A 125,224-nucleotide genomic window follows, 5' to 3' on the forward strand; every position below is an offset into this window, starting at 1 on the left:
GCAATATTCTTTCTCTTCTTCCTCTGGTTCTCAAACCTTTAACATTCCATGAAAGAGTATGAGATACAGTTCCACTTGGCCCCTGGCCCCCACCCCTACTATCTATCTCTAAAGTAAGATATCAAAACTGACCGGGGTGAACAAGGCTCTTTTTCCATTTCTCCCAAATGCTCCCTACCCAGTGACCCCCCATCACCCTCCTCCCCCACCCCTCCCATGGAGAACCTCCCAATTTAAGGGCCGATGTTGGCCCCATTTTTAGAAAGTTCCTGTATTCCTGGGTATACTCAAAATAAAAAAAATAAAATCTACACTGGTGTTCGGCCTGCCCACTCTTGATAACTGCCAACAATTTGTCCGCTCCATTTACATCCCTTATATTATGCATTTTGTTTTTATACATAACTCGAAGAAACGCAGGGAATTTCAGCTGTGCCGAAGCCCCAAAGCTCTTAAATTCCTCCAAGCGCTTTCCCAGCTCCCACTGCCTATCCATAGTGGACCTAGACAAATCTGTCCTAATCTCGAATGTGACATCATCTGCTCTTAAGATTTTTTGTTTTAGCGCTTTAGACAGAATCTTTTCTTTCAGCTCATAAGTTAGAAAATGAATCAAAATCCTTTGAGGTTTACTACTATTAGGTTGCCTCGTAAAAGGGTCTCGATGAATCCTTTGGATGTCCTTTTCAATCTCTTCTTTACTCTCCTCAAGCCCAACTGCAGATTTAATGAGGGAGACCACGTAGGAATTCAAATTTCCCCGTTCCGCCCCTTCCAGTATCTTCAAAAGTCTTAAGTTATTTTTTCGTGAATCATTTTCCAATTGCTCTAATTTATTTTGTAACTCCTGCTCTTTCCCTTTTAATACCTGAATCTCTTCTTTATGTAATCTCAATTCCTCCTTCATTCCTCCCACAGTCTCTTCTAGGGCTTGAGTTCTTGCCATCAAAATATCAAACTTCCTATCTAATACCTTTCAGGCTTCCCTTATCTCCCCTTGGTTTATCTCAGAATTTGCAAAGCCCTTTTTTATATCTTCAGAGATTGAAAGAATCATTGTCTCAATAGAGGAGCCTGGGATAAGACAAGGAGCAGTAGGAGCTATAGATTCTGACAGGGCTTAAAACCTAAGCACCTGGAGGACCACAGGTACTAGAACCGCTGCTTGCAGGGAAGCAGACTCTTCACTATTATTCTGCACAAGGGAAGGAACCCCAAACCTTGTTTGCTCCTCCTCAAAACATCCATTAGCTTGGGGAGATGAGGGTGCGCTGTTTTCAACTGTTCCAATAGCGTCTCCATACTGTTCCTTTGTCTGTAGGCCAGGGACCTCCATCACCTGTTTATTCTGGGTCTTCACCTGCCCTGGAGCAAGTATGGTGGCCTCGGGTCTAACCCTAAAGTAAGACCTCAAGGAGGGCGTAAGCTTACTTTTAATTTTGTGCCTATTCTCGCCCCCCCCCCCCCTTCGCAGTATTCCTACTTCCTTCAGGCTCTTTACTCTTGCCTATTTTCCCTGCTACGGAGTCCCCGTTCTGCCCTTTATCTGGCACCTCCTGCCCAAATCCCACTGCTTCCAAAAGCCTGGGGGGGTACCAGACCCCCCCCCAATCTGTCTTACCGCTCCTCCGCCGGCTGTCCCCACCTCCACTTCTGACCCCGCTCACCTTGCACTCCTCCTTACCGCTGCTCCAAACGCCTCTCTCCTCTCGCCGGCACCCTTGCTTGTGCTGCCACCATTCCCTGAAGGGGAATGCGCTCTGTTCCTCTGCGCGTTCGACGAAGCTCCAGCGCGGCACGGTTCCAGTGCCCAACACCAACCGCTTTCCACACCTCTACCGTGCACCGCGGCGCGATTCCAACCCTTGTCATTGGCCCGCACATCCGGGGGAGCGTGGCCTCGCCCCCAAGCTGCACCGTCACCTTCACTATATTCGCTTCCCAGGAAACAGGTAGATGTCCTAGCATGCTGCTTCCTTAGCGCAACCCGCCATGTTCTCCTTCCCTGAATCTCCCTGAAATCCGTGCATTTTAGAGTGTTGTATTTAACTATATTGAAGGCATGGGAACTGAAGGAGAAACTCAGGAAATATTTAAATCCTTTCACCCTGTACTAGGCAACCCTGACCTGCCCCAGTTATGTTGCAGATTCATCCGCTCAGTTGGACCTGGCCCTTTTTGCAGGGTTATCCCCCGGACTTTTTGCCTACTTCCTCCTCCTATTTTTTCCTGACTTGTTGTGGTTGGGTGTAGGACTCTGGGCACTTTACCACTGCTAACCAGTGTTTAAGTGCATATGCTCTGTATCTAAAATGTATTGGTGATTAGTTTATCCATGATTGGCATAGTTGATTTACTAGTAAGTCCCTAGTGTAGTGCAACAGGCCTGTAAGTCAAATGCTGCTAGGCTGCAGCACTGATTGTGCCACCCACATGAGAAGCCCTGTAAACATGTCTCAGGCCTGCCATTGCAGTGCCTGTGTATGCAATTTTACACTGCCATGTCGGCCGGACAAGTACATGCACTTGCCAGGCCCAAACCTTTAATTTTACTACATGTGAGTCACCCCTAAATTACACCCAAGGCATCCCTATGGACAGGGTGCAGTATATTTAAAAGTTAGGATGTGTACAGGTGTGCTTCAGATGTCCTGATAGTGAAATACTGCTAAACTCGTTTTTCACTTTTGCAAAGCATATCTGTCCAATAGGGTAATTTGGGGATTGTCTTAAAATATCTTTTAAGTGTAATTTTCCATTGGTAGCAGATAGAGATATGGAGTTTCGGGAACTGAACTCACAATGTAAAAAGACATCTGTTGGTCAAGTAGGTTTATGAATTGTAAGTTTGAAAAAGCCTCTTTTAGAAAGTGGGAATTTTCTTGCTTAACGATTCTGTGCCTCTGCCTGTCTGCTGAATACACATCTGGGTCAGGATGACAGTTGGGCTGTTTGTGCAATCACTCTAGACAGTCACACAAAGGAAGCTGAGGTGTGCCCTACATGTCCTGATAGTGAAATGTGTGTGTACAAATACTTTACACATTGCCTCTGAGGTAAGCTTGACTGCTTGAGCCAAGCTGCCAAGGGGGTGAGCAGGGGATATCTTATCTGTTTTACTGCCATCCCTGACTAAAGTGAGGGTCACTACTTGGACAGTGTGCAAACCACTACCAACTAGAAACCCCATTTCTAACATGCTCCAAAAAACCTATGGGACAATGCTGGCACAGCAGAAACAAAGCTATAGGTTACTAGGGACCAGGGTCAGCATACTTCCACACACAGCCAACACAGCAAGCCACCTTTCTGTGCTGCACAGTGTGAAAGGAAAAGGGTAGGAATGTGCCGCATTTACATTATATGCGCATTTCCTTTCCTTGTTCTGGTCCACTTATGGCTGCCTAGTGCCAACACAGGTACCCTTTCGTCATGGTACAAGGGAGCCTGCATTACAGGCAGGATTGTTTTTGTGCAGAAAGGGACACCTTCTTGCACAAAACAATCCATAGAGGCATTTTCCTTTTTCTATGTGTGCTGCAGAATGCAGCACAGAGTGAAAGAGGAAAAAACAAAGAGAAACAAATATATTTCTCCTTGTTAGACCTCCCCTAGGAATGTGTAGTCTTTTGATGCATTCCAAGGTCTACTACTACTAATGGTAAATCTAGGAATGCACCAAAATCCCAAGCTCCACCCATGTAATGCCTCCCTGAGGCAGAGTCAATTCAAAGCAGAATTTTGTGCTGCCTCGTGCTACTCCAGATTTATCAAGCCCTGTAGGGCCACATAAGGTGGCCTTGCATGGCTTGATAAAACTCAAGTAGGTTTTACATCTCTCATGTGGCCCCTTGCATGGCACAACGGCAACAGCAAACCTTGATAAATATGCCCCTAAGTACTTACAGGTTTAGATGACAGACTGGTTACACCACTTTTACAGACTTAGGGGGTCATTCTGACTTTGGCGGGCGGCGGACGCTGCCCGCCAAAGTAACCCCGTCGAAAGACCGCGGGGTCATTTCAACTTTCCCGCTGGGCCGGCGGGCGACCGCCAAAAGGGCGCACGCCGGCCCAGCGGGAAAGACCCTGCAACAATGAAGCCGGCTCCGAATGGAGCCGGCGGAGTTGCAGGGGTGCGACGGGTGCAGTTGCACCCGTCGCGATTTTCACTGTCTGCAAAGCAGACAGTGAAAATCTTTATGGGGCCCTGTTAGGGGGCCCCACGACACCCGTTCCCGCCACCGCCAGAAACAGGCTGACGGGAAGGGGGTCGGAATCCCCATGGCGGCGCTGCAAGCAGCGCCGCCATGGAGGATTCTCCGGGCCAGGGGAAATCCGGCGTGAAACCGCCGGATCCCGTTTTCTGACAACGGCTTTACCGCCGCGGTCAGAATGGCCCAGGAAGCACCGCCAGCCTGTTGGCGGTGCTTCCGTGTCCCTCCACCCTGGCGGTCCATGACCGCCAGGGTTGGAATGAGGGCCTTAGGGCCAGATTTACCAAAAAGTAGTGCAGCGCAGAGCTGCGCCAAAATTGGCAGGGCTGCGTCACTTTAGAAATGCAGTGATGCACCGTATTTACTAAAATATGGCGCACCCCTGCATTTCCCCGTGGGCTGCATCCCTGCACCATTCTACAAGGATGTCTGCGTTGTGGGGTTTGATTGTTTATGTGTCGGAAGTTGTCTCTTCCCACACATAAACAATCACTAATGGCGATTACAGAAGTGCCAAAGCGTTGTTTTGAAATGATTATTTATGTGCCGAAAGGAACACCTTCCCGCACACAAACAATCATTTCTGTCATTTTGCTCTTTCTATGCGTGCCACAGAATGCAGAACCCATAGAAAAAGCAAAAAACAAGGAAGAATAAAAGTATACCTCCTCATTGTGCCTTGCTAACCGCCACGCCTGGGATGGTGTTAGATTTTGGCGCTGCCTCAGGTTTACAAAAACTCGTAAATCTGGGGCAGCGTCAGTTGACAAGTGGAAAACCAGAAATACTTTTTAAAAAAAAGATTATAAATACAGAGAGGAACAAACACATTAACTGCTGCACAGTTAACCCACACCTAAGAAGACTGTCACTCTGCCCAAGAGCAATCCTTCCAGCACCTTGGAGCCTAATTTCTGCAAAACTAAAATAGCTGATTCCAGAAATAAACACATTTTTATAAATGGAAACACATGTACTATAGCACCTTAAATGACAACTAACAATAATTAATATTTGAAAAGACAACTAAGTGTACTTTTTATTATATTTCATGCACAAATTGCAAGTCAAGTACATTGAAAACCAATAAAAAAAATAAAAAAGTGAAATGCTGCACATATCAAAACCGATAAACCCAAACACAGTTTTAGTGCTATTAAATTAATAACAATTTCTTATACCTATTCCATCTGCAGATACCTCAACGTGTCATGTAGCTACATACAGGACTTCATAGAAAGGAACACCACTAATAACATAAGATTATACTTATACTAAAGAAAGTTCTGTCAACAAACAAATGAGCTGGAAATGCACAACACACTCTTCAAATGGCTGTTATGATTGTAAAACTACCATAAATGATACATGACAGATCACAGTCATCCACATAACATAGCCGAGATGCAAAATTGTAATACAATTCAGGACTTAAAAGAAGCAAACACTAGTCATCTACATCATCAGGAATAATACTTAAAGCCTAGGAGCATGATGTACAAAATTTTGATTTTGTGAATCAGAAATAGCAATATTTAACAAATCACAATTTAATTAATCACAATTTTCAAATTAGTATGAACAAAGAATTGAAATTAGCGAAGAGTAATTTTTTAATAATCACTAATGCTTAATACTGAATCCCAGCTTGCAATTCATTGCAAGTTGCAAAGATGACATCACAGATTCAGTATTTCAAAACTATTTCTAACAGACTGTGAGAGGACCACACCTTATGTTTATCTATCCAAGACATGCCCTATATATCCACCATAAGATTATCTATCAAAACCAACTTAACAAATGCACAAAATCTTAGCTGCAAAATGACCCGCTCTTTCAAAATAATGAAGGACTATACTGCATAGAAACCGTAGCTTAAATATCACTCAAAGCTGCTATACCAAAAACTCAGTAGAACACTAAACTCAAAAATCTAATTAAGCAGTACAAAAAATAAACTGTAAGTACTCACTCAATAATGAATAATGAGAAAATGTTTTTTTTTATTTTGAAAATAAAACTTACAAAAGTAAATAATATTCAGCATATAAAATAAATTAACATTATTTGTGTTTTTCCTAAAAATTACATTGTAATTTAAACATCTCAAAACAATTACAATACCTCCAAATATTTTCCATCAAACATACATACATCAAGTAAATACATTATGTTATTCAAAGATTTAATAAAATACACATTGGCACAAATCATTAAATAACAAAAAAATGGGTAACACCCCCAAAAATATCAACTTATATTATACTTAAAACCCATCCTCAAATAAAAAATAATCAATTAAAGAAATCTATAAAATATCCTAGGAATCACTCCTAAGCATGAAAAACATTTTTTTTAAAGCAAAGCTCAAGAAAAACTGAAAAAATTCAAAGAAAATGTTAACAAATGTTTGGATATAAAATATGACAACCATTTTCTTTAAAAAGATAAAATGAAAATTAACCTCCAATCTCAACATTTTCTCCGGATATGTAGGCCACAATTGATGAGCCATTACGGCTATTTTAGCATATTGAAGGATCTGTCCATGGCCTAAGTTAAACATGTTTATGGCATCGTGGAGGGAAACAAAGCGTCCTTCAGGATATAGATCTGATGACATGATACATCCCCCTTCCTGCCACTTGGTAAAGGACATTATCACTCTGGCCATCTGGTCAAATGGGTAGCTCAGCCACAGAACGAGGTCAGGGACATACGGTGCTCTCTTCACAACCTGTCTCTCTGCACTCTCCCAAATCCCACCTATCAGGCAAATTAACTATGGGAGGTCCCCAGGTGGACCCTCTCCCCTCATCAAGAGGACCCCAAGCTGGTAGTCACCATGTGTGCCTGCCAATATGGATCGTTCCCAATTAGGTTCCAAATCCAGACAATGAATTGCATACTGCAACTGAGCCGCAAAGTAATACAACTCATGGTCTGGGACTTCCATACCCCCCTTTATCCCATTCCCACCGAAGGGTGGACAAACCAACTCTGCAATGCTTGCCGTGCCATAGGAGTTCCAGTAATTACTTGCTGAGCTCCCCGAGCACTGCCCGGGGTATTTCATAAAAAACATTTTGCATAACCCCTGTTGTGGTTATAGCAGTGGTTCTGTTCATGCTTAATATAGATAAACAAATATTTCACCTGATTAATTGTCTAGGGTAATCGTGAATTTGGGAGTTGGGCAAGCGACCGACCTTTTAGTTGACCCAATGCAAACAGGACCGATTTGTTTGGTTTTAGCCTTAGTCCTGACAGTTCCCAGAATTCTGTCATTACATTGAATAAAATCTGGACCGAGATGTCCGTCTGGCACAGATATATCATGGCATCATCAGCATACAATGAAACAATATGCTCTGTGTTCCCTACTGTTACCCCACCTCCTAAGTGTGTGCCAAAGTCTGCATGCTAAGGGCTCCATTGCCAACGCAAAAATCAGGGGAGATTGGGGGCATCCCTGTCGGGTGCCACTCTGCAAGAGGATCTCTGCTGACACATATCATCTGGTGCGTGCCCTCACCCAAGGATTTGTGTAAATTACTTGGATCCATCTAATAAAGTGCAGGCCAAGGCACATTTTGGCCATCACCTGCCAGACATACTCCCACATCACAGAATCAAAGCCTGTTCAATATCTAAAAAGGCAAGCATGTAGGGATCATTATGTAGACCTGGTGAATGCAATTATTGTGCATGATGCCGTAAATTACGTAAGGTAAATTACTAAGGTACAAAGCCAGATTGATCGTCATTGATCAGCCAAGGTAAACATGGCAGTAGAAGCTGTGCCAGGAGATAACTCAGGATTTTAAGGTTGGCATTCAACATGAAGATGGGTTGGTATCAAGCTTTGGGATCACCGTTTTCAACGATTCCCTCATCGATTGTGGAAGCTCTCCCTTATCGAGGGCCTCGGAAAACACTGCTAGTAATCTATTTAGCAGGGTCTGGGGGAAGCATTTATAAAATTCCACCAGTAGTCCGTTGCTTCCTGGTGATTTTGCAGGCTTCAAGGCCTTTACTGCCCCAAGCAGTTCCTGCCTGGAGACCCGGGCCTCTAGTTATTCCCTCTCCGTGGGTTCCAGACACGGCACTGGGAGTATCCCTAAATAATCAGACAGTTCCTGTTTCTGCACCACATGTTGGGGTGCCTCATACACCTTTTGGAAATGCGCTGCAAATGTGGCGCTGATGGCCTGTTGCTTATGTTGTTCACTACCTTTCACGTCCCTAGTGGCCAGTATAGTATATGGTGCCATGTCTGTCTTAATCAAGCGCACTAGCATTCTCCCAGCCTTATCTCCCACAAGAGACCATCTTCTTGTTGCTGTATTTTTAGTGTACTTCTCCTATTGATACCCGAGCTCACACATCTTGTGTTTCTGACTATCCCAGTCTTACAATGTGGAGGGGTTAGTGGGTAGTATGCTCCCCAGGCTCTCAAGTTCCTTTTCTTGTCTGGTAATGTCAGTCTCTAATGTATGTTTCACTCCCACAGTAGTGGTCAGACACACCCCTCGAATCATCACCTTCATGGCATCCCATTCCACTGCTCTTCTACTAGTTGATTCCCAATTTTCCTCAAAATATTGGGTCAGTGTGCTCGATATCATATCCCTGAAAATAGGATTGTCAAAGTTTTGGCATTAATCCTCCACAACGGGATCCTCGGTGGCTGCCTATTTAACTAATAGGTACGCGCAAGTGGTGAATGGTCTGATATATACTTGGACAGATATAGTAGATCTGAAACTCGATGTGCAGCAGTTGCTTGTACAAAAAAGTAATTGAGGGGGCTGCGTGTGGTTGGGGTGTAACAGGAGTATGTGCGTGCATTGGGGTGCCATTGGCGCCACATGTCAATTATCTGAAGACTCTTCTGTGGCTGTAGTAGGGCTGCCATTGGGCGCAGCTTGACTCCCATGTGAGGGGGAGATCTATCAAAGTCACCATCTAGTGCGCAACTGAGGTCACATACCAGTATGACTTCTGGGTCCAGTGATATTTTCATAGCTTTCACTACCAAACCCAAGAACTCTCCATCATCAGTGTTCGGTGCATACACATTGACCAAATAAAAATCATGTGCATTTAGTGCCCCTTCGGGGATGCCGTAGCTCCCCTCCTTGTCTTGGAGAACCTGGGAGGGCTTAAATGGGATCCCCGGAGCTACCCAGATTTAAGGTCCCTCTAGCAAAACCCAAGTAGGGTGTGGCGAATATCTGGTTCCGTCACAGATTTTTCAAAAGGGTGATATAGTTCCCCCATGTGTGGGTCTCCTGTAGGAAGCCTACTGCCACTCCATACCCCTTAAGATACTGCAGCATCCTATTGCACTTTGCTGGACTACATAACCCTGTAAATTCTATGTTATTAAATTATAACTAGATTCCACTCTGTCCATACACACATTAGATAGCAGTCCTTTCCACTGTTTACAGAACTCGGACCCTCGTCTCTGGTACATCTTTGCTCATCCATGGAAGCCCTCCTCCCCCCACATCCCCATCATACTGTAGAACTGGCAAGAAACACGTCAGCAAAATGAAACATCAAACAGTTTCTAACTTACCCCCCTCCCAAGGGCAGTAGCCACTAAACCCTAACGGCTCAACTTGCAGTGAAGAGGGTCATAAACCCCACCCCAATTGCCATCCCTGTCAAACCTTGTAGATCCTAGGATAAATCAGTGTGTGTATCCACTGACTGAGACCCACAAACCTCTACGATGGGTAGCCCCAACCTAGAGTTCAGCAAGTCACGTCAGTCTAGGCCCCAGGACTCCCCAGCGTGGAAGTCATAAAGCCACATCCTCTGTTCATTAAACTGAAAAGTAACCCCAAACAGCAAGATCAAATGGTAAGAAGAGTAGTCTAGTATCATCATCCTTCAAAGTCTTGTTCCATTAGTATCTAGTACCCATTTTCCCAGATTTGGCAAGCTGTTCTTTCCAACCTTTCATCCCGTAGGCGCATCATCACTCTGAGTCTCTTGAACCGTGTCCAATAGTGAGAAGGGGTTTTCGTCTCAATTGGCTCAGGTTTGACCCACAGTGTATCATCTGTATTGATCAGGATTTGTTTCCCTACTCAATCTGTCGATGCACCGCCCTTCTGCGAGGAGACCTCATCCTGACGCTGGGAATGCTTTGCTCCCTTGCTCGTGGGTTCTCACCACTCAAGGTTCTGGTCCTTTTTTGCAGGAAGTCGACTAAGTCCAACCATTCAAGAGCCTCCTGGAGAGTCTCATAAAAAAACACTTTGCCCTCATGTTGGAATCAGAGCCTCGCAGGGAGCATCAAACTGTATTTCTTATTGCGCTCTTGCAGCCGATTCCTATTTGCCAGAAAATTATTTTGGAGTTCTTGTACTTTCTGGGTGTAGTCCAGATAAATTTGGATTGGGGTATCCCCATAACAGGGGGCCATGGACTCAGACGTGCTGCAGTTTTATGTCCATATCCCGGTAGTTGAACATTTGGGCTATAATTGCTCAGGGCAGTTTTCCAGAACACGGTTCAGACCCCAGAGCCTTATGAACATGTTCAATTATGAAAAATTTGAACAGCTGTATCGGCCTGAGGGCAGTCGTGATCCAGTCCTCCAGAAACAAGTCAGCCAAAGACCACTCCACATGTTCAGGAAAGGTGAGGAAGCGCAAATTATTCCACTGAGACTTTCCCTCAGCGTCCTCCTGATGCAGGTCAATTTGAGCGGTATTGCATTTGAATCCTGCTACTGTTGTCTGTAAGTCCTATACTGTAGCATGCAGAATGGCTATGTCTTCCTCTGTATACATGACCCTCTCTGACACTTTGTGGAGGTCCAGGCACAGATGATTGTCAATGGTGTCCATTTTCGTTTCCAGCGCCACCCTGGATCCCTGTACGGCCTCCAGCATTTAAGCTGTTCCCTATGCTGGCTCCCTGTGCTCTGCTTGGGGTGTCGGAGAGCCCCTGTCCTGGCACGGTATAATTCACTGTTTTCTTGGATTGCACCCCCTCTGGGGTTGATCTTTCACCAAATGAGTAAGACTTGACAAATGTTACTTTATTTAAAAAAAAAAATATATATATATATATATATATATATATATATATATATATATATATATATATATATATATATATATATATAAGCAAAATAAATGTTCAGTGAAGATATAATTATGTCTAATGGTCTACACTTAAGAATATTTTCTTAAATCCTAGAACATTTCCCTCCACTGCTGAACCCTTAAAGCCATGTTGGAGTGAGTTGACGCTAGCCTAAAGTTACCAGGTAACTCAGTCATCAGCAGTGCCATTTGCCAGTCCAACCAGTGCATCCTGTAGATTGTAACCCTGGTTGAACTCATCAAAAACAATTAAACTAAAGTTGAAGATGACAAAGTTTTGAAGAAGGCAAACCTGGCCTGCAATATTGTTACCTGGAGTACATAGAGTCACCTGGCAACCTTAAGTGGAGCCCTAGTTTGAAGTGGGGCACATGCCACCACAAGTAAATATGCTGTGACGTGCCACTTCATACAGCCACCCCAAAAGTGATGATTATATAAATTGGCACATAACACAAAAATATGCTCTCCTATGAGAGGGCACAAGTCAAACTCCATTTTACCTTACCAGGATAGCAACTGTCCACTAGGCAGTCAAGAAATGTCATAAGAAAAGTGTGGGTCAAAGTGTGAAAAAGCAATACATTTTAAACATAGTGCTATGCTCACTTGATCCTCACTCAGTAACTGCACTTGATTTGATACAAAGAAAATTAAGACAGATGTCCATACCCTAGACTATCCCCAGATATCAAGGATGTCTGATCACTGTACTCCTACCGTTGGATGTCTACGGTATTCAGATCTTCACTGCGGTCTAAAACCAGCTCAATCAGAAATGTTCAACTCAAACATGCATAGTACCTAGGCAGTGAACTTACCCAGCGAGCATAACCCTCTCCCTCTCCCAAAAACACACATAGGTTCAAACAGTGAAAATAAAACAATTTATTTCAAATATATTGGCTAACTGGTTTCAGGTCTGGATCATAGAAGCTATCCAAACCTAAACTAGCACCCTAGCTTAAAACCCACTGAGATGTATCCAAATCGCCAGTCTACCCCTGGCGGTGTCCAATCGCCTATCATATCTTGGGCTGCAGAGGTGCGCAAACAAGGCTCAAACTTGGCTCTGGTCGAATGTCCAGCTCGCCCTTAGCTCTGAGGACCGGCTCTTCAAAAAAGAGCCAGCTTGACATCCAGAACATTGCCCTTCCGCTTGCAGTTTCTTAAATAAAAAATGCTAAGTGTGGGGCAGATGAGCTCAAACATAAAATCAAAAGAGCTTGAACTGTTTTGGTCAGTTACAAGATATGTACCTGATACTTGTCTGCAGCCGAGCTCTGCACTTCCACGTGTCTCTTTGAAAACTTGAAATAACTGGACAGCCAACTTTGTCAGAGCCCCCCTCTTTACTTTCTAATGTGTGTAATTGCATTTATAGAGTAGTTAATCCGCTCTTGAAATTGTTCTCTTTAAATCAGAGAGAGGAATCCAGGAGTGTTAATATACAAATTGTGTCAAAAAATATCTTATTCCCATTGAAGATGTTGACGGAATGCTCGAAGCAACTAACTCTTACCCAAAAAAATGGACACATTCAGATATTTGCCATTTAAGTGACAATAGCAGGAAAACAGCAGTATGTTTACAATATGGGGAGGGTGAGAGGGGATTGCAGTCATCAATACACTTCTGGAACACAGTTCCATTATCGATTATGGGGAGAATAGCCTTTGTGACAATGGCCCATCTCCCAAGATGATTGTACACCATTACAAAACTCACTATGCTCACTGCCCTTTGCCATGTTCACAACACTAACCATCATGCTATCCTTGGTGTGGGCGGGCAAGTGCAGTAGAGTAGCCCTGTCTACATTAAAATGCAAACAAGTTAAGGAGGGATTGGGACTCCTAGACATGCATCTTTACTATTGTGCAATACGGTTGTATGACCACGCATGCGGCAACCACGCATGCCTGAACAACGTGGTCGGAACAACAACCGCGTTGTTTCCACACATGCCTTTACCACACATGCTGATCAGTATAGGGAAAGGTGCGGAAGACGTTGTGACGCGAAGGGTTAATTAGCTTGAGCAGTGTAGATGAGCGTGATGCCTGCTGAAACCCCCGAACAACGTGGAAAAGTTCATGATATTATTTTCAAGCTTGTTTGTGCGGGAGACTCCGTCTCAACCTTGAGAACGAAAGTACAGGGAGAAGATGGAATGAAAACAAAGGCTGGGGAAGGGCAGAGCAGCCAAGAGACAAATACTGATAACATAGTTAGAAAATGCAAGAAAGAGATAGAATCCAAGCTTCGAGTTATTTAAGCACTGAAGTGCGGGTGAGGGATTTGAAGCTTGCAGATGGGGTTGTGAAAGCTGCCATGGCCCAGCGCTGCCTCCCTGTTTTGCTGTTCAGAGACCCTGACGCTTGAGGGGGAGAGAGGTCCAAGCAGGCGGTAGAGGGCTTCCCAGCATTTCGTGGACTAAGTTAAGTTCCACACAGGGATGAAAGGCCTTTGTTTCTCTGCTATATTATTATGATTGATTATTATGCTTTCACTGTGTGTATAATCTGTAGTATTCAGCTTGTTTATATTTTGCTTTCTGAACATCGTAGTGTGACCTTTCTTCAATAATTGAAACATGCATTTTGGTATGAAGTTAATCAAAGCTAATCTGAAGTATTCAGCTCGTTTATAGTTTGCTTTCTGAACATCGTAGAGTGAACCTGCTGCAGTAATTGAAACATGCATTTTGGTGTGCAGTAAATCAAAGCTTATCTGACGTATTCAACTCATTTATATTTTGCTTCCCGAACATCGTAGTGTGATGCATTTTGGTTTACAGTTAATCAAAGCTTATATCTGTCAATGAACTCCTTGCTTATATATATATATATATATATATGTGCATAGATGCTCTTTGTAGTGTACTCATATATAAATAGATGCTTTTCATTGCTATTCTTATTCTACTATTGTTGACGTGCTAAATGCATACATTTACCTGAAATTCTAGTAAAGCTAAATTGTATTCATAATTGGCGTGTGGTCCTTCATTGAGCGTCCTTATTGACTTATAACGAACAGGTGTCAACCAGTCACCTGGATAAGACAGATGCCTTTACAACAATTTTTCGTTGTAAAGGCATGTGTGGAAACGGCATGCGTGGTTGTCGCATCCCACCCTCCACCCTAAAAACTGAAGTACCCCCACTCCCCCACCCTAACAAACGACCCTGATAACCCCCACCCACCCTGTGCCCTGAAACCGACCCCAAAAATAAAACAATCCAACCCCTAAAGACAAAACTACACTGACCCCCCCACCCGCCCCTAAAAACAGAAGTACCCCGACCCCCCACCTTTAAAAACTACCCCGACACCCCCCACCCACCCTGAGCCCTAAAACCGATCCTCACCCCAAAAATAAAACAACCCAACCCCTAAAAACACAAATACCCCAACCCCCGCCCCGCAAAACAAAAGTTCTCCGACCCCCCCACCTTTAAAAACTACCCCGATACCCCTCACCTACCCTGAGCACTAAAACCGACCCCAACCCCCAAAAATAAAACTACCAACCCCTAAAGACAAAATTACCCTGACCCCCCCACCCCGCCCCTAAAAACCCGACCCCCCACCTGCCCTGAATACAAAATTACCCCAACCCCCACCCAGCCCTTAAAAATCCGACCCCCACACCTGCCCTGAATACAAAATTACCTGACCCCATCCCTAAAAACCTTCCCCCACCCGCCCTAAAAACATAATTACTCCAACCCCCAAATACAAAATTACCCTGACCCCCACCCCGTCCCTAAAAACCCGACCCCTCCATCCGACCTAAATACAAAATTGCCCCGAGCCCCTGCCCCTAAAAACCCAACCCCTCCACCCACCCTAAATACAAAATTACCCCAACCCCCGCCCCTAAAAGCCCACCCTAAATACAAAATTACCCTTCCCCCACCCCTAATAACCCTTCCCCCACCAGTTCTAAATACAAAATTACCCCACCCCCTACCCCCGCCCCTAAAAAAACCGACCCCCCCACCTGCCCTGAATACAAAATTAGCCCAGCCCCCCACCGCCAAAAAATCACCCGCCCTCCCCACCCCTAAAAACCCACCCCCTACCCTCCCTAAAAACATAATTCCCCCAAACCCCAATACAAAATTACTCTGACCCCCCACCCGCCCCTAAAAACCCGACCCACCCTAAATACAAAATTACCTCGACCCCCGCCCCTAAAAACCCGACCTCCCCACCCCCTAAAAACAAAATTACCCCAACCCCCACCCATAAAAAAAAATAACCCCGACCCCTGCCCTAAAAACCATAGTACCAAAACCCCTGCCCCTTAAAAAAAAAAACTAACCACCCAAACCCCTTCACCCCCTGCCTCCACTAAAAACTACCCCAACCTTGCCACAGACGCATTTACCTGCCCGCGTCCTCTCCCGATGGATCTTCCTTTTTCTCTGCCCTAACCACGCATGTGCGTAGTTCAGCACATGCGTGGTAAAGGCAGAGAAAAAGGTCTGCATTGTTCAGGAAAGCGTCGTTCCACTTGCGTGAACAATGCAGGCTTGGTTCTGGATGCGTTGTTCTGAATGTTTCCCGCACAGTACACATTCAGCATGCAGTCCAATCAGCCACATCAGATGATAACTGGGAGAAGAGACTCCTTAAAGAAGCACACAGAGACACCACATTTTTTAGATTTGCCCATGAGAGTGGAACACATTTCTGGGAATTATCCATATATTTAACGTCAAACTGGCAGGATATGGGTGCAAATAGTAAAGGAAGTCCTGAAGAGACCCCCTTTTCCTTGCAACCTTGACATACGGGTCCTTCAACCATTTCAGCATATAGGGGCAGATTTATGAAAAGTGGCACTGCACCTAGTAAAGCGCCACTTTTCCTGCGCCCCCCCTAAAGTCACCATGGTAGCGCCGTATTTAAAATATGGTGCACTATGGTGGTAGTTAGAGTGACTAGCGTCATAATTTTTTACGCTAGTCCGGAGCTTTGCAGGATTAGCATCAAAATTTATGACACTAATCCTGCAAATCATCCAGAGGCCCATTGTAATCAATGGGTGCCTCTTTTTAATACCTGCACTTAGCAGACGTTAACAAATGCCAATAAAAATGGTGCAAAGGAATCTCATAGATTCCTCTGCGTCATTTTTACAGCCCCCCTAGCGCCGGAACTCCCCACTTGCATTCATTGTGCCTGGCGCAAGCATAATGTGGCGCAAGGGATTACAAAGTGTTGCAATGCTTGCATTGCGCCAATTTGTAAATATAGTGTGGCGTTTTTCTACTTCCAATACCACATTAGCGTAAAAAAAAATAACGCTAATGTGGCATTAGAACAGCGCAAGGCCAGCATAAATCTGGCTCATAATCTCAGACATGTTGATACTCCATTGGTGCAAATAGGGCTGTCAAACGTTAGGGGATTTATAATCTGGAGAGGTGTTTCTTTACTTTCAGGGGGCACAGGATGCTTTTATGGTGGGACCTGGCTAGCTTCTTCACTTTGCTTAATTGTCCACAACTGCTAGGGAAATTTGAAATGGTGTTTCTAAAGCACCTCCTTGTTGCAATTACATTTGATGCCATATTGGCATACGACTCGGAACACAATCTTGGGACCCTGATGTACAAAGATCTAATGCCAGGTAGAAACAAACCTGAATTTAGAGGTCGAGGTGGATGGGAAAGTGATATCGAAGAGCAGATTACAGATTCGAACTGGAAGGCGGCATGTCATTAATGCATGGAGTGTCTTGTAATGCACAATTTAAATTGCTACACTTTAATTATCTTCCCCATACATACATAACCACAATAAAGCTAGGTAGAATATACCCAGTTTGATCAAGTACATGTCCTAGCTGTAGGAAAGACTTTGCCTCCTCCATTCTCCTCACATAGACCTGGGATAAAGTTACAGGTTTTTGGAGGGAGGTGTCTGAGAGACTACACAGTGCTACTGGGGTCAACATCACAATCTTTCCAGGAAGTTGCATGGTGGGTATCATTACTAAACATTAAAAAATGCAATATAAATTCCTGCAACTGGCATTAGAATTGGAACAATGGCCTGTATCCATTGGATGGATGGCATCACATGGCCCGAGTATAGACACATGCAAGGGATATTATGAAAAATGGACACTGGCTGAAGGGATGCATCTTAAAATGTCTAGAAGAGATGAGAAAGTTTGCAGACTTAGAGATATGGGGAAGCACGATGAACGCATTACTAATCAACATGACTTCTGAGAAAGTAATCTCATCGCAGACCTCACAGTCCAATATGGAATATTAATACACAGACATGAACGGTGACGGCGAAGAGTGACGCTCTCTTGTCAATTGTAATAGAATACTTAAGAATAGCCTAGCTGAAAATTGGACATTGCAGTCAAATATTGAGGTCTTGAATCTAATGGAAGGTTTATACTGGGGCATTTATTAAGAATCTTGCCACTGTGATACAATCTTTTGGAACTTGATACAACTGTGAAATGCTTCTTGTTTAGTTTGTCAATGTTCTATAAAGATGCTTTCATTGTACTTGGAAAAAATCAAAATAAAGAAAACATGCAAATTGTGTCCCAGTTTCTATTTATGTTGTACTCTTGTTTTATAGAAAGACAAACAGATTTGATTTAACAAGTGACCAGTGTATTTATTTAACACAGTATGCTATTGAGCTCCTCGTGGAACAGAATGAAAAGCACTGCCCTTTGGTATTAAATCAGGTAGAAATGAAAACAGCAATGTTGTGGCAAAATTGCTCCGTTTTCAACTAGAAAACATGAGTTAAAATTCCAGCTTCCCTGTTTGGCCAAATTATGTGATCCTAAATGAATCACTTCACTTTGATTAATGTTCCTTGATAGTTCTGCGCCAAACAAAATCCTCTCCTGTATATAGTTTATTAAACTATAATGTTGCTCCATCTATAACAACTGCATTGCCCACATGCAAGTAGCACATGGCAACTGACTTATTGCTTGGTTTACTCGGTGGCATTCATATTTACTTTTAATGTATATCAGACAAATAAATGATGGAATATAATGTACTAAATTAAAAAACACTTCTAATTGTTAAAAATCAAGTCGTTTTTCCCAGGTCCAGGAGAGAACACAAGATATCACGGCTGTCTGGTCATCTTACTCCAAGGGTAATACACTGCACTGCCGGTTTCTCTACCAATCTTGGGGGAAGGACACACGTTTTGGACATAGGCTAGGAAAGTGGGTGCCAGCATGGAAAGAGAGGAAAACTCCCAATATAGAGTGGAGAGCATCAGCATGGGGCTGATGATATTACATGGAAATGGCTGGACGTGTGGGTTCAAGCATGTAGTAGGAAACTGGGAATTGTGAGAACTTCAACAGACGTTTCAATTTTCCCTCTCCCCTGCTTCCTTCAAATGGTAATTTTCTCTCCTTCCAACCCCCTGCATGCCTCATCTCCCTGATTATAATGTGCTCTTCAGTATCATGCCTAACTGTCTTAATCTCTATTATTTCAGTAAATTGCCTACATCTCACTACATAGATCACAAATTCTCCTTCTTGGAAACAATATCCCGACAACCTAACAATACCTAATCTCCTCCAGCCTACATATTCTGCCCACTAACCGTTTGCATGAACTCACATGGCCCCACTAATGATCACAAATAAACCCCATTCATCTAACACAAAGAAACTGGAATAAATGCATGGGATGATTTAACTAAGAGCACAAAGCTACTCCAAATAACCTATAATCACTTGATTAGCCACTAACCTTGGGTTCCTGAATAGCGTGCTACTTGTGGTAGAGTGCTTCAAAGCATTGTTCTACTCCACCCCATTGGAATGGTTCTTCAGTTCCAGAATCTATATCAGTACTCATTTTCCCCAAAAAACACTAAGTTACCCTAAAGCTAGCATCAGTGAGGTTTTTAACAATTTAGTGAGAATCTTGCAGTAGACAGAGCTCCTTTTAACCTAGGGATGGATAAGATATGCATCTGTGGTGGATGCAGAGGACCCTTAATTACAGAGAAACTGATTTGCCTTGGATAAATTACTCTGTTCCTTGCACAGATGAAGGGAGAGGAACATTGTAGCAAAAAACATCCAGTTTTGAGGTCTCTTAATATCAGTCAATGTTTGCAAGTAGGTATAAGAAAAGTTGCACAATTAATCTTTATTTTTTTAAGAACTATTGAACAATTGTCGGCCAACAAGTGTTTCGCAACACGTCACTTCACCAGGGCCAATGTCTAATAATAAAACAATATTTGCAGCATACTCAATCTATAATATATTTAAATCTTGTTCAACCCTATACCATGAAAACATCAGCCTTTGTTTGAGCTTTTTCTCTATATGACAGACGGTAGCAGGGATTTTAGTTCTTTGTTAATAGTTTAAAGGTATGATCATCGATTGAGTATGCTGCAAATATTGTTTTATTAGACGGTTGTTCAATAATTTTGAAAAATAAAGATTAATTGTCAGCTTTTCTTATACCTACTTGTGAACATTGGCTGATTTATTAAGATATCTCAAAACCTAATATTTTTTTGTATATACATGCAGGATTTGAGGGTTTTACCCTGCAAAACCTTGGAGGTTGGCATGGTAAACCTTGGATGAGCTTCTGTTTACCTCTCATTTTCTTGATTGCAGGCAAACCTGACCTTGCCTAAAATTAGAACAACAGTAACATCTGTCCTACACTATAGATTACCGATAATATTGACATTTGTCTCTTCAATCACTTTCCCATCTTGTTGTTCTTGAGGAATCTCATCAGCACAAGAACATTTAGATCTGCAGTCATCATCAAAATACTTTATTCGATTGTATCTCACAATCATAAAAGCAAATAAAATATACAGGATAACACCAATCGACATCCACACAGTATAAATAAAATAAAATAGGTCAAAACATGCAACAACTAATACCATGTAATAAAATTCACTACAAAAACTAAATCCAGTTATTCTTCTAAAAGACAGTATAAGATCAATAAGAACAAGTATTTGGAGAACGAGAAACTGTTATCCTAGCTAAAAACATTTTAAAATGCAAGGCCTCCTCAATTTTGCCTAGAGATGTAATCTGGCCTTCTTTACTGCACACAAATATACAGCTAGACCATTACAAATTTTAATTGATGGGAGAGACAACAAATAAATAAGGGCAGGACGGCACTGTTTAAAATGCAGAGATTTTAAGAGTGGAATCACAAACACTTTCCTTAAATCAGAATAAAATGTGCAGAAAAAAACTATATGCATTGTGCTTTGGACTGACACTGAGTCACAAGGACATTTTTCCAAAACTGAACTCCAGTCATTGGAAGGCGGAAAACTGACAAGTCGATGAAATGTCTCTAGTCTTAGACGTGTGAGGACATATTGATGCCTCGGGTTCAATACATATTTTAAATATGGTTCCATGTCATCTGATTGCTGCAACAGAAGATTCCTCCTTACACTAGATTTCTTTGACTCAATAGCCCACCTCAAGTCGGCCAGGTGGGTGAGGCAAATGTTTTTCAGGTCTTTCCTAGAAAGTGTTTCCATTTTTTCTGGTGTAAAGTAAAACTCAGGATGGCCCAGGTCTGTAAAAACGTTATTTTTGTAATCCAGCCATGGAATTTGCAACAAATGACTTAATGACTGAACATCTTCTATAATGGCCATATTCAGACTAGCACAATCAGAAGTCCATACTTTATGCCAAAGTAAAATTGATTGCATACTTATAAGATCAGTAATGTATGTTACACCCATTTCTGTATGGCATGTCAAGGTTGAGGTAGATTTTGGCACACTTAGGATGGACTTTAAAAAATAATTTTCATCTAGCTGTAGGGCATTACATTTCCTATATCCCCATAAGCCTGCCCCATACAGTGCAACAGAGACACATTTTGCGTTATAAATTATCATCATGCCTTTAGGTGTGGCCCTACCAATCTTTTTAGAGAAGTTTTTTACAGCCATAATAGTTTTTGTAAAGAGTAATTTCCTAGACCTAATGGCTTGCAACCAGGTACCTTTGCTATCAAACATAATTAAGAGGTATGAAAACGTTTCTATAACATCTAATTTGACACCCTTTAGAATGACATGTTTTTTTTTTTTACATTTTGTACCACAGGTCATCATAAAGGTTTTAGAATGATTGATATTAGGGCCTAAGTCTTCCATATAGTTGTCAAAGGTTGCCAGTAGCCGCTGCAAAGCTACTGGGGTACGAGCCATCAAAACAGCATCATCCACATACATGAGTGCTGGAATCTTTCGGGAGCCAACTTGTGGAAGATCTCTACAAGCAGTAGATAGAACAGCCTTCAGTTTATTAATGTATAGGGAAAACAATAGGGGAGCTAAAACGCAACCTTGATGTAGCCCCTGCTTTACAGGAAAGAAGGAGGTGCATTCCCCCTGAGACCCGTAACACACCCTAGCTTTAGCTCCAGAATATAGTTCCCTAATAAAGTGGACTATTGTATTGTCTACCCCCATATGCAGCAAAATTCTCCAAAGTTTGCTATGAATTACACAGTCAAACGCCAAGGTCAAGTCTACAAATACAAGGCGTAGAGCTCCTGTCTTAGCCTATGTCTATTTACCAATCAGGATATCTAAGTTCAGGGCCTGTTCCACAGTTCCTATCCCAGCCCTGAAGCTATATTGTAAGTCCGTTAGTGTATAATTAGCTTCCGTCCATTCCCGCAACCTATTTAGGACAATACGTCCTGCAATCTTTGCAAGGGTGTCGAGCAGTGAAATTGGCCTATAACCTGCTGGATTTTGACGGTCGCCTTTTTTTAATGTTAGGACAATAATGGACTCTGCCCAGGGCGGGATAAAGGCTGTGGCACAACAGGCTTGTAAGACCTGTGTCAATAAAGGGCCCCAAAATGATACATTAGACTTATAAATATCACTTGGTACTCCATCTGGGCCTGGTGCTTTCCCATTCTTGCTTGCGTTGATGGCATCAATGACCTCATTTAAACTGAATGGTGGAGTAATAGGCTGAAAGTCCACGCTATGGGCATTTATATCTGGGGCTAAATTTTTTGAAGAGTATATTTTGGAAAAATAAGAAACCCACTCCTCTTCCGTGATGGCTATTTCAATACTTGGTGACATTACATCACACAGGAGAGGGGAGTTCACTATCTCCCAAAATTTGGCATTATTGTTCTGGAGGCTTGCATTATAGAGGGTATGCCACGCCTCATCTTTTAATTTTTTTTCCCTGTTTTTTATAGCCTTTTTATACTCATGTCTAAGAGTAGTGGTCTCGTGCTTGTCAGGGTTTTGTCTATGTAGATGCTGTTTAAGTCTCTTGTGGGCCTGTGTACATTCAGTATCAAACCAACCTTTATTTCCCAGAGGTCTCAATTTGCCTGTGCTCACTGTGAGAGACTGTTTGATTCCCGTGATGATTACTGTAAATGCTTTAATACACTCCTGTGGGCTAATGTTGTCTGAGAGGCAGGTTTCAATCTCATTAGAAAAATCGCTCAACAGTTGTTCCATAAAACCTAATGGTTCAATCTGTGACCAACAAATAGAATAACCATTCCTTGAGCCCAATTCAATATTCGCTACCTTATCTACTACTCCCTTGTGTTTATTTGTGGCTTGAGGCAATGCAAGGCATAAACTTTGTGGGTAGTGATCGCTGAACGCAATGTCATGGATTTTGTACTCAGATGTGCAAAAAACGAGATTGTTAGTTATAAGTATAAAATCAAATATGGTGTTGTACATCTACCGTTGAAGGTAGGTTTAAGTTGTGGATTGCTATCATTTAAACCATTACAGAAAAAAAGATCAAATTTGAATACTACATCATTCAACAAATTGCCGTAATAATTGTGAGTAAAATGAAATAGATCGTCGTTTTCACCTACACCAAGGGAACAAACCTTCTCATCTGTTTGGGAGCAAAGGTGGATGTTAAAGTCGTCCCCCCACACAATAAAAGTCCCTTTATCTGAGGAATAACATACGCAATCCAGATCGTCCTGCAGTTGCCTGAGAATATGTGAGATTTTTTGTAAGGGCATGTTATTATAGAAATTGATAATCACTAGATGCGCTCCATTTTTTAGTTCAAATAGTATCAATTGGTAAAACGTGTTAGAAGTTAGGCTAATCACCTTTATTGACTCATAATTATTGGAAATAAATGTACACAATCCACCTTTCGCCCTGCCCCGTAGGCAAGGGATTGCGGGGGTATGAAATGTCCTGAAACCATTTATATGAATGGGATCTACGGTCCACGTCTCCTGTAAACACACACAAGAAAAGGATCTAATGAAATCTAACCAGTCCTCGTTCTCGATTTTGTTACTCAGACCTGCCACGTTCCAGAATAGGAGTTTGTCTCCCGATGTAATTGGGCCCAAACACCGGAGGATCGCGATGCCCTTCTTTCCTTGTAGGAGTGGAGATATTAATCTTCATTTCTATGTGGACAGTGGATATTGGTATGGGAGTGGCCGGATGGGTGGGAGCTCCGCATGCTGATGTTTCGTCAATGAAATCCTGTCGGGCTCTTTTTTCCATTACCGTCAATTCGTCCCCTTTGCTCCCCACCAGGCCATCATCACCCTTCAATAGATCAGGAGCGGTACTCATCAATGTAGATCTCATCCTGCCCGCAGCCTGATCTATTGTCAGTCAATCAACTTCCTCCAAAGAGAGAGGATGAAATCTATTCTTAGTAGGGACCATATAATTTCTTTCGAGTCTGCTTTGATGGTTTGAAGGATCTATACTTAGTTGGTGATGCCTCCCATTAAAATTATAAAAAAAGCCTAGGGGGAGCAGTGAAATTACATGGTCAGAGGTCTGTCGCGGGCTTAAGTTTCTCAAAATGTCCTTGACCCGTTTTAGGGTTTTAGTGTTTCCTCGCTCCTGCCCACCCATTTAACCCTCCTGACCATTTTAATATCTTCAAAAAGTATATCTATCATACCAGGTTTCATCCGGGTCCCTATCCAGTTCAAGGATTTGTTTCTCAGGGCCGTCCATGTTTCCCTGGTATCCATGGGTAAGGTGGGAACATTTGCAAGAACTACTACATAAGGAGTTACAGCAGGAGGGAGGTCTAGTGTATCTCTTGTTGTTGGTAATATATCCAAGGAAGAATTTGGTCTATTCTGTGGTTCCGAGCCATTTATATTCAAATTTGATTGGTGGGAGCTTCTGGTGCTAGTTGGAAAAGTACAGGGTATTACATGACGTTGATTAACCCGGGAAGTGATTGGTGGATGTTGTCGCTCTTTAGGGGGATGTAAGTTCCGATTTGGTTCAATATCGCCACAATGTTGAGGGATTATAGGCATTGGGCCTAAAGTCCGAGCCTTCACTAAATTGAGTATTGACTCCACGTTTTCCTCCACTTGGATTAGACGCTTTGTCAATGACTCAAAGGACGTCTTAACTAGATGTTCCAGGGCGATAATGGTGTCTAAGGTATTAGTTTTTGCTTTAACTATAGTTTGAGTAGAGTTCTTACAGGATTTTATGTTGTCGAAATTAATTTAAGTTTGTTCGGTGGGTTGAATTCCGGTGTTGCCATGTCTAATAATGACAGATGGCTCTTGGCTGGATGCTCTACCCTTCCTGGCTACCTTAGGTTTCCTCGTATGTTTGGGTGGAGGTGGATAATCATCGGCCTCTGAGATAGACTCATTTAGATAGTGGATGCATCCATTTGGGCCTTTTGTTTGATCCCCACTTTCCAACAACTTTATCTGTGTAGAAGCTAATACTAGCGGTGGGGGGTTATTATGATTAGATGAAAATCCCAACTGGCCCTTCTGAGTTGATATCCTTTCCTCGACATTAGTAATCTGTTTGTCAATAGCACCCATAGCTCCTGAAATAAATTTTAGTATTGAGGAATGATCTTTATGGGAAGATATATCCTTTGCACTAAGTTGCTTCCTCTTACCCATTTTTAACTAATTACTATACACTCAGAGGTTCAACTGATACTACTCTAGGATGCTTCTAGCCAATGTCTAGAAATAATAGAACAAAAGCAAAAAGGACGATCTCCAGTGGCCTTGTGTCAGCACGAAGGTAAAAATAACCTTGCCAAGATTCAAATGATAAAACTGTAATGATGTGCAGCAGTTCACTCAACGGCAAGAAGCAAGGAGCAAGAGTACCTGCCTAGTTTCTTGCTGAACACACGTTCTCAGGACCCGATGTAGCAGAGGAAATTTCAGGGGGGGGCGCAGCCCAGCCTCTTCCTGGCGATGACGGGCATAGGACGAGGCAGGCGCGCGATGCCAAAGTTAAAGGGGCTCAGCTCTGCCCCCAGCCACCACAATCCAGCGTGTCATTTTCAGATACAAAAATATCTATATGTAGTAACATATAACCCCTTTCAGCAGGCTAAGGGGCAGGCAGGGGCTAATGGGCCCAATTGTGGCAGTTAAGGCCTTTTACTCCTGATGTTCTGGGGCCTGACCTACTAGGGATCCTGAGCAACTGAGCAAAGTGCCTCTTCTGCACTTTACTGTCAGTGGTAGCTGTGAACAAATCAGTCAAATGCACCTTCATGGGTGGGGAAAAGTAGATACGACTTAAGTGAACACGACTTAAAAGTGCACACGGTATGAAGAATAAATCAATATCCAGACCAATACTTACTTTTTAAAGAAAAATAACTATTTCATTTCAAACTCTACACATTCAAAGGATAATGACATTCATGGGCAATGACACAATCCCCTTTAGGTTGGGACTCGAGTGGTTGTCACGCAAATCCCTGTCCCACAGTCTTCCTTTTAATGTGGTTGGGATTATTCCCCCTTCACTAGTGGACACATCCATGGACTGCTCACTAATAGGCTGTATTCAAGAATTCCCCGTTGACTCTTTAGGAATTAGTCAAAAGTGTCTATAGTGCCACAGTACCATTAGCAGCGAGTCCCCAGGGGCCCCACAGGCCCAAGCCTAGTCTTACTTGCTCCAGTGGTATGGAAGCATTCAGCGGTGCAGCAAGTGCCTTTCTTGGGGTGCTTACAAGTCCTAATCCTATTCTGAAAAGTCACGATGCCCGCGGTACAGGCAGCATCAGACAGGAACAGGCTTGCTCCCTCGAGCTGCACTGCCAGCCTGTCCCATCAGTTGAAGCTGCCTTCGACTGGAGCCCCTGTGAGGGTGCGATGTCTCAAGTCAGTAAGATGGAGGGCTTGCAATCTTCCATCTGAATAACCATCTGAATAACGACCTAAAATTATGTAAATATGTGCACCAGCAGGCCTTTCAGGCATATGGAGTGGCCATGGTACTCCCAACTGAGGTGCACACTCCTCCAGTACACTCGCCATCACCACAGCGGCCCCTCCTGGCATACAGGGTCACCGATTAAGGTAGAAACAAGTCTTAATGCTATGGCAACAAATAGATTAGCTGTGGTCCCTTCTGGCATATTGGGTCATCTCAGCGGGTGATGTGGGCCTGGTGCTTCCTGAACGTCATTCGCTACACCGCTCAGGTCACGGCGATCTTCTGCTGGCATACAGGGATCACTAGATTGCTTTTACACACGGATAAAAACCCAATCAGTGCACAGCTATTCCCTCACCCCTCACTCATGGTAGGACTGTCCACCGTACCTCGCTCCCTCCAAAGCTCTCCTCTCCCTCGCAGGGCACAAGGTCCTGGCAAGCAGGCAGGCACTGGTGCTCCAGGACAGGTGATCTTGGTTTCCCTGAGTGATGTCCACTCACACACCAGGGAGGCTGCCAGGCAATTGCATCTAGTCCTGGTCACAGACAGGAGCCTTGCAGAGCTTCCACTTCTCACACAACCCGTCCTGGCTGCTAGACAGATGACCAATTTTAGGATCTTAACCTCCCTTTCTCATAGTCCTTTCACAGACACCAAATGTATTTTAAGTTCTGAGTCTTTTAAGGTTTATGTTGGATTTCTGCTACTTTTGAAGTCTATATTGTTCCTTTTCTTCTTTCTTCATGAAAGACTGTCTGTTACAGTAGGCAAGACTCCGGAGATGAAAGACCCACAACACAGTTCATGAAAGTGACTAGAGTTCATACCTGGATGTTAGCTACAGTGATATGTGCATCAAAGGGTTATTTCTGGGCGCCCAACCCTACACTTTATTATTCCCTTATAAGCCCTATCTCCTTTCATTATATATTGTCCAGGCTCCTAACTTGTGATCTATCACTGAATCACAGAGTCAAAGACCAACATTTTGAAGTGTAAAGGGGAGTCATTTCTTCCCTTCCTCCACTGTGTGTCCCACCGCCACACAGGAATGTAGCAATACACAAATCTGTCTGTGGAGAAGCCTCTACTCATGTCTTCACCAGGAAGACCTGGGCTTCCCAAAATGGAACCCAGGGTCCTCCATGTAATGAACAATCACAGGCACACTTGCACTTTCACATCACACTTTTTCTCCAGTACTGTTACCTCAAAGCATTGTGCCACTACAGACACACTTGCATTCAGCAAACATGTTCAGTACTGTAGCTTTTCTGTATTGTAACAGGTTGAGCTATATTTCAAACACACACACTGCCAGGACACACACACTCCATGTGCGATCTCACAAAACTTGACCCTTCATGTATTGTACTTCACGCAAGCACACAAACACTTAACACGTTTCCACTGCACATGCACTGTACAGCACTACATCTGTCATGTAATGTATTTCCCGCAGACATGCACTAACCACACATATACTGCACAGTACTGCCATATCCCTGTACTGTAGCCTTTTTAGGAACACATACATCCAGCACAGTCACCACTCCTGCACTGACCAACACTCTAGACCTACTTGATATAGGGCAAGGGTGAGTTAAGCACACAACAGAACTTTTAAAAGAGAGTGAGGATGTAGGGCTCATTCCAGTGAGACAGGGTAAAAGGGATCTGTTAACTTCTACTGATCACAACATGGAATGCTGTAACCACTGCACTTGTGCTACTTAACACTTGATGAAGGCAGAAGCCTTCCAACAGTATGAGGGTAGAGCTTTGGGCACCTCTCTTGGTCTAACACGACCACAATCCATGAGACATGCCTATGTCACGGTGCACACCTTGACCCATGTTTGCCTATGACAAAAAACACACAGCACTAGGGATCCAGACAACAGTGCACTTGGGCACTCAGGGTAGGGGTACACATCTTTTACTATGCAGGGAACTTTTCCTTTCAACAGTGGCTAAAACTGAACACTAAATGCAAATCTTTTCAAAGTTCTGATGAGTGTAGAGACATTGTTTCTTTCTTATGTGTAATTTCCAAAATTATGCTATTACACTCTAATCCAATCCGCCCTACACCAATCCATCCCACCTCAACAATCCACCCCACTCAATCTATTCCACTCCACTCAATCCAATCTAATCCAGACCAATCCAGTTCACCCAAGACCAATCCATCCATGCACTCCAATCCTCCCAACACACCCAAATCTGCCCCACTCCAATCCAAAACAATCGGCCTCACTCTAACCCAAATCAATCTGTGCAACTCCAATCAAAATAAACTGCCCCACTTTAACCTACCCCACTACAATCCAAAACAATCCTCCCTACTCCAATCCAAATCAATCGGGCCCACCCCAAACCAAAACACTCTGCCCCACTCCAGTAAAAACAATCAGCGGCACTCCAATCCAAAACAATCTGCCCCACGCAATCTAAACCAATCTGCCCCACTCTAATCTTAAACAATCTGGTCCAATCCAATCAAAAACAATCTACCTCACTCCAGTTTGCCCGACTCCAATCTGCTCCACTCCAATCTAAAACAATCTACCCCACTCCAATACAAAACAGTCTGCTCCACTACAATCTGACCCACTCCAGTCTGTTCCACTCCAATCCAAAACAACCCTCCCTAATCCAGTCTGCACCACTGCTGGCCAAAACAATCTGCTCCACTTCAATAAAAACAATCTGCACCTCTCAGAGCCAAAACAACCTGCCTTACTGCAATCCCAAACAATCTGCTCTAGCCAATCTGCCACACTTCAATAAAAACAATCTGCACGACTCCAATCCAAAACAATCTGCCCTACTCCAGTCCAAAACAATCTGACCCATTCCAGTCTAAAACAATCTGCCTCGTTCCAATCTGTCCTACGCAATTCAAACCAATCTGCCCCACTCCAATCCAAAACAATCTAGCCCACTCCAATCCAACACAATCTACCTCACTCCAGTATGCCGGACTCCATTCTGCTCCACTCCAATCATAAACAATCTGCCCATTCCAATCATAAATAATCTGCTCACTTAACAAGGAGGACTGGGAGATTAGACTGGTCCAGTGTACTTACTCCCTATACGTGAACCTATAATAAATGTGTACACTGTTCCAAAGAACTTTATTATAGGTTCACATAAATAATCTGCCCCATTCCAATCATAAACAATCTGCCCCACTCCAATCTAAAACAGTCTGCTCCACTCCAATCTGTCCCACTCTAATCCAAAACAACCCTCCCCTCTCCAATCTGCACCACTACTAGCCAAAACAATCTGTGCCACTTCAATAAAACAAATCTGCACCACTCCAATCCAAAACAATCTGCCCTACTCCAATCCAAAACCATCTGCCCCCGCCAATCCAAAACAATCAGACCCACTCTAATCTAAAACTATCTAACCCACTGTGATCTAAAACATTCTACCTCGCGCCAACCTGTCCCACTCCAATCCAAAACAATCTACCCCACACCCCAATTTGCCACACTCTTAATCTAAAACAATCCACCCCACTCCAGTCCACCCCACTCAATCCACCCCTCTACCCCAATCCAATCCACCTGCTCTACTCTATTCCAATTATCCAGCCCACTACCTTAATCCACTCCAACCCTACTCTGCCCTATTCCACTCCACTGAACACCATTCCGCTCTCTGCACCAAATCACTGACAACTCCCGTCTGCAACAAATTCCACCTACTCCACTCTATCATACTACGCCTCCACTCCACGCCACTAACCTTTAGCGAGACAGCAGCTACACTGGCGTGCAACGCGGCTCAAACACTTTACCAAGCCAACAACTTTGTATAGGCGAGCCCTACTAGCTTTGACAATGCTTGTTAATTTTTTTTCGATGGATGGTCACTTCTCCTGTTATGATTTATTTCAAAACTTCTGTAGCATCGCGTCCTATGTCATTAAGGAAATTCCCATTGAGTATAGTCAAAACTTATGCTTTGTTTTATCCATAACTGCATATATCATAATACAAACTACGAGCAATGAAATATCTTTAATTTTGCAGCTCCGTGTATATTTAGTTAAAAAATGAGGCTCTCAGCAGTTCCGTTTTCCTCTCAAGAAATTAACACCTAAACGCCAGCCATACCCATGCACCGGAAGAAATCGCCCGTGACGCAGAAACCCGTGGACCAGCCGCAGTTGAGCCGGTACTAGGAGTTGTGTGCCGATCAGTACAGTCGTGCGTTGCGAAGATGGCGTGCGGATAGATTTACGCCTGGAGATCGGGTAGCAGTAGAGAGGTAAGGGCAGCGCAGCAGCGGCCTGACAGTGCCCTATCAGTAGGTTAGAAAAATAGAAATGGTGATAACTTAGGGTCAGGTCTAGGGCATAGTCACGAAGGTGATTTGGGATGGGGGTGAGCCTAGTATAGTGGTCGAGGTTAGGCAATCGAATTGTCAAATGCATGACTGCTGCAACAGCCTTGGAGGTGGCAGGACTTGCCACGATGATGAAGTCAGTGATAACTTGTCTGGCTCAGGACATGGGGCACAGCGAGGTCGTTCAGGAGACGTCACTTGATAGGAGATTGGCGTGTCAGCTGCGGACAAGTAGTGACCTACCGCCGGTCAGATGGAACGTGTCTGCCTCTCAGTGTAGGAAGCTATCTCACTCTACGTCAGTGGTTCTCAATTTTTTTAATTCCACGCCCCACTCTTTTATAACGACGCACTTGCGACCCACCTACCTTTAATGGACATGAAACTGGTCGATTGTTGAATGCAACTAAAGCGTCTTGTGGAAGCGCATTGGCACAGTTTGCATTGAAAGGACCACTAACATTGCACAGACATACAGTATTGTTGATAAAACTATATACCACACAAATGGTAATGCGTGGCATTTGGGGTTCTGTCTAAATGTACTCATTTGAGCATCACCAATTAAAGTGTCTTTATTTGTTTTGGATCCCATTAAAATCTCTGTTTCCAACATACTTCAGAATTACATAAAATGCCCGTAATTTTTAATTACCTAACTGCTGAATGTAAACAGTTTATTTACAGGTATTCACATTTTGTTTTGTATTGCACAAACAACATCCTACAGCCTTTCAAAATTTCCAGCCTACCAAAGCTGATAGCAGTGATTTATAGGTTAAAGGCCACACTGGCAACAGCGCATGTAATGTTATTAAGTGCCTGCCGTGCTGGCCAAACAACGCAGAGGGTTAGGTTCAATGAGCAAGCAAGAGGTCATAGTATTTCCAAGCTCTTTGTTCTGCAGCCAGGGCCTGAGTGCCATGTTGAAGCATAGTCCAAACTGTGGTGCCTGCTAGTGATCTAATCATTTTTAAGTTAAGTCTGAGTGTCCTGGCTTCCTGTGGCACAAGCACTTGTGTACTGTCAAGAGAAGAGAAACTTTAAGGCTATATCAGAGAATGGGGACAAATGTTTTGTTCGTCAATAAGGTGTAGTGTGAGAAAGAGAATGCCACCATTTTTGTTATACTGCTTTGCACTTACTATTGTATGTTGCCATTTCAGTTTCCGCTAATTGTGCATGCACTTGGTCTACAGAGAACCCTATTTATATATTTATCATACCAAAAAATAATTGGTTAGAGGGAGTTAGTGCACTTCACAGTATTTACAGGCATTTGATACGATTTAAGCAACTGTCTTTGGATGTTGCAATATTTTTGACACTGACAAATAATAAGAAGAACTTGTATTCAATAGAATCAAATTAGTCCGTACTGAGGCTTATTTTGTGGTTAGAGTGCAAACCTAGAGCTTAATTGATGTATATATTCAATTCCTTGCACCAATCCTCTAACAGATTAAATGAGTTTCAATTTTTAGGTTGACACAGCTGTCTGGTTTGCTAAAGACATCTTAGGGACATTCAGTCTGACTTAGGAATGTATTCTGCCCGTTGCTTGCCATTGGCTTTGTGGTTTGTCACTCTCATTTTCTTCCTTTCCATTTGCTGGCTTTATTTGTTTTAGGCTGTACTTGGTTTTTACATTCCCTTGTCCAACTTGTGTTTACAGTATCCTTCTGAGTGCTCCATTTCTGTAAACAGGCCTGTAAATCTTGTTCTTATCTCATCACATTTGCTGTGCATTCAAGGACCAAGGTCAAATGTCAGGCGCTGTCTTCTGAGGGTGCTTGTTTACTTTTCTTTCTCTGATTTCAAAGTGAGAGGATTTATGTGACAATCTTGCCTGATACTGTGGGTAGCAAAGAGTTTTTTCCTGGCACACACAAACATTTAACTGAACTGTGTTAGTATTTCAGAATATATCAATTAGGAACACAAATGAAGCACATTTTTTGTTATTTCTGAAGTGTGTTGGAAACAAATACTTTAATATGATCAAATCGTTACTATAAGTAATGCAATTTCCACACATTTTCGTCTTTGCTCTGTATAGTTTTATTAGTAAAACTGTATGTCTGCGCAAATGTAATGGTCATTTAAATTGAAAATCTGTTGTCTGTAATGGCAGTGTGCAACCACACCATGAATATTCCACTTTACTCTACTCCACACTGCTGCACTCTGCTTTACACTTTGTACCACTCCACTTGACACCACTCCATTCCACTGCACTCAGCACCGCTCCACTCTACGCCACTGCACCCTACACCTCTGCTCTATAACACTCTACTCAATGCCAAAACACTTTGTCACTCTACACCACTACACTCTACACTACTCCAGTCTATGCCACACCAATCTACTCTGCACAGCTCCACTCTAAGCCACTCTACTCTGTGCCACTCTGCAACACTGCACTCCACACCACTGCACGCCAATGCACTTTACTCTATAACACTCAACTCTATGTCCCTACACTCTACGCCAGTCCACTGTATGCCACTCTAATCTACTCTGCACCACTGCACTATATGCTGCTTCCCTCTAGAACAGTTAACTCTACACCATGACGCTCTAAGCCATTCTACGCAACTGCACTCTACCCTGCACCACTCTATGCCACTTCACTCTACTCTGAAATAATCTACTGTACGCCACTGCACTGTATGCCACTCTACTCCACCCTGGGCCGCTCCACTCTATGCCACTCTACTCTGCACCAATGCACTCTTCAAAGTTTTACTCTCACTGCACTCTACTCTGCATTACTGTACTGTATGCCATTGCTCTCTACTCCACTCTACACCACTGAACTCTGACACTCTACTCTGCAACACTGCACTCTCTGCCACTTAACTCTCTGCCACTTAACTCTCTGCCACTTAACTCTCTGCCACTTAACTCTCTGCCACTTAACTCTCTGCCACTTAACTCTCCGCCTCTGACCTGCACCACTCACCCTGCTTCAATCTATGCCACTACACTGTATGCTACTTGACTATACTCTGCACTCTATGCCACTTCCCTCTGAGTCACTCAACTCTACGCCTCTCCACTCTACGCCAGTGCTTCTCAACCTGTGGTCCATGGACACGATGGGGTCTGCAAAGCCTCCTCGGGGGCCCGCTACTGCTTAGAAAATTGAATACTATTTACAGATTGATAATGTGTATATAAAGTGCCAAAATGTACAGTTGAAAATCTTAAAACATACTTTAAATGTGAAGGAATTTGACATTGGAAGCTAAAAATGTAATTAGTATGCTCAGGCAGATCGGTGGAAGCAGTGCAGGTGCATCAATTAGAATATAGTATGGACAATGTGTGGCTTCATTTGAATTTCAAAAAGCTCCCATCTTCCTATTAAAATTATTTTTTAAATTTATATTTGTTTGCAAATTGAATAAAATGTTTTATCCTTTGTGTATGTGTTTGATGAATACTTGTTTCTTTTTTTTTTTTAGTGTATTGTTTTGCGTTTCAAATCACCAATGATGTTTTGGCCGTGGTCCCCGGCTTCCAGTAATGACTCAATGGGGGGTTCCCAGATTCCAATAATGATTCAGTGGGGGTCCCCATATGCCAGTGATGATAAAGTGGGTGTTCACAGAAGTGAATAGGTTGAGAACTACTGCCCGACGCCACTCTACTCTACCCCACTACTTTGTGCCACTCCTCTTTACTATGCACCACTCTAATTCACGCCACTACATTGTACACAGCTGAATTCAATGCCACTACACTCTGTCACGGTAGCCTGCAACACTCTACGTCAATGCACTCTATGCCAGCCCAGTCTTACTCTATGTTATACCAGTGAATGCCACTATAAGTGCCTCCACAATGCGCCACTCCAGTACACAACACTCTGCTTCTCCACTCTACAACACTCTCTTCTCCATTCCACTCTGACACTCCACTCTCCTCGACTAACTTTTAACCATGCTAAACAGCAGCCACGCAGGTGTACAACATGGCTAAAACACATTGGCAAAGCCAATAGATCTTGCATAGATGAATCCTATTGGCTTTGCCAATGCTTTTTCTAGAATCCATACTTGCATAACCCTGAAAACCTGTAATGCGATGGCCTTTTGAATGTGAACATGGTCAGTTAAAAAAATTAAGTAACGTTTTCAGGTTAAGAGAGCAGAGTAATTGCGTAAGATGATTGCTCAAGGTATTCCTAGAGTACAGGCCTCGAAAAAGCATAAAAATGTTACTAGACCTGCAGGTCGAGTAACTTGAATAATCCACTTGGCCATAACTGTAATGTACTTGACCCGTAAACGGGTCTCAAATTGAGTGATCGGAAGCAAATATTTTAGTTTACAGAGTCACCTTTTTCTTCACTGTCACGAGTGTACCTTCAAATATGTCAGCTTAGCATTTCTGCTGTATGATAAAACTTCTTTGTTTGATTAAAAGACTAAACATTTGCTTCATGTATAAAAAGAATGTAGCCCACATGTAGGAGACACATGATCCATCACTTTCCTCTTAGTATTGCTACGAGGGCAGGAGTGTTTCTATATTTATGTTTAAACACTCACTTTTAATAAATATATATCTAATGCATGATGTGGTTGCACACTATCATTTACAGACAGAAAATTTCCAAGAAATGTAAAAAAACCTTCTCACTAACTTTCAGTTTTACTGAAAAAACTATATAATGTATTACCAATCTTTGAAAATCGGGTTTCAGAAAACATATTTATTCTTTGCACATAACCAAGTGAAGTGTTCTGATTTGTTTTCATCCTATTAAAGTATTTTTTTTCATCACACAGAAGGGCAAACAATGGGTTTTCAGAACTACTGAAATATATTTTTAAATGTTTGTACAGTTGACTTAGCTATTTAACTGTTGTGTGTTAGGAAGAACCTGACAAAATTCTGGAACTCTGCAGTCAGAAGGAAAATTAATTGTAAGACAAACTGACTTTTCACCTCCGTCTCTGAACACAGAGAAAATTTGACAAGAACAAGATATAAAGGCGTCTTTATTGCTCCTTCACTTTCTGACTGAACAGAACTTGTATTCTTTGTCAACTTGTGTTCTTGGTCAACTTGCCAGAAGGGGCGAGTAGGTCCTAAAAGTAGCTCGACCTGATAAAATATGATTTGCCATAGCATACTCACAGTGGTGGGAAGAGAAAGCTAAACTAATATAAATGATATAGAGTTGCATAGTCTTGGTATGCTTATGAAATTGAGGTTAGGTTCCTGTATCTTTGGACATGCAATAACTTTCCATAGTTTTTGTAACCATAGAGGGGACCTCAGAGATGGGAAATATTTAAGAAAGATATTTAGGTATACTTGTAAGTTAAACAGACATTGTTATAGATGTATTGTGCGTCAATTGAAAGCCATTTAGGGAGGAGAGGATAAGTAAGTGTTAAATGGTCACATTTACTGAAATTTCATGTTGATGTTGATACTGCTTTCCAATAATGGGTGTGCCTCACAAGTGTCTCTCAAGATTTATTATAAGATTTGAGAAACAAATACCGACTGGTTTCAGTGAATGATAAATATATACTGTTCCTTTTTTATGTTGAAGCCTGCCGGGCAGTGCAGCTGTCTGGTTGCAAAGACATATTTGAGGACATACTGAAAGTTTCCATACGAATCTTATTTCTCCCATTGCTTACCATTGACTTTGTGTTTTGTAACTGGCATTTGCTTGCTTTCTATTTGCTGGCTTGATTTGTTTTAGGCAGTCACACATGTCTTCATCCCTCCTATAGAGCATAGCCTGTTTACCAGCTCTCTGACTGACTTCTTGTATTCTTCCACAATTGCTCGCTTTCTCTAATTCTTTTTTCCTTTTTCTTGAGGCAGTCCAGAAGAGTACATATGTTTTCAGTTGTCTCTCTCGTGTGCCAGTTAACAGCAGTAGATGTGCTGTATTTCTTTGAAAAGGTTGCCAGCCTCATGTCTTTCTGCTTGGCTGATTCTGCTTATCGCTGCCATCCATGACATAGGTGCTGGAAGTAGGGCTGTGGAGGATGTTGAAGCAAAATAGCATGTTGCAGTTCAAAAGTGAATGAACAATAAACAGCCCTTTAATTTTTTTATCTTGTCACATTTTCTGCACATTCAAAGACAGAGGTCAGGTGTTAGGCTCTGCCTTCCCAGGGAGCTTGGTGTTTACTTTTCTTTCTCTAACTGTAAAGTGAGATGATTTATGTGACAATATTTCTGAAAGAAAAGGCTATTTTTTCCTAGCACACAACAAAACTTAAATGTCAGTATATGAACTGTACACATATTTCAGAATATATAAAAATTAGGAAAACACAAATGAAACACTTTTTTTTTGTAATTCTGAAGCGTGTTGGCAACATAATTTGATGCGATCAAAAGAAATCAGTACACTAAGTGATGATATTTCCACACATTATCATTTGTGAGCTCTATAGGTTTATTCATTAAAATTGTTGCTCTGTGATGGAAATGGCTCTTTCTGCAGGGTTATCCCAAACATTTTGCCTTTCTCCTCCTATTTTTCTGGCCCTCTTTTTGTTGGCTTTAGGACTCTGTGCACTTTACCACTGCTAATCAGTGCTAGAGTGCATGTGATCTCTCCCCTAAAACTTGGTATAATTGGTTTGCACCCATTTAGCCTATTTAATTTGCCTGTAAGCCCTGTAAAGTGGTATACCATATAGCCAGGGCCTGTAAATTAAGTGCTACTAGTGGGCCTGCAGCGCAGATTGCGCCACCCACAGAAGTAGTGTTTCAAACATGTCTCAGGCCTGCCACTGCAGAGTCTGCATGCACAGTTTACTGCTACATTGTCTTGGCAAGTCAAACTACTTGCCAAGGCCTAAACTCCTTTTTTGCTACACGTAAGTCACCTCTGAAGTAGGCCCTAGCTAGCCCTATGGGCAGGGTGCCAACTAATAAGCCAATTACATACACATTTTGTAAAGGAGCACTTGCACTTTAGCACTGGTTAGCAGTGGCAGAGTAACAAAAACAGTAAAATCAGAGTCCAGCACACATAACCTGGGGAACAGAGGCAAAAATTTAAGGGAGACCATGCCAAGGATGAAAAGTCTAACACGTGTTTCCCCCCCCCCCGCACCCCACCCAGCTGAAAGTGGGGAGCAACTACCCGCCCTCATGGGAGTTCTCATCACTAAGGCGGAAGAACCTGGACAGACCATCAGCATTGGCGTGTTCTGTACCAGGATAGTGTTCCACCGTAAAGTCCATCCCCTGTAGGGAAATGGGCCACCTCAACAGTTTTGGATTCTCACCCCTCATCTGCATTAACCATCTGAGGGGCCTGCGGTCGGTCTGAACTCGGAAGTGAGTCCCGAACAAGTAGGGTCTTAGCTTCTTCAGGGCCCAGACCACAGCAAACGCTCCACGTTCTATAGCACTGTACCTACGTTCCCTGGGTAGTAACCTCCTGCTAATGAAGGCTACGGGTTGATCTAGGCCCTCTTCATTAAGCTGTGAGAGTACTTCTCCAATATCATGCTCTGAGGCGTCTGTTTGCACAACAAACTCCTTGGAGTAGTCCGGTGCCTTCAGCACAGGTGATGTGCACATGGCGGCCTTCAGGGCATCAAAACCGTTCTGGAAAGCCTCTGTCCAGATCACTTTCCTGGGTTGCTTCTTAGAAGTCAACTCAGTTAAGGGGGTAACAATGGCACATACCCCTTAACAAACCTCCTGTAGTATCCTGTGAGACCTAAAAAGGCTCTCACTTCAGTCTAATCGTTTCGATCTTAGGCTGTAGGGGTGCCACCTGGTGTCCTAAGTACACCAGAGAACCCTGCCCTATTTGGCACTTGCTCGCCTTAATAGTGAAGCCTGCCTTCTGCAGGGCCTCTAACACTCTCCAGAGGTGTTGCAGCTGTTCCTCCCATGTGGAACTAAACACCGCAATGTCCTCCAGGTAGGCGGCACTGAACTCATCCAGTCCTGCCAACATCTGGTTGACCAACCTCTGAAAGGTGGCAGGGGCATTCTTCATCCCAAATGGCATCACTTTAAATTGAAAGTGGCCATCTGGTGTAGAGAATGCTGCCCTCTCCTTGGCCTACCTCAGTTAAGGCAATCTGCTAGTACCCAGATGTTAAATCAAACGTACTGAGGTACTTGGCAGCGCCTAACCGGTCAATGAGCTCATCAGCTCGGGGGATGGGGTGTGCGTCAGTCTTGCTGACCGCATTGAGTCCCTGGTAGTCCACACAGAAACTGAGTTCTGGAGTGGCACCAGGTGCAGCAGCCTTTGGGACCAATACCACTGGGCTGGCCCAAGGACTGCTGGAGTGCTCAATAACCCCTAGGGTAAGCATTTTGGATGCCTCATCCTTAATGCATGCCCTGACCCTGTCAGTCACCCTGTAAACATTCTGTTTAATGGGTGTACTGTCCCCAGTGTCCACATCATGTGTGCATAAGTGTGTAACTCCTGGGATCAGGGAAAACAGTGAGGAAAACTGTCCCAACACGTGGTCACAGTCACCTTGCTGCTTCTCCATCAGGGAGGGGGAGAGGATCACTCCCTCCACTGATACATCTTTTTCTGCTGCCGACAGGAGGTCAGGAAGAGGCTCACTCTCCTCTTCTACCCCATCATCTGTCGCAAGGAGCATAGACAGTTCAGTCCGCTCAAAGTGAGGTTTGAGGAGGTTGACATGCAGGACCTTTAAAGAGTTCTTTGGAGACCGCAAGTCCACCAGGTAGGTGACTTCACTCCTGCATTCCACCACCTCAAATGGCCCAGTCCACTAATCCTGGAGCGCCCTAGGCTCCACTGGTGCCATCACCCACACTTTTTGTCCAGGTTGAAACTCGACCAGAGTGGCATTCTGGTCATACCAGTGTTTCATATCCTCCTGGCTTGCTTCTAGGTTCCCCTGAGCGAGACTCCTGAAGCAGGCAGTCTGCTTTCTCAAAGCCAGCATGTAACTGAATACATCCTGGGGGGGGGGGTTACTAGGAGCTTTCTCCAAAGCTTCCTTACCCAGACTCAGAGGTCACCTCACAGGGTGGCCATAAATCAGCTCAAAGGGACTAAACCCAAGTCCCTTTTGAGGCGCCTCCCTGTAGGCGAACAGAAGGCATGGCAAGAGGACGTCCCACTTTCGCCTCAAGGGCTCTGACAGGCCCATGATCATGCCTTTCAAGGTGCGGTTGAATGGTTGAATCTCTCAACCAGACCATAAGGGGTGGTGAACTTGTAGGATACCCCACACTCCTTCCACATACGTGGATATGAAGTTGGTACCCCTATCAGATACCACTTCCTTGAAGAACCCCATGCGGGTAAAATACCCCATCAAAGCACGACCCACCACAGGGGAAGTGATTGATCTCAAAGGAATGGCTTCTGGGGACCGGGTGTCATGGTCCACCAAGACCAGGATAAACCTGTTGCCCATGGCAGTCTTGGGATCCAGATGCCCCAAAATGTAAATCCCTACCCTCTCAAAGGGAGTACTGACAACAGGCAAAGGCTGGAGAGGAGCTTCACATTTCCTCCGACTCTTGCCACTTGTCTGACAAGACCTGCAATGTGCTTCTAAGTGCCTGCGAATTAGGGGCCAGTAAAAGTGGGTGACAAGCCTCTCAAAGGTCTTGTCCTGCCCCAAATGTCCAGCTAAAGGCACATCATGAGCCAACCCCAGTAGGAAGGCCCTGAAGCACTGGGCTACTACCAGCACACGGGCTGACCCAGGATCAGGAACCCTAGGCTCACTATACAGGAGGTCATCCTCCCAATAGATCAGGTGTGATCCTGGCTCCTTGCCAGCCACCTGGTCTGCAGCCTGCTGCCGCAAACCCTCCAGAGTAGGGCATGTCTTCTGTGCTGCACAGAATGCTTCCCTGGTGGGCCCTCCTTCCTGCTGCCACTGCAACAGCTCAGGGACCTACCCCAGTTCAGCCACCTGTTCCCCTGTAGGTTCCGGGTGTCACCCTCAGGCTCTGCCTCCTCCCAGACCGTGGGAACTTCTGGGGCCGGTTTCCCGCATCCCCTTCCATTCCTCTTCTTGGCAGTCCCCTAGGCCACTGTTTCAGGCTCCAGGGGCTCTTGATTACCCTGACAGGCTGCCATTGAGTGGGTGGATACGCATACCCACCCAGGCAGACCCAACATCTCCAAGTGAGACCTGTGTTCCACCTCCTTCCAAGGGGAATCCTCCAGCTCATTGCCTAGCAAACAATTAACAGAACAGGCATGGTTGGACTCACAGTTACCTTCAAGGAACCTGAGAACCCCCCCCCTCCACCCCCCCCCCTACCCACCCCCCCCCCCCCCATCAAAGGGAACCTGCACTACTCTGCACAGGTGCTCTGAATTGTCCACTGCAACTACTTGGTGAAGTACCGGGGATCCATCTGCTCTTCAGACACCAGCTTACTCCTCACTGTAGTCACGCTGGCTCCTGTGTCTCTCAGAGCCTTCACCCTCTGTCCATTAATGGTCACCCGCTGCCTGTACTTCTTAGTGTTTTCAGACACTGTCCCCTAGTGAGACAAGGGTCATCTCAGCTGGTTCCCACCCACCTGAAACCAACTCCTCCTCAAGGGCTACACTGGCCAAACCCTGGGACGGCGCACCAGTGGGTGCTGGTGTATTTTTGGGGCATTTGGGTTCCCCCCTCACATGACCCACCAGGTCACATCCATAGCACTTATGTGGGGGACCACCTGCCACTGGCTTCCCTTTGGAGAACCATGGCTTCTTCTCACTGGGGGGTTGGGAATCCTTACAGTGGGAATCAGTTTGGGCCCCCTTAGAGAACTCCCCCTGTTTGCCCTTACCCCGCCCTTTCTTCTGAGAGGGACCCTGCCCACTCTTGGCGTGGTCTTCCCCATACCTCTTCTGGACCCTGGTGCTCTCCCAGCGGTCTGCTTCCTGCGCAAGCTTCCTGGGGTCAGTCAGCTTGCTATCAATCAGGTGCTGGCGCAGCTCTGGAAAACATAAACTGTACAAGTGCTCCCAAGAAATCAGATTGTAAAGCCCCTCATACATAGTTACCTTACTGCCCTTCACCCAACCATCCAGTGACCTGCAATAAGAATCAACACATTCCAACCCTGTTTGGGATTCCTTCTTCTTGTAGGATCTAAACTTATCCTTGTACTGCTCATAAGACCATACCTTGTAAGCAAGGCATCCTTCATGCTAGAGTATGTGAGGTTCTGAGCATCCCCTAAGGCTGTCAGTGTATCCCTCCCCTCTACCTCAAAGTGCTTCCACAGACCCGCCCCCCCAATGAGCTTCATGGACCAGATTCATATGGCGAGCAGACTCATACCCCTTAAACCACAAGTATATGTCGTCCTCCCTTTATAATCCTTCACAAGATCTTTAGGAATATGCACCCTCCTTTCGGGCTGCACTGTGAGGTGGCTGCCACCATCTCTACTAGACCGGCTCCTCTGATCCAGCTCTCTCAAGCTACGCTCATGAGCCAACAAAATATTTTTCTCTTCTAGTGCCATCCTCATTTTCTCCAACTCCCTCGGGTGCTCCCTCTCTGCGTGGCTGTCCTGCAATTCTTCAGGGGTCAGACCCTTAGATGGGACACTGCTACCTGCCCTGGAGACCCTACCCCTGGACATAAAAGGCCTACCCACAATACCATTGTGTATGGACTGCACTTCCTCCTCCTCTGTGTGCCCTCTAGTGCTCTTGGCTGTCAACTAGGCCCTCAGGGCCTTTTGCAGCTCCTCCTTCTTGGATGAGCTCTTAATGGGACAGTTAAAGATTTTACAGAACTCTTTTAACTGTGCCTTGATATAGCTATCCAATTTCTCCAGGTCAAAAGTAGCTCCTTGGACAAAAAGAAAAAAGGGAGCACACTGCCTCACACTCAAGCAAAAAGTTAGCCCCAATGCATCATGGTAAATGCAGTCACTTCGTTTTGTGCTGAAAAAGTAATCAAAAGTCTTTCACCTAAGTAGGTGCAGCAAGTGCTGTGTATCTCTGGACACGTGTTTCTAGGTTTAGCCCGTCATCAGCAGAGAGCAGCCAAGTCTGTGGGGTTGCTTGAAATGCCGCCAAAAGTCTTCTCGGGTTTATGTACCACTCACTGGCGCACAGGTGCCTCTCCAGAGCTCGTCAGCTCGTTAGCTCAAGGGAGCAGTCATTGGACAAAAAGAAAAAAGGGAGCACACTGCCTCACACTCAAGCAAAAAGTTAGCCCCAATGCATCATGGTAAATGCAGTCACTTCGTTTTGTGCTGAAAAAGTAATCAAAAGTCTTTCACCTAAGTAGGTGCAGCAAGTGCTGTGTATCTCTGGACACGTGTTTCTAGGTTTAGCCCGTCATCAGCAGAGAGCAGCCAAGTCTGTGGGGTTGCTTGAAATGCCGCCAAAAGTCTTCTCGGGTTTATGTACCACTCACTGGCGCACAGGTGCCTCTCCAGAGCTCGTCAGCTCGTTAGCTCAAGGGAGCAGTCATTGGACAAAAAGAAAAAAGGGAGCACACTGCCTCACACTCAAGCAAAAAGTTAGCCCCAATGCATCATGGTAAATGCAGTCACTTCGTTTTGTGCTGAAAAAGTAATCAAAAGTCTTTCACCTAAGTAGGTGCAGCAAGTGCTGTGTATCTCTGGACACGTGTTTCTAGGTTTAGCCCGTCATCAGCAGAGAGCAGCCAAGTCTGGGGTTGCTTGAAATGCCGCCAAAAGTCTTCTCGGGTTTATGTACCACTCACTGGCGCACAGGTGCCTCTCCAGAGCTCGTCAGCTCGTTAGCTCAAGGGAGCAGTCATTGGACAAAAAGAAAAAAGGGAGCACACTGCCTCACACTCAAGCAAAAAGTTAGCCCCAATGCATCATGGTAAATGCAGTCACTTCGTTTTGTGCTGAAAAAGTAATCAAAAGTCTTTCACCTAAGTAGGTGCAGCAAGTGCTGTGTATCTCTGGACACGTGTTTCTAGGTTTAGCCCGTCATCAGCAGAGAGCAGCCAAGTCTGTGGGGTTGCTTGAAATGCCGCCAAAAGTCTTCTCGGGTTTATGTACCACTCACTGGCGCACAGGTGCCTCTCCAGAGCTCGTCAGCTCGTTAGCTCAAGGGAGCAGTCATTGGACAAAAAGAAAAAAGGGAGCACACTGCCTCACACTCAAGCAAAAAGTTAGCCCCAATGCATCATGGTAAATGCAGTCACTTCGTTTTGTGCTGAAAAAGTAATCAAAAGTCTTTCACCTAAGTAGGTGCAGCAAGTGCTGTGTATCTCTGGACACGTGTTTCTAGGTTTAGCCCGTCATCAACAGAGAGCAGCCAAGTCTGTGGGGTTGCTTGAAATGCCGCCAAAAGTCTTCTCGGGTTTATGTACCACTCACTGGCGCACAGGTGCCTCTCCAGAGCTCGTCAGCTCGTTAGCTCAAGGGAGCAGTCATTGGACAAAAAGAAAAAAGGGAGCACACTGCCTCACACTCAAGCAAAAAGTTAGCCCCAATGCATCATGGTAAATGCAGTCACTTCGTTTTGTGCTGAAAAAGTAATCAAAAGTCTTTCACCTAAGTAGGTGCAGCAAGTGCTGTGTATCTCTGGACACGTGTTTCTAGGTTTAGCCCGTCATCAGCAGAGAGCAGCCAAGTCTGTGCGGTTGCTTGAAATGCCGCCAAAAGTCTTCTCGGGTTTATGTACCACTCACTGGCGCACAGGTGCCTCTCCAGAGCTCGTCAGCTCGTTAGCTCAAGGGAGCAGTCATTGGACAAAAAGAAAAAAGGGAGCACACTGCCTCACACTCAAGCAAAAAGTTAGCCCCAATGCATCATGGTAAATGCAGTCACTTCGTTTTGTGCTGAAAAAGTAATCAAAAGTCTTTCACCTAAGTAGGTGCAGCAAGTGCTGTGTATCTCGGGACACGTGTTTCTAGGTTTAGCCCGTCATCAGCAGAGAGCAGCCAAGTCTGTGGGGTTGCTTGAAATGCCGCCAAAAGTCTTCTCGGGTTTATGTACCACTCACTGGCGCACAGGTGCCTCTCCAGAGCTCGTCAGCTCGTTAGCTCAAGGGAGCAGTCATTGGACAAAAAGAAAAAAGGGAGCACACTGCCTCACACTCAAGCAAAAAGTTAGCCCCAATGCATCATGGTAAATGCAGTCACTTCGTTTTGTGCTGAAAAAGTAATCAAAAGTCTTTCACCTAAGTAGGTGCAGCAAGTGCTGTGTATCTCTGGACACGTGTTTCTAGGTTTAGCCCGTCATCAGCAGAGAGCAGCCAAGCTCTGAATTGTCCACTGCAACTACTTGGTGAAGTACCGGGGATCCATCTGCTCTTCAGACACCAGCTTACTCCTCACTGTAGTCACGCTGGCTCCTGTGTCTCTCAGAGCCTTCACCCTCTGTCCATTAATGGTCACCCGCTGCCTGTACTTCTTAGTGTTTTCAGACACTGTCCCCTAGTGAGACAAGGGTCATCTCAGCTGGTTCCCACCCACCTGAAACCAACTCCTCCTCAAGGGCTACACTGGCCAAACCCTGGGACGGCGCACCAGTGGGTGCTGGTGTATTTTTGGGGCATTTGGGTTCCCCCCTCACATGACCCACCAGGTCACATCCATAGCACTTATGTGGGGGACCACCTGCCACTGGCTTCCCTTTGGAGAACCATGGCTTCTTCTCACTGGGGGGTTGGGAATCCTTACAGTGGGAATCAGTTTGGGCCCCCTTAGAGAACTCCCCCTGTTTGCCCTTACCCCGCCCTTTCTTCTGAGAGGGACCCTGCCCACTCTTGGCGTGGTCTTCCCCATACCTCTTCTGGACCCTGGTGCTCTCCCAGCGGTCTGCTTCCTGCGCAAGCTTCCTGGGGTCAGTCAGCTTGCTATCAATCAGGTGCTGGCGCAGCTCTGGAAAACATAAACTGTACAAGTGCTCCCAAGAAATCAGATTGTAAAGCCCCTCATACATAGTTACCTTACTGCCCTTCACCCAACCATCCAGTGACCTGCAATAAGAATCAACACATTCCAACCCTGTTTGGGATTCCTTCTTCTTGTAGGATCTAAACTTATCCTTGTACTGCTCATAAGACCATACCTTGTAAGCAAGGCATCCTTCATGCTAGAGTATGTGAGGTTCTGAGCATCCCCTAAGGCTGTCAGTGTATCCCTCCCCTCTACCTCAAAGTGCTTCCACAGACCCGCCCCCCCAATGAGCTTCATGGACCAGATTCATATGGCGAGCAGACTCATACCCCTTAAACCACAAGTATATGTCGTCCTCCCTTTATAATCCTTCACAAGATCTTTAGGAATATGCACCCTCCTTTCGGGCTGCACTGTGAGGTGGCTGCCACCATCTCTACTAGACCGGCTCCTCTGATCCAGCTCTCTCAAGCTACGCTCATGAGCCAACAAAATATTTTTCTCTTCTAGTGCCATCCTCATTTTCTCCAACTCCCTCGGGTGCTCCCTCTCTGCGTGGCTGTCCTGCAATTCTTCAGGGGTCAGACCCTTAGATGGGACACTGCTACCTGCCCTGGAGACCCTACCCCTGGACATAAAAGGCCTACCCACAATACCATTGTGTATGGACTGCACTTCCTCCTCCTCTGTGTGCCCTCTAGTGCTCTTGGCTGTCAACTAGGCCCTCAGCGCCTTTTGCAGCTCCTCCTTCTTGGATGAGCTCTTAATGGGACAGTTAAAGATTTTACAGAACTCTTTTAACTGTGCCTTGATATAGCTATCCAATTTCTCCAGGTCAAAAGTAGCTCCTTGGACAAAAAGAAAAAAGGGAGCACACTGCCTCACACTCAAGCAAAAAGTTAGCCCCAATGCATCATGGTAAATGCAGTCACTTCGTTTTGTGCTGAAAAAGTAATCAAAAGTCTTTCACCTAAGTAGGTGCAGCAAGTGCTGTGTATCTCTGGACACGTGTTTCTAGGTTTAGCCCGTCATCAGCAGAGAGCAGCCAAGTCTGTGGGGTTGCTTGAAATGCCGCCAAAAGTCTTCTCGGGTTTATGTACCACTCACTGGCGCACAGGTGCCTCTCCAGAGCTCGTCAGCTCGTTAGCTCAAGGGAGCAGTCATTGGACAAAAAGAAAAAAGGGAGCACACTGCCTCACACTCAAGCAAAAAGTTAGCCCCAATGCATCATGGTAAATGCAGTCACTTCGTTTTGTGCTGAAAAAGTAATCAAAAGTCTTTCACCTAAGTAGGTGCAGCAAGTGCTGTGTATCTCTGGACACGTGTTTCTAGGTTTAGCCCGTCATCAGCAGAGAGCAGCCAAGTCTGTGGGGTTGCTTGAAATGCCGCCAAAAGTCTTCTCGGGTTTATGTACCACTCACTGGCGCACAGGTGCCTCTCCAGAGCTCGTCAGCTCGTTAGCTCAAGGGAGCAGTCATTGGACAAAAAGAAAAAAGGGAGCACACTGCCTCACACTCAAGCAAAAAGTTAGCCCCAATGCATCATGGTAAATGCAGTCACTTCGTTTTGTGCTGAAAAAGTAATCAAAAGTCTTTCACCTAAGTAGGTGCAGCAAGTGCTGTGTATCTCTGGACACGTGTTTCTAGGTTTAGCCCGTCATCAGCAGAGAGCAGCCAAGTCTGGGGTTGCTTGAAATGCCGCCAAAAGTCTTCTCGGGTTTATGTACCACTCACTGGCGCACAGGTGCCTCTCCAGAGCTCGTCAGCTCGTTAGCTCAAGGGAGCAGTCATTGGACAAAAAGAAAAAAGGGAGCACACTGCCTCACACTCAAGCAAAAAGTTAGCCCCAATGCATCATGGTAAATGCAGTCACTTCGTTTTGTGCTGAAAAAGTAATCAAAAGTCTTTCACCTAAGTAGGTGCAGCAAGTGCTGTGTATCTCTGGACACGTGTTTCTAGGTTTAGCCCGTCATCAGCAGAGAGCAGCCAAGTCTGTGGGGTTGCTTGAAATGCCGCCAAAAGTCTTCTCGGGTTTATGTACCACTCACTGGCGCACAGGTGCCTCTCCAGAGCTCGTCAGCTCGTTAGCTCAAGGGAGCAGTCATTGGACAAAAAGAAAAAAGGGAGCACACTGCCTCACACTCAAGCAAAAAGTTAGCCCCAATGCATCATGGTAAATGCAGTCACTTCGTTTTGTGCTGAAAAAGTAATCAAAAGTCTTTCACCTAAGTAGGTGCAGCAAGTGCTGTGTATCTCTGGACACGTGTTTCTAGGTTTAGCCCGTCATCAACAGAGAGCAGCCAAGTCTGTGGGGTTGCTTGAAATGCCGCCAAAAGTCTTCTCGGGTTTATGTACCACTCACTGGCGCACAGGTGCCTCTCCAGAGCTCGTCAGCTCGTTAGCTCAAGGGAGCAGTCATTGGACAAAAAGAAAAAAGGGAGCACACTGCCTCACACTCAAGCAAAAAGTTAGCCCCAATGCATCATGGTAAATGCAGTCACTTCGTTTTGTGCTGAAAAAGTAATCAAAAGTCTTTCACCTAAGTAGGTGCAGCAAGTGCTGTGTATCTCTGGACACGTGTTTCTAGGTTTAGCCCGTCATCAGCAGAGAGCAGCCAAGTCTGTGCGGTTGCTTGAAATGCCGCCAAAAGTCTTCTCGGGTTTATGTACCACTCACTGGCGCACAGGTGCCTCTCCAGAGCTCGTCAGCTCGTTAGCTCAAGGGAGCAGTCATTGGACAAAAAGAAAAAAGGGAGCACACTGCCTCACACTCAAGCAAAAAGTTAGCCCCAATGCATCATGGTAAATGCAGTCACTTCGTTTTGTGCTGAAAAAGTAATCAAAAGTCTTTCACCTAAGTAGGTGCAGCAAGTGCTGTGTATCTCGGGACACGTGTTTCTAGGTTTAGCCCGTCATCAGCAGAGAGCAGCCAAGTCTGTGGGGTTGCTTGAAATGCCGCCAAAAGTCTTCTCGGGTTTATGTACCACTCACTGGCGCACAGGTGCCTCTCCAGAGCTCGTCAGCTCGTTAGCTCAAGGGAGCAGTCATTGGACAAAAAGAAAAAAGGGAGCACACTGCCTCACACTCAAGCAAAAAGTTAGCCCCAATGCATCATGGTAAATGCAGTCACTTCGTTTTGTGCTGAAAAAGTAATCAAAAGTCTTTCACCTAAGTAGGTGCAGCAAGTGCTGTGTATCTCTGGACACGTGTTTCTAGGTTTAGCCCGTCATCAGCAGAGAGCAGCCAAGTCTGTGGGGTTGCTTGAAATGCCGCCAAAAGTCTTCTCGGGTTTATGTACCACTCACTGGCGCACAGGTGCCTCTCCAGAGCTCGTCAGCTCGTTAGCTCAAGGGAGCAGTCATTGGACAAAAAGAAAAAAGGGAGCACACTGCCTCACACTCAAGCAAAAAGTTAGCCCCAATGCATCATGGTAAATGCAGTCACTTCGTTTTGTGCTGAAAAAGTAATCAAAAGTCTTTCACCTAAGTAGGTGCAGCAAGTGCTGTGTATCTCTGGACACGTGTTTCTAGGTTTAGCCCGTCATCAGCAGAGAGCAGCCAAGTCTGTGGGGTTGCTTGAAATGCCGCCAAAAGTCTTCTCGGGTTTATGTACCACTCACTGGCGCACAGGTGCCTCTCCAGAGCTCGTCAGCTCGTTAGCTCAAGGGAGCAGTCATTGGACAAAAAGAAAAAAGGGAGCACACTGCCTCACACTCAAGCAAAAAGTTAGCCCCAATGCATCATGGTAAATGCAGTCACTTCGTTTTGTGCTGAAAAAGTAATCAAAAGTCTTTCACCTAAGTAGGTGCAGCAAGTGCTGTGTATCTCTGGACACGTGTTTCTAGGTTTAGCCCGTCATCAGCAGAGAGCAGCCAAGTCTGTGGGGTTGCTTGAAATGCCGCCAAAAGTCTTCTCGGGTTTATGTACCACTCACTGGCGCACAGGTGCCTCTCCAGAGCTCGTCAGCTCGTTAGCTCAAGGGAGCAGTCATTGGACAAAAAGAAAAAAGGGAGCACACTGCCTCACACTCAAGCAAAAAGTTAGCCCCAATGCATCATGGTAAATGCAGTCACTTCGTTTTGTGCTGAAAAAGTAATCAAAAGTCTTTCACCTAAGTAGGTGCAGCAAGTGCACGAGCGAGCGAGTGTAACGAGCTGACGAGCTCTGGTGAGGCACCTGTGCGCCAGTGAGTGGTACATAAACCTGAGAAGACTTTTGGCGGCATTTCAAGCAACCCCACATACTTGGCTGCTCTCTGCTGATGACGGGCTAAACCTAGAAACACGTGTCCAGAGATACACAGCACTTGCTGCACCTACTTAGGTGAAAGACTTTTGATTACTTTTTCAACACAAAACGAAGTGACTGCATTTACCATGATGCATTGGGGCTAACTTTTTGCTGGAGTGTGAGGCAGTGTGCTCCCTTTTTTCTTTTTGTCCAATGACTGCTCCCTTGAGCTAACGAGCTGACGAGCTCTGGTGAGGCACCTGTGCGCCAGTGAGTGGTACATAAACCTGAGAAGACTTTTGGCGGCATTTCAAGCAACCCCACATACTTGGCTGCTCTCTGCTGATGACGGGCTAAACCTAGAAACACGTGTCCAGAGATACACAGCACTTGCTGCACCTACTTAGGTGAAAGACTTTTGATTACTTTTTCAACACAAAACGAAGTGACTGCATTTACCATGATGCATTGGGGCTAACTTTTTGCTGGAGTGTGAGGCAGTGTGCTCCCTTTTTGCTTTTTGTCCAATGACTGCTCCCTTGAGCTAACGAGCTGACGAGCTCTGGTGAGGCACCTGTGCGCCAGTGAGTGGTACATAAACCTGAGAAGACTTTTGGCGGCATTTCAAGCAACCCCACATACTTGGCTGCTCTCTGCTGATGACGGGCTAAACCTAGAAACACGTGTCCAGAGATACACAGCACTTGCTGCACCTACTTAGGTGAAAGACTTTTGATTACTTTTTCAACACAAAACGAAGTGACTGCATTTACCATGATGCATTGGGGCTAACTTTTTGCTGGAGTGTGAGGCAGTGTGCTCCCTTTTTTCTTTTTGTCCAATGACTGCTCCCTTGAGCTAACGAGCTGACGAGCTCTGGTGAGGCACCTGTGCGCCAGTGAGTGGTACATAAACCTGAGAAGACTTTTGGCGGCATTTCAAGCAACCCCACATACTTGGCTGCTCTCTGCTGATGACGGGCTAAACCTAGAAACACGTGTCCAGAGATACACAGCACTTGCTGCACCTACTTAGGTGAAAGACTTTTGATTACTTTTTCAACACAAAACGAAGTGACTGCATTTACCATGATGCATTGGGGCTAACTTTTTGCTGGAGTGTGAGGCAGTGTGCTCCCTTTTTTCTTTTTGTCCAATGACTGCTCCCTTGAGCTAACGAGCTGACGAGCTCTGGTGAGGCACCTGTGCGCCAGTGAGTGGTACATAAACCTGAGAAGACTTTTGGCGGCATTTCAAGCAACCCCACATACTTGGCTGCTCTCTGCTGATGACGGGCTAAACCTAGAAACACGTGTCCAGAGATACACAGCACTTGCTGCACCTACTTAGGTGAAAGACTTTTGATTACTTTTTCAACACAAAACGAAGTGACTGCATTTACCATGATGCATTGGGGCTAACTTTTTGCTGGAGTGTGAGGCAGTGTGCTCCCTTTTTTCTTTTTGTCAAAAGTAGCTCCAACTGCTGCATCTCCAGATTGGGACATGATGAAAAGTCAACAAAAGTGCAAAGCTCCAGAAAAGTTCCCAAATGAAGTTCAGAAGTCAATCAAAGATTACCACAAAAATGGGTGTAGGGAAAAATCCAAGCAAAAGAGAAAAATCAAAGATCACCAAACAAGTAGTATGTGGTCAGGTAGTTGTCTGCACTCAAAATAGTAGTGTACACTTAATCACTGTATGTCAAGTACAAACACAAGTCCAAATCTCAACCGCTGATCACCAATGTTAGAAATGGGGTCCTTGGTTGACAGTCAGGTTACCCCCTGTTCAAGCAAGGACCCTCACTCGAGTCAGGGTAAAAGAGAATCACCCTCAGCTAACCCCTGCAAACCCCCTTGGTAGCTTGGCAGAGCAGTAGGCTTAACTTCAGAGTGCTAGGTGTAAAGTATTTGTACCAACACACACAGTAACCTAACGAAAACACTACAAAATGACACAACACAGGTTTAGAAAAATAGGAAATATTTATCTAAACAAAACAAGACCACAATGACAAAAATCCACAATACACAAGTCAAGTTATCAATAAAAATGCAAAAAGAGTCTTTAAGTAATTTTAAACACACACTAAGGCTGTCAGCGTGAAAAAGTACCTTGAGCGTGTCAAAAATAACCCCGCACGGCCGAGTGTGCGTAAAAAAGGGCTTGCGAGGCATTGATTCCACTCACGAGCGAGACTGTGGGTCGTTTCTCCTTTCGCTGGGTCGGGGAGTGTCGTTGCTTCTCTCCACAGGAGAGCGATGCGTTGATCCGGTCAGCACTCTCGGGTCAGGGCAGGCCTTGTGTTGTTTTTCCACACACAGCGGTACTTGAGTCGGAAATCCAGCCGCACGATGATCCAAAAACCCCGCAGAGCGGTATGTGATCTCCAGCCTCCGTCAGCGATGCTGCACATCGTTTCTCCTGCTCCGTGTGTCGATTCTCCGGTCGGGTTTCCTGCTAGTGTCGTTTCTCAGCTGCGGAGCTGGCGGCGCGTCGTTTCTTCAGCCATAGATCTGAGTCGCGTCTATCTTTTCCCCGCACGGTGCTCTGTGCGTGGATTTCCTTGTCTTTAGACTGCCAGCTTCTCCTTTCAGGGTCCCAGGAACTGGATGGGCACCACAGGGCAGAGTTGGAGTCTCTCCAGAGACTCCAGATGCTGGCAGAGAGAAGTCTTTGCTGTTCCTGAGACTTCAAACAACAGGAGGCAAGCTCTAAATCAAGCGCTTGGAGATTTCTTCTCGAGATAGAAGGCACACAAAGTCCAGTCTTTGCCGTCTTACTCTGGCAGAAGAAGCAACTGCAAGATAGCTTCACAAAGCACAGTCACAGGCAGGGCAGCTCTTCTTCCTCAGTTCCTCAGCTCTTCTCGAGGCAGAGGTTCCTCTTGTTTCCAGAAGGGTTTCTAAAGTCTGTGGTTTTGGGTGCACTTCTTATACCCAATTTCTCATTTGAAGTAGGCCTACTTCAAAGTAAAGTCTCTTTTGAATGTGAAATCCTGCCTTGCCCAGGCCAGGCCCCAGACACTCATCAGGGGGTCAGAGACTGCATTGTGTGAGGACAGGCACAGCCCTTTCAGGTGTAAGTGACCACTCCTCCCCTCCCTCCTAGCACAGATGGCTCATCAGGAAATGCAGACTACACCCCAGCTTCCTTTGTGTCACTGTCTAGTGTGAGGTGCAACCAGCCCAACTGTCAAACTGACCCAGACAGGGAATCCACAAACTGGAGTCACAGAAATGGTATAAGCAAGAAAGCGCTCACTTTCTAAAAGTGGCATTCTCAAACACACAATTTTAAAATCAACTTTACTAAAAGATGTATTTTTAAATTGTGAGCTCAGATACCCCAAACTCCACATGTCCATCCACTCCCAAAGGGAATCTACACTTTAGTCAGATTTAAAGGTAGCCCCCATGTTAACCTATGAGAGGGTCAGGCCTTGCAACAGTGAAAAACGAATTTAGCAATATTTCACTGTCAGGACATATAAAACACATTACTATATGTCCTACCTTAACCATACACTACACCCTGCCCATAGGGCTACCTAGGGCCTACCTTAGGGGTGTCTGACATGTAAGAAAAAGGAAGGTTTAGGCCTGGCAAGTGGGTACACTTGCCAAGTCGAATTTACAGGTAAAACTGCACACACAGACACTGCAGTGGCAGGTCTGAGACATGATTACAGAGCTACTTATGTGGGTGGCACAACCAGTGTTGCAGGCCCACTAGTAGCATTTGATTTACAGGCCCTGGGCACCTCTAGTGCACTGTACTAGGGACTTACTAATAAATCAAATATGCCAATCATGGCTAAGCCAATTACATACACATTTTGTAAAGGAGCTTGCGCAGACTCAAAGGCATTCCAAACCTGGAACTATTGCTTACTGCTTCTTCTAGCCCCAGTATGTAGATCTTCAAAAATGTGGCAAAATAAGGAAATTCCTAGTATTCAACTGCACTATAGTATTAATCCTGCCACATTCAGAGAGGATATTATCAGAGCTCTTATATAATGAGAATGTTGTCATATTTTTTCCCCGCTCTACATAGTACCAAAGGGACAGGTCGATTTTGTGTAAAGGACAGGTAGATTTATGAAGCAGCGTGTTCCATGGACAAGTAGATATTTTATTACATTCCACACCTCTGAGTCCACGCCACGATACTTTACTTCACAACACTTTACTCTTCTGTACGCAACTCCACTCTGACAATCTACTCAACAAACACACAACTCCACTCTGATATTATAGTCCTCTTTATTCTACTCTACTCTGGGACACACTACTCCAGTCTATGACCCTCTGCTCCATGCTATGCTACTACACTCTGTCACTTTATGCCACTCTGTGCTAATCCAGTCTATGCTACTACACTCTAGGCCACTCCGTGCCACTGCACTCCACACTACCTCCACTCCACTCTATCACTCCACTTTACGCCACTCCATGTTATTTTACTCCACACCCTCCTACACCACTATTCCATTCTACACCATGCCACTGTACGCCACTTTGCCCCATTTCACTCTGACACTGCACTCTGACACTGGATTCAACTCTGTGACACTCTACTCCACTCTTTATCACTCTAAGCCACTCCACTACACAACACTCTCCTGTACGCCATTAACTTTGAGCCATGCTGTACAGCAGCCACTCTGGTGTACAACATGGCTGAAACACATTTGCAAAGCCTATAGCTCTCTCATAGGCGAGACCTGTTGGCTTTGTCAATGTTTGTTTTGTGTTTAGCTTTCCCCTCTTTGAGAACTCACTACATTTACCTGACCAAAGCAGGGCCAAACTCCTTCTCTTTGGTTAAAAAGGAAGTGTATACCATCGAGTAAAATTCCCTGCCAAAATACAGTATTGTTTTGTCTTCTTTCCCCAAATGAGCTTAAAATGTCCACATTTAGCTGGTTTTTGGATGCTGCACCAAGTCTTCTCAATCAGTGAGAAGTTTAGGAGTAAAATTGATTCCTCTTGCTAAATGGACTCCAAGTTGCCCCTGTTTATACCTGTTTAATCCTTTCATGAGGAAAATAATACCAATCCTTCCGTATCTTTCTGAAGATGGCCATAAGCTACATTTATAGTACACAATATCTTGCTACCCAGCACCACTCCACGTCACCCAGTTCCACTCCACTCTGCCACTCCACACGCCACACAATGCCACTCTACACCACTTAGTGCCACTCTACACCAATTCACTCAAACAAAGCCAGTAACTCTCACATTGACAAGACCAATTGGCTTTACCAATGCTTGTTAACTATTTAGATTGTTCGACTATACATGCATGCTTCTCATTCAAGGTGCTCTGCGTTGTACATTGTTTCACCTATGGAGTAAAAGTTTACTTTGTGTCCTGCTGCTTACTTACTTAATTTAGCACCTAGAGACCTGAATGGGGGAAGAGCACTTTGTAAATCATCAATACCATTACATAAAGTTACACTGACACTAAATTTTTCTTTTTTTCAGCTGTGCATGCTCAGCTCCAGTAGCTACTCTTCAGGTATTAGATAGCCTCCCTAGTCACAGAGATGTCAGAAAAGAGTAATAGGTATTCTGGAATGTATATTTCAGAGTCTTATTCTAGGTATCTATGCCCAAAAGTTGATTTTTAAAGAAGCGCAGCGCATTAAAAGAATGAAAAATACCGTGCTGACAGTGTAACACCCCTTCTTTTTGAAAAAGCAGGGCCTCCTGAACCATATATGTCTTCTGACATCCTCATTGATGTATTTCTGGCATTTTCTGTACAATATGCATTGTTGTAAATATATCTACAGCATGCATACACGTCCTATGCTGTTACTGTATATTTCCATGCCAGCAAAATTCTTTAGGTATTTAGTTGCTTTGTTATTATCCACTTACGTGGGTATTGTACAGTTCAGTTACTTGGCACCCCAACATCATGTACTTAACAACTATCCTCCTTTCAATCTGGAACAATCCATATTCATGTACGTGGGCGCCTTTACCCCATGCTTTTACTTTGGTATCATGCAGAATAAAAATAACTGAGGTGTAGCTTCACCTGAGGTCCCCGTTAGTCACTTTTGCTATGGTAAATATATTCACTCAAAATGTTTGTGTGACTTCTGTAGTTCTACCTCATGTGAGAAAAGGGTATCAGTATCTTCAACATTTGGCCATGACATTTTTATTTTAACAAATAGGGAGAGAAAGCATATCCTTATCTTTGAAATACACTTTTCTTTTATTTTCATTTCATTCCAAGAAAGTAATCTCTTAGGAATCGTCTTAAACCTCACAGGTTCCCTAAATAGGTTGACGATTTACGGTTGTGAAAGCTGCAGGGTGGGAGTGGCGAGGTCATTCTTATCGAAAGTGCTCTCTAAAAGGTTCCAACTACATTCCTTTTTTATGGCTGCTTGCATTGCCTGTAGCATGTTGGGAGGATGTGTCCTGTGAAAGAAGTTGAGCTGGATCAATCTAAGGTTTTCACTTCTCAGCGCCCCTTTTACATGCTCTCATGTCCCCTACACCCCGCCATATCTGGTTGATTATATTTCCATTTGTGTACCAGATTATATGTTAAAGCTAAGCGGTAAATATTGAGGTAAAGAGTACTGAAATTCACGACTACCATCCTCAGGATCCTGGTTGCCTCCAACATTGTTGGGAACAGGATCTGTGAGGAACTGAGTTATGTGCTTTGAGTTGGCTAGACTTGTCTAACATAAAGGTGAAACTGACTTTCTGGCACCCTAAATTATTCTGTGATTGTCACAAATTAATTCACTTAATTGTGTGAAAAAGTACTTCATGCATATCCTTCAAGGCCTTAATTTATGTCACACTTTCTTTAACTGCTCCTCCGCCCAAAAGTAGGTTGCAAGTTTTTATTGGGATCCTATCTGCAACTTCTGGTTTTCTCCTATTTTTGCTCTTCCTACGTAAAACCATTGGGGCTTGTCTGGTCAGCTTGCTACCTTTAAGCAGAAGACATTTTGAGGTGCATTTTTAGGTCTCGGCTAGACAGTGCTGAGAGTATTTTTAGATGTAAAATAGTCCCTTGTAGAAGATGGAATATTGTATCCAATAGCCAATAGGTCTTGGTAGTCTGAAAGCTATAGCAGTTGGAATTGTTAATGCATTTGTCTACAGCTCTGGGGCTATTTTGTTTTATTGATGTACGCAAATGCATTAACATTGCCAACGTCTATAGCTCTCGGATTGCTGAGACCTATTGGCTTTGCAAATGCTTGTTAGTATCATCTGTTTCTTGTTATTTTGCTGATATGTTTGTGGGATCTAAGTGGTTTAAAATTGTATTAGGTGAGAACATTGCCTCTTATCACACTCACTAAAGATTATACAGCTGTCAGAAAGGGTAAGGGTGTGATAAAGAAACCACCTTCCTAAAGTATTGGGCAGCGTGTTTCCATCCTTTCTTCTCTTGCCTGTCGGTCACCGGTCGATCCTCAGGACCTAAACTGACACCTGGTTCTTACCAGCTGCTTATTTCCAACTCTGTGGGATATGGTGATATAGAAAATAAGACAAGAAAACCCTGTACATTATGGATATATTTATATATTGTTCCTTGGATATTTTCCTATCGAAAGGAAGAGACCATAACACTGCTTTTCCACCACTGGCCAACACCCTTCTATTTTCAGACCCAGATGCCCCTCCACTTTAGAGAGGTGTTCTGATGTCAGCACCCCAACTGCAATATATGCAGGCACTTAAATTGAAAAATGGTTTTGTGGACGCAGACTGCACCCTGACAGACAATCATTTGATAGGTGTCCATACCAGCAAAAAGTTAAGTGAAGTCTGACAAGATCATTTCTCTTTTTCAGGATTTGCTGCAAGTGACGAACCATAGCAGCTGTGATGTCGCAAAAGTTGTTTACTACATCCTTCGGCCAGGTAGTGATTGGGCCACCTGGTTCTGGGAAAACCACCTACTGCCTGGCGATGCAGGAGTTCCTGACAAAGGTGGGGCGCAAGGTTGCTGTGGTAAACCTGGATCCAGCCAATGACGGGACTCCATATAAGTGCGACATTGATATCTCTGAGCTGGTGACCCTTGCTGATGTGATGGACAGTTTGAAGCTTGGGCCAAATGGTGGGCTGATCTATTGCATGGAATACTTAGAGGCCAACTTGGACTGGCTGCAGGAAAAGCTGATGGCACTAAAGGGGCATTACTTCCTGTTTGACTGCCCAGGGCAGGTGGAACTTTACACCCACCAGAGCTCAGTGAGAAACATCTTTGCACAACTGGCCAAGTGGAGCTACCGGGTGCGTTGTTCAGGCCGTGTTGATTTGCTGGTTCATTGGCATTTTCTGCTAGTGACAAAGGGAGGAGCATACAGTTGTAAATAGGAGATCTATAAAAGGGACAACATGTTAACCACACACCATTTGTCAAGGGCCCCATCCCTTCCCCTACATGCACTGATCATGAGTGCAAACAGCATCTTATGAAGAAACTGCTATAATGCCCTCTAATGAGTAAAACAAAACAAAGTTCAGAACGTCTTTGTAGGTCCCATCTTGATGCAACAGAGAACAGATCAGCCCTATCACAGATTGTCTTTGGTTAGTTGTGCATACATTGGTTGATCTAAAGTTGCTGTGTTCCATAAGTCAGTTTGTTTTCTTGGTTTCAAATACTTCTAATACTGCACACCTATCTCAAGAACAACTGGAGTTATGCCATGGGTGACAGTATTTTTTATGATAAGCATGTACAGATTATTTCGAGCTATGTGCTATTACCTCAGTTTCTAAATACTATGAGTGACACAGGCCGTTCATTACAGACCGTGGGTAATTAGGAGAAGTGTGCAAAACAGCAAAAAATGTGCTTTTTTAACCAGCAATTAAGCAATCGATTCTTGACTTCTCCTCCTAATTATATTTAAATGTTCTTAGACTTAAAGCCTACCCTTATGTTCTCACATTTCATTCTATACACTGAGTTCTGAGACACAGCGTATACCCGTCTCTCTAAACCCAGGAAACAAATAAAACTTTATAATTTGAAAGCTGTGCAAAATACAATTATGTGTAAAAGTGATTCTGGAGTCGACTTGCAAAAAGGACAAGTTGGCATTTCTCTTGGTGCAATAGTCTTTTCTCCCTTATTTTTATTCCAGCACATAGGTCCCGGAAATGGACCAATCTGAGTTTTAACATTCACCATCTAATCCTTATTGTTTTAATATGTTTGACAGTTATCTTGGTTAAACCTTTGATCAACCTTTTTCTGCATGTTCTAAGAATCCTCCTATTTTCCAGAAATAAAGTTTTACCCATAATTTTTTCCTTCCACCATATGTCTGGATTGGAGATAAACTTTTAGAGGATAATTCCAGGACCCCACCTCCTGAATTTATGATGCTAAGCAAGTACTTAGTTGATCATTAGACATATCTGAACATAATATTTGAGTCCCAACTCGAGTCTCAGTGCACTATTAATAGAACTCTTTGATAGGTCAAACCATTTACTCCAAATATTGATCTCCACTGTCTGAAGACATTTTGAGGCTTTCACATCCAATACTTAACAACTATAGAAGAGTATGTTCACTATTTTCAAGTTGTATGTCTTTGTTAAAAAACATTCAATGATTTATGCCCCTATAAGGAGTCTGCTCTTTTCTGTGCCCTTGCAGTCACCATAGCCCTCTGTTCCAGGCAGTCTATATGATTTTATAAAATTGAGATTCTTTGTAAACACCATTCTTAGCTATTAATTAATATTCACTCACTATTTCCAATTGTTTCCCTTTTAACCATCCTGACCACTTTCTTTTGAATTTTGTTTTTGGAAAAAAACCATCATTTTTGTTTTTGAGACATTTATTTTAAGACTATTTAAAACAATATTTCTCAAATTAATTTATGTGCCTCTGTAACCCTACTGGCATCTAAACAATGAGAACAGTATTGCCTGTATTTCTTGCCCAATTCTGGGGGAAAAAATGAGCTAGAGATAAGACACATGGAGCATCTGCCATACATATTAAAAACAAGAGTGGCGTCAGAATACATCCCTGACAGAGCTGCTAATTTTATCAGACAATGCCCTCTTGGGGCCCAACTCAACTTGTTTCCATGAGTCCTCATATAATTAAATGAGCAGTTTCAGTAAGCGGAAGGAATCCCCCAATTTGCCATTTTCATCCAGAGGCAAAAAATATTAACTGTGTCTAATGCAGCTATCAGATCTGGAAACGAAACATAAAGAGAAAGATTCCTTTTAAAGGCATACTCTTAACCAATTGTTGTAAAACAAGACAGCCATCAATAGTTGAGTATCCTTTTATGCCAAGCTGCATTTCCAGGAGGAGGTTATCAGTCTCAACCGTCTCTTCTAGAGTTCTTGGTAGGTGTTTTGCTTAGATCTTACTAGATATGTCCAATAGTGTAATCCTACGATAGTTCCTTTGCAGTTCTCTTGAGCCCTTCTTAAAAATTCGGACTCTAATGCCTCCTTTCTAAATTGCCAGACTTTTCCTGCCATTAATCACCTCCATAAATACTGGAGTAAGAGCCTGTCCCCCCAAGTTGGGATTGAGTTGAAGTATGTCGGCCGAAAGTCCGTCTGGGCCATCGACTTGTGTTCTTTTTTAATTACATATATATTCTTCAACTTACTTGACTTTTGGGATAGGCATAACAAATTCTGTGCCACTTGAGTACATAAACTTGTCGAGCCTTCAATAACCAGATTACCGTTAAATTTCTTCAGTTTCAGTTTATACAGCTCTGAAAGGTACTCCACCCGAACCGTTTCTTCAACTGGGTATGTTGCATTTTTTATTTATTTATTTTGCAGTGTCGTAGTTTGGACTCTTGCTCTGAGCAAGACTGCTGGTTTAAGGATGACAGTACTTTTGTTTGTAGGCGACTGCGTCTTTCCTACAACAAGTCGCAACTGTTGTCCCAACCTTACCGGCTCACTAGCAGCACCTCACCAGAAACACAATAGAAAAAGGTGATTTATGGCAGCCGTTTACGCATGGACTCGAAAATAAGATATCTCAGGGAATGTCGTGTTAAATGGAGATTACCCTTTTCTCACAGATATATTATGTCTCATACAAACAAAGGCAATCACACAGATGCAGTGAAGTTATAATAGTTTTTATTTAACATAACTGCAATTTGCGATAAGTTGCATGGACTGCAATGATTAGGATAATGAATATAGCAAGTAACAGTATTGTGAAGAAGAGAGTCATTGTTATGAAGACCCCCACCATTTTGCAATACATGAAAGAGATATATAAGATGGAATATGCCCTAATACCCTAACGTGAATAGGCCTAACCTCCTACCTAAAGGAGAGCTGGGTTTGCTAAACCTAATCTGCCAAAGCCGTGTCCATGAGAAGAGCCCCCAACCCTTGTTACCTTGGAATGAGGTCTCTATCTCAGACTCCACAGGGACACGAAGACTGGGTCAGCGTCAAGATGACTGCAGCATCGGTATCAGCGATGGTGGCGATGCCCTCTGGTCGGAATCCCTCTGATTATCTGTCTAAAGTGTGATGTATTTATTCAGATCTACAAGGTCCCCTGACGTAGGTGTATTCCTAAACAATAGATAACAGGCATGCTTGGGACGGAAATTAATATCAACAATCCCTCGAAAGTATAGAGAGGGAATATCCCTAAGTGTGAACACCTACTGTTTGTTTGTCTTTGGTGCTTGATCTTGACGCCTTGGCGCAGTGACACCGATAATGTAACTCATAACAAGTGGCCTAACTATAAACAAGGCAGCCATCTTAGAAGAAATAAATAATTAAATGGGCTAAGACAGAGCAAGCTAAGTAGGTTAAAAGTCACTAGGTGACGGGGGCACGAGTCTACAAGCCAGAGGCTAAGCTAACTCCTGTTATCCCATTAAAAACGAACTAGGATTCACTACAATAGTACACGATAATTTGCCTACTAAATGTCTAAATTTCTTAGATCTCCCTCTCTTACGGCTAAAATCATATTCAAACAGTTCTATTCTATTTCTTCCCAGTTCGATCTTCTAATTCCTTTCCTAGATTATTTTCTACATAATGTAAACTAAGGCTCTTTGTGCATAACCTCCTTTAAATGTATCCCTTATGTCCTTATTTACTTTCGTTCTAGCTATATCTTTCAGAGTTCACCAGTTCTTCTTCTTTAGGGCACATTTATTTGGGGCCTATTTGCTGCATATCTTACCTTGCTAAATAATTTTCCATAGTCCTTGTGCCTGGTATTGTGTTGATGAACTCGAATATCAGATTATTAATCAAGTTTACCATATGGCCCTTCAAATACGATGATCAGATTATCCTTGTCAGATTTTTGGATCTAATATGTTCACAGCTGTACCAGAATTCTCTATCACTACCGGATGGTTTGATGTTAATAGCAGTTGTGTAAGATCGCTCCCCGACAAGCCTCCTACTATTGCACAATCTAATAGAGAGTTTATCCTCGGTTGTCAAATGTGTGTCTAGCTGACTGATCACTCTTTATTCTACCATGGATTATTGACAGGCTAAAACTTATTAGGACTGCCGTCAGATTTTTTCCGAATGCATTTCCTTTACAACTTCTTAACACTTGCTCTAGAATGCCCAAGGCTTCTTCCAGATCCTGCTAAATATCATTGAAGATCCACAGGATAGAACTTTAGCATTTTAATCCCCCAGGAGGAGGGTTGGGCTGCAGTTATTTCAAAGTTACTTCTTCCAATAGTTGTATAAGTTTTATTAATAATTTTTAATGAACTTCATGCGTTGGGAAGTACATGTTAAAAATAAAATGGTGGTAATTATCTTGTAATGCAGTTATTACTTGGTCCTGTAAACCAGAATGCTCAACAGTTTAAAAAAAAAAAAAAAAAAAGCTGTATTCCTTCATTATTCTACTGCTTTTGAGATTTATATTTACTCCCATAAGAACACGTAAACTACTTGACGATTTCCCAAATTTGTTCTCAGCTGCCTTCGAATTATACGCTTAATAGTCCTGAATCACTTTATCATTGGTTTTCCTGTAAAGCCACAAAATGAATTCCATTCACTCTTAATGTCTCAAGTAGGGATTTGATTTCCAATTTCTTTTATATCTAGCAACATTGTGTGATAGAAGGTAAAAAGTGCATTATCATCTGGGTTGATATGGTTTTATCACTTGGGTCAGTGGCAGCTGCAATCCAATTCCAATCATACTTAGTTACCTGAGGGGCTACTAGTTTTTTTTGTGATTTCTGAATGAATCCTCTGCTCCGAGTCAGTTTCGTTGTAACAATTAGTTTCTGTATTGCTTTGTTCTGGTGTGTAGATTTTGCATGTCCATTATTCACCAAGGTACCTGGTCATTCTATGACTACTGCGTTTATTTCCTTAGAATTATAACTAGGTTTTTTCTCCTCAACTCTTCTATTTTAAAGCCTCTGTGCCTTATTACATCCAACAACCTTAATACTTTGTCTGCCAGGATTGTTAAGTAGAATTTGACAACAGCATTTGGCCAATCTGATATTTGCTCACCACCTCAGAGAAGGGTAACAAAAGCAATATCATCTGTTGATGTTTTAGAAAATCTGGGAACAGCGCTAAAAATAAAAAGACTTTTAGAACAATTTAAAAAGCATTGTCCTCTGAGTCAGCAAATATGTCAACCAGTAGTAACCTCAGAGGGTCTTGTGCCAATATGATACCGTCTCTGTGGATTTCATCTTGTCCTAACGAGCATTCCTGTTAAGACTCATAAATTATATGCAGATTGTTACTACTCGGATTATATTTTAGATTAGAACCATTATTTAATTCAGGGTCAGGTTAAGTAAATCCAAGAATGTTCCTTCCATTTACTTTCAGAGTATTCACAGGATTTATTTTAATTCATTTACTTAGGATAGGTTCCAGCAATGATTTTTTTTATTTAAATAAGGGGGCAGCTTCTTTTAAATTAAATGATGCCTTTACGTTCTGGTGTGTTGATAATTCAGCCCCAACTAATGTTACATTTCAATTTTTTCCTAATTTTGTTTTAGGATTTTCTGTCTCAGCTCGGAGCCCTTCATAGGTTGGTTCGTCCTCACTCACCCCTCTCTGTGAAGCTTTCAGGGTTTTTTTCATTCTCAAGCTTTTAGATGGTCCCTCAATTAGTTCCACTGACTACGGCATAGTCCCTTATTTACAATCATTTTGGTAGTGTCTGTTGGAGTTTTACCTTTGATACCTCTACCACCTTTTGAATTCAAAACTAATAAGCACTGTAGTATTGATAAGTTAATATCTGCATTATCATCAGTATCATTCAGTAATCTAGTTAATAGCTTAAAAATTGACACCAAAGCATTGTGAATAGATGACATCAATAATACTCCGTCACTTCGATCTGTGTCAAGAGTTGTGCCAGGTTGCCCCAACTGGCCCCCCCAACTCTCATCCTTCCCTCACAGAGGCAAAGGTCATATTAGATTGAGCTTCCGTTTCTGTATATTCATTCTGTCATATAAGGCAAAGAGAATGTTCTTTCCTTCGGTTGGAACTTTTTATCCAATGAAGCCTCTGGTTTCAAGCCGACAGTGGAAACTTCCCTTCAAATTGGGTTGAAAGTTACTTGTACATTAACCAATTCAAGTTCACCAGATATAATTGAGCTGAGCACCATGTCAAAACCTTGGTCAACATCTTCCCTTTTATTGATAATTTCAAAGATGGCGTTATCTCCATTGATATCACGATCAAAATGTATTCTGCAGTGTCCTGATCTGACCTTTCAACATGAATTTGAGACTTCTATTACAGGCTGTGAATGATTCTCTTTATGCAAACTCTTTTACCTTCTTAGAGCTATGCCATCCAAATCCAAGGCTTCTGTCGACCGAGATGGGGGAGAGGGGGCAGAACTTAAACAAACAATTGATGATGAAATTTCTTGTATTGTTAGTTTTGCTATTTGAATTGCAGTGTATCTCGGCTAGAATGGTGACCATGTCTTTCTTTAAATTTTCCTGGCCAAGCAATCCTTGAGTTTCATGTGCTTTTACTCTTGTCATTTGATGTTCCTCATGTCTGTTAGGAGTTCGAGTTTGTGGCTGTCTATGACGTATCTATAGAGACAAATGTGTTAGATTTCCTGCACTTGAAGGTCCTCCCCTGGTGTGGCAGTATCAAGAGGGCAAAAGACATCCAGTTTGCAGATTTACCCAAACCTGTCCTTTGTTTGGTCCATCCCCTCTGTTCGCTTAATGATGGGTGTTAGACAGTCTCTTATAAACTCTTTTCTACCAGCAGGTTTAGTTCCTGAGCAGTAGATGCTCTCCAAATGTGTCTTTTCCATTTGTAATGGTAGTCTGTCTCTAGGGTCAGCAGCATTATGATGCACATCCTCCAGTTCACCCACAGGCAGTTGCGGATGCAGTGCCTTTTTTTAATTCTCATCTCGGAGACCTCTAGGCCCTCTGAGATGGGGAGATCGGATATATATGTTGTCGCCTTTTGGCCGAAGGGGTCATATCTTTGATGGATGTAAACTGGTAATCATTCCTTCCTTTTTTAATTTACGTAGTCTCATGTAGTAAGGGCTTAATTTACTGTTCGTTATTGCATTCTAGTTAGCCTTAGTTTCAAATTTGTTTTTTCTAATTTCCTTGCTCTTGGGCATTCTTTTGTCACCCTTATACCTTACGGTGATCACAAAGGTTCACAAGAGAGCTCTTTATGAGCAATAATTATATCCCAAATGGCGGAGTGCTGTCAGGATACTGTAATAAAGACTCAGATTAATAATTTGTCTGAGGATGCTAGAAGATATCTGAGATTGCCAAATAAAATTAAATTAGGCTCAAAAATATCAGCCAGAGAGGCCCATTACACTAAAACAAAACTGTAGAGGGAAAGGATTGTCCGACGCCTGCAGATGCAAGCCACACCAAAGTCGTGAGCTGACTGGCGCAAGTTAGCAACGGCCTACCCCTCCTCCTCTCAGAATTCTCAAAAACAACCTCAGTTCCCCATTGCTTCTCCCAACCCTTGCCTGTGACTCACTGGTTACCTATGCAGCCGAAACAGTCCCACAGATGGATTATCTGGCATAGGGTGCATAGAGAGAATGGATACCAAGGAGTACTGAAGGAGCCTGGCCCAAGCCGAGCGACCCATATCAGCACTAGAACCCTGGCAGCTTGTGCTGCTCCCCTACAACTCCTACATCTGGGCTCTCAGTTCTCAAATCTGCTTTCCCGGTTCCCTGGCTCTCAGTCGAGCTCGAGGCCCTACACCGGAGCTCCGGTAGGTGAATGTCAAAGTCCAGCTACCTGACTCCTGACGTTGTCTGCTCTACTTTGGCTCTCAGTGTGTAATGTCAGTCCTTCATAGAAAAATCACCCAGACAGTCTGAAGTTTACTTGGCTACCATGGACCTCCAATCGGTCTGAGAGATTTAAGAGGCTTGGTCCAAAATCCTATGCTGTTTGCCTCAGACAGGTCCCGAACCCAGGGCCCTATTGTTTTGTTGTTGTTAGAAATGGCATTAATAGTTACTTTTTGACAGTATTAGATAGCTTTAAAGTGTGTGGTTACTGGAATATAGCATTCTAGTAACCACCCCAGGACGCACCCACTTAGTGCTAGGTTTGGTTTTGTCTTGCTAGTGCTCCAAATGGTTCTTTTCTATTTGTTATTGTCACCCACCCCTTCTCTTTCCTGTAATTTATTCTTTTACATTCTCCTCAGCTCCTCTTCTGCTTAATTGTCCCAATCCCTTTCGTTTTAACCTTTTCTGCTGACTTTTCTCTTATCATTTGCTGTGGTTTTCCGAAAGGTGTGACTGCTTTCCTTGATCGGTCACAGGAGCTTACCCTGTCTTTCCTTCTCAAACCTAATCATAGATTATTCTAACATCCGTTCCCAGAGTTTCTGAAGCTGTCCATGCCCTTTTGATGATATAACCCATTGCCCTTATACTCCTATTCCAGAAAACCATGGATTTATATTTTCATGTGGATTATTCAAACATGTCCTGTAGCGTGCCTCCATATTTATTTCTACCATTTGTATGGTCCCATATCTGTAATGTTGTGGCTTTCTCGCCGGTATAATGGTAGATGGCATATCTGTTTGATCAGTCATTGAATCCTCCAGAGTGTGCAGAAACAGTCAGTCTGTATAAACGGATCAGTGCCTCCAATCATGCCTTTGGTTACAGAACGTGCCCTGTCTCAAGAGTATCCAAACCAAATGAATGCTGACAAATAACAGTGTTTATATTTTGGTAAACCGTAAACGTACCTAGTCAGTCTGGATTAACGATTTTCAATACCTCTCGACCTTTTGTCATGGTTTGTTTATATAAACAATTGTATGTAACATTTTTGGATGCTGTGCAAAAAGCGTCAATGTCGTACACAGAGCAAAGTAGCAGCTTGAAGGGACCTGGAATAGTGATACAGTCTTTGATCCAATTCGAGCCTCCTTTGTAACATGAATATCTTTTAAATGTATCCATGTACTGCTAGAGTGCACCAGTTGTCATCTCAAATGTGTGCAGGTAAATGGAATTTAAATCACACAGGTCTTTTATATTCCAGTCTGCAATCCAAACACGACCCTCTTCCTTGGCAAAAACAGCATCAAGTGAGAGACATAACGTCCCATTGAAAAACACATCCACAGTGGAGCAGGATACTCACTTTTCAGTGCATGGCTTTCCATAGGACGGTGCACACATTACATAACATCTGTGTCATTCAGAGTACATGAACATTCCAGCACACTACCATAACACAAACAGAGAGTGGGGGAGAATTTGGCTCAGAGGAAGAGCCTGTGCCCCTTACTGTCTCACCATTATTATAGAACATATACACAAGGAGTATGGGGTGTGGTTAGGGGACCAGTGGCAAAGAAGTTGCCCTTAGTCCTAGAATCCCAGATTTTGAGACTTGGTAGTGTGTCAGGAGTAACTTTGAAGGGGAAAGGAAAGTTTCCTTTACGGACTAGGTGGTCTCACACACATTAGTGTCTTGCTTCATCATATGACCACCTAGCCCCATCCAGGTAAGACAGTGCCACATGGACAGACTCAACCTCCAAGTTAAAAGAACTTGGGGAGAGTGCTGAAATTAGAATTATCTGGATAAACAAGCGATCCAGTTGTGCTAGGGAAAATATAAAAATACCTAATCAGTCACCTGTGTAATGGTACACCTTTAATCGTGGTGACTGCTGGTATGGTTAAAAGAAGTGATGGGACACCTACTGAGAATAATGATTCGAAGGGTCACCTAATCGTTGATACATGGCCAACATGTTTCTGCCCACTTCGGAGAGCCAAAGGGGGTCTGGGGGCATTTGTCAGGGTCTAGGATCCCTAAATATCTATACTAAATATTCAAGTAAGAGTGGATTGCCTCCTACAGCGGTGCTCTAGTAAGGAAAGGAAAGGAGGCCTACCTGTGGGCAGCTAGCCACAGCAGTCCTATTCCTGGTAGGCTATTTGCCCCTGGTCCATGGGAGGGGGGAGTCCCCTTATAGTCCCACATACTCGGGGAGGTGCCCGCCTTGAACACCTAATCCGTTCCCCTCCCCGACCGCTTGAGACATACCTGCTGTCTCTGTGTGATCATCTCAGCTTAAACTAACTTTTACTGCACCAGTCACTCCATATTGCAGAATGTTTTATACCATGGCCAGTGAAGGTATTTTTGCACTGAATGGTGGAACTGCTGCTTATATTAGAAAAGGTCTACATTTAATAGGTTGTTTGCAGAGATGGTCCTTATGCTGATGTTAAATCTGTTGTCAGTACTTTTTCGGTATGGCATTGTTACATCCCTTCGTTATTATGTCATGCCACTCGCTCTCTGATTCCTAATTGTGGGTTTCTCCTCCTTGGTTTTTCTCTCCTTGCTTCCTGGTTGTAGAGTTTTTTTAATCTTGGATCTCCTTTCATGGCTGCAATCGTTGATTGTTTTATTATTAGTATTTTCGTTTTACTCTTATAGTTGTCATCAGTGCATTTGGTGGATTCCCATTATTGCACAGACCCGGCCAAGTTCATCTCGGTTCTCTGCACCTCGCTGTCAACTATGCTGCATGTGGAACTGCCTCATGTCAACGTCCTGTCAAAGATGGACCTGATAGAACAGTTTGGGAAGTTGGGTAAGATGCTCTAGAAATTAACCATTTGTGGGATTGGGAGGTAACTGGAGGTTAATAAGAAGTAATAGACAAAAGGAGATATCTAAGTAACTGGGAAGATTGGGAGGGAGAAGTGATAAGAGAAAAGAAGGGTAGGAGCAGAAGGACACCCCAACAACTGGGAGAAATGGGGATGCACATTATACCAGAGTTGAGTAGAGCAGTTTGAAAGACCAAAGATCAGCGTGCAAATGAGGTGTCAGGGGTGATTTCTAGGGTGAGGACCATGCCTCCTTGCATATCTGGATGGAACAATTTAAATAAGGTAATACCTTGAACCTTAAGGAATGCAATGTTGGTGTACATTCCTTGATAATCATCTCCTGTGCATGGATATAGATTTTATTTAAAATTAGGACAACTTATTGTATGCAATAGAGAGCACCTGTGTCCTGTGGGAATCCCTATCCAGGTATATACCTGTTGCATTCTTTATGTGTTTGGAACAGTTGCCATGGCCTTCGTTCTTGGTTTTATCTACTTGTTTGCAGAAGTACACTTATTGCATTACATGAAGAGGCTAAGACCCACATGTTGCCCCATCTACAGTATGATTCATGTTCATACTGAGCAGCTGTTGACCAGAAATTAAGGAAATTATTACATCACTTGCTATCCATTTTATTTTTTTTGCAGCATTTAACCTTGATTTCTACACGGAAGTGTTGGACCTCTCATACCTAGTGGATCACCTGGCCACAGATCCTTTCTTCCAGCACTATCGGCGTCTAAACCAAAAGCTGGTTGAAGTGATAGAGGATTACAGCCTGGTTTCATTCGTGCCACTTAATGTACAGGTAAGGTTTGCAAGTTTGCATGCTTTTGTAAGAGAGAATGTTGGAAAAGAAGAGAAGTACAGGGGCCACATCCCTCACTGTCTGTAATATAGGTAGAGGATTACAGGTAATTTTAGAAAAACAGAGGAAGAACAGAAATGCTAGAAACGGGTAAACCAGCCACCCATTTTATCACTGAAATGTAATTTTCTCTGTACTCTCCCACGTTCTTTAGGCACATTAAATATTTAAAAATAGCTAGGTGATGGATTAAATGCTTCAGTTAAACTCAGCCACTTGCAATCGCTCGGGCTGCATACCAACCCATTGTTTTTCACCTACCATACCATCTCAGTTTGGACCCAGCCATATGCAAATCAATCTTCACCCTGCTTCCCATGGGGACAGTCTAGCCTGAACTGCCAGGCCAGGTCCTCCCTGAGCTGAAACAGAAGCAACCCAGGAGCGGTTTTGCCCTTTTAAGGGCTCTTTAGCCAGGTATAGTTTGGTTCCAGTGCACAGCGGGCACAGTGGCCCCATAACAACCTTAACAAAGGGTGAAACAGGTCCTGGGTTGCTTCTGTACAGGTTCAGTGAGGACATAGCTTGGCAGTTCAGGATGGACTGCTCCCACTGGAGCAGGGACAAGACTAATGTGCATTCAGCTGGATCCAAACTGAGGTGGAATGGTGCGCAAAATTAAAACAGCTTGGTATGCGACCCGAGTAATTACTAGTGGCTAAGATTAATTCACGCATTCCATCCATCACTTTTTGTATACTTGACTAGATATTTAGACAGGTGATATTTCAAACGACAGTCCTGTGACAGGTGATTGGGTTGTTTTTGCCACTTTAGAACAATTAATGTTTCTGTAGTGACAAGACACACTACCTTTTCCGATTCAACAGCATGACATGTTCCATAGACTTGTGTATTTATTTTAATAAAATGCTGTTAAACTGCTTATTAAGTGGTAAAACCTTTAATATCTGGTCTATGATAGGGTTTAAGCTATGGCTTAGTCTGTGTGGTAATCATAGAGACATCTTAATTTCAGAGTATCTTAAAAAGTAATTTAAAACATGTGATGCCTTAATTTCTTCTGATGTCTAAGCCTTATGGGGTGCCCGGAGGTCTAATGGCACTGGAAGCTGGGGGCACCAATAAATGCATGTATTTGTACAGTACTGATGATGAACATCGAACAGAATGACTCAGGAGTTCTGACTTGGGCAGAACTTCAGTCATCTAAACCCTTGCAAGGGTGCTTTTGTGAAGTTATTGGAACCATGTAATCTGCTACACGGTTTTGCAAGTTACAATATTCTTTTTGTGTGCTGAAGCATCCCTACAACCATAATGTTTGATGGCATGTGTGGTTATAGATACACATGCTCTTCATACTTCTGCCACCAAATGTGTGCAAGTTGTTTTTCTTCGAAGAAGTCTTACAAATCACGAGGTACAGTGACTCCTCCTCTGTGTGATAATGCACATGAGCATCGACTCCATTGTTAGATTGTTTTCTTTTCTGCCATCTGGTTCGGACGTGTTCTTCGGTGCTCCTGTTCGAGACTTTTTCTGGCTCCCTTCGGTCCGATGTCAACCTCTACACCCATCGGTATTCTTTCGCTCAAGTTCCATCGTAATCTTTTGGAGACAGAAGCAGTCTCTTGCCTATCGAATCGAAGTTCTTCAGTTACAGTCTTTGGGCTTTTCCTTTTCAGGCCTAGTTTCTTGTCTCATCGGCTTCAATTAAAAATGCACGGCTAATGGACTGAACTCTATTTCGAATCTGTCCCAACTGCCACGCAAAGTATTTGCATACAGACCTCCATCAGGTTTGCAACCTGTATCTATCTCCTACACATAATGAGGAAAACTGCAAGGCCTGTCAATTTTTTCAGTTGAGGAAGACTTTGCGGGATTGTTGGGTGCATCAGAACGAAATGCAGCTCCAGGACCTGGAAGAGACACCCAATATCTTCGGCCACCCCTATGCCGAACAGCAGAAAGAACTGCACAAGGCATCAGCAGCAGAGGAAGAGGCCTTTTCCAAACTGGACCCTTAATCGAAGTCCGAAATAGAGTTCGGCCTACAGATGCAGGACCTTCCTTCAGGACAACACGCAGTAAGTACCCATGCCCCTGTCATGCCCACCAAGAGATATTTGGTTCCAACCAAAATTATGTTTCCCGGGTCACCGCTGCCATCAGGGCATGGTAAGGACCATGTATCTGCAGAGGATACCCCGCCCTCAGGCTCGGCACCGAAAGCAAAGCCAAACTCACCTGTTGCCGGTCCAAGCTGGCCAATCTCAGTGCCGAGCCAATCATCTGCCTCCTTGGTTCCGAGCACCTGTACCCAACAAAGAGTCTAAACTCATTGATGTTTCAGGGAAAAGAATGGCAGCACAGGCAGCCAATTTTTAGAGAATTGCCAACATCCAGGGGTTGCTGGCACGATACGATGGGGCCCACTGGGATGAAATTGAGGAAGTCCTCCAACATCTTCCTGAGGAATATAAAAAAAGAGGTCACCATATTGTCCAGGATGGCAAACTCATCTCAAACAATTCTATCAGATGTGCCCTTGGCTCTGCAGACACATGTGCTAGGGGCATCAACATAAGCATATTGTTGGAAGGACATGCTTGGTTAGGTATATCTGGCTTTAAGCCAGAGGTACAGCAAATGCTTCTTAAAGTGCCTTTGACTAACAGCATTTATTTGTGTCTCCTAGAGGATCAAACATTAGAGAAAATGAAAAAGGACACAGAGGTTGCCAAATCAATGGGGGCACTTCAAGCCACCACTCCTCATGGTGCTTTTGGGCATCCCACATACAAACAGGGCACCAAGACAACTTGATGATTGAGATGCCTCAACCTCTCCCTATACAGCAACATCAAGCCTCCCCGTCAAAGGCATATTACATTGACAAATACAGAGGTAATAATTCCAAGCGGCGTGGAAGCAGTGCCTCCCCTTGTGCCACACCCTCTACATCCAAACAGTGACTCGTTTGTATTCCACCCTGACCCACTCAACACCTGTTGGAGACGAGTATCGCTACTTTTCCCTGCCTGGAAAACTATAACAACAGACCAGTGGGTGATGGATATCATCCAACATGGTTATTGCCTGGAGCTCATCAAAACATCTCCAAACATTCCACTTGTCAAACTCTCCATAGAACAAAATTTGCTCAAACAGGAAGTACAGGCTCTCTTGCAGATAGAAGCCATAGAGCCTAAACCACTTCCACAGCAGGGTTCAGGAGTATACTACATATACTTTCTCATTCTCAAAAAGGACGGCTAACTCAGGCCTATATGAGAACTCAGCCGTTAAATCAGTACATCCTATCAGAACATTTCCATAAGGTAACTCTTCAGGATGTGATCCTCTGCTACAACAGGGCAACCTTGTCTGCACTAGACTAAAGGATGCTTATTGTTGCATCCCAATCCATCCAGCTCACCGTAAATACTTCAGACTTGTAATAGCGGGAAAACATTACCAATTCAAAGTGCTCCCATTTGGAGTCACTACCGCATCCCAGGTGTTCACCAAATGCCTAGTGGTAGTCACAGCACATCTGCGCAGAGAAAGTATTCATGTCTTCTCATATCTGGGTGACTGGCTCATCAGAGCCAGCATGCTTCAGTTTTGTCTACAGCATATTCAATACACTCTACAACTTCCCATCAACTGGGGTTTACCACCAGCATACAAAAGTCACACCTTCAGCCACCACAGGTTCAGCCGTATCTAGGGGCTATTCTGAACACACAACTGAGATTAGTCTACACAAATGCATCCAGGATTCAGAACATCTTAGTGGTTTCACCTCAATGAACACTTAATAATCAAAACAGTTCAACAACTCTTAAGCATGAGGGCATCTTGCATTGTGATAGTACCACATGCAAGACTACATATGCGTACGCTGCAGGAATGTCTGGCGAGTCAATGGTATCAATCACAAGTCAGTTACAAGATCAAATGTTGGCAGACAGCCACACTCATCACGTCTGCAGTGGTGGAACACACAAAACCTATGAAAGGGGAGGGCGTTCCTCTACCCTCTTCCCCAGATCATTCTCACAGCGGATGCGTCCCTCACAGAATTGGGTGCTCACCTACAGAATCTCACAGTCCAGGGTCTCTGGAACACCAAACACCAAGATCTCCAGATAAACTACCTCGAGCTTCGAGCTGTTCACCTGGCATTGAAAACATTCCTAGTTCACCTGATAGGCAAGGTTGTCTTGATTCAGACAGACAACACAACAGCCATGTTTTATTTACAAAAATGGGTGGGGGGACACCCCCTACACTTATCAGGCCTATCTCAGACGATTTGGCGTGGGGCAGCATGTCAAAACATTTATCTGCTAGCAGGAGAATGACTTTGCCGACCTCCTCAGCAGGATACAGCAACATGTCCATGGGTGGGAACTCCATCCCTAGTCTTCCTCCTATACTTCCACAGATGCGGGTTTTCCCGGATAGACCTATTTGCAACCGCAGACAACACAAAATACCAAGACTTTGCCTCCAGGCTTCCACACCCACTATCCAAGGGCAATGCTCTATTGAAGAATTGATCAGGGATATTTGCCTACGCTTTTCCTTCTCTCCCTCTTCTTTCATTTGTGGTTCGGATGCTCCGGCAAATGTCTGTCATCCTCATTCTCATAGCTCCCACTTGGGCTTGTCAACCATGGTTCACCACACAACTTGAGTTTTCCATAGTGCCTCAAGAGAAGCTTACCCTCAACCCAGATCTTCTCACTCAGAACCACGGAGAGCCGGCAGTGCACAGGATAATTATCTCACTATACTTTTTACTCCTAAAGAGGTGGAAAGGATATTACGAGCGGGGTGGAGTGATGGAGCCCTGGGTCCAAATGGCATTTCATAGGCTTTTTTTTTAAATGGACCCTCAGTACTGGGCATGCGTGCTGTCGCCTTTGTACAGAGAAGTCGCCAGATCCATTCCAAAGAGTTGGGGAGGGACAATAATGCACCCAATATTTAAAGGTGCGGACCGACCAGCTCCAGCAAACTATAGGCTTATAGCATTAATAGACGCTGAAGCAAGTACTATGCTTTCCTGATCCTACAAGAATTATAGTGCCAACCAAACAGGATTCAGAGGGGGCTTTGGCACATCCACTAACATTCTAGCACTTACTGTATTAGCTGGCAAATGCAAGCAACTAAGGAAGAAATTGTATCTCTGCTTTATCAACTTTAAAGTTGCATTCGACCAAGTTGATCAAGGGATACCATGGCGCAAGTTTAAGGAGATTAGCATCCCTGCCACCCTTCTGCGAGCCATCGAAGACCTCTATATAAATACATGGATTCAGGTCAAACTGGACAACGGCTTCAGGTTATCAAGGAAAATCTCGGCCGAAAAGGGGTTGAAACAAGGGTGTGTGCTGGCTCTTCTCACCTTTTTAATCTGTTCATGGTGGATCTATCAACCAGGTTAGGCGGTGTAGATTTGCATTCACTGCGCTAGGAGCCTTCTGCTTTATCTCACCTTGCATAGACAGACGACGTTGTACTGCTGAGTCTTACTAAAATAGGCATGCAAAGGTCAGTCACCAAACTAAATGAATATTTTAAAGCAAACAAACTAGAAATAAATACCTCCAAAACAAAAACAATGACTATCTCAAATGGAGCTGTACAGCCAACCAAGATCCACCTGGACGCAAAGTTCCTATAAGAAGTCAACAGCTATAAATACTTGGGACTGTATCTGGATACTAAGCTAAATTTCATGGAGCACAAACGTTATACAACTAAAAAAGCAAAGGCGCTAATCCACGCATTTTGTACCCTGCGCAAAAAGTTGGATGGTCCTTCCTTAAAGCCCCTCCTGTCTATTGTAGCAGCCAAGTGTCTTCCGACAGTAGCACATGCAAGTGCTACCCTGCACAGGAAGGACACATCGCTCCTGAACAATCTGCAGATCAAAATCTATAAGACAGTATTCTGCCTTTCAAAAAATGCCTCTCCTGCACAAGTCCTCCTGGAATTCGGCCTTACAGCCCAGTCGCTGGGAAGAAAATATGCTGCAGTAAAATCTTGGTACAAAATAAGAGCGTTATAGGGCTGTTTGTTAAATAATGCTCTATGGTTTGCCCTGGCTAATGATCTTTCTTCCAATCATTATACATTTCTCTTCTTCTCATTAAAACAGACAAACATGTTAGACCTCTGGGAAAAAATGTACCCTTTTCAACCTTTAAGAAAGTAGTTAATAGAGCAGCAAAACTCCAATCAGTCATGGATGACAAGCATCTTCAGCAAACGACTGCACGCCTGGATGGTTATCAACAATTAAGACAGGATGAAACCAGCTCTATACCTAACCCAGAAATTTTTTAACCTTATTACACGAAAACTGATGTCGCTACGCTTTTTCCAGCCATAGCAGACTTGCCATTTTATAAATCTAGGGGACCAATAAGATCTAGATTATAAGGATTCAAAAAAGAGGACTTCATACATCTAATTTGCATCTGTTCTATGTTAAAGCGTGCTCTGGTCGCCTTACTTAAAATGGTTTTGTGGACAGAGGGGTCTGCACGTGAAGGACAGCAATTATCTGCAGCCTTAATCCAGAAGACACACAATTATGCTGTAAATTAATTACATTTCTGCAGACACACGCAAAGGCCGTGAATATGAATGTAAAGCAGGAATAATCAATACTCTAAGGAGCACTAAATCAGCTTGTCTAGTGGGCTTAGGAAGCTCTATCCTAATCAAGTAGAGTGGTGAAATTCCTGTTAAAAGCAATTGGAATAACACAACTGTAAAGTTCTTCGGTATTGTGATGTCCACCATATGTTTTAATTAAAGAACAAGTATGCTAATTATGAATGATGGTTTCTACCACAGATTGGTTTGATCTATTTTAACGGCTGATTTTAGACCGTTTATGATTGATGATAAGTGTCATGGGTTTTTATCATTGATTGCGCAACCAACTAAACAAGTAAGCTAATACATGAACAATTGTTTAGTGTAGACCAATTTGATAGAACCTAACGGCCGATTTTGGACTTTTTTAAATTGATGAAAAGTGCCACGGTTTTATCTTTGATTTCCCAAATTGTTCTGGTTTTAATTAACTAAACAATAAAGATTTCATTCATTCCATGGGGAAATCAGGCATCCAAATGCAAAGGAACTCAACCTTGCGATTTGGCTCCTGAGGTCATAGAATTTGATTACCTTAATCTCCCGCCTGAATGTGACTATTCTCAAAGAAGCTTGTAAACCTGCAACTAGAGCAAGTTACACTGCTAAGAAGAAAATATTTGTTCTCTACTGCAGCAGTAAACACTGATCCATTTGATGCAACTTTTCAAAGCATTGTCCACTACCTTCTCCATTTGTAGACCTCTGATCTGGCTTAAACTTCAGTACACCTGCATTCAGCTTCAGTGCCTGCATACTTACCAAACAGACATTTATCCTTGTTCAGGGTACAAGTTGAGGAATTCATAGAAGTCCGTAAAAGAATAATTCTACCTAGGGCTCCCCCGCACCACCATAGAACCTCCATATTGTACTCACCAGGCCTATGGACCCTTCATTTGAACCTCTGCATAAATGCCCCCGCCAAATTTCTATCTAGTAAGGTCGCTTTTTTTGGTGGCCATCCCCTCGCTTAGACATGTTAGTGATCTCCAGGCATTAACCTTGGAAGAACCTTTCTTCCAGAAACCCACGGATATGGTAAAAAGATGTAAAAAGATATTTAATGTACCATATTGACAGAACTAAAGAGTTTTGTAAAACTAAGCAACTTGTTGCCTTTTCGCCCACTCACAAAGGAAAGTCCATTTCTAAATCAGGCATTTCTAGATGGATAATTAAATACTTTTAGACATGTTATGCAAAAACTAGAAGAACTTTGCCCACACCTCTTCAGGCATATTCTACCTGTAAGATAGGTGTTTTCTGTGGCTCTTCTGGGCAATATACCAATAGCTGAAATATGTAAATTAGCTACATGGTCTACTCCATACTCTTTCACTATACATTAAGGGCCCTGCTTTATAGTTCAGGTAGAGTGTGTGTATCTACAGCCACACATCCCATCAGACAGATTATGTTACTTACCCTGTAAGCATCTGTTCGTGGCATGTAGTGCTGTAGATTCGCTTGTGCCTGTCGTCCTCCCCGAAATGCTCTGGCTGTTGCAGTATCTTTTTATACTTTGTTATGCATGGGCATCGCTTTACACACACTTACATACTCTACTCACCTGATTGCAGGAAAACAATCTAACAATGGCAGCGATTCCCATGTGCTGTATCACCAAGAGGAGAGTCGCTTTACCTCGTGAATCGAGAAACTTCTTTGAAGAAAAACAACTTGCACACATCCGGACCCAACACTAGATAGCAGGAGTATGCAGAACATGTGAATCTACACCACTCCATGACACAAACAGATGCTTACAGGGTAAGTAACATAATCCTTTGTGTGGCAGCGGATGTAAGTAAAACACTCTTTACAATGCATTCTCATAGGAAAGAGAATTAAATCGAGGATTCCTGGCACATGGTGCAGTTTAAGACTTTCAAGGAAAAACAACTCTACTTTCCTATCAATCCCATTTTATTTTCTTAGGTGAAATAAGTTGTGCTAGCTTTTCTTTACTATGGGAAGTCTGTGTAATGATTTACTTCATTCTGCACAAATTATTATATATATATATATATATGTATATGTGTAAATATATATATGTATATGTGTATATATATATGTGTGTATATATATATATATATATGTTCGATGGCATGTGTAGCTGCAGATACACATGCTGTGCACATTCCGCCATCTGGTGTTGGGCTCGGAGTGTTACAAGTTGTTTTTCTTCGAAGAAGTCTTTTCGAGTCACGAGACCGAGGGACTCCTCCCATTTCGACTCCATTGCGCATGGGCGTCGACTCCATCTTAGATTGTTTATTTTCCGCCATCGGGTTCGGACATGTTCCTTTTTGCTCCGTGTTTCGGGTCGGAAAGTTAGTTAGAATCTCGGAAAAAACGTCGGTATTGTTTGCGTTCGGTATCGGGTTAGTTACAGCAGATCGACACCGAATTTAGAAGAGTTCCGGTGGCCCTTCGGGGTTTTTTCGATCCCCCGTCGGGGCCTGGTCGGCCCGGCCACGTGTGAATTCAAGCCTGATGGAACAGACCCCATTCCGCTTCTGTCCAAAATGCCATAACAAGTATCCGTATACGGATCAGCATCTGGTCTGTAACTTGTGCTTGTCCCCAGAGCACAAGGAAGATACTTGTGAGGCCTGTCGAGCGTTTCGGTCCAGAAAGACGTTAAGAGACCGAAGAGCCAGAAGACTGCAGATGGCGTTGACGCCGACAGAACAAGAGCGTTTCGAGGAAGAAGAGGAAGCTTTCTCTATCCAAGAGTCGGACTCGGAAGAGCTCGAGGCCGAAGAAACGACGAAAACCGTGAGTAAGACGTCGAAACATAAGACTCACGAGAAGTCAACAAAAGCCCAGGGGACGCCACCGCCAACAGGCCATGGCTTAACCCAAACAAGCGGTGACCGAGCCAAGGCACCGAAAAAGGGCACGCTGGTGTCAAAGTCATCCGACTCCAGTCGAGATACCGCCACACAGCAATCTCGGACCCGAGACATCGGCTCTGAGAAGTTTCGGCACCGTCACAGCGGCACCGAACAAATTCAGCATCGAGACACCACCACGCCGAAAATTACAAAGGTTTCTTTGGAGCCTAAAAAGACCTCTGAAAAAGTTTCGGTTCCGAAACATCCAGCCTCGGAGCCGAAAACAGGTTCCTATACAGAGGAACAAGGATTTGCCTCCCAAATGAAAAAACATAGATTTGGAGAGGAACTTCAAGCTGTAGAGCCAGACTATACTCAAAGGAGGCTCCACATTCATCAAGACACAGGGAAGATAACCACTCTTCCTCCAATTAAGATAAAAAGAAAACTTGCCTTTCATGAAAAGGACAAGGAGCCACAGGCAAAGGTGGCAAAGAAAACAACTCCACCACCTTCTCCACCACCATCAGTGCACACATCACCAGTAGCAACTCCTCCACTGATGCACTCCCCGACTCATACTGCCATGAGTCAAGATGATCCCGATGCATGGGACCTTTACGATGCTCCAGTATCGGACAACAGCCCAGACTCGTACCCTACCAGGCCGTCCCCTCCTGAGGACAGTACATCTTACACACAGGTGATCGCAAGGGCAGCTGCTTTCCATAACGTCACCTTGCATTCAGAACCAATTGAGGATGACTTCTTGTTTAACACGCTAACCTCCACTCATAGCCAGTACCAAAGACTACCTATGCTCCCAGGAATGCTAAAACATTCAAAACAAATCTTTCAAGATCCTGTTAAAGGCCGAGCCATAACTCCATGAGTGGAGAAAAAATATTACAACGCAGTTAAATCCAGACTCAGTAGTTGTCGGGGCAGCTCGTAAGAGAGCAAACTCTCATACCTCGGGAGACGCACCACCTCCAGACAAAGAGAGTCGCAAATTTGATGCTGCGGGCAAAAGGGTTGCAGCACAAGCAGCAAACCAATGGCGCATTGCCAATTCACAAGCGCTTTTGGCAAGATATGACAGAGCGCACTGGGATGAGATGCAACATTTGATAGAACACTTACCCAAGGAGCACAACAAGTGGTGGAAGAAGGACAAAGTATCTCTAATAATCAGATACGGTCTTCAATGGATGCAGCAGATACGGCTGCAAGGACAGTAAATACTGCAATAACAATAAGAAGGCACGCATGGCTCCGCACGTCAAGTTTCAAGCCAGAAATTCAACAAGCCGTGCTAAATATGCCATTTAATGAACAGCAGTTGTTTGGGCTGGAAGTCGACACTGCTATTGAGAAACTCAAGAAGGACACTGATACGGCAAATGCCATGGGCGCACTCTACTCCCCGCAGAGCAGAGGCACCTTTCGCAAAACACCTTTTAGGGGAGGGTTTCGAGGACAACCTACAGAAACCACAACATCACAAACAAGGCCCACTTACCAAAGCCAATATCAGCGGGGAAGTTTTCGGGGGCAGTATAGAGGGGGACAATTCCAAAGAGGGAGAGGAAAATTCCAAAGCCCCAAAAGTCCTCAAAATAAGCAGTGACTCACAAGTCACCCATCCCCATCACATAACACCTGTGGGGGGAAGATTAAGCCAATTTTACAAACATTGGGAGGAGATAACAACAGATACTTGGGTACTAGCAATTATCCAGTATGGTTATTGCATAGAATTTAGAGAATTCCCTCCCAACAGTCCCACCGAAAACACACAGTATGTCGAAACAACATATAAATTTTCTAGGATTAGAAGTTCAAGCATTGCTCCAAAAAGAGGCAATAGAATTAGTACCAAAACAAGAACTAAACACAGGAGTTTACTCACTGTACTTTCTAATACCCAAAAAAGACAAAACTCTAAGACCTATACTAGATCTCAGAATATTAAATACATACATCAAATCAGACCACTTTCACATGGTTACATTACAAGAAGTAATCCCACTGCTCAAACAACAAGACTACATGACAACACTGGATCTAAAGGATGCATATTTCCATATACCAATACATCCTTCACACAGAAAGTACCTAAGGTTTGTATTCCAAGGGATACATTACCAATTCAAAGTGTTGCCATTCGGAATAACAACTGCGCCAAGAGTTTTTACAAAATGTCTAGCAGTAGTAGCTGCACATATCAGAAGGCAGCAAATACATGTGTTCCCGTACCTAGACGATTGGTTAATCAAAACCAACACGCAAAAACAGTGTTCACGACACACAAATTACGTCATAGAAACCCTACACAAACTAGGTTTCTCAATCAATTACTCAAAGTCACACCTTCTGCCGTGTCAAACACAGCAATACCTAGGAGCAACAATCAACACAGTAAAAGGGATTGCCACTCCAAGTCCACAAAGAGTCCAAACATTCCAAAATGTAATACAAGCCATGTATCCAAACCAGAAGATACAGGTCAAATTAGTAATGAAACTCCTAGGCATGATGTCCTCATGCATAGCCATTGTCCCAAACGCAAGGTTGCACATGCGGCCCTTACAACAGTGCCTAGCATCACAGTGGTCACAAGCACAGGGTCAACTTCTAGATCTGGTGTTGATAGACCGCCAAACATACATCTCGCTTCAATGGTGGAACAGTATAAATTTAAACCAAGGGCGGCCTTTTCAAGACCCAGTGCCACAATGCGTAATAACGACAGATGCATCCATGACAGGGTGGGGAGCACACCTCAATCAGCACAGCATCCAAGGACAATGGGACATTCAGCAAAAACAGTTTCATATAAACCACTTAGAACTGTTAGCGGGGTTTCTAGCTCTGAAAGAATTTCAAACCCATAATAACCCACAAATACACTCTTGTCAAAACAGACAACATGACAACAATGTATTACCTAAACAAACAGGGAGGAACACACTCGACACAGTTGTGTCTCCTAACACAAAAAATATGGCATTGGGCGATTCACAACCACATTCGCCTAATAGCACAATTTATTCCAGGGATTCAGAATCAGTTCGCAGACAATCTCTCTCGGGATCACCAACAGATCCACGAATGGGAAATTCACCCCCAAATACTGAACACTTACTTCAAAATGTGGGGAACGCCACAAATAGATCTATTTGCAACAAAAGAAAACTCAAAATGCCAAAACTTCGCATCCAGGTACCCACAACATCAGTCTCAGGGCAATGCACTATGGATGAACTGGTCAGGGATATTTGCGTACGCTTTTCCCTCTCTCCCACTTCTTCCATATCTAGTAAACAAGTTGAGTCAAAACAAACTCAAACTCATACTAATAGCACCAACATGGGCAAGGCAACCTTGGTACACAACACTACTAGACCTTTCAGTAGTACCTCATATCAAACTGCCAAACAGACCAGATCTGTTAACACAACACAAACAACAGATCAGACATCCAAATCCAGCATCGCTGAATCTAGCAATTTGGCTCCTGAAATCCTAGAATTCGGGCACTTAGACCTCACACATGAATGTATGGAGGTCATAAAACAGGCTAGAAAACCTACCACTAGACACTGTTATGCAAATAAGTGGAAAAGATTTGTTTATTACTGCCATAATAATCAAATTCAACCTTTACACGCATCTGCAAAAGAGATAGTAGGATACTTACTACATTTGCAGAAATCTAAACTAGCTTTCTCTTCCATTAAAATACATTTTACGGCAATTTCAGCTTACCTGCAAATTACGCACTCAACTTCATTATTTAGGATACCAGTCATAAAAGCGTTTATGGAAGGCCTAAAGAGAATTATACCACCAAGAACACCACCAGTTCCTTCATGGAACCTCAACATTGTCTTAACACGACTCATGGGTCCACCTTTTGAGCCCATGCACTCTTGTGAAATACAATACTTAACGTGGAAAGTTGCATTTTTAATTGCCATCACATCTCTAAGAAGAGTGAGTGAGATTCAAGCATTTACCATTCAAGAACCATTTATTCAAATACACAAAAATAAAGTTGTTCTACGGACCAATCCTAAATTTTTACCAAAAGTAATCTCACCGTTCCACTTGAATCAAACGGTAGAATTACCAGTGTTCTTCCCACAGCCAGATTCTGTAGCTGAAAGAGCACTACATACATTAGACATCAAAAGAGCACTAATGTACTACATTGACAGAACAAAACTAATTCGAAAGACAAAACAACTATTTATCGCCTTTCAAAAACCTCATACAGGAAATCCTATTTCAAAACAAGGCATTGCTAGATGGATAGTTAAGTGCATTCAAACCTGCTATCTTAAAGCTAAAAGAGAACTGCCTATTACACCAAAGGCACACTCAACCAGAAAGAAAGGTGCTACCATGGCCTTTCTGGGAAATATTCCAATGAACGAAATATGTAAGGCAGCAACATGGTCTACGCCTCATACATTTACCAAGCACTACTGTGTAGATGTGTTAACTGCACAACAGGCAACAGTAGGTCAAGCTGTACTAACAACATTATTTCTAACTACTTCAACTCCTACAGGCTGAACCATCGCTTTTGGGGAGATAACTGCTTATTAGTCTATGCACAGCATGTGTATCTGCAGCTACACATGCCATCGAACGGAAAATGTCACTTACCCAGTGTACATCTGTTCGTGGCATTAGTCGCTGCAGATTCACATGCGCCCACCCACCTCCCCGGGAGCCTGTAGCCGTTTAGAAGTAGATCTTAAACATTTGTACATTTGTAAATATATTACTTGAAACTTCATTATGTACATACGCATTCACTCCATTGCATGGGCACTATTACTAGCATACACAACTCCTACCTCACCCTCTGCGGGGAAAACAATCTAAGATGGAGACGACGCCCATGCGCAATGGAGTCGAAATGGGAGGAGTCCCTCGGTCTCGTGACTCGAAAAGACTTCTTTGAAGAAAAACAACTTGTAACACTCCGAGCCCAACACCAGATGGCGGGATGTGCACAGCATGTGAATCTGCAGCGACTAATGCCACGAACAGATGTACACTGGGTAAGTGACATTTTCCATATATATATATATATATATGTATGTATGTTTAATGGGTTTGTGTAGCTGTAGATACACATGCTATATATAAGCTCGCCATCTATTGTTGAGTTCGGGAGTAGTACAACTTTGTTCGAAGAAAGTTTTCCAGTCACGGGATCGAGCGACAACTCCTCTCTGTAACACTGCGCATGGGCATAGAGTCCTTTGTTAGATTTTTTTTCCCGCTGTCTGGTTCGGACGTGTGTTCCTCTCGCTCAGAGTTCTTGGCTCCAAACACTCTAAAATTGGATTCTTTCTATCATCGTCAGTATTGTTTCTGAACGCGTATTCCTTAATATTTAACTCTTGATTCCTTTTTCTACATTCTGAATCAAATATTTTTGGACCTTTTGGGGCAGAGAGGCCCAGTCGGGCCCTCCTTGGGCCTACCTCTTCCACATGGTATCAAACTATTGAACAATGCAGCCCTGATGGAACGTACTCCATTTCGGTTTTGCCCTCTATGGCATTCAAAGTTTACACACACCGATCAACACCAGTTGTGTAATGTGTGTCTTTCACCAGACCACAACAATCAGACCTGCAAAGCGTGCCATTCCTTTCGGACGAAGAAGACGCTTAGAGAAGGAAGGGCTCGTCGGATGGAAATGGCATCTCAACAGACAGAAGATACATTGGACATCTTCAGAGACGAGCACGAAGATGTGGAACAAGAGGGGGACTTCTCCATTCAAGATTCAGACTTTAATGTGCGGTCAGACATCGAGAGTCAGTCTTTAGAACCAGCACAAACTATAAGTAAAAAGCCCCCTTTCCCATTGGATAAAACAAAAGAGGTCACTGGTCCGCCACTGCATTCCAGCCATGGTCGGAGCTGAGAAACCTATTTGGATACCCCACGTACCAGCACGGCATAAACCTCCAGTACCTCCATTTCTGCACTGATGAAGCAAAAACTGTGGGGGTGATTCTGATGTTGGCGGGCGGCAGGAGCCGCCCGCCAAGCGGGAACCGCCAGAAGACCGTACCGCGGTCGAAAGACCGCGGCGGTCATTCTGGGTTTCCCACTGGGCTGGCGGGCGACCGCCAAAAGGCCGCCCGCCAGCCCAGTGGGAAACAGCCTTCCCACAAGGACGCCGGCTCAGGATTGAGCCGGCGGAGTGGGAAGGTGCAAAGGGTGCAGTGGCACCCGTCGCGTATTTCAGTGTCTGCAAAGCAGACACTGAAATACAAGGTGGGGCCCTCTTACTGGGGCCCCTGCAGTGCCCATGCCATTGGCATGGGCACTGCAGGGGCCCCCAGGGGCCCCGCGGCACCCCCTACCGCCATCCTGTTCCTGGCGGGAGACCCGCCAGGAACAGGATGGCGGTAGGGGGTGTCAGAATCCCCATGGCGGCGGAGCGCGCTCCGCCGCCATGGAGGATTCTCAAGGGCAGCGGAAAGTCTGCGGTACACCGCCGACTTTCCGTTTCTGGCCGCGGCTGAACCGCCGCAGTCAGAATGCCCAGCGGTGCACCGCCAGCCTGTTGGCGGTGCTACCGCGGTCATTCGCCCTGGCGGTTTTTACCGCCAGTGTTAGAATGACCACCTGTATGTTGTTTTGGTACCGACTGTTTCAACACCCAAAAATAAACCCCAAACAGCTACAATTTCAGCACCAAAGATTTTCCATCCAAAAAAAGCTTTGGAACAGAAAAAAACAACAAAAGATTGTCAGTGACTCTGGACAGTCTGTAACAGGTGGAACCAATTTAGGAAGTGATGGACGCTAGACAGCGCCGACTTCAAATTCAGTAAGGCGCAGGGCGGATTATAGCATCACCTCTGCCACCTCTAAAGAGGAAATAACTTTTGAAGAAAGTCTTGATTCCTCTGTACCTAGGAAGAAGACTGCTAAAAAAAGACTTCTTATCATACTTCTACAGCTCCACCTTTACCTACTTCTCCACAACATACTCCACCAACATCTCCCACTCATTTAGGGTTCACAACACCTAGTTCACCACCTGGTGGGTCACAAGATATAGGGGATACATTAGAAGAGCAAGACCCATGGGATGAGTATGATTCGGATCCCATTACACCAAATGATGCTGATCTTTACCCAGCTAGACCCTCACATCCTGAGGATTCTCTATCATATAAACAAGTGATAGCAAGAGCAGCAGCATATCGCAATGTAAATATGTACACTGACCACATAGAGGAAAATGTATTATTTGACACCCTTGGTGCAAAACATAAAGAAAGCAAATTTCTTCCAGTGTTTCCAGGAATGATCAGACATGCAAAGGAAATATTTAAAGAGACTGTTAGAGCAAGGATTATCACTCCTAGAGTTGATTTAAAAAAAAAAAAAAAAAGTATAAAGGTGCACCCACTGATCCTCTATATATAACAACACAAATTCCTCCAGACTCTATTGTGGCATCTGCTGCAAGGAAGAGAGCTAATAGCAAGTCAACAGGAGACACACCTCCTCCTGACAAAGAAAGTAAAAATTTAGATGCCTCTGAGAAAAGAGTAGCAGCTCAAGCAACCAATCATTGGCAAATTGCAAATGCTCAAGCCCTACTTTCTAGATATGACAGAGCTCACTGGGATGCTATGGAGGAACTTTTACAATACCTACCAGAAGAACATCGTAAAAGAAGGGTACAGATTGTAAATGAGGGTCAAACAATATCCAACAACTCTGATACAGCAGCACGTAGTATTAATACAAGTATCATCCTAAGGCGTCATGCATAGTTTAGATGTTAAGGCTTTAAACAAGAATTACAACAGGCAGTTCTAAATATGCCCTTCAGTAAGGAGCAGTTATTTGGATACCACACTTGAAAAATTAAATAAGGACAATCAAACTGCCAGAGCCAAGGGAGCTTTGCATGCCAGCACACACAGAAGTAATTTTCATTGTGCAGAGTTTAGTAGAGGATTCAGGTCATCGTTCCAAGAACAAACCACAAATTAAACTAAATCCACCTTTCAATGCACCAGAGGTTATTAAAGAGAGTCATAGAAGAAACAATAATAAAGGAAGAGGTAAAATATCTTCATCTAGAGGTTCCATATCAGTCTCTAAACAATGACTCAACAAATACAACACTAAAGAACATCACTCCTGTAGGGGGAAGATTACAACTCTTTTACCCTCAATGGACTTAAATTACGACAGATCAGTGGGTACTTCAAATTATCCAAAATGGTTACTGTCTGGAGCTCATTTCCACTCTACCAAATATACCTCCTTGTTCACACAAACTCTCACAAATTCATCTAACCCTTCTCAAAGAGGAAGTAAATTCCCTTCTTCTAAAAGGAGCTATAGAACCAGTACCATTACAATACCAAGGAACAGGAGTTTACTCCCTTTATTTTCTAATTTTCTAAAAAGTTAGGGGTCTCCGACCAATATTAAATCTCAGACCCTTAACTCACTACATTCTATCAGAACATTTTCACATGGTCATTCTTCAGGATGCTAATCCTCTACTACAAATTGGAGACTTCATGACAGCCCTAGACTTAAAGGATGCTTACTTTCACATTCCCTTTCATCCTGCACACCGAAAATACCTAAGATTTGTTGTAGCAGGAGAACATTACCAATTCAAAGTGTTACCCTTTGGAGTCACAACTGCTCCCAGAGTATTCACAAAATGTCTTGCAGTGGTGGCAGCACATCTCAGAAGAAAACAAATTCATGTTTTCCCCTATCTGGACAATTGGCTCATCAAAGCCAATTCATTCCCTTAGTGTCAAAAAGATACTCAAACTGCAATACGCCTCCTACATTCTCTGGGATTCACCGCAAACTACATCAAATGCCACCTTCAACCTCTGCAAACACAACCATACCGAAGAGCTATCCTAAATGCACAATTAGGAATAGCATTTCCCAACCAAAACACAATCCAAGCTTTTCAAACATTAATTGCAACATTAAAACAGAACCAAACATACACAGTAAAACTGTGATGAAACTGTTAGGAATGATGGCAGCTTGTATTGCAATAGTGCTTCATGCCAGACTTCATATGCGTCCTCTTCAACTATGTCTCTCTCGTCAGTGTTCTCAGGCACAGGGTCACATGGAAGATCTAGTGTTGCTGGACCGCCAAACTTCTCTCTCTCTCTACATTGGTTGAATAGCACAAACCTTTAAAAAGGCCAGCCTATTGTAGACCTTGTGCCTCCGATTACTCTCACAACAGATGCCTCAAACAAACGGGTGGGGAGCTCATCTCCTCAACCTAACAGTTCAGGAGTTATGGGACGACACTCACCGGCCTCTTCATATCAATTACCTAGAACTGCAAGCAATATTTTTGGCAATGAAAGCATTCCTACCACCATTGCAACACAAAACAGTGTTGATACGTACAGACAATATGACTGCCATGTATTATCTCCAGAAACGGGAGCGGGGGGGGCAATTTCATCAACTGTCCCAGCTACCACAATCACTGTGGAAATGGGCAATTCGTCACTACATTCACACAGTGGAACACCATCAGGCACCATCAACAAACACATGAGTGGGAACTCCACCCACAAGTCCTTCAACAATATTTCACAAAATGGGGAACACCTCAAATAGATCTGTTCGCAACAAAACAAAAAAAGCCAAAACTTCGCCTCCAGGTACTCACATCCTCAGTCCAAGGACAAAGCTCTATGAATAAGTTTGTCAGGGATATTTGCTTATGCTTTTCACCCTCTCCCTCTCTTACCATTCTTACCATTCCTAGTACGGAAGATAAGGGGGCACTCGGGTATGTCAACCATGGTACACAACACTTCTGGATCTCTCAGTTGTTCCTCATCGAAAACCTATGAACAGACCAGACGTTCTGAGAAAAACAGGGACATCCAAATCCCAAATCACTCAACCTAGCGATATGGCTCCTGAAGTCATAGAATTTGGATATTTACATTTACCACAAGAATGTATGGATATACTAAAACAAGCACACCGACCTACCACTAGACAGTGCTATGCAGCAAAATGTAAACGTTTTGTTTGTTGTTCTCAAACAAAAAACATTGACCCACTTCAGCCAACAGTACAGGACATTGTACAATATTTATTACATGTACAAAAGGCAATTTAGCCTACACATCTGCAAAACAGACAACATATTTCCTTGATTAGAATTTCAGTTATTAAAAGATTTATGGAAGTACTAAAAATAATAATTGCACCAATAACTCCGCCAGCTCCAGCTTGGAACTTAAACATTGTACTCACAAGACTCATGGTTCCACAATTTGAGTCACTACACTCCTGCCCATTACAATCCCCTTTGTGGAAAGTAGCATTCTTAATGGCTATCACATCTCTCAGGCGTGTTAGTGAACTCCAGGCACTAACTTTAGAAGAACTCTTCTTTCAGGTTCATAAAGAAAAGATTGTATTAAGAACAAATCCAAAAGTTATTTCGCAATTTCATATTAATCAAACAATAGAATTGCCAGTTTTCTTCCCAAAATCAGAATCAGTGGCAGAAAGAGCTCTACATGCTCTAGATCTCAAGAGAGCTCTTATGTGTTACATAGACAGGACCAAACATTTTGGGAAAACAAAATAACTTTTTGTTGCTCTCATTACCACACAAAGGAGACCCAATATCTAAAACAACTGTAGCAAGATGGATAGTCAAATGCTTTCAAACTTGCTATACTAAAGCTAGGAGACAATTACCTGTACCACCTAGAGCACATTCCACTAGGAAAAAAGATGCACATATGGCCTTTCTAGGTAACACACCTATGGCAGACATTTGTAAAGCAGCAACATGGTCTACACCACATATCTTTACTAAACATTGAGTAGACGTCTTTGCCAGACAACAGGCAAATGTTGGACAAGATGTACTAAAAACACTTTTTCAAACTATTGTAACCCCTAAGCACTAGCCACCGCTTTATGGAAGGACTGCTTTACAGTCTATGCCCAGCATGTGTATCTACAACTACACATGCCATCGAACGGAAAATGTTACTTACCAGTAGACATCTGTTTGTGGCATGTAGTGCTGTAGATTCACTTGCGCCCTCCCTCCTCCCCGGATTACATTTTTATATATATGTGTGTGTAAATGCATTGCATGGGCATCTTTTAGATCCTCCTATACTCTTTTCTCTACTTCACTCTCCCGCCTGCAGACAAACAGTCCAACAAAGGACTCAATGCCCATGCTCAGTATTACTGAGAGGAGGAGTCATTCGATCCTGTGACTCTAACTTTCCCAACACTAGATAGCGAGCATATGCACAGCATGTGAATCTACAGCGCTACATGCCACGAACAGATGTCTACTGGTAAGTAATATTTTCCATATATATATATATGTCATCAGCTGCAACTAGATACATTTACTTTGCTGTCAAACAATGACCTAACTCGAGACCAGGCTACATATGACATTCCTTCCTTTAACATTTTAAAGACCAATATTAATAAATGCTGCATCTACACTTAACCTTGAGATTTCTGAATGGTAACAGCAGGGAAACTGGAAACTGTTTTTGTCAAACATAAATCTTTCACAAGCAAAAAATGTATAATAGACCTTCCAATCTGTTTAGCGCTATCAGTCTGATCAAATTTATTAACTAGGTACTCCATCTCATTCCCATTAGTAAAACTAATGAAATCAATAACTTTACTCATAGCACCATTAACTGATCCTTCTTCAACATTTAAATGTGGACGTAAAATTATTCTACAGTTCTAGCAAACACTTAAACATTTCTCAAATCTTGCAATTCGCGAAACAGATTTTTCCAGTGAATCCAGTTTTGGTTATAACATTTTGTTTAGCAATACTGTGACACCCTGGTTTTCCTTTTTGTCTATTGCCTTTAGTTCCAAAATGTCTTCTTTCTCCAGTTCCAGCAGTTCTTTGTTGGAAGAGGCACACTCCTTCAGTGTAGGCATTAGGCACACAGTAGGTTTTCCCTCTTGTATGAAGGTGAACATTAACTCTGCTGCTGTTCTGTTAGCTGGAAAGAGTTTTTTTTTTTTTAGAAGACATCTTTCTAGCATACACTTTCCCTGTCTTGAAAGAACACCTACTCCAATATCCTTCAGAATATTGCCTTATTCAGAGTCAGATGCTTGTTGCATATTTCTAAGTAATTCTTTGTATTGGAAGTTTAACCAAATATTGACATTTCCAATGCTTGTCCCTTCATGGCAAGCTTCACGGGATAACTTGTGTTATTCCAGTTTGTTGTCATGTACCACAGGCAGCATCAAAAGTTGATGTAAAGTATATCCTTTAATATTGTGTGCAGCTAATCCAATGGGTGCTGTAACCACACATGAAGAAAATACAGTCTGTAGACCTCTGTAGGAAAGCAGTGAGAACTTGCATTAAGAAGCTTTTTTCCTGTGACAACTTGACCACTATTGTAGAACAGTTCTAGGCTTAAATGTTGAGCATGCACAGTCTTTGTTGTTATGGAGCAATTCATGCTCAACTCCGGCTTTTACCTGCAAATAAATTTCCTTTTGCTCATCACTTAGTTGTCCAATTAAGTCTGCCAAATCTTGCTTGTTCCATTGCAGTCTCCATCTAATTTGTTGCAATCGCAGCTTCATTTTCAAATATTGTCTGTCCAAGTGAATCTTGTTTGGGTACCTGAACTTACTTTGGCTGCTTTGTGAACTCTCCTTAGCTACCTCAGCAGCAATTATTTCTTTCTGTTCAATTTCACCATTTAACATTTTCGCAAAGTTAGGAAATACTGAACACTCAATGCTGTCGTTTGCAGCATTGAAAGAGTCTTCATAGCAGTCAAACTCTCCTAGTAATTCTTATTCAGAACGCCAAGGTTTAAACAGCTGCTAAAGTGCCAAATAGAAAAACTCTTTTTCAGCAGCCTGGCAACTCTGTTTTCCATGGTTAATTAGACTGCCTTTGGTCTATCGTACCAAACAACCATTGCAACCAACTACTGCAAATTCACCTACATCTCCATTTTCTTTGACATTATTTCTATATCTGTAGTTTTGAAGAATTTCATAAAGACAAGAAATGTAAAGATATACACTCCTCTTTGGATAGTGAGTGTCCTACATGTTTGTGTTTATATTCTCTGTTCTTTCTGGGTCAAATGCTAGGCCTAGACTCACCCAAACAATTCCTCTGGACTTGAAGTATAAACTAGCTGAACTCAACCAATCACAGCACTCATAGGGTCCAATTTCCTTCTAAGAAAGCATCTTCAAACCGAAGCTGTACAATTTCTCTGTTAAAAGACCTCTTTCAGCAGAGATCTCCCCCCCCCCCCCCACATCTATCATCTTCTCAGATTTACTGATGTGTGATAGGATTGTAGTCATTAGAATATTTCAAAGAGGTTCTCCTCGGGTTGTAGGTGTTTTGGGTGATTTACGAGTAAGTGTATGTCTCACTGCAGACAAAAAACTCTTGACCCTTCCTCTTGAAATAACAGGTCTTGGAAATCCAAAATAAAATTTTCCTTTTGCTCTTTATTTCTGCCGACAGTATTTCTGGCATCTATGTGATGGAAAACGCAGAACATGCTGTTTTAGGCCTTTTTCCTCACTGCCTTTTGCGATGCTGCATGTAACATACTATTCTATGAACAAAGGTACAGACACATTTGTGTCTGTTCCAAATTTAGTCCATCTTTTATCCAAAACAGCATATGAATATGAGGAGCACCTCTTGCTTGGTACTCTTTACACCAAACAAAATTAGTAACTTCTCCTAGAGGTGGATTTTTTGTGTTGCAAATGAAGGAGGGCATGGCTTGAAATCTGTGATTAAAGTACCTACCTACAAACATTTGCAAGATCCAACAAGCAAAGTTCTCCTGGTGTCTTCAGATTGACATCTTTAATGTTACTGTTTGCTTTTCTAAAAAAGTCATGCAAGTCATCCCATGCACACTCTGCAGAACTCAGGGTCACATATTAAGTTGGTACACCCAAATGTCGCAACATATACTTCAATTCACCATGACAATACCAATACTCATTGGTCCCACTTTGGCATGCCATCAGATTTATCAAATTGTTCTCCAACTTCTCATCTTTTCTATGAATTTTGTTAACAAAGTCTTTTGAGGACACCTTTTGTATGAATTGATCGTGTGTGTTGGGACACAAAAGAATGTACGACTGAGCACTCTTCTCTCTGATTTGCTAATTTTTTTCCACAGTCGGGGGGTCTCCAGGAATTCACCAGATAAATCAGTAGTCTCTCCTGCATGGGACTATGGTCCACCTTGTGTCAGTTTATCCCATCTCTGTCAACCATGCCTTCCCCTCTAGGGACATGGCCCCTGCTTGACCCATTCTCTGTGTTGAACTTTCTAGCGTGTTATCCATACCTAAATTGAGGTCTCCTCCTTTCATGACTTCTCTATCGATGATTGCATAATATTTTGGGTTTCATTCCTCAAGAATCTCTCTTGGCCTTTGTTGGGGAAATAGACAGAGACAACCATGAACACATATTCTCCAAGTGCTATTCTAAGTGCTAGAGTTTTCCCACCTTCAGCAGGCACCTCTCCTTTGACCTTGTCTTTGAATGTAGTCACTAGTAAAATAGTTACACCACCTTTTTTCTTATCCTCAGATGATAAAAACTGTTCTGAGAACCACTTTGCCCATAGGTGAGGCCTAATCTTCTCAAGCAGACATTTTTCCTGCAAAAGACATTTGTTGTTACTAGTATTGCACAGCAGTGAGAGGACTGTGAGACTCGTGACCAATGTCTTCAGGTCTTACCCATTTACACTGTTATTTTTATCACGCCTGTGGGCCTACTTGGGTGCAAACGTTTCATGGGGATTGTGTCCTAGGGTGATCACAACTTATCCTTTATATTATATTGGGTAGGTAGCATTTCTTGTGACATGTTGAGTTTGAATGTGCCTGTTGGGCATCCCCACACACCTTCCTTAATCCTTCACAGAGACAATAGAACAAGATAACTTCCAGAGGGAGAGAAGATTCTGTAAGTAGCGGCGTAGTGGAGCCTTTTCTGTAATGTACTGCTCCAGAGGTGATTAAACTCTGAGAATCAATAGTTTCACTCCATCACCAGTACCCACACAATAGACTTTCTGTTCCAGACCCCTCTCTTCTTGCAGCAGTCCATTAGTTCAACTCCCCCACCTCCTATTTACCCTCATGTAGTCACTTATAGTTTGCTGGGGTTTCTCCTTCTTTATACTGTTAGGTCCTCCTTCCTCTCAAGTTCCATCACTTCTGCTGTGGGCTTTAGGCTTCCCTGTTTACTGAGAAACTTTCTTGGAGGTCCATGGCCACCTTGTTTCTAGAAATCTGAGTATTTATTATTGATATGGTAAGAAAGTGCGTGGTTTAAATAGATCATCACTAGCATTTGAATCCTGTTGAAAGCAATTAGTTCCCCGAGGTTGGGCACGTTGTGCTTGCAGTAAGTGGTGTGGGCTATTCAAATAGTCTTCCTAAAAGTTTATCAGTGGCCTCTTTATACTGCTTTTATTTAATTTCTCTAGTTTACCTTTTGTTGCTGGAAAACCTCAGCACAAGCTCAAATGTTGAGGACAGCATTACATAGGTGTCTGAGGAGTGAACATGCGCATTAGTCACAAAAATATAATCTAGGGACCCAAAAAATGAAAACTGTATTTCAGGAAGGATGCACAAACGAGGGTGCTTGGTTATTTTTATTTTTTCTTATGGACATCCATTTGCAGGATTCTTAGAGCCATTTTATAATACACAATCCTGGTAGCTGCCAGCATAAAGATGCAAAAATAATGTAGGATGAGCACTGCACATGTACTCTACAAAGCTCACTGGGCCATGGGTTTGGCGTGGTTGGCCAGCCTTCCAGATGGAATAGTTCCCATGATGCACAGTCTGGTTTCTGTATGCTCTGCGCCAGCTGCATTTTTCGGGAAATTAAGATGGGCCAACACAGAAAAAGTTGTCATGTTTGCAAAACATCTTAATAGTTGCTCAGAATTATAAAGTTAAAGATCAGTGAACACTTTGGGTGAGGAGCATTGGCTTTCAGAGGGAATCAGTAGTTGCTTTATTGGTCGCTATGATGTTTAAGAGGTGCTGTTACATGGACAGTCTAGTGACTGGTTCTTCTTGCCTGAAATCAGAGTTTCTCTAGGAGAAGCAATTTTTTTTGTTTATGAATTCCTGTGTTGCCCATATCAAATTACAACTTAAGTACTACTAAATGTGGCCTAGCGCCGACAGTCGTGTGTGCCAGTTTAGTTTCTACTAGGTTTCCTGAGAAACACCTTGTGCACCTAGTCTCAAGGTTGATGGCAGGGTATAAACCTTTTTTATGAACTAGTTTTGACTTGTGGAATCTGAGGGATCTCGCAGTAATCTTCCATGTCAGCTGTGGAATTTAATGATGTCAACTGTGAAATGTAGGAGACTAAGGGTGAGGTGACAGCAGCAGTTAGAAATGTGAGACTGTGTTGGGGTCTTGCCTGTAACGAAGGAGCCATTCAAACTAAGGAAAAGGTTTTCTGGCAGTCTCTTCGCTGATGACAAGTTATTCCTTCACTACAACCTCTTCTCATAAGTGATTGGAGTACCACCCAGGTACTTACTTCTGTATAGCATTTAAATATTCACAGTTGTCAGACATATTGCTGTTGAAGTAATGAGTCTGAGTCTGGAAACATAAAGGGAATAACAATATTTTAGATGTTCCTCTTAGGTATTTAAAAGGTTGTGCTTTGTTGTCGAAGAAGGTTCTTTACCCTTAAGGTTTTTTAAATTTCGTATTACTGTCTTGTCAACTGGTTTCTTGCACTTCACACTAAAATACAAACTGATTACACACTTTAGTGTTTTCTTATGCTATGTGGACTTGTTTAGCACTTACTACAATTTGTATGTTCCTGTATTGCTTTTAGAATGTTGCAAAATACTTATTGTGGGCTTATCAAGAACATACAGGGACTTTGAGTTCTCTCATTGCTTACCATTGGTCGGCTTTCCTGTCAGTCTTAGTTGCCTGCTTCTTATTCATGTCTCGCTTGTCAGTCTTGTGTTTGTCTCTCCCATGGAGCATAGCCTCTTTACGGTCTCTTTAGATTGCCTGGCTTCTATTCTTCCGCTACTTGCTTTTCAAGCGCTACTTTTTTCCTCTTTGATCTCGTGTACTTTACTTCCCCTGCACTCTGTGCTCACTGTCAACTGTATGCTTCTCCCTACCCCTTCCATTTTGTGCTCACTGTCGCGTCCACCCTGTGTGCTTCTGCCTCGCCCGTTCCACATTGCAATCTTGCCTGGTTCTTTATTCTCCACCCCACCCTTTGTGTTTCTTCCCCCACTGTGTCAAATGGTGCAGAGAAGTCCATGAGGATGAAGATCGCTCCGTCTTCTCTGTTCAGTCATGCTGATGTCATCCAAGGCAGCGATTAGGGCAGTTTCCGTGCTGTGGTTGGGTCTTAAACCAGACTGAGTGGAGTCAAGAAGTCTGTTTTTGTTGAGTTATTTGAAGAGGTGTCTGAGCAAGGTGCTGCTGGGTTCCTGTCCTCTGGGATAGGCGTGGTGCAGGCAGAGGTCGATGGAGCATGATGGTGGTGTTTTCTTCTGGGATGATAACGAGCCATGTAGTTAGCATTTGTTCATTGGCTAGATTAGGAGGCGTTTGTCGAAGTCCTTCTAGTCGGTTGCGGGTGCTGTAAATAGCAGTTATTTTGTTGCTGAACAATTGAAACAGAATGTTGCTGAGGGTCTTGCAAGAGGGTGATTGAGTTGGCATTGGATTTGTGATACATCCAGTCAGATGCTGGCTGTTAGCTCCTGGCTGCCCATCTCTAAGCTGTTCTGTCTTCGCTCTTTCAAGAGATTAAACTGAAGAGCTCCTTCAGTGCTCAGCAACTAGAAAGCTGTTGGAAAAAAACACAGTACATTCTTTTTTATGGGCGAGCACAAAGTGCTCCGTCCATTCTGTAATCTCTCTTTGGGCTTGAAACCACGCCCATGCCACGTCAGTCACTTACATTGGTTTGTGGGCTTGCTTTTTAAAATCCGCATGCTTTCATTTTTGCAAGGCATGCATGCCTTTTCCGGTGTTTAGCCCACCTACACAGCACCGGTAAAGTACCAAAAACATACGAGGCTCGATGTTTTCAACCTGGAGTCCGGACTACTTTAGCTGTTTATTTTCCACGCAGCGCAATCGCGCTGCATTTTACATAGCGCGATCGCGCTGCGTTTTTTTTGTGCTTTAGAACACTAATAGCTCTAACTCAAACAAATGCCAGACCCGTTGCATTGAAAATGCTTGTTGTTTTTTGGAGGAGCATAGGAATGGGTTCTGGCATAGTCAGAAAATTAGAAGTATAGGGTTTTCATTAGGAAACGGGTTACATTATATTACCACTGACATAATACTGTATATAAATAAAACTCTCTTTCTGCATTTCAGTACTTTTCCAGTTGCAGTAATGCAAATACATCTTTTTATATCCTTATTTTTACCAGCCCTCTGGAACGAACTGTAGACTATTTCCTTAAAAGAAAAGCTGTTATTTTCATGTCTAATAAGTTAATCTTTTTTTTATTTTATTTTAATTCAGGTTGGTTTTTGTTTAACACTTTAAATGGCCCATAACTTGTGTATTTCTTACTTTTGAGAAGTGCTATATTGACTTTCTCATTTTCAAAGATTGGAAGTTGTCTTGATGGCCACATAAAGACAAGATTGCTTTTTTTTCAACTGAAGAATATGTCCTTTTACCGCCATTAATTTCTTTGTAAGAAAGTCTTTATTTTTTGATTTCTAGGTGGCATACTTGCGTCTGAATACATCTGACAGCCCTGTTGAAATTTCTATAACCTTTTAACATTGCTGTGCCGACCAGTGCTATAAATTAATGCTATGCCAGTTGCTTATGGATTTAAAAACAAGCAAGGTGATAAATTAGCATATTGCAGATTTATGATGACAGCAAATGTACCTGTTGGTTTTATCATGTTGCAAATTAAATTCCTGGACATAGAAGTGGCAAGTCTAATCTACATGGCATTGCATTATTGTAAAATCAAAGATGTGGGCAAAGGATATTTTCTTTTTCTAGCATATGGTCGTTGTCATTGTGGTATCACAAAAGGGATCTAAGTAAGGGAAAGCTCAACACCTACTCAGGAAAGGAAGCATGAGGTTAACAGACTAGTGGCAGGATGAGGATGACTAGTCCTCAAAGAATGAGTGGGCAATATAATATTTTATTTATTAATACATTTGGCAAATGTGACTTTAGCCGCGTGACAAAGGAACACTTACATTGACTGTGGATTGAGACCGCCAAAGAGGAAATGGTAAGGGGAGAGCCATAAATGCTTTGCCAGTTCTCATTATTGCATGGTCCATTTTAGCCATTAGGTTAACATTTGGTCATATCAAGGTGGATTTGAGCAGGTGGGCTTCTTATGACAACTGCTCTTTTGTTTCTTCATTTTGCTAAATAAATGCAAATGTGTTGTCCATTGCTCTGTACAATCTATAAAGAATTAACCTTTACTCCATAAATTGTAGCACTATTTGTATCACTGACTGACATATGTAGATAAATGCATTAACTCGGATGTTTGGGAAACGTTTCCAATTCTTGAGCACATTAGTGTGTGTCCTTTGTTTGTGGTACTTCATTTTTCCAAAACCACAGAGTGATGCATTTGAGGCTGTCTCGAATTAAACCTGGTGACCCCAGAAGAGTATTACAGACTAAAAATGATCCTCCCTTCTCCCTCAGGATCTGGCTGAACTTAGACCTCAGTTTTTACGTTGTTTCCTCCTTCCTCAAACCCTAAAAGTGTGCTGTACTTAAAGCATTATTTCTTAGATTTTTCCAGTACTACAAACAGTGTCCTGTTTTTTTTAGGGTCGCATGCGCATGCGTATCGTATCGGAGCACTGTCAACTTCACGTCAGTGTTTTTTAATGGTTCGTGGGCTTGACTAATAAAATCTGCTTACTTTCATTAGTCGAAGGCACGCATACGTCATGCCTTTTCCGGTGGCTAGCCCTCCTCGAGTGCAGCGACCAAGTACAGAAAACATGCGAGGCTCGCTGTTTTCTGTCTGGCTCGTGGACTTCTTTTTCTCTAATTTACGAGCACGATCTCGCTTGGCAGAAGTCGAGCGCTTTACATAGTTACCTTCACTTTTTCGGGTTATGTACATAAATGCACTTTTGCCCGATAGGTGAAAAGTCGGGTTAGGAGTTTACAACGCGATCAGCTCTAACATGAGCAAACGCGAGACCCGTTGCATTGCAAATGCTTGTTTAATTCTGTTATGGATATTAAATCAGCTGCTTGTAAATATTCCTTCCAAGTTACATCTTAAATTCTGTTTAGAACAACTTGTTACTCCTTACATTTGGCATGCTCTTCTGTTTCAAACATCTTAGTAGGTACTCGCATGCCTTCTCTTTAAAAGAAAACTCTTCAACTATGGTACCTACCATAGCTCACACATACATTGATCAGTTATCAGATCATGCCTTCTATCAATTTAAGTAGATTGGCACTGCAGACCGAGAAAGGTTTGGAGGTGAAGGTCCCTCACGTTTGTAGGGATTGACACACTCAAATCCAAACCTCCCTGCAAGATAGTGACAACAGAGAAGTGTCTGTGTCGAACCTCTAGGATGCTTTTACAGCATTTTTTCGTGCCAAATGTATGGGACTCATTGCAACTGTCGAATGTGTTAGACCTCTACATAAACTAGATTTGGAATGTGATCTGAAAGAGGCAGACTTTAACTTACAGGGTCAATTGAGAACCCTAGATTTGAATAGAGTAGAACTGTCACTGAACAAAAAGAAAGATAAAAGGCTTCTGAAGTTTTTATAAAGCCCTATACTCCTCTGACTCTCTCACTCTCTCTCTATCTATCTCTATCTCTCTCTCTCTCACTTTCTCTACAGACACACAACGAGACTACCTAGTTAGCGATCAGTGGTCCCATACATCACAGGAACAGAGTGAAGCCCTTGAGTCTCTCTTAACGGAGGGGGAAGCTGAGGCGCTAATAAGGACAGGACTCCCAAGTCCAGATGGATACATGGGATCATAAACCTTTAGCACAACTTTTGATTCCATACTTTTTAAAAAAAATTCAGCTACTTTTTCCAGGGAATGTGGCTAATCCCTATGTTAGTGAAAGCTATAATCTCTTGCCGGAGTGGAGATCTCACTTAAGTTATTGGTTTTTGAGAAAAGGTCACCCCTCACCAGGGAGAAATCCGCACTGCGTTCATTGAGGCTGATGAATCTTTGCCGTTGACAGAGATTAATCAGGAGCTGTATATAACAGCAATCAAAAATCATTTAATAATTCCTTATTAGTCAATATTAAAAGTTTGGTATGAATTAAAGGATTATATTTTTTAAACGTTTAGTAGATCTTCTTTATCAGATTATAGAATAACACATTTTTAATCTCCATTCATTAGAATTTAGTTCAATATAGAAAAATCAATATCATAATAAAATGCAATAAACGTGTTCCATAAAGGAAAGAGTCCCTAATCTAGGATTCAGAGTGAAAAAGTGTCAGTTTTGGAACCCATAAAGAGTTCTGATTACGTAGAGAAGATCACAAGCATAAAACGTTGGCATCAAAAGTTAAATTGATAGTCAATAAAAGTAGAACTTCTCATGAAGAGCGGTTCAAGAAACTTGGTGGAGTCTCTAAGCAGTGTATGGCATAGGCAAGGAAAAGTGGCAAATGAATGAGGGGTTGTGTGTTCTACTCTAGGAACACGCACTGTTATATACAACACATATTTTCAGTGTTGCAGTTCGTTGTTTTTTTCTTCAGCCAGCCAATCATCTTTCGATGCTGTCATGGGCACACTCGTCTTCTCACCAGGAACACAATGGGTTTAGGCAACAGTGTGAAATAACACAATCTCTTGGCAAATCATTCTCTTTAGGAATGCTGCATCTCCATGTTTGAAGTTCTGCATTACCTCACTAAAAAACAAATCTCTCTTCATTAGTTAACAATGGTCTTTGTGTAAGTAGAAATATTTGAAAAACATACCTTTGGAAAGATCAGGAAAAAAACATTTTGTGTTATGTGCGCATTCTTCAGTCACGGCAGATTGTCAAATAATATTGCTTTAACTGTTCGAACCTACTACGAGTAAATATTGTTGCTTACTATAATTTTTGTATTTAAACATATATTTTTCATTAAAGCCTACACCTTAATTCTGCATGTCATTGTATTATTTTTCATGACATTGTGAATTAACGAGTGCTAAAGCATTTTACAATCAAGGGGAGCAGCCAAAGTTGTGTTCCTCCTGCAGGCCAGCAGCATTACTAAATATAGATGTTAACGCAATTATTAGCTCTGTTTGGAAAGCATCTTTCCTGATCTGGCCCATCCTGATTGTCTAGGTTCATCAAGAACCGCCAGACGTGAGAAAGTTTGTTTGGGATGGTCCGCCTGGTCACAAAAATGATTTTTTAAAAAGGCAATTCCCGCAGGCCTTGTGATCTTAGATGTAGAAAAAGTCTTTTGACCGGGTAGATTGGAACTTTGACAAATATTCTGAGTAAATCAGGCTTTTGTCCTAATTTGTTGCAGTGATAATGACTGGTTGTTTTACTCCAAAGGCTTGAATAACATTGAATGGAAGACTCTCACCCCACCCTCTTCCCTCTCAACCAACCCTGAGCAGAGGAGCAACCAGGGATTTCCCTTCTTTTATTTGCTCTTCCTTTAGAACCATTGGCAAGAAGAATTAGAGAAGACTAGGAACTGCAGGGTTTGCCTAGAGAAGCTGAAATTGCCTAGTGATCTAGGATCTATTCAACAATGGGGTCATCAATGAATTTGAAGAATGCATGAAGGATTTTCATATAGACGAAAGGGAATTGTTCACACACACTTGGCTCCAAGATTGGGCGATGTAGTTGGAGTGTAGAAAAACAGCCACTAGAGATTTGCCACGCATTGAACAATTTGTGCAACAGGGTCGAACAATTTGTGCAACAGATAGTCTCCTTTTAGAGGCCACTCCATGTGATCATGAGCTACAGAAGTGTAAGTGGCAGGGCTTGGCCTGAGCAATATTCACAGAAATTCAGTGGCTTAGTAGCTGGAGGTTCTGCTTCAGAATGTATATGGTGACCTGGGCAGAAAACCACATTCTAAAGACTGGTACTGTTATCCAGCCAAACTACGTAAATGTTTGCCTTATGGCAGTCTGAACTGCTGGAGAGGCTGTGATGCAGTTGAAAATGTGAGGCGTACCTTTTGGGATTGCTCATGCACCTTACCGTTTTGGCCTGCTTTTTTAGAGGCACGCTATCTTGGGCTACCCTATTCGGTCAGAGTTATTTACATTGATTTTTTTGGGGGGGGGGGGTGAAGGCTTCCGTTCTGCAGTATCAGACTAAATCAGAAAGAATTATTCTTTAGAAGTGCCCTGGAGAGGCAAACATTACAATAATGTCCTATTGGAAGAAAGCTGATCCCCATGCTAACCCCTGCACCCCTCCCTCCTCCCTCCCCCCCTCATGCGCATGCACGTTTTAGGTATTTTATGGCTGTGAAAATACTGAGTACCAATGGGAAAGAGAGTAGACTAGACCTTGATGTGGTTTGGAGTCCAGTGCTGTCTTACCTATCCAAAGGGACCCCTCTTTTTCTTACCACCAGAGACCGAAAGCTCTAAATATATTTATAATTCAAAGAATTTTAGGGGAATTGATGAAGAGCTGGTTTGACTAATGTATGTACTTTAGAGTAGCTAGTGGTATTCTTGACAGGCTGAAACACGACCGGGCCCCTGCCACCTTGGAGGGGATGTAAGGATAGTACCTGGATACAATAAAATACTCTTAAAATGTGGCAAGCTCGATGGAAGGGTGGGAGTTTTGTTAGTTTTCTTTGTAATTATATAAGTTGAGATATTGTCTTTATTTGATTTTTCTTTCACGGGTTAGGTACCCCTTTAACAGTAAATAGAGTATTCTTTCTTTTTTGTGGGATTGTTCATATCACATACTGTGCTTGTTGAGGAAATAATGTTATTGATTTTTTTTCTTCTATAATCAATAAATGTTTTGATGTTAAAGTAAAAAATGTCACGATTTACTATTTTGATATATATATGTTCGATGGCATGTGTAGCTGCAGATACACATGCTGTGCATTATCCTGCCATCTAGTGTTGGGCTCGGAGCGTTACAAGTTGTTTTTCTTCGAAGAAGTCTTTTCGAGTCACAGGACCGAGTGGCTCCTCCCTTTCGGCTCTATTGCGCATGGGCGTCGACTCCATCTTAGATTGTTTTCTTTCCGCCATCGGGTTCGGACGTGTTCCTCTTCGCTCTGTAATTCGAATCAGGGAAACTTAGAAAATCATCGAAATTCGTCAGTATTGTTTGCGTTCGGGACCGGTTTAGTATCATCACATCGGCACCGACAACAAGACCGCTTCGACGGCCCTTCGGGGCTCCCGCACTTAATCAAGGCCTGGTCGGCCCGACCAGATCCGTCGGCAAAGAACTAATGGACCAGACCCCTTTCCGTTTCAGTCCGAAGTGCCACGCCAAGTATCCTTACACAGACCAGCATCGGGTCTGTAACCTGTGTTTATCGCCCGAACACAGAGAGGATACTTGCAAGGCCTGCAGAGCGTTTCGATCCAAGAAGACCTTAAGAGATCGACGCGCAAGACGGTTACAGATGGTGTTGAAACAGTCGCAGCATCTCGACGCCGAGGAAGAAGAGATGCGTAATATGTAATAGATACTCTGCACAAACTAGGGTTTTCTATAAATTATCAAAAATCACATTTACAACCATCCCAAATACAACAATACTTGGGAGCAACACTCAACACGCAAAAAGCAATTGCCACTCCAAGTCCACAAAGAGTCCAGTCGTTTCAAAATATAAAATCAAGCATGCAATCAAACCAACAATACACGGTCAGGTTTGTGATGAAACTACTAGGCATGATGTCCTCATGCATAGCTATTGTCCCAAATGCAAGACTACACATGCATCCCTTACAACAGTGCCTAGCAAAACAATGGACGCAGGCACAGGATCAACTCCAAGATCTAGTGTTGATAGACCGCCAAACACACTCTTCGCTTCAATGGTGGAACCCTGTAAATTTAAACAAAGGGCGGCCTTTTCAAGACCCAGTACCTCACGCCATTATCACAACAGACGCCTCCATGATTGGGTGGGGAGCACACCTCAACAATCACAGCATACAAGGTCAATGGGACAATCAGCAAAAACAACTTCACATAAATCATTTAGAACTACTAGCAGTCTTTCTAGCACTAAAAGCCTTTCAGCCCCTTCTAGCCCACAAACATATCCTTGTCAAAACAGACAATATGACAACAATGTATTATTTAAACAAACAAGGGGGGGACGCACTCGTCACAACTGTGTATCCTAGCGCTAAAAAATTGGCACTGGGCAATGTGCCTGATAGCACAATATATACCAGGCATTCACAGTCAGCTAGCTGACAATCTCAGTCGAGATCACCAACAGTCTCACGAATGGGAAATACATCCCCAAATTCTAAAAGATCACTTCTACCACTGGGGGACACCAAACGTAGATCTGTTTGCAACAAAAGAAAACGAAAAATGCCAAAACTTTGCGTCCAGATACCCACACCCTCAGTCCAAGGGCAATGCTCTATGGATCAGCTGGTCAGGGATATTTGCTTATGCTTTTCCCCCCTCTCCCGCTCATTCCTTTTCTGGTCAACAAACTGAGTCAAAACAAACTCAAACTAATACTCATAGCGCCAACGTGGGCTCGCCAACCGTGGTACACCACACTGTTGGACTTCTCGGTAGTACCGCACATCAAACTACCAAACAGACCAGATCTGTTAACACAACACCAACAACAGATCAGGCACCCGAATCCAGCATCGCTCAACCTAGCAATCTGGCTCCTGAAATCTTAGAATTCAGATATCTAAACCTCTCAAAAGAGTGTATGGAGGTCATTAAACAAGCAAGAAAACCCACAACAAGGCATTGTTATGCTAATAAATGGAAAAGGTTTGTTTTCTACTGCCAGGCTAATCAAATTACGCCGCTAAACGCCTCCATACAAAACATTGTAGGTTATTTACTACACTTACAAAAAGCAAATCTTGCTTTTTCTTCCATTAAAATCCATCTCACTGCAATATCTGCTTATTTGCAGATTACACATACAGAATCGCTTTTTAGAATCCCAGTTATCAAAGCCTTTATGGAGGGACTAAAAATAATCATACCCCCAAGAACACCACCAGTACCTTCGTGTAATCTTAATATTGTACTAACACGACTCATGGGTCCACCATTTGAACCCATGCATTCTTGTCAAATCCAATTCTTGACTTGGAAAGTAGCCTTTCTAATAGCCATCACTTCTCTACGAAGAGTTAGCGAAATACAGGCATTTACTATCCAAGAACCCTTTATACAGATACATAAACATAAAGTGGTTCTCCGTACAAATCCACAATTTTTACCAAAAATCAGATCACCGTTTCATCTAAACCAAACTGTGGAACTCCCAGTCTTCTTTCCACAACCAGAATCAGTAGCAGAAAGGGCACTGCATAAATTAGACATTAAAAGAGCGCTACAATGTATTACATTGACAGAACAAAAAAATTTTGAAAAACAAAACAATTATTCGTAGCTTTTTAAAAACCTCAGGCAAGTAACCCTATATCCAAACAAGGCATTGCCAGATGGATAGTCAAATGTATTCAGACCTGTTACATTAAAGCTAAGAGAGAATTACCCATTACTCCAAGGGCACATTCCACTAGGAAAAAAGGCGCCACAATGGCTTTTCTTGGAAATATACCAATGACAGAGATTTGTAAGGCAGCCACCTGGTCTACGCCCCATACCTTCACTAAGCATTACTGTGTAGATGTGTTAGCAACACAACAAGTCACAGTAGGACAGGCTGAACTGAGAACATTATTTCAGACAACCTCAACTCCTACAGGCTGACCACCGCTTTTGGGGAGATTACTGCTTTGTAGTCTATGCACAGCATGTGTATCTGCAGCTACACATGTCATCGAACGGAAAATGTCACTTACCCAGTGTACATCTGTTCGTGGCATGTTGCACTGCAGATTCACATGCGCCCTTCCACCTCCCCGGGAGCCTGTAGCCGTTTTAGTTGCATGTAAATTGTAAATATGTAAATAAACATTCCTTTGATACACAATATGTACATACATTTCTACTCCATTGCATGGGCACCTCTAGTATCCTTACTTTACCAACTCCTACCTCACCCTTTGCGGGGAAAACAATCTAAGATGGAGTCGATGCCCATGCGCAATGGAGCCGAAAGGGAGGAGCCACTCAGTCCTGTGACTCGAAAAGACTTCTTCGAAGAAAAACATCTTGTAACACTCCGAGCCCAACACTAGATGGCAGGATAATGCACAGCATGTGAATCTGCAGCGCAACATGCCACGAACAGATGTACACTGGGTAAGTGACATTTTCCATATATATTTTTTTTTTGGGTGGGGAACTCTGCTATCCACATCCAAATAAAGCCACAACAGTTCATTATGCAGTGGTAGTAATTCTTCAGTTCTGAATAATGCAACATTAGCATCAACATCTCTAGAGTTTCAAATATTCAAGGTTCAATTTAATAAAACATAGATGACTGCCGTACAGTTTAAAATAGTTTATCTTCATCGCCTTGAGTTAACAGTCACTTTGATTTTGCATTTTGTTCTGCCTTCGGTTACTTTTTCAACAGGATAAGGACAGCATGCGACAAGTGATCAAGGCTGTGGACAAGGCGAATGGGTACTGTTTCGGGGATGGAGAGCAGAGAACACTGGAGGCCATGATGTCTGCTGCAGTGGGGGCAGACTTCCAGTTTACATCGTATCCTTTTTAAAGTATATTCTTGTTGTCCACAATGCATATGAGCTTTGATTTCCCCTGCCCCGCCAGCGCTGTGGCTGTTGTGGCATACATTGGTGAGAGATTGATATTTGAGAAGTTAAGCTCTATCCCTGTACACATCCAGTGATCAAAACAATCATTCTCACAAACTTTACAATTCATAAGGAAATTGATAGTCTTGAACTGTGTTGTGCTCCCAGGCTACTGTATTCTCTATGAAGGTAAGATACAACTAAAAGACGGGCGCTCTGCTGCATATGGTGCTCTTTATATGAATTTTGTAGTTGCTACCTTTGACTGTGAGGTTGGTTGCAGCCCCATCTGTAGGTATAGCTTCCTAATTTCAGGTCCATACCTTTTATGGGTCCTTTTTTATGGGTCCAGTTTTTGAGACTAGAGCAAGGATACTCTAACTCTTACAGTTCCATCATGTTGGCTAGTCCTGTCCTACGGATCCGTACTCCATTGTGCCCTTGGGTCTGTCCATAAATAGATAATCTAGCACTGATCCTTAGTTCAGAGCTCTCACAAGTCTCATTTGGTGTACAGAGGTTACTCAAAGTCAAATCCTAAATAATTGAGGACTTATTTCAATGGTGTCCTCTATAGTTGTCAGGAGAGATGGATCTATGACAGGTTTTCAGAATCACACGCTTATTTAAATGAGTTTGATTTAGAATGACTGAATATTCATTTATCTGGCTAGATATCCTGGAAATCTGGCATGGATCTGACCCTTCTTATTATTATGTTGGACACATCTGTCTTACTCAGATAATTATTATAAGAGAAAGTATGAGCATCCCCCCCCAGTTAAACAGTTGGCTTACTATGATCCTATTAAAGGCCTTGCCTTATGGTTTTAAATTCTTATTTCACACCTGGAACGTTTGAGCTAAAATGATATTTTAGACAAATAAAATGTTTATTAAGTGTCATATCTATTTATCACTTTATGAAAGATGATTGTTATTGTTAATTGAATTTGTCCTTTAAAAGGTGTTGTATAAGATTTTCTTAAACCACGACCAATTAAATTTATGGGCATTTTCTTATGTAAAGAAGGAGAAAGATTAAAGGGATCTAAGAAGCAGTCTCTTTTCCAACTTAATTGCCTGCGTTTTGCCTCTAAAGAGTAGTTTGATCTTACTCAAGGGGCTATGGAATTTTAAAATCACTTTTCTGTAAGCATCAAGGATTCTGCCTTTTCTGTTTGAGTCTATAAAGCTGCTGTCCGCATCAAGCTGTTGTGAATCCTTGTGTGGCAATACTGTTCAGCTCACCCACGTCAAAGCTCTTCACTTTCTGCCTAGGGACAGAAAGGTGCTGAATTAAGGTATTGTCTTCAGTAGCAGCAATCATCAGCCAGTCCAAAGTTGTTTCACCAGTTACGTTGTATACAACTTCTGTGGAGTTGATTTCATCAGTAATACTAGGCAGGGAGAGCTAGTAGCTAGGACCGTTGGTATACAAATGTGTAAAAAGTGGTGTGCTAGATTTTAGAGCTACCAATTGCTCTGCCATTGCAAGATGCTACAACACTCCACCAAGACATGATGGGAAGACTGAACTTTTTGTTCGATGAAAAATGTCAAGAAATGCTTTCCTTAGTTCTACAAGAAACTTTATGATCCCAGTGGCAGTTGATATTGCTGAACTAGTGGTCACAGAAATGTTCATATGGTTTAGGTACTTTAAGAATGGCGTTGGTGCCGCTAATTAATAGAAGCTTCTGCTTTTTTCTGGGGGCAGGACGGGGGAGGGTTTGGTGCATAGGTGAACAATAATATGTAACGTGAACATATAAAGTAAAATAGACAGGATGGGGTGCACGGAGAACAGGCACCAGTCACAACCGAAATACAGATAGGCTTTCTTGCAGTGGTTCCTAAATCGGTGGCCCTAGAACAATAGTGGTAACACCAAGCAGCCCAGCAGTGCACCAAAAATAATCACTCCATTAGGCGCTACTTCTGAAGTGATATCCTAGTGCCTGAAGGCATAGGAATTTTGTTAGCTTCATTGCATAAGGTCATCATTACCAGCTTCACCAGTATCCATATACTGTTTGTTCACTAATTGACTTCCAGAGTGTTGTTGCATGTCTGTAGAGATGAGCTAGTCATGTCTATCTGTATCTGGATGACTGGTTTATGAGGTCTATCACTGAAAACACACTAAATATTACCACTACACACAACTGGTTTTCATCAATTGAGAAAGTTGTGTCCTCAAGGAGTTTTCATCTGGGACGGTCTGAAACACAATAAAAACAGCTGTCCCCATCAGAAGACAGAGACACACACACACACACCCCACCCCAAAACACATGCCTATACACACACGATACTTTTGTTATTGACTTAAGAAGGGTACTTAGCATATCAAAACAATTTGCATCAAGTTGTACAAAGAACATATGGACATGTATATTCCCTAAAATTAAAGGGGATTTGTGTTTTTGATAAATAAGACAGTTATTTGTTCTATCAAGTGGGCACATCAGAGGGCGACATTGAAAAAGTCCTGACTGCAGTATTCCCTGTGGGTTCATATAACCATCAGAGTGTATATGAAATGTTGCGCTCTGGCTATAGTTTTCCCATTCCTTCTATCTTGGAAGTTTTAAAATGCTTAATATATTGTTTCCAGCATCTGTAGGTATAATAACATGCATGACAGGGACTATGTTTCATCTATAGTACAAACATAGTATAAAATATGTGTTGTTTCCTGAGTTACTACCTGCACAGGATTAAGGACTTCACAGTCAAAAGCTTTTAGTTGTCATATGGAGCAGAAATCCAAGACGCGGCTGTTTGAAAAAGTGATCAACTACAGGTGGGTTAGTTCTTGTGTAATCCAAAGAACAATTAAGCTTTTGAAGGTTTTCATTAGGCTCATTCTATAATTAGGGTGTCTTGTGACCACTTTTGAAGGAATAATCTCAAGGTACAGATATATAGAGCTTCTATTTAGAAAATCAGACTTAGCTTATCCCGTGGAAGCTGAATTTCATTGGTTCTGGCTGACCAACTGACTTTGGCAGGCCACACTTAAGGATTTTTTAAACTCCTCCAAGTCTATCCTTCATATGGGGTTGTGTGACAGCTATTTGTGTGTCATGTCAGGCTGCATGCACAGTTCCTAGGATCGGTACTTGAAAATGTAATGTTGTTTTTGCGGTCATCTGATGGTCATACACATTAATAATTACAACATTTCTCAAAAGGCAAAAAAATAACTTTTGGTGTATAGAGGGGACTCCGTTTGAGTTTGTGAATATGCATTTCTGTTTGGGCATTTGATTCTGTGTTACTCTAAAGTGTGGGCCTATGACAGGACTCCTCTGAATCTGCTTTCCAAATTTGTCTCTTTGCCTTTGACCATGTCTCTTGCAGAATGGTGCGACCTTGCCATCTCCATATGTAAATTTTGCAAACATGACTGCAACTATATGGTTCCTACTAAAATAATATGTTCTGCGTATTAGGACAACAGAACTTCAGAATATGGGAGACTAAGTCCATCCACACCATCAGAAATGGCTGGCCCTATTCCTGGCAAACTCACAGTACCTCACCTACACCCATCACCCTGCCAAGGTGGAAGGTGATGGTGGTAACCTGAACATGACACTCTGTCTCTTAAGGAATTCATGGAAGAAGATCTCTTTCGTTGTATTACTCATGCATGCCCAGGCAAAACACGAGGGAGATCCAAAATAGATTTTCAATACATTTATTGAAACAATGTAGTCTTGCATAAAGAGAATGTGCTGAGATAATTAGGCAGATTAAACAAAGCAAACAACAGTATTAGGAACATGGTAAAGAAGATGAATAAACTAACCATGATAAATGATTTCTAGGTGTTCCTACATAATACTGAGAGCATAGTGGGTGTGCCCTATGCCTTGGCCCCATCTAATGGATTAGCCTTATCCCCATACCTGGAAACTGCATTAGGAGTTAGCCTGTAGTGTGGATGGCAATCCTTTTAGGAATCTGGTAGATTAGCATCAGCAGAGCTGCATGGCAAATACAGCAGTCGTCCCATGACGGTCGCGGCTGAAGTGCCTCTCTGCTCCTTCCGGGTTAGTGCACTATTTATGTAGTAAAAAATAAAATCACTGTGTCAGAAGCATAGCTCTGATGTAATGCTATATCTGGATATTAGAAGCTGTCTCCTAAACTGGCAATGCAAGCAGTGGGATATTGTGTACTGCGTTCCTAGCCTTTTACAGAATGTACTTATTATATGTTGAGAAAAAGTTAACTACAACAAGCAACTTGTAAAATATATTCCTAGAAACAAATCATGCAAGCAAAGTGCACAAAATGTCACTGCTAAAAGGCCATGCTAAACAATGCAGCTAAAATGTGTAAAATGAGAAATATAAAACAAAGCTAAAATAGGGAACCAACGTGGGTCCAAGAGGACCTCGCTAAACTGCTGACAGCATTTTGCATCTGCCATTATTTATGTATTATTTACAACAGAATTAGGAGAACTATTGTTTCTATGGAATAAATGGCTCATGATATTTAATGTTTATTTGACTGCTGCTAGAGGGAGAGAAATTCACATGCGGGAAGCTTGATGCGGATATGAGATGTATTTGGCATGTCAAAGAAGAAGCTTGAAGGACATTGAGACACAAACATGTTATTGGAGAGGCATTGTGTGCAAGTGAGAATGATCAAAACTATATAGTAGCTCTAATAATGTAACTTGGGCTTACTAGCAGCAGGGTTGCTAATGAACACTTGGTAAGGTGTATTTTTGTATTGTGAAAATAACTCACAAAACCCTTATGTGAAAGAAACAATTGCAATATCCGAAGGAGTGAGCCATGCTGCCCTGTGTGCTGGAATCACAGTGTGGTAGAATGTGTTTTCTCTCTTGCTCTCTTTTTCTCTCTCTCTTCTTTCTCTCCTCTTTCTCTCTCATATCAAACTAAGAGGACTTTGAGATAGAAGGGTGTTATAAGACTAGAATAGAGTAGGACAAACAGCCACTTTTGTGGCATTTCTATACTGGTCTCCTGTGTTATGCCAGAAACTCTGTATTTTGTAAATGCAGGGAAAAGGAGTTTTTTTGCACAGGGGTAAGGAGATAGCAAATAACTGATAGAATGCAAGCTGTAGGTCAACAGCAGAGAAGATAAAAAGATTGGTGTTAAAAGTGATAATGGAGGGTGGATTAAAAATTTGAAATTGAGATACCAATGTGTGACAGGTGAGAATGTTTTAGAGAAAAGCATTGGAGGCTGTAGCTGATCTGGGTCACCTTGCGATCAGCAGGGTAAGCAGACATATGAGAAAATCTTTGGAACACCTTTGGGAGAGTTGGAGGAACTAGACATCAAGCTATAAGGCTCTATGGATTTGACTTAACACTGCATCATTATGGTGAGGAACCGTTTATCCTGATCTAAGTTGATATGGTAAATACATTCTTGAAGCATTTTCTGAGGGATTGGAGCAGTTAAACATTTTGACCACAATATTGTGAAGTAGCATGAGGATCTGCTGGTAAAACACACTTTGTCATGGAGTTCACCTGTTGAGGGAACCATGTTTTTGTATCTTGAAGGTGGTTGGTGAAAGAGTTTTATAAAGACTATTTAGTCCCCAGAATTTGTTAGCTCCGGGGGGTCTTGTTACTTAATGAGGGGTGGGTGTGGAAAGGCTTGAACCAGAATATAATGATAGTTATGCAGCTACTGACGAAATAATTTCAGCTTGAGTAGCCCACAGTAGACAAGTATTTTCATTGTGATACATCTTTCCCCTGGCTATCTTGAAAACTTCCAAATCCCAAACATCTAGTCACATTTGTGCTTCCATTAGGTGCCCCTAGGTTTTGCAGAATGCTGGTTGAATAATTAAGTACTACTGCTTTTTTCCAACATATTTAATATCTCAAGTAAGTAAATACTGCCATGTTTTTTTCAGGGTGGTATCCTTGTTTTTGGTAGTCTGCAGGACATGTAGGTTATATGTGAAGCACCAGACAAATTGGAGGGTAATAGGATCATTGGAAATGTGAAGTCTTACATGAATGTCGGCTCTGTAGCTTATTAGAAGAGTATGATCTCAAATAGTACAATTAAATCAACAACTGATATAGTTGAAACTGTAAGTAGTGTCCCCAGTTGTTAGACAAGGAACTATTTCTGTCATTCCTAGGGTTGGCATAGTATTGTTCCAAATTTGTGAATTATTTTGCAAGCAAAGCAGAACCATTGATGGTTAGGATGTCAAATACATTTAATTTGAGTAGTAAACTGAGTGTAAAGTGGCATTTGAAAAAAAACTGCTAAGGGAGATATCTAGGTAATGGGATAGTTTCATGCAACAAGTGAATTTGACAACTGATGAGAGAAGGAAAAGGTTACAGGGCTTCTAGAACAATAGGTGGTAAGGAGTAAGTATTAGCCTTTGCCTAAACGCCATTAAAAGAAACAGAAGGTAATTATTCTGTTGTGGAGTGAGAATCTCTGGCCTGTTGGTTTACAGAGCGTTTTTTTTGGGGGGGGGAAATTGCTTGATCAAAACTAGATTGTACACCATTTGTGAATGTTTTTTTTTTCTTGTACGAGTTCAAAAGGAGCACCCCCAAATACATATAAACACGTATGCTAGAAGTTAGGAAGTGCTTTTTTCCATATAGAATATTTACCAAATTTGAAAAAAGAAGTGGAGAATTTGAAATCAAGATACCCTTGCATTCTGAGGACGGCAAGAGGAGGAGAATCTGTTTTGAGAGCCCAGAAGTAAATAAGAGGAAAGAGTTGAAAAGTAGGACATAGGAGAAGACAAAAATGTTGAAGAGTGTTTAAGTGAAGGTCGAGCAGCAGTGGCCTTCAGGACCAACTTTGTTCGAGGGAAAGAAGGAATTTTTTTTTAACAGAATAATTGAGTGGAAGGTTGATGAGTAGGTAGTCTAATTTAGGTCTTCTGTGGGGACAGCACAATAGAATTAAGAGAGTGGCTCATGAAGGACTGTTTGAATGTGGTATTGCAGATGAATGTTAAACACAACAACGGATTCCCATGTGGAAGCAAAGGTGAGGACATCTGGATAATGCGCTGTTAGTGATGTAGAATGTTATGTAAACAACCATTGTATTGAGATGGCCAGGGAAGACTCTTTCTTGGGATATCATGAGCCATTTGCCACACTGGCTTTTGGTTATTGTTTAATATGTTATGTGAACATTAGTTATTTAGCAGAACATTTATTTATCGTTTCTCGGCAATGAAAGATACTTCACTGATTGCTAATGACTGAGGTGCTCAACTTGGATTAAGATTTTTATACATTAAATAGGGAGTTTTAAGAAATTTTCTATGTTGGTTCAATATGGACTGACTACACAAACTCAGCAGGAGGGAGTTCTTCACCTTTGCATGAGCGATGGGGAAAGATAGGCCTCCATATGAGTTGGTGCAGGAATTGGGTATAGTCAGGGCCACTGGAATTATGTGGCAGTGGAGGGCCAAATTATGTGCCAGGGTTGAGTAAATTATGAGGCAAGAAAAGGCAAATTATCCGACGTAACGAAGCACATTTTGTGATCCTTTTATTTTGGCATTTTTACACTTGTAACCACTGTCTGGGCAGTGGTTGAACCTCATTAGTACCTGTTTGACAAATACAGCAATAAGCAACATAAAGGTTACCAGTCAACCTTTGTAATAGGCCTTCCACTGCGCGGCATGACTTGTTGCTGCGTTTTTAGTAACTTTTGAACTGTTTGAGCTAGAATCTTTTTTTTTTATTTGCAGACTATGCAGTAAATAGATTATGTGGCTAATGCCGCAAATGTGTACCCACGCGAAAAACACTGCAATCACACAAGTGCATAATTCCAGTGGCCCTGGGTGTAGTTGAAAGCCACTGATCGCAGATGTCTACTTGGTTTATACCAGTTGAATTTGTCAGCCTGGTGTGCCTGATAAATAGACAAATGTACATTCGCTCAAGCTTTTTGATTGTGGACAGGTAACTATTTTAGTTGTTGCAAAGTGGTCGAGTCACAATCAAACCCATTGATGCTGGTTACCAGGCTGCTCGCGGTCCTATGTATGACCTGAAATCAGGCTATTAGAGCGGTTGTTGCAGATGGATAAATGGAGTTCTTGTAATCCAATTGTGACTGAAATAATGTATTAATCACAGGCATGTGACTATTCAATTGGTAAATGGAAGTATGATGTATATAGAACTTTACTCCTATCTTTCTATGTGATGTAGTGGATTAGCAAGAGGGCACCTGTTTAAATTAAAGACCAACAGGACCTGAGCCACAAAGGTAAACTTACATTTTTTTGAGTTTCCATTTGTTTTGGAATGAATGATTTATTAGTAGGTTTACAACTGCGGAGACTTCTCATTTGGGGGTTCAGAACTACGCACATAAAAAGGTATGACATGCCTATCTTTTGATGTGCAGAGTTTTATGCCCCGAATGCGGAGCCTTCTCAGACGTAAACATACTAATAAATCAGAGTTTGTGAATTCCAAAACATATTTTAACTTACGCATAAGTGTAAGTTTATGTTTCAGAATCAGGCCCACATAGCTGAACCCTGTTGGACACTACGATTGAGTAAGAAGTATGGTAAAGTAACTGCCGGCGATCTGATGCAAATGTCAGCCAGATTAGAACTGTATCTTTGATACCTAAATCTTTGAGTCTGGAGATAAGAATTGCATGATTGATACTGGCTTAGGGTGTTGTGAGGTCTAAAAGGATCATATCCCAGGAACCTCCGGCATCAGCTCATCTATGCCGAGACCACAACCAATGGTGACCTTCTGCCAGCTTGATATTGTAATTTGCAATTGGGTAATTTGTAGTTTTTCCAGGAGCTTGGGTAGCTACTGAAGAAATTAAATGGGCTAAAGAGAAGGGATTTTAGAAGTAGTTCATCAGATTCCTTCCAAGGCTTAAGCACCTGATTCATAGCTGTAGTTGAAGATTGACAAGCTGTTTATGCAGGAGCAGAGCTAAGCTTGGAATATTTTTGCTTGATATGGATCTAAACCTGTGAAACAATTTTTAGGTCTACCTAGACAGCACCGATTTTGCTATATCTTATGTGATTAACCTGAAAAAGGAGCTTTCAATAGTACTACAGAGAGGGCTTTGGCTCTGTACACGTTGATGGACACATGTACATGTGGTGATTGGGAAGAAACTGTGTTCTTCCACAGAAAAAAGTGACTACCATCTAAGAGTTGTGAACATTTGTTAATCAGGTTGCCTGGGAAGAGCTCTTTATTAAGTCTAGCTATTGTGTTACAACAGTGATTGATATTTAGGTCAAACACATGCCACTGCATTGATATGTCAACTAGATAATTATGGGTCCTCGTCTTCTCTGGCAGCACCACAGATGATAGGATGGCAGTCAGGGGGAGTATGTTGCTATATTGGAGTCTTTGCCACCTCCCCCTTCCTTTTCTATCATGTTCTTCAGAGATACCTTAGCCTGGCATTCTTTGAGAGAATGGTGTTTTTTTTCTTTCTTATTGTGTAGTTTTAGAATTTATGGGCTGGAGAGACTTTTTCAAGCTCATTGGTTCCCAAAAGTTAATGTAATAATGAATCCTACTTTAATATTTAATTCTTAAAAATTACATTAATAATAGATATCAATTACTTCTAAGGTAATATTTTATTTGTATCTATTACATTTATTTACTTATTTAACGTACTGTGATTTTAAAATTTCCCTTGATTGAATCTGAAAAATCGCTTAGTGGCCCTTAATGGTACCATCCCTTGAACCCACCAAACTCCTAGATACCCCTTGATGCCATGGTTCCCGGAACCCTAAAAAGTCTTACAACACATTAAAGTTAGCAATATCTGAACCCTAACAATCTTTACTACTGCTTAACACTACTCTTACATGACCCTAAAACCCCTTACTATCCTTTGAAGCTACTCTTCCTTTAACCCTAACACCCATTGCTACCCCTTAATGCTAACTATTCTTGAAGCTTAAAGACCCATCAACGATACCCTTCCTTGAACCATAAAAATACTTTCAATTCCTTAGCAGTACCCATTTGTGAACCCTAAAAACCCTTACTGTCCCTTAATTCTATCCTTCTATAAATTCTAAATATCGCACTACCCCTTACCTCTACCGATTCCTGAACCCTAAAAATGCTTACTACTGCTTTCAGCTACCCATTATTGAATTCTAAAAACCATTTACTACCCCTTCCTGCTAATCTTACCTGAGCACTAGAGACCTTTACTACCCGTTAGTGCTACCTGTCCCTGAAAACTACATAATCTCTGCTATCCCTTAACACTACTCTTCCCTGAAAGCCTCTTACTATCCTTAGTACTACCCATCACTGAACCCCAAAAATCACTTTCCACTACCTTGCTGCCTTTCTGTAAGCCCGAAAAAAGAAGAAAAAAACCTTCCTGCTCTTTCCTTGAACCTTAAAATTATGTTACTACCCCTTGATGATGCCCATTCCTGATTCCTAAAAACCCTTACTACTCCTTAATGCTAGCCTTCCTAGATTCCCAGAAATACCTACTCCCCCTTAAAGCTTCTCTTCCATGAACCAGAAAATCTTAGTACCCATCTATTAACAATAAAGACCCTTATTACGTCTGAACGGTACATATCCATGAACATTAAAACCCCTGATTACCATGTTACACTACTCATCCCGCTACCCTAAAACCCTTACTACACCTTAATGCTGCCCTTTCTTGACCCTAAAAACGTCTTACTCTTTCTTAACTCTACCCTTCCTGAATCTTAAAATCCTTTAGCACCACTTAACACTGCCTTTTCCTGAACCCTAAAAGCTGATTGCCATCCTTTAATGGTGCTGTTCCCTGACCCCTAAGAACCTCATATCCCTTAAAGTTACCCTCTCTGAATCCTTAAAACCCCTTAATGCTACCATTTCTAAACCCTACAGACCCCTGGTCATATCCTAATGCTACCCATCCCTAAATCCCCATAACAACTCACTACCCCGTAAGGCTACTCCCCCGTGAACCCCAAACGTTCTTACTACCCTTTAACGCTATCCTTCCATGAATTAAAAAAAACTCCTTAGTGCCCCTTACTGCTACACTAGCCTGAGCACACTTTAGACCCCCCTTAACGCTACCCTTTCCTGAAGACCACAATCTACGTACTATCCCTTAACGCTTATTCGGGAACTCGGCCTGCTTAAAGCAGGGGAGAGCCTATGGGTGTAATACTGTAAAGAATTGCGAATGAAATTGCTGAGTGCCCCAGTAGTTTCTCATTTCTAAGGCGACCCTCAGGGTCCCACTTGTAACCCCTGTTATTTCTATCACCATCTCCTTCCCCACAGTTATCAATGCCCCTTACCTCAGGAAATTTGGGGGAAATTATCAGGGATGTCCTTACAGGCCCCCTAGTCTCGTCAAGCAACACAGAAAAGCTTAGCTCTTTAAATAGTTAGAAGAACCTTTTCAAGGCATCAGTGGAAGAACTTTGAGGGCTCTGCCTCTTAAGTACAGTGGAGCTGTGCGTCATGGTCATTTTGGAAGAAATGAGCTTCGCCTCAGCAATGGAGTCTTTTACAGAATATTGAATGCTTTGCTTTTCTGCTACAGTTCAGTAATACTGTTAACACAACCAGTTATACATTGCATTACTTCAAATTTAGAGTTAAATGTGCAAGCATTGTTTGTCTATTTTTTTTTTTAGCAATTATTGCGGTTAAATTGCCACCAGCGTGTTTGCTTTTGCTCTAGTACTAATAGGCAGAGAATGTATTACTTTTCACCAAATGCAAACGTAGCGCTAAATGCACTGAAAAACATTTTCTACACATTTCACCGGATTTTTACTGTTTTCCGCTTGTTCTAAATGACCCCCAAAGTAGTATACCCATAAATATAAAAATACACCATATATTATGTGTCTCTTATAAATGTGGCCCATCTAAGTAATGTAAACTTCCATCTTGCTGTCTAGCTTGAGAGCATCTCTGTCTGGCTAATACATGTTTAGCAGTTCTTTAAAATATGAATAGCGCGTGCTTTGGCGTGGCTCCACCCGGAGGTCTGTTACTCTTGCACCTCATACTGTCAGCTGCTGATGTATTATTTTGTCTTCAGGGCCTGTATTACTAAAAGGGCACATTTTCCCTGTTTGCGCCATGACGTTCCCTCAAATAGGTGCACCGGCCACCAACATTTAAAATGTGCCTTATTGTGATGAATGCGCTGCTCTCAGCACAGGCGCGAACTCGTGCTGTCCTGGAGGGCAGCACATTCAAGTAATATACGGAGCAGCTGTTTAAAAGCTGCTCCGGGTTTCGCAGAGAAAGCAGAACCGCGCCTGCACTTTCAAGAGAGATGAAAGTATCTCTTGCAGGCGGGTGCAGTGAGTGACTGCACCCGCTTGCAAGGGGATGTATAGAGGGATACATGGGACCACCTTTCACCCCTTGAGGGCTGCCCACAGGAGGCGCACTGTCTCCTACGTACATTGTTGCCTGTGTGCCCATGTCGGTAATATGGCATGGGCACAGAGTGCATGGGGCCACACCACCGTGCAAATGAGGGGACGCCTTCTCACTGTAGCACACGCGCTACATGTGCTCCTGCGCTGTCAGCATTACAGAAGGAGCCGCACAAGCCTCTGGTGCCCCTTCTGTAATACCAGAGTCCCCCAGGAGCCCACAAAGGGGGCACACACACCATTTGTGCCCCAGGACACTTTCTTTAATACGGCCCCAGGAAAAGCTTCCATCAGCGTGCACAAGGGAAAAATAAACTCAACTAAGCTGTTTGTCACATTCTGTATTACCTTATATGTCTACACAGAAAGACATATTTTTTACTACTTTACCCCAGCCTTGGCAAAGCCAGTAGCACATGCTTTAATGTGATGAACAACATTTGTGCATATGATGCATGCAAACAGCATTTGTGAATGCATGTGTTATACATTTGTTGATATTTTAAATACAGACCTATCAGCTTTGCCAGTGTTTTTTATGAATAGTGTCCCAAATAATATATGTTGTGATGGTTGAAAGTTTTTGTAGCTTGACAAGCGGGGTGGGTGCATTACCAGGTACTCAGTCACTTAAACCTGTTTTATGTAGGAATTCGGTACTTCAGATTGTTACAATTTTGTTTTGGAAAAAGATGGTCAGGATTTCACTTAAAGTAATTGGATTAAAGTCCGTGTAATACTATGTGGAGTTTTAAGCTCTTCAAATAATTCAATGAATTATTTAGAACGGTTTGGGGCATTAGATTGACATTGGGCCAAATGTTTTTGCCAACCTAATTTCATTTTTATATCCTTTAGCATTCATAGTTTAAACAGTCTTTGGGTTCTGAGTGTATGATCTTCCCCATTTCCTTCGTAGTTGGTGTATTTCGAGTTTTTTCTTTGCAACCACCACCTCTGAGTCAACACACTCTAAGGTTTCAGGACTCTGGCTATCCGATTCTTTCCTTAACCCGATCTTTCCCAGCACCCTTGGCATTCAGGATAAGTATGTGGAGCCTGAGAATCGGACAGTGGAAGAAGAGGCGATGGATTTGTGATTTCAGTCACCCAGTATGCCACTCTGCCAAGAACGCTGAGAAAGGACGATATTTCCGCCCACATCGGGGCCTGGAGCCTGGGTTCCATCATGAAGTAATATGGTCGAACCTCCTTAGAACCGTGGCACTAAGACTCCATACTTCTTTTCCTTGTCAAGCTGCAATAGGCCTTCAGTGCGGAATTAAAAAAGAAGGCAAGCTATAGGTTTGTCTAAGTGCACCTTTTCAGTGACTGGTAACAAAACTCGGAGAACGCTCCCCTTGAGGTGGGGAGGTACTTGCTGCTTTTTTACCGTTTCGTTTTGTTCAAATATTCTTTTCATATTGGAGCTTTAATAATAAAAATTTGAAATCTGTTTTGTTTCTGTTTTATAATGGATTTTGTTGTTTCCTTTTTTCCTGGCACTCTGTTAGGTATGTACAATCCCTCTTAACACCAATCCCGAAATGTACTCATCTCTGATGGAAGGAAATAACGGTAACGTTTTATTTCCTTTCCAAGAGTTCAAGATAAATGAGTAACAATCGAATACCCAAGAAGGATAGATTTAGCTCATTGTCTTTCAAAGCACACACATGTTTTTCCTGAATGAGACATTTGTACTATGTATTTATGTTTTTAGTTAACAAGTTGCCATGCTCTACATCTATTTCTGGCTACCTCAAGTAAAGTATTTTTGATGACTGTGCTCTCACTATCATGCCATCCTAATGGAGGCCAATATCGTTGACTCCATATTCTTTTTCTTGGCTCCACATCTTCTCTTAGCTCCACATCTTCCCTGTGTATGTCATATAAGGATTGAGTTGGGGGGGTTCTGTTTTCAGAACCCTGGTTTCATTTACCTTTTTGTCTATCAGTATCCATTTTTGGCATGCCACCCTTTTTGTGTTCAGAAAGCTCACATCTTCATGTTAGGTATATTGTCTCGAGCTTGCTATCATGCAAGGGAGAAGGCAGAGATGACTGGAAAGTTGTAAGGAGAAGCAGGCGTTTGAATATGAAGTGTTCTCCCTGTAGCATTGGAAAAACTACTTGTTAAAGAAATATGGCTACATGGAAGAGGAAGTGCGGATAGAGAAAAGTACACCATTATCCCTGAGCGATGTCAGGGAAAGGCCAACAACTGAGGGCCAACTGATTGAAACAGTAACAGACGAGAGCCAGGAGAGCTGATAGTGGTAATCATTAAGCAAAGCCGTGGAGGAGGTGCACCATCCACTCGGGTCACCTTTGAAAGTGACAGGACACAGCTGCCCAGTGAGCTAAATACTGAGTTCCTTCCTGCTATGACCCAGGGGACAGGTTGCGGCCATGAGAAAATTATGACTAGTTGCTGGTTTGGATAAAACGCGGCAGGGAGGCAATGGAGACTAGAGGAATTTTCTCTAAGATTCTTAAAGCTGTAAATATGGTGAGTGGAGAAAGAACATAGAGCACAACTGTGCATTTGAGAGACCGAAGTACGAAATTACAAATGTAGTTTATTTATTTTTCTCTCTGTCTTTTCCTCCAGAAGGAGGCAACTGTGACCTGACCTGTGTAAGCCTTCCTCTAACAGAGCATCTGTTTTCATCGCTCAAGGAAGTAGTTTTAAAGAGCATATCGAAGTAGATAAGAGAACATGGCAATTTCACAGGAAGAGATGGCAATGTATTAAAGACCGTGAAATTATGGCCAACTCTATAAAACTGGTATACACTTACTCCATTTGTTTAAAGGTGATGCCAATGGCTTCCTGAGACAGTCCTGAATAAGACATGAACGGAGATCCTATCTCTCTCCTTATTCACCCTATAGCTGCACAACCAAATAGAAATAAAGTTGTACTCTATGTGAAGTATAATGTAAACAGACTAAATAAGCCACCTAAACTGGTTGCATTCAACAACCTTTAATACAATCCTTATGTCACCTTCATCCTGCAAGACTAGAGATTATTAAGCACAAGTATTTTTTGCGTTGGAGGGATTTGAGTTTGTTATAATTATTAAAACTTCGCCAAACTTCACTGTTTGAAATGGTCATCCACCTTCTAAACATGATTGTAATCTGCTTTGTGCTACTGTGTCCAAAGGTATATTTGGGTCCCTGGTCAGAAGGTAACCACTCTTCCACTAGCAGCAGGAAAGCCATATGATCTTGTCAATGTTCGATGCAGATATCCAGCTCTGTTCTTTTGGGATGTGTTTTCTAAGGCTCATGTCACATTCCTATTAATTAATTTCCATTTATAATTAATTTCGGGAGGATGCGCAACCTTTAATGTGACATTGAAGACTCCACTTCTATGGTGATTACTTCCATCAGTACTCATAGTTAAACTATGCCGATGCAGAGTATCAAGTTCTACCCGCCAGCAGCAATGTGGTCTGTTGTTAATGTTATGTATAGTATGTGTAGTCTGCAGCTGATACTTCAGTTTTGAATATATTTACTTTTATGCATATAATGCTGACAAAACAAAACTTGTGTTTTTACACACATTTAAAAACAAGCTTTTGTAATGCAATAGTTCTCGCATTTTCTTAGTTAGAGCTATTGGCATTGTAAATTCATAACTGGACTTTTCTTGCCACATACATTGGTCAATCCCGTCTCATAATTTCATCTTTACCCCCATGTTTTGGTGGTCACTGGCGGCTACTGACCTCAGAAATCACAAGCCCTTGATGAGAGACGATGGAAAATAAGGCTGGACAAGTATTTCCTTTTTCTTTTAACAGAATGAAGTCTTGCAAGCGTTCTTGCCTCGCATTTCAGCAAAGCTCTAATGAAGTTAACAATAGCGGAGCAGCCTGCGAAGATTTATGGACCCAATAAAGGAGATAAGCAATACCCTGTGTGCGATGTTCTGATTGCTGGCAGGGAGGGACCCTGGAGGACAGACTCCAGATGCATGGCTATGCAAGTTTCACATCATTACATCTAGGTTTAGTTACATTATACCAGAAAGGGGATATTGTGGCTTTCATGAACAGTGAGCTAAACGACTGGGTGTTTCTTTTGTAAAATAAGCTTATTTTAGGAACCAGAAAGCCAAAACAAATGTCAGCGACATAGGAGGAGGTGGGAGCAACATAATGCTAAAATAAAACGTAGGCAGCTACCAACCTAAAACACCCACAGTAAAAAGGGACCACCAAGGAAATGCCAAAGTAGTCCGTCACAGCAACAGATAAAGAAACCAAAGTGGAATAATACAGTAGTTGGCCACTGCTCTGAAACAGAAAAAGGAGGGAGAAAAAGGCAGAACTGACCACTAGCGAGCAAGAATTTTTAAAGGACACTGCAACCAACAAATTAAATCGCTTTCAACCATAAGAAGTATACTAAAAGTATACACGAGGTAGAACGCTTATGCTCAACCTGAAAACAAGAATGCTTATCCCATGTTTCACTTTACGTGTTATACTTCAAAGCTGTTAACTGTAACTTTGAATATATCCAACAATCTGTTTGCAAGCTGATGGCAGCACATGCTTAGAAAGTCAAGCCAATCGTAATCACCTGTTTCAGATTCTAAGCTAGCAACATTCAGCACACAATATTAAGGCTTTTTATCAAGCATGGCACACCCTCCATCCTAATTAAAAGTAATGAGTGACCGTAGAATGTCCACATTATCAAGTCAATCCAGTGAATGTAGTCCCCAGGAAAATCTATCAAGTTAATGTTTCCTAGTGTCATGTGGAGCAACCATACCCATTATTACCAGTTTATTGCCTGGCCTTTGTGTATCATGCAGAATGCTCTGTGAGTTAGGATTACTCCTCTGGCATTGACTCAGTTGGTACTACCCCTGTGGGTGAAACACTAGCTTTGTCATGATCAGGTTTAACAAGTTTATGGACCGCCACCTTGATCTTTATGCTAGATTGTGAGGCCATTGTGCTTTTACACCATGTTAATCAAATCTGCTAAAGTTCTATTGTGTGCGACAAAG

General features: G+C 42.7%; 1 protein-coding gene across 1 annotated transcript; it reads left to right on the forward strand.

Moving 5' to 3' along the window:
- The first annotated feature begins 30,752 nt into the window (after window positions 1-30,752).
- On the forward strand, window positions 30,753-121,633 carry GPN2 (GPN-loop GTPase 2). The gene is made up of 6 exons (XM_069217828.1): window positions 30,753-30,910; window positions 57,930-58,374; window positions 69,093-69,249; window positions 69,925-70,085; window positions 107,532-107,662; window positions 121,205-121,633. Exons 2-6 carry the CDS (start codon window positions 57,964-57,966, stop codon window positions 121,275-121,277), a joined length of 933 nt encoding a protein of 310 aa, XP_069073929.1. The 5' UTR covers window positions 30,753-30,910; window positions 57,930-57,963; the 3' UTR covers window positions 121,278-121,633.
- Window positions 121,634-125,224: the final 3,591 nt, after the last annotated feature.

This window comes from Pleurodeles waltl, chromosome 12 (genome assembly GCF_031143425.1).
Source record: "Pleurodeles waltl isolate 20211129_DDA chromosome 12, aPleWal1.hap1.20221129, whole genome shotgun sequence".
In the NCBI taxonomy this organism is placed as follows: domain Eukaryota; kingdom Metazoa; phylum Chordata; class Amphibia; order Caudata; family Salamandridae; genus Pleurodeles; species Pleurodeles waltl.

What these genes read in the sequence shown, in the direction of transcription:
- GPN2 (XM_069217828.1), top strand. Translation starts at nt 57,964, where the DNA reads ATGTCGCAAAAGTTGTTTACTACATCCTTCGGCCAGGTAGTGATTGGG. An exon ending in AGAACAGTTTGGGAAGTTGG is followed by an intron (nt 69,250 to 69,924) that starts GTAAGATGCTCT and finishes TTTTTTTTGCAG; the next exon opens with CATTTAACCTTGATTTCTAC. An exon ending in GCAGACTTCCAGTTTACATC is followed by an intron (nt 107,663 to 121,204) that starts GTATCCTTTTTA and finishes GATCTTTCCCAG; the next exon opens with CACCCTTGGCATTCAGGATA.